Source organism: Rousettus aegyptiacus, unplaced genomic scaffold (assembly GCF_014176215.1).
Source record: "Rousettus aegyptiacus isolate mRouAeg1 unplaced genomic scaffold, mRouAeg1.p scaffold_m13_p_3, whole genome shotgun sequence".
In the NCBI taxonomy this organism is placed as follows: Eukaryota; Metazoa; Chordata; class Mammalia; order Chiroptera; family Pteropodidae; genus Rousettus; species Rousettus aegyptiacus.
This window is the reverse complement of record NW_023416306.1, coordinates 76,241,277-76,385,455: the sequence shown is the minus strand read 5'-3', so window position 1 is coordinate 76,385,455 and position 144,179 is coordinate 76,241,277. Positions and strand designations below refer to the sequence as shown.

General features: G+C 41.1%; 1 protein-coding gene across 4 annotated transcripts; it reads right to left on the bottom strand.

The window, feature by feature from the left end:
* Window positions 1-31,035: 31,035 nt before the first annotated feature.
* SYK (spleen associated tyrosine kinase) lies at window positions 31,036-112,673 on the bottom strand. Of its 4 annotated transcripts, none has more exons than XM_036238897.1 (14): window positions 112,616-112,673; window positions 76,305-76,757; window positions 73,961-74,121; window positions 65,387-65,525; window positions 62,052-62,133; window positions 61,620-61,669; window positions 59,873-59,941; window positions 51,581-51,668; window positions 50,176-50,341; window positions 46,919-47,128; window positions 45,763-45,952; window positions 40,258-40,398; window positions 39,481-39,593; window positions 31,036-33,780 (listed from the first exon to the last, which is right to left on the bottom strand). In XM_036238897.1, the coding sequence occupies exons 2-14, from the start codon at window positions 76,716-76,718 to the stop codon at window positions 33,708-33,710; spliced, it is 1,896 nt and encodes a 631-aa protein (XP_036094790.1). In that variant the 5' UTR covers window positions 76,719-76,757; window positions 112,616-112,673; the 3' UTR covers window positions 31,036-33,707. The 4 variants fall into 4 exon arrangements, with proteins under 4 accessions (XP_036094790.1, XP_016015978.1, XP_016015977.1 ...); XM_016160492.2 differs by lacking the exon at window positions 112,616-112,673 and adding an exon at window positions 85,920-90,446; XM_016160491.2 differs by lacking the exon at window positions 112,616-112,673 and having other exon boundaries at window positions 76,305-76,921.
* Window positions 112,674-144,179: the final 31,506 nt, after the last annotated feature.

The window sequence follows — 144,179 nt, the reverse complement described above, 5'->3', positions numbered from 1 at the left end:
TGCTGGATGATTCCAGAGTTGATTAATTAATTCACCTGGTAACATCATCAAGAGCATGGTCCTCTTCATCTTCCTCTGCAAGTTTGCCTGCAGGAGGACTGGCTCCCCACAACCCCTTACACTGCCCAGACTCTGTACTTAAGAATAGCAGTGGACAGTGAAATGGGGGGCATGGTTCCTTCTCTGTCCTCCTTCAGGTGGCTCTTCTCACCAGCAAGGACAAACTTCTTAGGAGGTTTGAGTCATGCCTCTTTCCATCAGAGTGGTCTGGAATGTCCACTCCTGACCCAGTGACCGGGATAGCTGCACTGTGACTCATCCTTGGAGGCTGAGCCATGCCCACCAGCATTCCCAAGTGAACTGCTATGAGCTTTTGAAAATGGGAGGGTGGGGTGGGAGGGCACAATAAGAATAGGTTTTGAGTCATATGTGGTAGGAGAGGAGAGGAAAGACAGGCTCATGGACACAGAGTCTGTTAATATGCTCCAGGCCAGGGGTTAGGGCTGTGAGTGTAAGGGAGGAAAAGAAGGCTGGGAGGAGAGATGGAGGAAGGAAGGCAACAGAAGGGAAAGGAGGCTGAGGATAGCCACCAAGCATAAGGCAAGGACATTGTAATTACTGAACCTCTAGTAAAATATTCTTAGCCTTACCTCCCCTCTCCATCAGACTTTCATCACTAGAAACATTCCATCAGTCCACTCTACAGTGCCTGGGCCTACACAGCCAAATCTAACTCTGTTGTGCAAGTAGTTCAATTCTACTCCCAGCTTGCAGACCCAGAAGCTTGGGAGAGTAACTGGATTGGTTCATGTTGAATGTTCCAGGAGGTGGGGCTGGCATTAGTGTAGGCCCAGGACCATCCACACTGACATCAGCCCTAGAATAAACCAAGCTTAAGGTGACCTCTGTCACTCTTGGCCTTTTCAGTTGCAACCACCCATCAGAGATGATGGCAAGCCCAATAGCACTCATATGTTTGCACCTAGAGAACTATTCTTGCCTGAGCTTGGGTCTTGGACATTTCTGGGTGCAGCTTTCAAGGCAAGCTGAGCTTTTCAAAGGTTTAACAGTGTTCGCATTGGTCTTCCAGCTAGTTCAGGCCTTCCTTGAATGAATAGAGTCTCTATCTGAACAGCGTATGATTTAGGCAGTGATTCTGATTCAAAGGTGCTCCAGTGCAAATGGTGGCATAGCTGTGGCTTTGTTTTAGTTGGAGTTGGGGACAGATCTTTAGGACCTGGATTGAACAGGGTCTCTGAGAGCTGACTGGACCAGCAGGAGTCACCACGTACATGCTCTCCAATCTAGAGACTAGCTTGGTCTTGAGTCTATGCCCTTTAGTTGAGCAAACACTACATCTGGCACAGGTGACCCAGTGATTCACAAGTTATGCTTGCCTCATAAAATGCACAGATTTCCTGTCCATCTCATCCCAGGCCTTCATGCAGAGCTTGGTAGTCGAGGGCGCAGGTTGAGGCCCAACAAACTTTTTCTGGAAAGGGTCAGATAGTAAATAATTTAGGTTTTGAAGACCATATGGTCTGCATTCCAACTACTCACCATGTTGCTGTGGCATGGAAATGGCCATATACAAATGGTAAGCAAGCAAGTGTGGCTGTGTTCTCACACAGTAATAAGCAGTGGCTGGATTTGGCCCACAGGCTATAGGTTACCAATCCTGATCTAAGTTATCAATAATTCTTTTTTCTATGAGAGAGAGAATTGTGTAAAATTGAATTTGATTGTTTTTTCATTTTTAATCCACTATTTGACATAAACACTTGTTAGTGACATTTTTAATTGCCGTTTTTAGTAAAGTGGTGCATTGCATTTTAAGCTTTCTCTAATTGGCCAGCAAAGGGGAAAAGGCAGGCTCGAATCTTCTTTTCTACCCTATAAGTCATCTGGCCTTTTGAGTCTGATTTGCTGCCTAAGTAATTGCACCGGAAATTTCTAATGGAGTTACACAGTGGGTGAGTCAGACGCTAATTGTTCTTTCTGTTCCTATTTGTGTGATCTCTGAAAAGAGTGTGGACTTTCCTGTTTGTCATCCACTATCTCCACATCAACCTGGCCTTGCATTTTTAACCATTGCTGAGAGCCAGAGCTACACAGTTAAGTGTACTAAGGAAGCCCACTAAGTGTCAACAAAGTAGGACAGAAAACCGGCCTGCACCATCTGTGACAGAGAATTATGTTTGCACCAGAAGCACCATACTGCTTATGAAGCATCAATATTTAAATCAAAGCTAGGTGTTTTTGCTCAATAAGAAACACCCTTTGCCTCTCTGGGCCCTGCTGAGTCAGTATTTGAATGGATCCAGCTCAAATGACAAGGTACGAGAGCAAATACTTCGACTTGGTGAAAGGAAGGGAACGAGCTTTTGCTGAGAACTTCCAGTGTGCTCAGAATCAAGAAGTGAGCACTGAGTTTGGGAGGCAGAAAGCCTATCCTCAAGTCTCCATATGAGCCCTATGACCTTGGGCAAGTCACTGAATTTCTGTGCCTCTCTTTTCTGTAAAAAGTGAATATAATAGGTTGATTGCAAATATGGCCCCGATTCCCCTTCCTCCCTCCTACCTGTGCCCTTTCCAAGGAGACGTTTCAGCTATATCATTGAGAGGTAGAGTCTCACTCCGCATGCTGTAAACAGTGTTGACTCACTTTGGCTTAGACAGAAACGGTGCAGTCACAGGGAGCCGGATTAGAGGCTAGTGTGCTTTGCTCGCTCCTGCGCTTTTGTCTTTGCCTGAGAACAAGCCTAGGCTGGCCAGCTGGGAGAAGAGCTGGCATGCTGGGGAGAACTGAGGTATCCCAGCTGATAATTCGCAAGGATCTACGAGCACACTACCTACCGACTCACAGCTTTCCAGAGGTGTGGTGCAAGGAAATACAGCCCAAATCACCATAATCACCCAACTGCTTCCAGCCTGAGTTACCAACCAGATGAACTATGAACTAAATAAATGCTTGCAGTTTGAAGCTAGTAAGTTTTGTGATGCTTTGCAACAATAGCTAAGTATTATTCTGGCTGTATCTCACAGAATGTTGTGAAGGGCAAATAAAGCCGTGTTTATTAGAATCATTTGTGAATTATAAATAGTGGGCAAATATAAGCTGTTTTATCACCTTTATAAGTTTCAGTCAATAATGAGACCAAGCAGAAGATATAAATTGATGTAAACAGCATCTTCTCTCCCTTTCACTTTCTACTTCAATATATGGAAGAGCTTGATTTTTAGCTTCTAAATATCTGTTTCCCTTTAGTCTCTCCAGGTTCACATGCTCCGCTCATGCACTCGACCAGTATTTATTGACTATTTATGAGGTGCCAGGCACTGTTTTAGGCATGAGGATACTGGAGCAGGTTAAGGAGGAAATAATAAACAAATAAATAAAACAAAAGAAAATTATCAGAACTGAGAAGATATAGGGAGAAGTGAGAGAGTAATCAGGTGGCTACTTTAATTTGGAAAGGAGGTGACAATGAGATGAGAACTAATGACAGGAAGAAGCTAAATGACTGGTATTTCTTCTTATGGAGTATACACAGGACTATCAGAATACTTAGCACTTTCATAGTTCCTAGCTTTGGACTCCAGTTCGTAAGCTGGTTGCACCAAAAGTCTGGCGCTGGTAAGCTCTTAGCGGTTCTGCTGTTCTGTAGTGGACTGGTGAAGTGTCTGCGTTATTTACTCACCACTTGGTTTCACCTACAGGTGTGGTGCCAAGGCCTAACAACACTGGAGTCCACATTTGGAAATAAAGAGGTTTAAATATGTATTTATGATTTATTGTTGTGTAAAATTTAGCACAAAACTTAGTGGCTTAAAGCAAAAACAGTCATCGTGGTCTTTTGCAGTTCCTGTGGGTGAGGAATTGGGGAGCACCTTGGCTGGCTGAGTTTGGCTCAGAAGTTCTCAGATGAAATTGTAGTCAGATGTTGGCTGTGGCTACGCTAATCTGAAGGCTGAACTGCAACTAGTGAGTCGGCTTCAGAAGTGTCTGGCAAGTTGGTGCCACCTGTTGCCTGGTGGCTCGGTTCCTCTCCCCTTAGGCCTCCCCGCAGAGCTGCTCGAGTGTCCTCCCGACATGGCGACTGGAGTAAGTAATTCAAGAGACTGAAGTGGAAGCTGCAAAGTCTCATACCATACTCAGACCACCTTCTACTCATCACAATAGTCTGGCTTTTTTTTTTTTTCTTTTCTTTTTTTAGCACAGGATGGGATGGATGCCAGGAGGAAAGGATCTTGGAGACTGGCTACAAGAGCATACTCTGATTTCGCTAAAATCAAATGACATTGGGGACTGCTGGTGGCAAGCACACTGGAGATTTATTGCCAAGTTACCCATAGGGCTAGATTTGAGTCAGACCACTCATGTTTCATACTGGCTTCTCTCACTTGGGACAGGAATGCAATCTAAGTCTCAGGTTCTTCATCTGAGAAATTGGCCCTAACTCCTGCCTTATAGTGTGATGTGAGAATTTACAAGGGTCCTTTTATTTACCTCCTCGGCAGCACACACTGGACCACAATCATTAAAAAAGGTACTTTGACTACTACAGACCTCATAATAACCTTTGCATCTTGTTTATATGAAGATGGAGCCAGTAGATTTTTTTTTCTTGGCTTTGCCTGACATTTTTTGAATAAGTGCACTTTAGAGAGAACTTGTCTCAGTACTATACCACCTCCAGTGCAGAGGCAAGCAGACCTGCTGAGCTGGCATCCAACCTCTACTCCATGCAGAGTGAGCTTCTTTTTTTCCATTCTTCATTTGTTAACACACACCATGAGTTCATGGTGTTCTCGGTGTAAGGCCTGAATTGTGCACTGATGAGCCATTCAGACAGGTGAATGTATGACACCTGATGGCCTGTGGGCAGCCCTCCAAAAATGCACTCAAGACTCTAATCCACACGGAGATGCAAAGGGTTATAGTTATAGCTCTGATTTTTGCCAAGTTTCAAATATGTTTGCAGATTAGATATCAGTTATGTAATTTGATTTAAATTAATTTTATTTTTATGAAAATCAGCTTTATGTTTTAGAAGCCAGAAGCTACTGATGCTCCTGGTCTTATGTGTTTTACAAATTGGTAGGCAGTTCAGAGTAACATGAGTTGATACCTCCTTGTTTCAAGTGATCATTAGGTAAATTTCTTTATACCAATGTCATTCATTGATTTTCAAACACCTCAGTTTGGCCTGCATGAATGAGATGGGAGAAATATATTCCCTTCCCCAGTCAAAATTACCAGAAAGAAGTTTCAATGATATTGGAACACTTGGGTAGACATCTAAATTTAAACGAAAGTCAACTGCATTCTGTCAACCCCCTTCTCTCTGGCCCTAGTAGCTCTCATCCTAACAGCCTCATGAAACTGCAACAAGGAACAGACATGGTCTAACTGTCTTTTTGAGTTTCAAAGTGAATTGGTTGTGGTAGACATGGCTCCTGACAAAAAATTCAGATTAAATACTCTGGAACCATCTTTATTACACCTTAATGTTTACATCAAATAGAGTCATGAATCTAAGGATAAGTTATCTGATCAAGTGGCCTTGCCTTCTTAATTTGCTTAATTATACAGTTGAACTCATTGTCAGAAATGGGTGTAATTATGTGAAAGTTGTCATGGAGTAAGTCATTTTGTTCATTTTGTTGGGTGATAAGTGGTTCTGTGCTGTGGGCTTGAGGTCTGTAGTGTCATTACAATGGGTGGTGTCCTCATCTTATGAAGTAGTTAGTAATATGCTTCCTCTTTTCTTTAAATATTACTTAACTCAGAAGCTACCTCTTATGAGGAAATTTTGTACATGGAAGTTCATTATTTTTCAGCAAGCAGGTGTTTGATCTGTGTAGTGGTTTGCTAGGGCTGCCATGACAAAGCAGCACAGACTATGTTGCTTAAACAACAAAAATATATTCTCTCACAGTTCTGGAGGCTAGAAGTCCAAGGTTGAGGAGTTGGCAGGGTTGGTTCTTTTTGAGGATCTGAGAGAAGGATCTGTGCCAGGCCCCTCTCCTTGGCTTGTAGATGGCTGTCTTTTTCCCTCTGTCTTCACATGCCTGTCGTTGTGTCAAAATTTCCTCTTCTTATAAGAGTATATATCATATTGGATTAGGGCCCATCCTCATGGCCTCATTTTTATTTATTCCCTCTTAAAGTACTCTATCTCCAAATACAGCTATGTTCTGAAGTACTGAGGGTTAAGACTTATTTAAACTTATGAATTTTGGGTGGAGACACAATTCAGCCCATGACAGTCTGCTTAATGTAGCCCAGCACTATTTTGATAACCTAAATAACAGCTTTAAGGATATATTATTTAAACAAATAGTAAGACTATTGCTCTATTTGGTTTGGTTTCTGATGGGTCTTGTAATTTGTTTGTTCTAGGGTAAGGAAGAGTTGGACTCCTATAGGCTCTTGGAGACAAGAATGCTCCTGGGCAGAAGTGCCACCCTGTAGGTCAGTTCTAGTCAAATCTTACCTGTCATAAGAATCATCAGAAAACTTGTTAAAGCAACCCCAGAGTTTCTGCATCAGTAGGTCAGGGAGGGACCCTAAAATTTTTATTTTTAGCAAGTTCTCAGGTGCTGCTGCTGATGGTGCTAGTGACACTTGTGCATTAGGTTAAGGAGCACTGGGAGATTCTCCTGGGAGGTGCCTGTGAGAGACTAAGTTATGAACTTAGTGGCTGCCACTAGTGTCAGGCTTGAGGTTGCTTAGTGAGAGTTATGGGCATGACAAGGCCAGATGCTGCTTGTTTGGAGTTTGTGAACATTCAAGAGATTTTAGAAAAATCTGCAGCACAAGGCAAGACAGGCTGTTTGTATGGAAAACTGCCGAAAGTGGCTTGGTTGGGCCTACAAGTTGAGTGGGGTAGGGTCTCAGAGAACCACCAAGGCAATGTGACCAGCATTGGCTAGGCTGATGAAGACTCAGATTTGGTGCCCACCTACATGTGCATGCTGGGTGGTGGGAGGGATCAATGAAGGAACAATGGCACCTGCTCAGATTGAGCTTTTCCTTCAATCTTTGCCCTAAAGCCAGACAATTTACTTCCTCCCCATATATTCCTTGTGCTTTTTGAGTTGCTTCTGCAGTGTTGGAGCTGAGTGAGTCTATTAATGAGTAAATATATGTGTGTTCCTTTTAAGAAGAACACTTGGGACTCCAGCAGCCCATTATCTCATTCAGCCACAATCACCACTGGTTTTTACAACCAGAAGTGACTTCTTTCCCCAGCACTGGAGCCCTGGGCTGGGGAGCCCCATGTGGGGCTGGGATCCTCTTGTGGCCTATCTGGGAGAGAGCTCTGGTGAGGAACCCCATTGTCTGAAGCAATGTTCTCTTTCTTGTGTCTACTACAGCAGGCTTTGTAAACTTCGGTAAACTCTGGGGTCATTGGGAGGCTTGTGAAAACCCTGCCCCAGAGTGCTGTTAGCAGGTCTAGAGGGGGCCTGAGAATGCAAGTTTAGCCAGCTCCCAGGGCCATGCCGATACTGCCAGTTGGGACTACATGCAGAGAACTGCTAGACAAGACAAATCCTATGGCCTGCTGCTCCTTCCTGCCTGCCCTTGGCATGTAAAAAATGTTCAATAAATATCAGAAGTTATTCCTAGTGCTGCCTTCTAGAAATACCTTCAATTATAGTAGGTTAGTTTCCTAATGCAGAAGCAGGATTCCCATAGAAATGTAATGACCCAATTCCTAAACTCACACTATGTTAAATTGTGCATCTGTCTAATCCTTGGTCCTCCAAGGTCAGAGAAGCCTACTCTCCTTGGGAAAACCACCCATTGTCATGAGTCACTTCACTGTTATGCCTGTGTGGGATGCGGTCTCTGTAGGAGCATCATCGAAAGGGTGCATTAAGGAAGTGCTCAGGAAAGTCTTTGGAGATGGGCAATGCAGGAAATCTTCCCAGCTAGTGGCCACTGTGGGTTTTCTCCTAACAGAAGTGCAGAACTGCTCGTAGTCTTAGTATTGTAGAGACAGCTCCTGCTGTGTGCTTACTGGACAATGTGCTGACAGCCTGCCTGAGGATTACCTCATTTCGCTCTTACACCTCTTCGTTTCCAGTGTAGTCATGGTCTCTCTTTAGTAGAAGGGGATACGGGGCCTAGAGAAATGAAATGACTGCTCACCAAATGCAAGTTTTCAACAACACCTCTTCCTCATGGCCCTGTCCTCATCGCCTTTGTTCCCATTAACAGCTAATATTCACTCTCACCAACACATACTCGAACCACATTCACTCACATACACACACATATTGACACCCACAGTCACATCATACTCTTTCACATGTCCACACTGAAGCCCACTCACATACACACACTTACACTGTCACATGCACACTCCTATACACACACACACACACACACACTCACACACACTGTCATATACACATTTATACCCACACCTGTACTCACATTCACACACTCAAACTCACACTCTCACATACCCACACTGACACACTCACACTCTCACACATACACTCACACTGACACACACACACACACACTCACACACACACTCAAAAGGATGCTTTCTGGCTCACAATGGTGCTAATTCTGAGTCACCTCAGCTTTCATTCCTGAGACATGCTGCTCTAGTTTGGAGGTGTTAGGTCAGAGTTTAGCAAAAGTTTGGGTCAAGAAAATCTTGTAAGTTCGTTGTAAGAGCCAGACCCTACTGGCTGCTGTGGGGAGAAGCATTGTGCCAGCAGCGTCCTGTGAACAGGTCTGGGAAATGTGCCCTGGTGCACACTACATGAAGGTCAATGACTGGAGAGAATTTAAAAAGTTATAAAAGCGATTTTAATTAGTGGCTTTTTATTTTCATCGGGCACCAGAAATTCTAAACAATTTCGGGAATGATGTGCAATTTTCCCCCAAAGTCTTTGCTGGTGCAAATCCTAAACCACCATTGCAGTTCCCAGAACTTCAGTGGTGAGCATGTCGTATGCTGCCAGTCATCACCCACCCTCCAGTAGGCCTCCTGGGGTTTGGCGTCCTAATACTCAGACTCAGCTATGGGCTCGCTGTTGTGAGAACACGTTCTTAATGATTCTGATCATTCCAGCTTGCTCCAGGCACAGATGGTGACCCCGGACCTGAGGTGCTGCCTGTTCCTCAGTCCAAAGAGCAGGTCTGAAATGCACAGGATGGCCTAGCAAGGGAAAAAGATGAGGAACTAGCACTGAAATCCTCCATGGGACCAGTCAGTGTGTGCATTTGTGTTTAAAATTCCAAACAGTGACCTAAGTTAGAACTATGAGGAGCAATATTTTTCTTTGGTAAATTAAGATTTAGTTTATATATGAACTAAATTTATTTCATTTCATGATTATTAGTGACAATAGTTTTGTCTTACAGAGGAGATGAGTATTATATGACAGGTCTGCTTTATCAAACTATAACTGGAGCAGAGATCCAGACCTTTTTGGCTTTTCTGTATACATTCTGAAATGTATATATGATATATTGCACATACTGCCACTTCTTCTCTTGCTAAGTTGTAACTGTCACTGTGTGTTATGAAACTCTTGCATTATATGTCTCTATTCAAAAGCCCAGATGCTGGTCAATGCCCAGAGGAAAGTTGCTGCCCACTGCCACTTCCGGAGTTTTCTGCCCATATGGTTCTTAGAACTATTGGAGAATTCCTGCTTAGGAACCTCCAGCCTGGCCTGGCAGGGACTCTGGCTGTTCTCTCCCATGCTGGACACTGTGGAGTCCCATGCAGATCTCTCATACTCCTGAGCCCTCCCCTGTCACTGGTTCAGCCAGGAAGAGCTGCCCCATCCAGAAGGCCTTAGAATAAGCATGGGGTCCACTAGAGGGTGAATGATGACCATGCTAATTGCTAATCTGCAGCAGTTGACATACTCAGCCCCTATCCTGGGGCTGCCCCACCCAATGTGCTTGGGGAAATGGAGGCCAAGCCCTGTATCTTCCATCGGGGCAAGCCTGGAGGCCCAGCAGTGACACCTTTCTTATAGCTGCTTCCATGACTCAAATTCTCTCTCTGCCCACTCCTGTTCCCTCATCCTTCACAGGATCCATCCTAAGAGTGCTCCCTGATCTATTGCTTCTACAAAAATCAGAGTCATTTTAGGGACCCTATTATGACACCACCCACCTCTCTAGTCCCCTGTATGCATTAGTCTGGCCCTCTGGCTTGTGCCCTCTTTCCCAAATGTATGTGTGGATCCCTATTTTGACCCATGGCAATCAGAGCTGTATACCAAATATCCTGGCCGTTCAGTCCTCCAGGCTCAAGGAAGCCTTACTTTCCTGGTCCTTGTGGCTGGTGACGGATAAACCATGGGCAGAAGTGATGTAGGTCGGCTTAGGGATAGTTCAATTGCCAGCTCAAGACTATCCAGAACTGTCTCTCCTCTGGCACAGACAGAGTCCTGGAATGAGTACACTGGATGGAGCCCCAGCCAGTTCTCTATGGGAGTGAAGTGGTGGTGGGAAATAAACCTCTGATGATGCGCAACCTGAGATTTGGGGCTGCTGCTTACAGCAGCAGCATCTTGAACATCCTGACTGATACAACCACCATGAATTGGGACTTCCTTTCCTGTATCTTCTGACCTTTTTCTCTGACCTTCCAAATTGTGGACAAAATATAACCATCTCTATAAAGCTTTCTCTAAATTTAGCAGGAATCCTGTGCTCATTTTTTTTTCTTTTGAAGGCTGTCTTCCCCACTAGACTGATAGCATCTTCAGGACTGGAAGCATATCCTAGTCATCTTCTATCCCTCATGAGGCCTTGGTCATAGTAGAGAGACAATGTTTGTGAGATGACACTGGATCTATGAGAAGCTGAGTGTCATGCTAGGGGTGGTGATGAATATCTGTGTCCAACCAAATAAGATGCTAAGGGGGTGGTGGTGCAGGAAGGAACTGGTGACACTGGTGCTAAAACTCACACTGAATTCCTTTCACTGGCCCAGTGCAAAAGCGCTGAGCTACCACCAGCCAGTGAACACTGCACATGCTTTGCAGAGAGCGACTTCATTTATGTGTATCTGCAGTACTCTGTGACACATTTTCTCTACTCCATAAGAAGCTTAATATTTGATATCAGATATTTCTTCACAGTTACTTTATATATTGTGCAAACATCAAACACCTTGGGATCTTAAAGACTGCTGATTGGAATGGGAAATATGCCAGCGAGTACCACTGATATCAGCTCTAATGATCTTCACATTGAAACGCCAGTAATGACACTGTCTGTTTAGCAGCTCTGCACATGTGGTAAAGCACTATGACTCTACTGTCACCTGGTGCACAACTGAGCCCCTCAAAGGCAGAACGGGAAGTGATGTCACCTGCCTTCTGCGGGGCCGGGGCTCAGGGAGGACCCATAGCTGGAACCGGGGCCTCATGGGTAATGAGGTGACCACCTTTTACTGCCACTACTGTTCCTGTTCTCTGAGGCATTTGACTTCCCCTAAATATATTCTGATGAGGACCCCCTCACTCTCAACCCTGTCCTTTCCTGTCCCACAGGACCACCAGCCTCCTCCTTCTGGTGCTGTGACCTCAGCCATGGGCGGTCCTCCTTCCGGCCACCTCACCTAGCCTTGGATAGGTCAGTTCTTCAAATGTTTCTTGTTTAATACATGATTCATGGGAAATTTATGCCATACTCATTTTTTCACCTTTGGGTTTTCAAGGCTGAAATGCTTATTATTATTATTATTATTATTATTATTATTATTTCATCATCATCATCATCATCATCATCATTATTATTATTTTATGTTAAAATGCTCTTCTCTGGCAGATTGAAAGCTTTGCCCTTCGATACTATTGTCTCAAAGCAGGCTTTCCTATTTAGAAGCCAAAGGTTGTATACTGGGTCTTTTTTCTTTGGCAAATTTCTTCTGTACAAACTATTTTTCTCAAGAACATATGTGACAGGCAAAGGGAGGGACATGAGGACATGAGAAGAAAAATACACAATGAATACTGCAGGTACTCCCTTCCTGCAGCAGGCCTGGCTGGGGCATGCTTTGGATGCACGGGAGGGGTGGGGGCTTCTGAGTGTGTAGCCAGCCCTCTGCTTTCCTTTCCCCTGATTTGTCTTTTTATTTAATTCAAATCCTGTGCACGGCTAAAAGGAATTATGTCTCTGTTACCTAATCTTGCGTATTTTGAAAAGGTTTCTGTACTACATCACATCAGAGGAGGGATTTCTGTTACTTCATCCCAACAATGCATTTAGGGATGAGACTTTGAGTGTTTTCCCTGGGTCCCTCTCATCGGTGGGTGGTTATGACCCTTTTTCAGTTCTCGTGCAGCTGGTACCACTTGTGCTGCTTTGGCTTGGGGAACTTCAGTTTTTTAGGCTCAGAAGGAAAGAGGCTTTTCAATTTTACTGTAGCAGCAGCACCTTCTTCACATGCCTGTATTGACTTGGAAATCAGAAAAAAGAAAAACAATCAAAACACTTAAAATCTGAAAACCCTCTACCCTCTGTTGATCATTTGGTAACTCTGCCTTGGGGTCAATGGAGAGCAAAAGGCAGTGTTACATGGCCATAAGAAAAACCGAAGGTGACACTGGTGGTTGTGGATGAGCCAGGCACTGGTTGGAGGATTCCCAGCAAGCCTGGATGAGGTATGACCTCAGCGTGAGGCTGCTCAGCAAGGTCTGGTTTCAGGAGAAAGCCACACCACGGGTAGACACCGGATGTTGCTGCTGGCCTGGGGTGAACCTGTGCCCCCCCGACATCACCCCAAGAGGAGAGCTGGCCTCCCACATGAGAATGGGATACACTCCCAGGTGATAGGGCTCCTGGAACAGGAAAAGCCTGGGGTGGACCTGAGACTGCAGGGAAGCTGCCTTGTAGGACAGAGAGTAAATGGCATCTGGAAGCTCAACCAAATTCCCAGCTTGAGGCCAGGCCAATCTGGGAAGATCCACTCCTCCCACATTAAACAGCATCACTTACTTTTGTGTCATTGAATGATTTTACAAATGGCACTCTCTTGGCGGGGGGGGCGGGGGGAGTAGGGAAATCCCCATGACCTGCAAATATCACATAAAACCATGTAGTTAGCATGCATTCAACAGAAGCCCTAATCTGAGGGTGGCTTTAGCACCAACCAACGAATTCGAACATCCAAACTTTTGAATTCTCCAATGTCAAAGCCTCTGTTATTTACTGCCTTTAGAGTTTCACCTGGGTGGAGAAATTTAATTTCTGGCCAGAAGCTTCTAGGCACCATGTCCCTGGGCTTCCTTGAATGATACAGCGTCTTGCTGAGGTTTCTGGCATTAATCCCTTGCCAACTCTGACCCCGTTGAACCCAAGGGGACGTTTTTGAGGAGAAGATGAGCAATCTGCTCCCATTTTCTTGGCAGCAGGGCAAGTTAGAGTGGTCGAGTAGGTGTTTCACAACTGTCTAGTTGGGAGACACATCTGTGGAGTCCAGCGTGAAGGTTTTTTTGAAAAATGTTCCTTGTGAATGAAGTCATCTGTTCCTCTTTTCTTTTTTGTCCTACCCACTCATTCTCTCTTTCTCTGGTAAGTTCTTTCGGAAAATTGAGGGAGGGGATTTTGAACAGCTTTCTCAGGACCACAAGCCATCTATATCTTAAGGTTTTCATGAGCTCAGTCAACACTCCCTTCCCCAGAGAAAGAGGGAAATGAGCAGTGATCCAGGGTGCCTAGAAGTGGCTTTTATCCCCCTTAGTTTACCGATAGTATTGCACATTTGGTGGGTCTGGATTCTGTTTGTTTCTTAAATCTTGAAATAATAGCAGCAGTTTAAACTTGAAAATACCCTTGAAAGCGAAAGCGCTGTCCACTTGCCCCAGTCGACCCACGCCCGTCAGCAGAAGACTGTACGAATGCATCACAGTTCCTTCCCACCGTGAAGGGAATGCTGGATATAAGGAGGACCAGGTAATCCAAAGTGCCTGAGACAACACAGATGAGAATCTTGCAAATGTAATTTGAGCCAAAGAGGCTAGACAGAAAAGTACAAACTATATGATTCCATTTATACAAAGTAGCAAATCAAGGGAAAGTAAGCTATGTTGTTAAAAGTCAGGATAATAACGATGACCCATGGCCCTGCTGTCACTAGGTGGTGACCTGTGCTGCTGTTGACCTCTGTTCTTGTTCTCTGCTTGTAAGAGTTTGGCAAACTGTACACTTAGGAAGTATGCTCCATTTATATGTGTTTGTGTGTACACTCACATATCTGAGATTTAAAAATAAAAGAGAGTGAGGGCCATTGCTGTTGAGGGTGGACAGATGGAAAGAGCCACATGGGCCTTTGGAAAGGAGAGGTCTTTCTTCAGGCACCACAAGCTTGGGGACAGAAGGGGATGGCCAGTGCTGACTGCAGTGGGATTCTGGAGTAGTCCCCACTGTGGGATCATGGCTTCGAGGTGACCAACAAAAGGGAAAATGAAAAAGTATCTCTGTTATTGTTGTTTTCAGCATTAAGACTCTAGATTATCCAGAACAATGACAAATCCAGAGCATTTGGCATTTGAAATGGAAGATTCAATGTTCTTCTAGAATGTCTGCAAAAGGGCAGAGATTGAAATATAAGAAGCAGAGGGGTAAGGGGTAATAACAGATCTGTGAGAGAACACTGAGCTGAGGACCACCCAGAGCTAAGGAAACAGACAGGTTTCCAGCTGTCAGCTTTTTTGAGGATATAATATAGGATTTATTACTGCTGCTGCTACTGCTGCTGCTGCTGCTAGTGGTACTATTAGTTTGTTTCATGTAAAACTGAACCTCTTAAGAGGAAGAAATTCAATTTCCCTCTCAGAAACTCTTACAAAAAGGAACATTCTCCTCAGATAAAAGAGGACAAACCAATTCAAAACTTTCACTTCCTCATTTCTGTGATGAATCTCAAGTGCATTTAAGGGGGAAAAAACCAAAACACTGAGACACACAGTCCTATTTTAAGAAGAATAGGTATTTCCACATTATTTCTAGATAAGAAATTGGATCTCAGGACCAAAAAGTGCCACCTGGCCTTGGCTCTGGACAATGGCTGAGTAAGAGTAGGCTTGGGAACTAGCAAGAAAGACAGTTTTGTCTTTTTAATGATAAAATGCTATGAATTTGCTAATTCATAGCATCTACTTTGTTTTTATACAGAGAGCCAAGATTGGAGTTTAGCCCAGTCTTTTCTGGAAACGATTCCTCTGAAATCGGGAGATACACGTGAAGAAAAGAAATGCCGCTGTGTAGTCCCTGGAGACTGGCATCACCACTGTTATCTGCAGCTTTCTTTGATGACACTTTAGCTGGAAACTGCGGGAGTTCTGTTCTCATCCAGAGTATGATGGTGAGCAAGTCAATGAAAGTCTATCTTTCATGGGAATGCTTCCGTTTCTAGAACCATGCCAGAATGAATATGTAGGAAGAGATTGCACAGATGTTCAATTCTGGGTGTTCCTCACAAAGAATCATATAATACTAGAGTTTTGAAATGACCATCTCGATCGCCTGGACCATTAACTACTGGTCAGGCTGCGCGAAGCCTAAGTCACCTGGCCAAGGAACTCCAGGTACAGGCCTGTTTTGAGATGGGCCTGCAAGAGGGTCAGAGGTCATACTTTTAGGATTGGCACCTGCTGCGATTATTGCCTCACTCCCTCAATTTACACAATTTACTCAAAGCTATAAAGAGTTGAAAACCACTGATCTACTTGAGGCATTTATTTTATAAATAAGAATACTGGGCACAGAGAAACACATTGCTCAGGGATTCCCAAACATAAAGATAAGCAGATAGCCAAGAACTATCAAACATCTATGCATAATGAATGCTATGAAAAAGTGGCCATTAGAGTCAATAAATGGAAAGAATCAATCCAGCAGAATAAAATCTTAAAGGTAATCATAATTAACATATTTGATGAGATTAGATAATATAAATTATCTATAAAACAGGAAGAGGTTGCTATGAGAAAGAACTACAGAACTTTGAAAATTTTAAAAATGATTGTTAATGAAACCTCAATAAATATGCTCGTGAACAGACCTGACTGAAGACTGAATTAGTGAACTGAAAGATCGAGAGGTTCTTCCAGAACGTTTAAAAGGACACAGAAATAAAAATCAGAGAGAAAAGTGGACACATAGAGGGAAGAACCAGAAGTCTCATCACGTGTTTATCAGAAGTTCCAGGAGAACAGAGAATCCATGGAGGAAGACCTTCAATTAATGAATAGAATAACATTTATCAGAACATTTTCAGTTCTCTGCAAGGATAGTTTCACAACTGTGTGGCCTTTGCATCACATGGGCCCTATGCTCAGAAGGATTGCTACTTAGTCTAATACTCTGAGGTCACCAACCAGAAATTGTTGACTAGATCTTTGAACTGTGTTTTTAAATGAAGTTTCTATGATGATGGAGCGTGTATGTGGTCAGAGGAGATAACGTACAGAACTGCCATTCTCAGTCACGATGTGCACAAACACAGAATCCCTACGGACTTAGGATATCTGGAGTTCAGACTCAAAGTGATTTCAGGTGAGCATGTTACGGTTACAGCTCAGTAAGTCGGGCAGTTCTCAGAAGCCTCTCTCCCATTTGAACTAGAACTTGCTTCCAATGCAGAAGGAAGGCAGTGGCCTTCTCAAAAACACGAACAACCAAGGCACCCTTTCCTATCTTCTCTCCCCCATGTATATCCCTGTGTGAGCCAAGCACTTACTCTGAAAGTGGTGACACGGGGGAAGAGAAAATAATAGGGGGCCCCACAGTGTCACCTCCTGTAGTGTTTTCTTTCCTCTCGCTAAGCCAAAGTGTCAAGAAGTGAACTAAAAATGGTGAAGCTAGTTCTGGATAGTATTTCTACTCCTTTGGTAAGAATAAAATACCCAGGAATGCACAAACTACAAAATAAAATGTTAGTTTCAATGGCTCCTTATGAGAGTTAGATGCTCTTGTATCTGTATTTAAAACCGACACTGCACAATATAAAAGTGAATGCTAAAATTCATGCTAATAATTTAAAATTGAAAATTTTCTATACTTGGACTCACAGTAGATAACAAAAAAAAAAAAAAAAACCTGGCAAGTCAAGAAAGAGACTAAGAAGGAAAGGAAAAGCTTTACATTTTGGTAACTTTAAGTATATTTTTTTCCTTGCTTTGTGAACAAGTGTCCCACATTTTAATTTTGCATGGGATCTGCAAATGAGATTTTATGGGCCTGGCAAATTTATGGCTGAATACATTTTTAAAATATTTATTTTGAAACTTTAAAGATAAAGAGGACTTTTTGAGGTTTTCAGAGAGAGAAAAAAGAGTTCACTTACGAGAAATGAGAGTGACCACGACTGGTAGCCAAGTGGGGTAAGGACTCTGTCGTTGCCTGGAGGTTGAGAGTGCAAGGCCACTTTGGGAGTGGGGAGTGGACGCTGAGAGTGACCCTCCCAGGGCTCCCAACTTAGTGAGACAGTGTGGGCATGGCCAAACACCTTCGAAGAGCCAAGCAGTTCTCAAGAGCAGCCTAGGGCAAGTCCTGTCTTGATCTGGTCAAGCAAGAAAAGGAGGCAGAGAAGCTAGTGGCCTGGGCAGTGGGTAAGGCTAGTTGTGAAGCCCCTTGGGGCATCTCTTCACAGAACTGACAGGGCCACCCTAGGGCCAGGCCGTGTACTTGGAATGTGCCAAGACACAGCTCCACTGGGATGTCCCCACAGGGCTGTGGGCTGTGGGCTGCAGTACAAGGATGTGTTGGAACACAGCGCCCTCTGCTCCTGCGTCTAGACACTTCAGCCCAGCAGAAAGCCTAGGAAGCCAGACGGCTGGGGAGACTGTGACAGATGTGGCAGGACTAAAGGACACTTCGGCTGCCTGAGAGACTCAGGCTTCTTGTGTTAGCAGATGGTCAGGCCAACTCTGTGTGTCCTGGGTGTTTCATCTGTGGTTAGGCAGCATGCATACGTACACACACACACACACACACACACACACACACGTATCTACAAACTGATACTTAAAGACATACATAACACACACCTCTAAATACACATACATAGACACACACAAATCTATAGACATACGTGCATACACACAGACACAGACACAGAGGAACACAAAATATGCACATGCACATACAGATACCACACACACAGACACACATCTATAGAAAGGCAGATGCACATATATAGATGTATACAACACACATTATACATGTGTATATACAAAAACACACATACATACAAATACATAGACATACACACTGACTAACATACAGACACATACATGGCAATGAAAATTTCTCCCTTGGCTCTTCAAATACAGAAATATTATGCAAACACTTTGGCCAGGCAAACTTCTGCCAACATTAGGAGCTGGCGAAGGACCAGGGAGCTGAGCTTCTGCCTTTTGTCCCGTCCCCTCTGTTCCCCTGGGGCAGGCACTAATGAGAAAACCCAGCTAAGTCCTCTAGGAAGAGAGACGCATAGCAACAAAGCGTGGGAACAAAGTCAAGCAGCCAGGAGCCTTCGCCAGTGCTTGGGTTCACTCAGCTGAGCTCCCCGCACTGGTCCAGGCCTGGGGAACTGCGGGAAGAAACAAGGTCATTCCTGCCTTTGATGAACTGACAACCTAAGGTCCATGAATCCCAAGCCTCCACCTGGATGGTGGAGGGACTGTACGAGCTGAGGGAACATGAGAGAGTGAATGGTGGCCATGAAAGGATGGGAAGATTGATGGGGGAAAGCTGGTTGGGTGGCTGCTTGGGCTTGAAGAACATTGGCTATAAAGTGAGGCCAGGATGGGTATGAAGGATGAGCCTGTGGCTATAGAGCCTGAGTATATGCAGGGAAAATTATGTGAACAGGTCTCTGAGCTGCAGGAATTTTGTGCATTTTGAATATGCTTCCTGGATCTCTGATAGGGGAATATAATCTACAGAAGTTTCTATAAATATTTAATAAGAAGACACCTTTTTTGACAAGTAGAACACAGTCTAAAAAACGCTGTCGTGGGCAGATGGCAGAGACTGTCAGATTTACAGTCTGATGGGTGATGATGACACAGAGGGTCCTGATTCTAACACACAGCACAGTTGATCCACTTGCCAGATCAATAGTAGAGGATGTCACAGTTGGCTTAAAAGGGGAAAACCTGGGCAGGAGCAAGTCCATCAACCTTTCGGTAACAGCTCTTGATTGAACATTTGGTCCACTTGCGATGAAAGGCACAGTGCAGAGCATGTTCACCCAGCTCACCTTCAGGATGAAAGGAACATGGCCTTGGTCAGAGGAAATCACACCTTTTTAACACAACTTCTGAAGGGCCAGTATCCACATGGAGGGAGAAACCACGTGGGGGACAATGGTGGTCATTGATTTTGACTTTAAAAATGCCTTTGAACCATCCATACATCGAAGACTGATGCAGAAAATGACTTCATCTGGGTGTGCTTGTTTCTTTGTTATGGATGGGGACTTGCCTTAGATGACAAAAGGCTGAATCAAAGGCTCAAGATGAGTAAGAGATGAAGGACTAAGTGCTATTTAATCATCCTCTCTGTGATTAGAAAGAGAACACACACAATAATATCTATAAGTCCACTCATTTAAAAACAGAAACAAATGTATATTGCCTACCAACCCTAGGAAAATCATTCTGCTCCTGTGGGAGTGGGTGATCCAGGTCCGGCAGCATCTACATTGCAGCAGGCTCTGTGCTGGGCCCGAGGTTTGGGTTCTCACTCTGGACCACCCACAGGGCACCAGGTCCATGCTTGGCCCTGGGTTACAGCAGTGCTCCCCAGCTAGGCGCATGGGCCCTTCTGAATTTCAGGGTCCACATGGATGGAGGGGCCTGCGGCTTTCGTCCCAGAAAGCCTGTGCAACTAAGGGGTCCAAGTGGTGGAAGTTTTTATGTGTCCAGCCTTAGAATCTGCTCATAGAGTTGCCCCTGGGTGCTGAACACCACCAGCTCCTTCCTTGGGCAGGGCCAGGGCCAGGGCAAGCACAGGAGAAAGCCTTGCCTTGGGACCCACAGACAGCTGAGGTGAGCCACACCAGCCATGTGCTTGCAACAGAGGAAGCCATATTGGTGAGAAAGCCTCAGGAGAAAGAGAGGAGGCCAGCTGGACAGCTGGACAGAATGCCTTCACAGGGGCCCACACAGTGTGGTGATGTCAGTATAGATAGTGACTGGGCTGTAGTACACCAAGCCCTACCCTCATATATCCAGGTACCTTTTGTCCTGGCAGCTAATGTCTTCCTGAAGAATCTGCATAGAGCTTCTGTTAGGCCAGAATCCAGATGCCAGACATTCTGGATAACCATGGAAAATAGAACCAGCCATTATTCATGGAGCTATAAATTACTTCCTGGTTCCTAGGAGGTCTACTTTAAGACAAAACTGAAAGCTAAAGGTGAAAGCATTAATACCCAACCCTGCTATATTTGTAAAATAATCCATTTTTGTTTCACTGAATTTGTTGAATTATCCAGCTGATCGAGGGATCTTATGACCCATTGGGGGCTCCAGAGATCCAGGAAGATAAATGTCCTTTCACATCAACAAATATACAAATAAGGTCTCCTGACAGTGTGAGCTGTGCACACATCTATGAGACAGGCACCTGCTGGGGGTGTTTGTAAGGTATCTCCCCTTTGAAAGAGAGATGGGGTTTAATAATATAAGCTACCCGAGGTTCAAACCTACCTTCTGCCTTTCAGTCTGCCTTCCTTTATCCACACATCCTCAGCCATGTACCTATTTCTAAATCTTGCCTCACTCTTTCATGCTGCAGAAACATGTGATAAGATGCCCATCAGAATACAAAAGCCCACATCCTGAATCTCCCCGGGCATGGATGGGAGAGTTGTTCTGAGAGGGCTAGAACTTGGCTCTTGAGCAAGTTGCTTGAAATGCTGAAAAATATGTTTGGCTTCCCAGTGAGGTGCCCATGCGTGGGGGAAACAAGGACAAAATCCATTCGTTTGGGGTCAATTCCTGATCCCTATGTGGTGCTGTCCTTAGGCCTGTTGTCAGCTGGAAGGAGGTGAAAGAACAGATATGTAGAACACACATATCTTTTTACCAACCTAGAAGTGTCACCCATCATGCATCTTGACATTTCTCAAATATTTTCTCAGGCGTGTCAGATGTGGGCTCATCCTTGGTTTTGTTTCCTGTCTGGGAATCTAGGAGACGGGAGCTGGCCTGCAGTGTAGTCTCCTCCCCACAGGAAGCCTTGCTAGAAGTGGACTCGAGTCCTGAGTAAGCAGTGATGAAGTCCTGGCTTCAGGCCTCACCCACCTCAGTCCACCTGGGGTCTTTGGGACCCAGTCGCCTCCCAGGTAAAACAGAGGGTGAACTAGACCTGAGATCCTTGTGTCATCTCCTTAGCACTTCATTTTGGAAAGGGCTGATCCTCCAAACCCAGTGGACTCCATAGTAAATCCGCTTTTTTCACTCCTTTGCATAACAAAAAGCATGGACTGTTCAAGCCCCAATTAAGGAAGCTGAGTATCTCTGTTGTCCAGGTGACCTCCAGGAACATGTGATGTGTCCTTCAGCTTCCCAGGACTCCAGGGAAGAGACTACTAGGCTCAGATGAGGGGCCCCCTGGCTCAAACTTTCAGCATCCCACCTCAATATGGGCACATTTCAAGGTCAGGTTGGCAAGAATAAATGTGTGTCAGGAAGATCTTTAATGAGAAGACATAAAGAAACCTTTCCAACTGGCCAATTACTAATAGCAAAGATTAGAAATTGCTTCCCCGAATAGAGGAGCCAGCTGCCAACAACTTACTTTGAAAATAGATCACTTACTACACCCTTTTACACCTGTCAACATGTGATTTCCAATAGTGCATTCCGTTGGCAGCTTTCACGCTTTTTTGAAAATAGGCAGAACCTGAAAGGCAGCTGCCAGGACAGAGGTGCCCTTGACCTGGTGTTGGCTGCCACCTTGTGGGCGATCAGGGAGCAGCTGTGCTGTGTCCGCCTGGGAACTCTGGGCTGGCCCAAGCATTCACGTGCCTGGAGTCCCCTGCCAGGGCCAGGCCAGCAGCCCACAGCTCACACTTCTGTTGAGGACGGTGTGATGGAAATCCCTCCCTTCTTTCCCCTGCCATTCCAGCTCCTACAAGAGGCTTACCTCAAAGAAATGAACCCCTTAAGGAGAAGAATGGAGGGGAATCAGCTCCTGCACTCTCAAATTCCAGAAGGCGAACCCTCCCAATCCCCTGCAGCCTGTAGTTCTGCCCTGTCCCCTTCCCCAATACCCCCTGGGCTCTGGGGAACTGAGGTGGGCCTCATCACCTGTTGGGGCATTAGGTTATTATAACAGGAAGAGGCCTAATTCTGAGCTGCCACTTGGTGGCTTCAGAGGGGCTCACAGTGTGTGAAAGCAGTGCATCCCTGAGCATGGCATTGCCCTGAACCTCCGTCCATTCTCAGATGGAACCAGAGTTGCCTGAGCTGAGGGCTCATACCTGCCTCCCTTCTGTTCACACTCTCCTCAGTCTCCACAGACAGCATCTCTTCATCTCCTCCCCATGATCTTCATTCAGGTGCAGGACTGTTACTGATTTAACTCCTGAAACAGGGACAGGAGATATGGTTTTCTCAGGGCCCACAGGAGGGGCAGTGGGAACTGGAGATGGTCCAACTCCACAAGCCATGGACAGGCTCCAGGCATTGGGGTAGGGGCTGACCCCAGCTCTTGGCTGTGGCCTCCACACCAGCCCTTCCTTGAGGGGCTGGAATTCATCTTCACGGGAACAAATAACACTAGGGATGCCTTTTCAGGTAATAGCTCCAGGCCTTCTCTGGGAGCTAGAACACTTTGTGCTGGCTCTTTATTCTCTGTTTGCTAGTTCTCTGTCTCTTTCTGTCTCTGTCTCTCTCGCGCACTCTCACACTCTCACACTCACGCATGCACACAATTTGCTGAGTCCAAGAATTTCACTGAGATTTCCTTTGTCCTCTAAAGCCTTGGACTATTTCATATGGGAGGGGACCAGGAAGAAGAGGGACTCCAATCTGTGGCCTGCCTAGTGGGGTTGGAGCTGATTATGCAGGGCTTTCAGGGCTTTGTGGGGTCAGAGGGTAAAGCCAGAACACACTGGCTAGACTGGGCACAATTGTCCTACAGATCCGGCTGGACAAACCCATGCAGCCCTGGGGAGAGGCCCCAATGACAAATTGGGAACCACAGCTTGTGGGGTACTTAAATTCCCTAATGGATGAATTTAAGATGCTGGAAAACCCCCTCAAGACATCATTACCTAGATCCTCTACAGAGATGTGATGTCCAATAGGGTCATACTCACAGGCACTGGGCTAGGACTCCGACTTCCTGCTGGGGACATAACACTTGGCTCAGAGTATCTCAGAGTGAGGCTGGCACTGTAGCCTACCCTGATGTGCGACAGCCCCATGGCCAGGTAAATGCAGCAAGTCCTTCAGAAGGCTATGGCCTGGTATCAGCTGTCCCCTGCGGGCTATTGAAGGCATCCCCATCAACTCACAGAATGGCCTCAGGGTCCAGCTTGGAAGGAACCATTAGGCAAGTCAGCTAGAACCTCTGTGAGCTTGGAGCAAAGCTAAGGTCTGAGGTTGATGGGGATCCAGCCACTTCTGAGCACTTGAGATGAGCCAGTAAATCAAAGACAAAGCATCCTTTACAGAGGCATGACTTTCAAAATCACGTGCTGAAGTCTTAACTCCTAGTCCCGTAGAATGCAACCACATTTGGAAACAAATGTGTTGCAGGTGTGATTAATTAAGATGAGGTCACAGGGTGGTCTATTATAAAAAGGGGAAACTTGAACCTACAGCAAAACACACACAGAAGGAAGACCAAGCGAGGTCACAGGAAGAAGATGGTCATATGCATATCTGAGCAGAGAGGCCTCAGGAGAAAACCAGTCCTGCTAATACACTTTCAGTCTCCAGAACCCTGAGATGATAAATGTCTGTTGTTTATACCCCTCAGGCTGTGGTGTTTGTCGTGCAGCCCTGGGATATGACCATACAGAAATGCCTGAGTGGGAGGGGAGTTGGTACCACTGGCCTCAAGGATGAGCATGTGAAACATGGTTTTGGGCAGAACGTGATGACCACACCCAGCTTTAGACACACACCTAGGTGTGCAGACAGGTGCACCAGACACAATCTGAAAACCCCATTTGGGAAGACCTGTGAGATGTGGGAGAGGAGTGGCAAGGCCAGGTCTTGCACTTCATGTGGACTCCAGGTTAGGGTGTCCCATCAGTGTCTCTGGCCTCTGAGGCAACATGTGAAACCCTGAGATGTTCAATAGTGGAGTAGGGCATTCATAGGTGATGGGGAGCCAGGGACATTTTCATCTTCTTTATGGATCTGGCCTTGGTTCCATCATAGGTAGCAAGGCCTTGGGAAAAAAAGAGTGGAGAATGTATGGGGTTGGGAGGGGCCTTCTTGGAGCCTGACAGTGTACTGATGGGGGCCAAGCTCCAAGGGGCTCAGCCTGGGCTGCAGGGGACATAGCAAGCATCCAGGCAGAACTCACGCTGTAGCTTGCTACTCATCTACCTCCTCCCACGCACCTGTACCCTTCTCTCCCTCTCCATGTTCCTCCCTCTCTTTCTCCTTCCTCATGTTTTCTCTCCTCTTTTCCTTCTCCTCTTCCTCCCCTTCCTTCTTTTTCTTCTTATTTCCACTCTCTTAACACCCAGCTTCTCTCCACTGTACTGGGAATCAGCAGAGACAGATTCTCCAGGAAGCTAATGCATTGTAACTCTCAGGACCCAAGTTTGCAAGCATTCCTTCCAAGATCCTGGAAGAGAAAACTTAGCAACACAGTCACATTTTTCAAATAAAATTTCCCAAAATGAGAAGTAATCTCTCAGGACAGCTGTCTCTTTCCCCTCCACATTCCCTGGGTAGCACTGGAAGACCTGCAGGCACTATGAACATTCTGAGAAAGAAAAGACCAGTTAGAGATCCAACAGCCTGGGCCCGTGGGATGCATTTACATGGTTTTCTGTCTCTCTCGTGCACCTTTGTTATCCAAGCCATCAGTGCACCAAGGCCTCCATCCACTTAACTGAGTACCTAGTTCAAAATGAGAGGTGGCAAATGATAGGCTCATGTCCCCTTGTACCAGCAATAGGGCTGTGGGGTGTGCAGGTGTCTGTATACAGACTTGCACATTTTATATTTCTCAACACCCTGGGCAAAGTCTTAGCTCTGTGCACACCTGGACTGGACCAGCTCTGGTGGTGCCAATGACACCTTTCTTAGAGGCGGCTGCACCGCTGTGTATATGAGCATCAGGCTCCACAGCCTGCACTGCCCTGGCTCTGGGATGGCATGAGAGACACTTAGTTTCTCCTGTCCAAGGGAGCAACTCATCCAAGGGTTCCGGGATGTCTGAACCTGGTAATGTGGATCTCCACCTGGTATCTGAAAGGGAATCGCTTCTGGCCAAAATTCCTTTGGGTTTTCTCACTGCTGGGAATCTCCAAGCCATTGAGAATGCAGGTGCTAGCCACAGCGTTCCAGCCAGGATCTCCTGAATCTTTTCTTGAGCAACTGAACTCCATAGTTTCCTCTGAGTCGTCCTGGGCTGACCACAGCTCCTGACACATCCTCCGGTTCCTGCTGAGACCCTGTACCCAGATTTGTCAGACTCTACAGACAGAGAGGGCGTGAAGGATGCAGTCTAGCTCTATTTTCCTGACCTGCCAAGCCAACATGGATGGGCTGCTCATGACACTGACCTCTCCATGTTACAGATTTTCCTGTTCTTCCATGGAATGTTGGAATCTAAATGACATAAAGATGATAACTATTACAGTGAAAACTACTGAGTTAAGCTTATCTATCAGCCAAAAGAATACAAGGCCCTTATCACTGAACCAGTTTGGAATTTCTGAGGCTCCGTGGAGAACTGAATTGGAGCATTCAATGACTGATTGTCATCAGGTCTACACCATTTGGCCTCAAGTGGAGAAACCCAATTTGCTGACTTTCAGCTCTGACTCTGATATTCAACTTCTCCTAGGTCCCCAAATGGTTCCAAGATCCCATGTCAGAGCACTGATAAGGAGGAGCACCACGATAGACCACACAAAGGCAATAAGCCTTACTTCCTGGTACACTGTTAAAGGTTATCAATTCCTGCCCCCACCCTCACCCCTCAGCACTCACTCCAGGCCAATGAAGCCATGCCCTGGGGACAGACCGGCAGTCAGGCCCCAAAACTAGTGGTTTTATATAAAGAAATCTTGTTGGCCTCTTTTTTGGTGCTCTTTTCTGAGTCATGGCCTTTTCATTTGTAAAATGACGAGTTAATAATAATGGCCATCTCAAAAGTCGGTTACTTTTAGACTTAAAATAGAAAATATATTTGAAAATACTTTGTGAGCTGAAAATGTTATGCAAATAAAAGTTCTATTACACAGTCCTCAAGAATAACATAGCACACATCTAGTCCACCAAAGCAAGCTAAACCATTTGTGTGGCTGAACAATGCTTTGGCCATACACATGTTGTTCTTTGTTTATTAGGAACCCCTTTTCATGCTGGTCTGCCCAGTGGTCAGAGGTAGAATCAATGAGCTGATGGAGGCATTATGTAGGCACTTGTTTCTCTGACCTACAGTGCTCTCAGGGTGCTTTCCAAAGGCTGAGAATGGGGAGAGGAAGACTGACACCTACGGATTCTAATCTCACTTTCAGATGACGTAGATGAATAGCATAATGTGTTTTCTCTTCAGGTGAAGCATCCAAGAATCACCAGTGGTCTGAGGCCTGGGTAGCTGCCTTGGGACCACGTGGGCTGTGACTGGCTGCTGTGTGTGAGGAACTGTGAAACTGGAGCCCTCCTTCAGGCCACTCACTTCTCAGGGGACCAATGAGAGAGAAAATGTTGGTTGTAAAATCCACTCTGCAGGTTTGGCTGGCTTCTCAGGGGGCAGGGCAGGCAGTTACCACAAAAGTCCAAGTTCCACTGAGAAAGGACCTGCAGGCCTGAAGAGGATACTTGCCCCCACTCCCCCGATGAACCACTTGTCACCTGTCTGTAAGACTTCTGTGCCCAGCACCCACACCAGCCTCTCCACTCGCAGAGGGGCCACAGCTGGGGTTCTCCCACAAGTAGTGGAGAAAAAACAGACCTTTCATTGTGAACGGAAGTACTCAGCTCTTAAGACTTACGTAAAAGTGCATCATGCCCTAGGTCCAGACCCACTGGGGAGGAGCATTAATGTCTGTGACTGCCAGTAAGTGAGGAAACCGGTTCTGCAAAGTATGAGCCAAATAGCAAAAGCAGTGATCAGATAGGTTAATAATAGAAAGTTATTTCCATGTGAAGGAGTATTAGAAGTGCAAGAACATCTGGGTAAAATAAAAAAGACAAAGACGCCTATGTAACACAGAGTCACACACATACACACACCATCTCCAGAGGTCGGCTTTATCTTTCGGTAGAGTGGCACCTGCTGGGATCCTGGTCTGCTGGTGTCTGCTGTGTGATTAGCTCACCTCCCTTCTGTTAACACATGTACATAATAATCGCACAAGATACAAAACTGAGGTAATTGGTTTCATCGAGCATTTTGTTTTCTTTTCAGGGTTGAATGTAGGCAGATCAAAAGGATGGGAGGTGGCGGTTTGGGGGCTTGCTGAGCAGCTTGTGTCCCTATGTTCTGACAGACACCTGGGGTAACAGTGTGCTGCCGTGTAAGTGTGCCCAGCTGGGAGCTGCTGGCCATCAGAATGCCCCCTGGCATCCCTGGGGACATGTCTGGTGCCAGAAGTAGTCATCTGCCTGGCACTTTGAGTGTGAGAGGAGATGCTGCCGTTGATATTCTCTGTGGCTCTCAGGTACGTTACAGAACTGAAAACCAACTTTCCGAGCAGTGCATGGGGGCGGCTTACACATGCCCACAAAATTATTTCTTCTGGGACCACCCACTTGGTAAGGACTAGGACTTAATAAGATGGTTTTCTTGGTACGTGTTGACTCCTATGATTCCTTAACTGCTGACTTTCTATGAGGCCCAGGCCTCTCCTCTGCTCCCAAGCAGGGAAGGAAGATTTACTGTATGTATTCCAACTGGCTTCATCACCTCAGTGGTTTATAGAAACTCATGATGTCATTTGATATGAGCTATGGAGAAAAAAATGATACCAGACACTGGATCTTTGTTTTTATGAATGAGGAAGAGTTGTTTATGAACAACATGCATATTTCTCTCATTATTCCACAGTTTAATGACAATCATGAAAAACAAAGTCATTCAAAGCCCTGAAAGATTGCAAAGACGTGGAGTCTTATGACGCATGGCTTTGGTACAACAATGCCTGGCTAGAAAAATATCTCCTGGAAATGTACCCAGCTGAGTGGCATGGGTGGGTGTGGCACTGAGAACATTACTAGATCAGCTGATGCCCCATAGCAGGCAGTGTCCCAAAGCCCTGGCCAGATCGCGAGTTTAGGCAAGCACAGGATATGTTGAATCCTAGCTCAGGCTGTGCTGGGCATCCAGGTGGATGCTCACTGGATCTGGTAGTGATGGCTCTGAAAAAGTGCTCTTTCATTATCTAGATTAATTTTGTAAAACCACAAAATAATAAGTGTCCTTAAAAAGAACTCTTTGTAATGAAACATAAGTTAGGTGTGCTAGGTTCTCCTGCCTTGTCAAAATGCTGTGATTTCTTCTTTTTTTCTTTGAAGGAAAAATTGATTATATGTGTGTATATGTCTCTTTGTTTGTATGTGTATGAGAGAGAGAGAGACAGAGAGAGACAGAGACAGAAACAGAGATATGAGAGACAGAGAGAGATAGAGAGAGACAGAAAGAAAGACACAGAGAGAGACATAGAGGGAGGACATGATGTGTTAACCACCAACATTTGAGAATATGACCGGCTGGGTTTTCAGCTACTAAGAACATGATGGGCAGTTCTTCTGCTTCCTTGGCTGGTTTCAGTGACAGAACTACCTCCCCAGAAGTACCCAGTGTCCACTCCACTGTAGATATCCTTTCCTTATGGGTGGCAAGTGTCCCAACATGTGAGGAACACCAGTCTGTCTTCCTAATAGGCGTTGAGCACAATGGTGGTTCTGTGTTCAGAGAAGTGTGAAAAATGCCAAGCTAACAAAATGTGTACAAAGGTCTTTGTTGTGATACTCCTGAACTCTGAATGGAGAACAGGCACTAGGACCCTTGGTGGGACCACATTCGGACTTATCCAATCAGGGAACCTCCTGCTTCACATTTGCTGGAAGACACCTGTGAGATGGTTTTCAGGCTTCTCTTTGGGCGCATGGTGGGAAAGGGAGGAGGACTAGTGCAAGGAGCCTGAGGTTTACCTTTGTGGGATTTGCACCTGAGAAAATACTGTGTTTTAGGGGACTTGCTTTCTCTGAGGCAAGGGCGAATTTCCATCCTGAGGCCACAACCCAGCATCCAGGAGAAGGAAGCAACTGCCGCCTAACGTGGGAGACACCTGCACTATATATCCCAAACTAAAAGAGAATTTGAAAAATCAAAATCTCATTCTGGTTCTTTCAGAATGCTTTCTTCTTTCCCTGAAAAGAGAATATGTTTATGGACCAGTTCTGAAATCTCCTCTTAACCTTGAAAAGACAAGCCCAGGTCTTAAACTCTGTACCTGAACTCATTGTATGCTAAAGCCACCTCGGGTCACCGCTTCCAATGATTACACACTGATGCATACATATCAGTGATTTCTGCCCCTCTCCAGCATTGAAGGAATCGGAAGTCAAATGTCAGCTTCTTTTCCGAGCCATCACAGGGAACCATCTGCTGGCCCACAGAATCCCCACTGGCAAGGCAGTCCATCACCATGGCATTAGGGCCCCAATCATGGTTCCCAATGACATTGTGATAATATGGCTCCAGGCCTATTTGGCCTTGTATGTGCTGGTACAGGCAGTTGGTAACCCTCAGCTACAATGATACAGATCAAGGCTAAGTTTCTATGACTTGCCCAAGGTCGGTGCTAGAGATCCGGCTGTCTGTATTGTACTCAGTTTCGCCCTCGCTTTCTCACAGCTTTTAGGGCTATGGGCCAAGGGGCTGTCCAGCAGTCTGTGCCATGCCCATCTTGGGGCTGTCCTGGTCTCAGAGCTCACCATGGGAGCGTAAGGCTAGCCAATCTTAGTCTCCTCCAAAACTCTGCCAGCCAGGACCAGGGGGACCTTAGTGGGGATAGGAGGAGAGGATGACAGGAGTGTCTCTAATGCTTGATCCCAGGCCCAGAGTGAGAGAAAGAGAGGTGAGTACAGCCACCAGCATGTGAACCTGGGGCGGGATGACTGCCCCACACTGGAATTTAAGTGCTCATTTGGAATAAAGTTCTATGCGGTGTTTCTGTATGTGTGTATGTGTGTGTGTGTTGTATGTGGCATGTGTTTGTACACATGTGTGGTATGTTGATCTATGTATTTATGGGATATGCATGTTTGTATGGTATGTGTGAGAAGCATATGTATGTATGTAGTGTACATGCACATGTATGTGGTATGTTTGCATGTACATGTGTGGTGTGTTGATGTGTGTATGTGCAGGGTATGTATATTTATGCGGTGTGTGTGTGAGGTATATGTATGTATATATGTGGTGTACCTGCACATGTATGTGTGTGTGTAACCTTCCTGAAAAGAAGTGATGGGAGCTCTGCAATTTCTCCCCAGACTCCCCCCAGAGCTCTGTACACTATCTTTGCAGAGAAAGGGAAAGCTCACAACCCTGCTTTGGCCATTCTGGCATTTCCGGGTCCCGTCAGCCCACTCTCCATTAAGGTATGGTGTGCATGTGCTGTGAGGCTCTTGCTGGGCAGATCTCCTGACCCTGAACAGAGGATCATGCTAGGCTGGGCCCTCCTGGACTGACCTTTCTCTTCTGTGGATGGTAGAAGCTCACAGACCTGATCTGAGGGGCCTGCGTACATTTATCTTTTTAGGACATAGCTCGGGAACTTAACGTTTAAAAACAAACAAAAAAACCCCCATGCATTTGACAATGTTGCTTAACACTGTTTATTTGACCGTGTGACCTGTCATATTCTGACGATGTCCATGAAAATTATCAAAAAGCTAATTTTACATTTTTATTTAAAATCACAGTTAATAGAAAGTCTAGTGACAAAAGGTAGCTCTTCTGAAATGGATGGAGGATATTGGTTAATCAGTCAAGGGTGTTCTTGGGAGGCTGTGGGGTCTAAAAATATGGCAGTTGGCCCTGCATGTGAAAATCCAGGTGGAGCTGCAGTCCTTGGGCTGGTATAAATGTGAGGTCACCACTTGACAAATCAAAGCAAGGCTGGTGACAGCAAGATGGGGAAAGGGCATGCACAAGTGAAAACACATGTGATTATTTTAACCACAGAATGGATTACATGTTTGTTACACAAAGCTTCGGGCCTGCTCAGGGTCAAGGTGTTTACGGCCTCAGCAGTCGATTGGTGCTGGCCTGGCTAGGGCCGTCTATGTGTCCATGGTGCCCTTTTGTTTCCACAACAAGGACCAGAAGGTGAAGGCACATGGAGTGAGCCCAGATCCATGTAAAGACATGGCTAGAATCATGAGAAGGGCAACATGTGTGTGAAAATCTAGAACAGGCTGGATACCTTGTACAAAGTGCTTACCTTCCCAATTTAGCTCATTCACATTATAAATCCAACTTCAATGAAGTTGGCTTTCCCTCTGTGCCTCCCTCTATGACTACAGAAGAAAGAACCTACCACAGGACACAATTTTCACTAGATAGGACTTGTGCACATGGCCACAGTGGGAATTCTACAGACAGGAACTCCCCGCACCACTAGGAGAGGCACAGGAGACGTGGAGGACAGGAGTATCTGCCACTTGAGGGCTGGGTTTCTGTCCAGTCAAATTCCAGTTGTTCTTCATCCTTAGACTCTTGGGAGGGGTGGGGAGCTGCCAGAGAGTGTGGGAACTCTCCCCAGAAAGAGGACAAAGAGCTCTACACAGTTATTGCACACGTGCCATCTGAGTGCTGTGAGCATGTGGCCTTTTCTAAAGACATACTCTGGAGGTAGAAGAAGGAAGACACCGGGAGCTAGCAGCATGGCCTCTTTCTAAGATGCCATCACCGCTGTGTCAAACCCTTCCTTTTATGATTCTAACTCTACAAGTGGCCTGACCATAGAGATTTTGTCTTTAATCTTTTTTAATTTTGGAGACTCTAAATCATGTGAACTGCCACTGTTTTGACTATCTGATCAGCACCCAGGGATCCCCTAACAAAATGATTAAACTACCAGGCATGGATGGCTTCTAAAAAATTCTTAACAAAAGTTTTACAAGTGACTCATGTCTTCTTCTGTCTAAGCAAGGGTGCCAGCTGCTGCTTTTCTCCACGCAGGCTCTGTGAAGAGTAGGGCCTGTTTGCCCGCATCGGGCTGGATACACACTTTAAAATGCCTCAGGTGTAACTGAAGATGAGATGGTCTGAGTTTATGTTTCTTGACTGATCTAAGAATGATGGCTAATTATCTCTAATTTTCAAGTGCTACCACAAACTGATATCAATGGGCTAATGATTTGTGTAAGATCAAATATTATTCAAGAATTAACTAAAACTAGAGGACTATAAAAGAATTCTTGGGTTTTGTACCTTGAACCCAAAGCCACTAGTTGCGGGGATAAAGGTCTGTGACTTTATTATGAATTAATACTTTAGAAACTCATCTTTAGATGCCTTTGGCCACAACTATAAGTACAAAAAAAGGAAAGAATCCTGTCTGCACCCTCTCTTCAAGGGAGAGGAAGCATGGACCACACTAAGTAGATGACAATCCACAGTGTCCTGCTGTCTATCCTTAATCACATTCAAAATGATGGACATTTTCTCCCCTACTCGTTCTCCACAAAGATCTTTATTTACTAGTGTCCATCCAAGTTCAGTCTTCCTAGACTCTTTGGGAGAGAGGCTTTCAGGGGGTCAGCAGCCAAGTCAATTCCTTCCAACAGGCCCCACACTTCATGCAGACACCAGTTTTCTTTCTCAGAACACATAGAACAAAAGCAATATCCAGACTTTTTTTCCCCCTTTAACTGGCTACACTTTGGAAACTGCACTGATTGAGCTTGATTTAATTTTTTTTTAAGCCTCAAAACACTTTTATTATTGGGAAAGCTTTTTTTTTCTGGGGCAGGGCTTAGTCTTTTGGCCTGTAAGAGACAGATTCCTCTCTTATCTCCCTTCCTGGCCCCCAGTGCAGGCATCACAAGTGTCACTGTGCCCTCTGGATGCTGACAATGCAACACAAGTAAGTGCTCAATACCACATAGTGGTGTCTCCAGGCTGCTAGGGATTCAAATACAGCCCAAGGCCCAGAGAACTGTAAAGACAGCAAGGAAATCTGGAAAAAGACCCTGAAAATAACCTGCCATGAAAACCATGCAGACAAAAAACACAAAGGCATCCACAAGCCCTCTGACCCTGGTGTTCATCTTCTTCCCATGGCTCCTCTGAGATGGGTTTGCTTTGTTGAGGGTTTGTTCTGGGACAGGTGTTGGGGAAACACGGTCATGGCACATCCACCTGAGGTTGGCTCTCTCAAAAGGCAGAGGGAGGTGGAGACTCAAAATCAAAGTGTCAGAACATGCTGGCTTGAGATGGCCTATCTGCTTGGAGACAGCCAGGGATGGGTGCAGGAGCCTTAGTTGACCACGTCGTAATAGTAATTGCGCAGCCGCAGTTCCACCGCTGCAAACCCGGGCCTGTTCTCCACACTGAAAAGGGAAGAGATGCATTATCGTTTGTCATCGCACTGGTGAAAAAGTATGATCCAGCTGGACCTTCACAGGCCTACTGAGAATGGCTGTGACCCTTGGTGGCTTCCTTCAGACCCTGTGGCTCACAAAGCATCCCTTCTCTCCTGCACAGGGTGAACAGACCTTGTGGGGAATATAGTGTCAGGCCACCCTAGACCTGCAGAACCCAATCTGCATTCAGTAAGACCATTAAATGACTCATGTCCGCCTTAAAGTAGAAATTTTGCACTCGAAGTCAGGATCTTTTAACCCAGACTGTCTCTTTGTGATCTAGTAAAACACATGTTTCTGAAAAACATAGTTGGTCAGCATGCTGCTGACATACCTTTAAAGTGTGACTCAGAACTTCGTTAAGAAAAAAAATAGACACAATTTAAACCTTCCTTCCCACACTCCATTCAGATGGCCTTGGATTTCTGAAAATGTGCTGTTGATATGGGTTCTGTTAAAACTCCAAATTTGTTAGCAGAAGCAAACATGCAGGCATGGTTTATTATAAATCTTAACACAGCAAGTCTTTCCTTTTCTGTCACTTGTCAGGTGATGTAATGACATAAGTAAAGTACAGATAAAAGGTTTAACAATTTGCCATCTCTAAGCAAAGTTTTAGAGATGTCTCTGCTCTTTCTAACATGGTCACACTGAATGGGACACGTTGAAATCAAGTATTTCTTAAAAATCTAAGACTCTATCCTCACTTGGAAGTTATTTTTCTTATTTTTTTCAAGATTTTTGGCTATATTGCAAGTGAGTAAATTTGACCAATAAGTGAAATAGAACTTGAGGTTTAATTGTGAACTGCTTATATTTACCTTTTGACCTACAACTATAATTTTATATGGTTCAGTCTTCACCCAGAACGCCCAAGAAGCATGCACGAAACCCAAGAATCACTCACTATTATAAGGGCAGAGTGGTTTCTACAGAACCAAAATGGGGTGTTTTGTCAAATGGCACCAAATACAGAAGTCCTCAATGTTGTAAAAAGGTTCTGTGACTTGAAGCGAAACCACATGTAACGAAACCAACTTGACCAAGGCTAACTGATATATACACGAGTTTCTATGGCAGCTCATTAATGTTATAATGAAATGACATTGAACCAAATGATGTTATCTGAGTACCTGCCATAATGGTTGCACCTATAGCTTTCAAGTGCAAACACTGCTTGAAAATATCAGCCGTCTGTAGTCATGGCTGAAGACCCAGCTGTGGTGGGGGTCCAAGTCTCTGGCTACCAACTTATGTTCTAGGATGTGATGGCCAAGCCCTGGGGTTCAGGAACACACGTAGACACCTGTGCCCATACAGAGGGACAGCTTCCATCCTGCTTCTAAACTTCTGTAGCCAAAGAGAACACAACCTCATCATCTTTGTAAAACAGAGCCTTCTACTCCAACTGTTGGGTTTAAATGCCAAAGGAGCACCTTTGAATTTTTCTCTGAGTGCTTCATATACCCAGCAGCCAAGCACAAAGAAAACTAATTTAGAGAAACAGGATACAGATTGGACCCCAGGGAAGACAGCTGGTTAGGTTTCCTACCCTTTACACTGTGGGTGAGGCTGCCTCTAAGAATCCAGGATGACCCTGAGCTTGGGCGGGGGAGCATGACTGAGTGTCCTGTGCATGTGCTAGCTTTCTGTCTGCCCCTCTCCTGGCCAACCCTACCCACTCAGGCCTGGAGTGCTCTTCCACTCTGCTTCTCATGCCCAGCAGCACCCCATCTTCTCTTCTCATTTCTTGCATCTAAACTTCTCATCCTGTAATTCTCAGGTGGAATGCCCCTTCCTAAAGATAGCAATATGGACCCCCTAACAAGTATGATTCTCCATAATTCTTCATTCTCATTCAGAGCTCCCAATGGTTTGCTCCATAGCACCAACCACAATATGTCGTCATGTGTTTCTGTAAGGGTTGATTCGTTTCAAGTTTGTCTAGTAACACCCAGCCCAGTATTGTAACTACAATGAGAGATGTATCAACCAGTGCTTATTCACAGTTCTTAGTACATGGAGGGCAGTGTGTCAAATAAACATTTAAAAGTATATATGTATATGTCTGTCTGTCTAAATTTTTATTTATCATCTATCTATTCTACATACCTACCTATCCATCCATCCATCCAACATTTATCCATCTGTCTTTCCTCCTTACTTCCCTCCCTTCTTTTCTACCTTCTTCCTAGCCTGCCTGGCTTCCATGTATTGACTGATTGATTGATCATCTGCCTATTTACCTATTATCTATCATCATCATCATCATCATCATCATCATCATCATCATCATCATCTATCTATCTCCCATCCATCCATCTATCCATCATTTATCCATCCATATTTCCTTCCTCTTTCCTTCCTTTTTTTCTTCCTCCCTCCCAGCCTACCTGCCTTCCATCCATTTTCTATCTATTCATCCATCTATCATCTATCACTCAATCTATCTGTCCATCCATCGTTCTATCATCCATCCATCTATCTATTTATCTATCTACCTATCTACCGACCTATCTACCTACCTACCTACCTACCTAAAAATCTGTCTATTACCTTGGCAAAGGTGGCTGACTGTTTACAGTGGAGGAAAACCTGGAGACTGTATAAGGGTCATTTGTATTTGCTTCATTGAATCCACCAGATTCTGGAAGCTCCCCTATGCGTCTGCGCCCCAGGCAACTACTTCATTTTCTTCTGCGAGAAACCATTTGAACATGGGAGGTCCTCACACATACGTGCAGCACTTTCCTGGCCCCTCTGTCCTCTGGCTCTAAACTGCTGTTGGACTTATCTCCTTCTTGAGAACACACCATAGAAACACTTATTTTATGGCCTATCATTCATTGCCTGCCACCCTCACCCCCCCTCAACTGAAGGCTCTTACAGGGCAGGGTTTGGCCTCTCTGTGAAGTTTGATGATGTTAACTATCCAGGTTGCCAGACAAGCTCCTGGTGCTTTTGGATTCTTCTTGTTGGCCATGACAAAGAAAATGTTTTCTTTTTTTCATTCAACAGTGCATCATTTCACTGCTTATGTTTAGACAAAATCTCTGACTGCTTCTCCCTGCATAACCCCTACCCCCTGCCATTTCGAGTCATTACTAGAAAAACTTTAACTTTTAGAAATATAGTTTGTTCGAGAAGGAATCGAAGTTTGATAAGGAATCATCATTTCTAATTTTAGGCATGGATGGCCATCGCTCTTTCTACTCCACAGATACTTAAACCCTGTAGCTGATTCCTAAATATTTAAGTGGAACTCACTGGGAAGCGTTCCTGGGTTGGAAGCAAAAGGAAAGACAATGCTGCATGTAAGCCTCACTCAGATTGTAACCTAACCTTTCAGGTGGGAAAATACATTTGGAAACAATGTGCTCTTAAAGAGGAGGGTTCTACCTAACTCCAACTCCAGCGAATACCAAGAACCGTTCTCCCTTCCGGTCTGCTCCTTGTGGATCAAACTGGCAATAGCAGCACGAGGAGGTGCACATGTCACAACGAAGATAGAAGCAGGATAGCAGACTTGGTCCTGATTCCCACCACAAGGAGAAGGCTCTAGGCGCTAAGAGTGTTTGGTAGGCTCATCATGGCCCCCAGAGTCAAGCAAAGGTGTGTTCTGAGTGCATCTCTCTGCCCACCACGGTTCACCCCACTGGGTACATCCCCTAACATCTTGTCCCCACCACTAAGTCCTCACCCCTGCCCACCCTTCCACTTCTCACTGGTCAACATCCACCACAGAAAACAACCAACAAAATAAACATATCAGTACTAACATTAAACGCAAAACACTAACTTTAACCATCTCCTTGAGAGTTCATTTTAGTTCTAGGTTTTTTCATTTGTTTCAGAATGATCTAAGATCCATTTTTCTCAGAGGAACTGAAACCCTCCAGATGAAGCCACAGGCAGGACCAAAGAACACTTCTAGTAAATGCTCACAAGCTTATGCACCCAAGGGCATGCCCTCCCCAGGGCTGCCCTCACCCAAGGCTTCGCACATTTCCCAACCTGGGTGTCTATTCTACTCCCAGTGAAGCATCACACTGTGCCAGGTCTCCAAAACCTGGCAGGGTAGCAGTGCACAATCTACGAAAGGCCAGGGAAGCCTGTGCTATTCCTGCAGCTTTGTAGGTTCTCAGGAACTGTGCTGCAAGGAAACCTTAATGGCCCACACTCATTTAGGGGATTCTTGGAAAGTCTCAGAGGGTGCTTCTGTCCTCCCTCTGCCTGCCTTTCAGAGGCACCTCGAAGTAGGACAGCTGGAACTAGACTCAGCACAGGTACAAGGTGACAATATCAAGGTCTGTAACATCATCTCGGGATAATTCGTCTTCTGTTTCCTATCTGCCCCCATCCCAGTCATAGTCCATATCTTCAATTTCAATTTTGAAAATGGCTGGGCCCTACCTGTCAATGATTCTAATGATTCTGGTTTGGAAAGGAGTGGGGGTGGGGGATTAAGTTAAGACTTCAAGAAATGGACACCCCCTATCCAAAATCTATTTCTAGCATTCTTTCTTGTTGACACTCTGATGTCCCTCCAGCACAAACAATCTGGATTAGATAAGCTCCTCAGAGCCTAGACAGGCATCTTTGGCACTGAAAGGCCCGACTAGGTCCTTCACCTGAAAAGACTAGTACCAGCGGATGGAAATATCTCCCTTTGGGGCTGACTCCCTGGTGCTTCTAGGTAATAACGAGATTCTTTACTTGCACTCTCCATAATGGTGGTGAATGGTTCTCCCAGGGGTGTTGTGGAATCCTAGGTGCCATCTGAGAGCACTTGCAATAACCCTCATCCTTAAGATGCTCAGGCATCACAAGCTGTTGTATCTGTGAGCAAACCTGATCCCTCCCCAAATTAAATCTACTGCAAGTACTTGAGCTCCTCTCTATTAAAGATTCGTATTGTTGCCAAGTTGCAAAGATTCTACATGTATATTGCCATGCCAGAGGCACAGGAAACAGGGCTCATGGCTCCCCATGATGCACTCACAGGTAACCAAACCCAGGCAAAATTAAGAGCTACTTTTCTGATTCCCAGGTATGACATCTCCCTGATTTCCAGGTGTGACATTCTCTGATTCTCAGGTATGATGAGTTTCCCTTGACTACTAAGCTGCTCTAAACGTCACCTGCCATAATGTCATGCTTGCTCCAGGCAGGACACAAGGTGGCACTCAGGGCAGACTCTGAGGGCTACTGTTCCCAGGTTTGAGTCACTTTTTGGAAAGTGCTACCTTAGCCAATCCATCTGTAAGCCAGCCAACATCTGTGGTCATACCTCCCTCTGAAAGATGATCAGGAATTAGGAAAGTAGGACATTTTCCATTAAGTACTTCTGCTATCATCTGTTACCAAAAATGGTACATAGCACCAGGCCAGACTCTTGGGAACATCTTTCTACTTTGACCACCTTACCTTCTGATATTATCTACATTAAATTCTGACATCCCAGCTTAGAGTAACTGTTTAAACTTATTCTTTAGACTAAAAAATAGAAGTACATGATCCAGGAAGCAAGATATATCCCTCACTGTTTATTTAGAAGAGAGCAAATCCCTGTTTCATGAAGACAGAATTCATGCTTCCTTTAGTACCCAGTCATTCCATACGCCTTCAAAGTATTTGGATAAATGGCAGGAAGGGTTGGGTACTCACTCATACGTCCAGCACAGGTTCATCAGCTCATACATCTCTCTCGGACATCCCACAGGGCACCCCATCCTCTCTCCTTTCTCCAGCATAGCAGAAACTTCACTTCCTTTCATCCCCTAAAACATGCAAAATATACCTTAACTTTTTAAACTTAGTATTTGGCAAAACAAAACAACAAATAAATCCTACTCCTTCAAAGAAACAAAAAAGTACAAGTGGTATAATTTCAATTATAAAAATTACAAAAACAGGATTACCTAACCTATGATTTAGAAGTCAGATAGAGTTACCCTTGTGGGGATGCTTGTGCCAGCAGAGGGAAAGTGAATTCTGAAGTTCTGTTCTGTTTCTTCATCTGGGGGCTGGTTGAATGGGTACTTCCTATTTGTGAAGATTTATCAAGTTGTATCCTAGCATTTGTGTACTTTTTTATATGTAAATTTTGATTTAAAAAATATAAAAAACGTAATGAGTTGTCAATTTGATACTGAAAATAGCCATTATTTCCATTTCTACCTTAATTAATATTAATTTGGGTATATTTTATGCATATTTATATGTGTAATACACAATGAAAAAAAGACATACTGTTCAGTTAGCATCAAATATATTTTTTTTAGTTTAGAATAAACTGAAGCTATATTGACTACCCAATGTCAAAGACAGTGGAAGACTCAAGAAGGGTACCAAGATGAGGATATGTATGGCCCTGTAATGATAATTTGGTGCTTATCTGTTCTGATGGCCATATAATTAGAAAATAAAACAGTAGTAGCTTACCCGATATGGTTTCTGCCCATAGGAAAATGCCTCCCACATTAACACTCCGAAGCTCCAGACATCACTCCTGCTGGAGAACTTGTAGTAGTTGATACATTCTGGAGCGTACCACTTCACAGGCCACTTCCCATGAGTCTGGGCCTGAAAGCAGTGAAAATGAAGAACTTACATTAAGAATAAAATGTGGACACCCATGTTTATAGCTGCACTCTTTGCAACAGCCAAAACGTGGAAGCAACTCAAGTGTTCACTGACAGACAAATGGAGAAACATAATAGGGTATACTCATACCATTGAATGTCATTCAGCCTTAAGGAAGGGATGTCTGGCATAGTACAACATGGATGAAACATGAGGTTATCTTTCATTATACTGAGTAAAATAAGCCAATCAAGTCACTAAAGGACATATATTATATGATCCCACTCATCTGAGGCCCACAGAATAGCCCGAATCATAGAGACAGAAAGTAGAGTAATGGTACCCAGGGGCTGAGTGGAGAGAGAGGATGAAGAAGTTAGTGTTTAAGGATTACAGAGTTTCAGTTTGGCAAGATGAAAAGAATTCTGGAGATTGGTTGTAAACAAAGTGAATGTATTTAACATTACTGGATTGCAATCTTTAAGAGGGTTAAGATGGTAAAATTTATGTTACATGTATTTTTCCACAATTAAAAAATATAAAATCATGACTCTCAAAATGACACATGTGTGTGTATGTGTACAAATTAAGTCTGAAATGGAAAAATATAATTAAATCCTAAACTCTTAAATTTTTAAATACATCTTTTTAAATATAGACTGAATTTCTCGTCTCTTAGTGTTTTTCTCTCACCTCTTCCTTTGGCCACTAGCAGCTTCATGGAGCTCATTGTCACAATGCAAGAATCAAACCTGCACATTAGTTCATGGTTATGCTCCAAGAAATGTTGGGCTGTTCATAAGTACATTTAACTGCTACTATGTACTTGTCTACAATTTTAATCTAATTAAAAAAGTAAGTGGTGGGAAAGAGATCAAAATCGTGCCTACCAAAATGCTTTCCTTTGAGGCTTGAGGTTCAGTGTGGTGTGGGTCTCACTGTCTCTTGTGGATGTCACTCTAATCTGGGTAAAGTCTCCTGGAGCAGAGAAAGGGAGGCGATCTGCCTTAACATGGGTCAGAAAGGGGCAACTTGGGGACATCAATCTGGGACCATAGGTGCACTTCTCTGTATGAAACACTGATTATTTTTAGATTTTAATTTCAGAACTTGTGAATAATATAGTCATGTGTGTTATCTCAAGTTGATTCTGAATTTTGAATTGATAAAAAGATAAACCTTTGAGAAATTCTAAATTTGATGAAATGTACCCTCTTTTCACCATAAACTCCAAATTCTCATCCACAGAGATAACCACACTTGATAATTTTTCTTGGATCCTTCTAGAATATATATTCTATATATAATGTATGTTGTTGTCATTTCAACAATCTTCATAGCATCTTCACCAGGACTAGATTCCATTTCAAGGAACCACTCTCTTTGCATTTATATATAGATAGATAGATAGATAGATAGATAGATAGATAGATAGATATAGATATAGATAGATAGATAGATATAGATATAGATAGATAGATATAGATATAGATAGATATAGATATAGATATTAGATATATAGATATAGTGTGTGTGTGTGTGTGTGTGTGTGTGTGTGTATAAATCTACACTTTAGGGGAGTAATGAAGCTAGAAGTGTACCCTTTTTTTATGCTTTACTTTTTCTACTTAACCATGTATTGTAGATATATTTCTTTGTCAGTACATGTAAATAAAGTTAGTTTCACAAGAGTTAATTGCATGCTTCATATAAATCTAATACAACTGATTTTACATCATGCTAGAATGAACATTACTGACAGTGTGTGAAGGCATTCCTCAGAGATAGTGAAGTTTCAGTTCAGACCACCATAATAAAATGAGTATCACAATAAAGCAAGCCACAGGAATTTTCTGGTTTCCCAGTAGACATAACAGTTATGTTTATACTATGCTGTAGTCTAAGTGTGCAATAGCATTATGTCTGAAAAATAATGTACATGCCTTAATTTAAAAAATATTTATTCCTAACAAAATGCTAGCCATTATCTGAGCCTTCAGAAAGTTGTAATCTCTTTGCTGGGGAAAGGTCTTCCCTCAGTGTTGATGGCTGCTGACTGATTGGGGTGGCGGTCATCCCTGAAGCTTGAGGCAGCTGTGGCAGCAATAAAGTCTGCCACATAGAATTACTCTTATTTGTATGAACAATTTCTTTGTAGCACATGATGATAGCATTTTAGCTACAGTAAAATTTCTTTCAAAATTGGAGTCAATCCTCTCAAACCCTGTCACTGCTTTATCAACTAAGTTTATGTAATACTCTAAATCCGTTGTTGTCATTTCAACGATCTTCACAGCATCTTGACCAGGACTAGATTCCATCTCAAGGAACCACTCTCTTTGCTTATCCAGAAGAAGTAACTCTTTATCCATTAAAATTTTGTCAAGAGACTGCAGCAGTTCAGTCACATCGTCAGGCTCCTCTTCTAGTTCTAGTTCTCTTGCTGTTTCCACTACATTTGTAGTCACTTCCTCACTGAAGCCTTGAACCCTTCAAAGTCATCCATGGGGCTTGGGATGAACTTCTTCCAAACTCCAGTTATTGTTGCTATGTTGACCTCTTCACCTGAATCGTGAATGTTCTTGAATGGTGAATTCTTTCCAGAAGGTTTTAAATTTTCTTTGTCCAGATCAATCAGAGGAACTGCTATCTATGACAGCTATAGAGGCCATTATAGGGTTAATAATTGGCCTTATTCCAATATTATTGTGTCTCAGGGAATAGGGAGGCCTGAGGAGAAGGAGATAGAATGGCTGGCTGGTGGAGCAGTCAGATCACATACAACATTTATTAAGTTTGCTGTCTTATATGGGTGCAGTTTGTGGAGCCCCAAAACAATTATAATAGTAACAACAAAAATCACTTACCACAGAACACCATAACAAAAATATTGATAAAAAGTTTGAAACAGTGCAAAGATTACCAAAATTTGACACAGAGACACAACATGAGCAAATGCTGTTTTAAAAAGGGTGCCAAAAGACTTGCTCGATGCAGGGTTGCTACTATACTGTATTATAAAAAATACAATATCTGTGAAGCGTAATAAAATGAGGTATGTCTATTTGCTCTGTATGTAGGGTATTCAGAAGGAGTTGCTGAATCAAAGGGCGTGTGTGTTTACAGTCATGGTGCCACACAATTTCAGCTGCAGCACACGTTTTCTGGGTGCCAAGCTCATCTGCTTCCCTCATTATCATTTCTCTTTAATTCTGTTCAACTTTTCATTCTTTTCCATTTCATTTTTGCTTTGTTTTCTTAAGAAAAATCCTCATGTTGCCATGTTTTTCAGAGTGTTCAGTTTCTTTTTGCAGATTCTAACATGACTTTTGAGTTTTTTGTACAATCTGATGATTTATGCACATTATATTGTGAGATGTTTAAGATAATAACATTAGTTAACACATCCATCACTTGACTTCTAACCATTTTAATATCTACTCTCGTAGCAACTTCCAAGTATATAACAGTATTTTTAACTATAATTGTCATGCTGTATATTAGAGCCCCAAAACTTACTCATAACTGGGTTTGTACCCTTTGACTGTCTTCACTCACTTCCCTCATCAATTTACTCTGTTTCAATGTGTTTACATTTTTTAGATTCTACATATAAATGAGATCCTAGGGCATTTGTCTTTTTCTGTCTGACTTATTTTACTTAGCATAATGTTCTCAAGTTTCATCAATGTTGTTGCAAATGTCAGAATTTTCTTCCTTTTTTAATTGTGTGTGTATGTGTGTATGCATTTTCTTTATCCACTTATCCAATTATGGACACTTAGGTCGTTTCCATATCTTGGCCATTGTAAATAATGCTCCAGTGAAATGGGTATACAGACATCTATACAAGATAGTGATTTTATTTTCTTCAGATAAATATGCAGAAGTGGCATTGTTAGATCATATGGTAGTTCTATTCTTAATTTTTTTGAGGAACCTCCATACTACTTTCCATAGTGACTGCACCAATTTACATTCCCATCAATAATACACAAGAGTTCCTTTTTCTCCACATTCTTGCCAATACTTGTTATCACTTGTCTTTTTAATAATAGCAATTTTGAAAGGTATGAGGTGATATCTCACTGGTTCTAATTTGCATTTCTCTGACGATAAGTTGAATACCTTACCTTTTCATGTACCTTTTCATTTATTCATCATCTGTTTGAGTTCTTTGGAAAAAAATGTCTATTCGTATCCTTTGCTCATTTTAAAATCTGATTATTTTAGGCTGCCTTTTCATTCTGTTGATTGCTTCTTTTAATGTATAGAAACTTTTTGTTTGATGTAGTCCCAATGGTTGATTTCTGCTTTTGTTTCTTATGCTTTTAGTGTCATATATTTTTTAAAAAATTGCCAAGACCAATGTCGAGGAGATTTTTCCATATGTTTGTGTGTGTGTGTGTGTGTGTGTGTGTGTGTGTGTGTGTGTGTTTTAGGAGTTTTATAGTTTTAGGTCTTAATGTTTAAATCTTTAATCCAGTTTGAGTTAATTTTGTAAGTGACCTGAGGCAGGGGTCCTATTTCATTCTTTTGCATGTGAATATCCAGTTTTTCCAACTCTATTTATTAAAGAGACTGTCATTTCCCCATTGAATACTCTTGGCTCCCTTGTCTAATATAAGTTAAATGTATTTGCATGGGTTTATTTCTGGGCTCCCTTTTCTGTCCATTGATCTACATATCTGTGTTCGTGACTGTAACATACTGTTTTGATTATAATAGTTCTGTAGTATGTTTTGAAATCAGGAAGCATGATATGTCTAGCTTTGTTCTTTTCTGAAGATGGCTTTGATTATTTGGGATCTTGGGCAGTTCTATACAAGTTTGGGGACTATTTGTTCTAGTTCTGTGAAAAACGCCATTGGAATTTTGATAGGGGTTGCAATGTATCTGGAGATTGCTTTAAGCAATATAAACATTTAACAATATTACAATCCATGAACGTGATTTTTCATTTATTTGTGCTGTTTTCAATTTCTTTCATTAACTTCTTATACTTTCTAGAGTACAGGTCTTTCATCTCCTTGGTTAAATTTATTTTTATGTATTTTATTCTTTTTTATGCAACTATAAATGTAATTGTTTTCTTAATTTATCTTTCTGATAGTTAATTATTGATTCCCTATTACTCCAAGGAACATAGTTTGGCAGATACTATTCCAAGTAAATCTAAAATCGTGATATATTAGAGAATTTCCATTTTTTTTAAAACAATAGAATCAAAGCTTAAGAAGAATATTTTTTTTACACAGTTATTTTTAAATTTTAAATCCCACCACAATATAATATAGAAGATATATATTTGCATTTCGTATTTTTACTACCTGGTACTCTGAATACTGGCTAAGTTGTTCCTACCTTGTAGTAGTTTTCATCAGCACGAAGTGCTTTGGAAAGTCCAAAATCGCTGATCTTGGCATAATGTTGAGTAACCAGCAATACATTTCTGGCAGCAAGATCTCTGTGCACAAAATTGCACTCCTCCAAATATTTCATTCCCATAGAAACCTGATGAACCAGTTCTGTAATATTCTTATCCTTGACGTGCCTAAAAGTCACAAGTTTGTCATTAATGATAGTGGATAGTAGTTCATTTCAGAACAACCGACCATGCTCCTCACACAGAAAATAAATCTATTCATTTCTTATTCTTCTTAAGCAAGAGTCACGAGTGGTGACAAATTTCCCTGTTAACCTATAACTATTCGAAACTGATCACCATTCTTCTGGTGGCCAACTGGTACAATTTTCAAGGCATGCTTTAAATTACATGAAAAACAGTTTAATGGGGTGATCAGACCTGGCTCATTGAAAGCCAGGCTTCATTTGGACTCCTTTGTATAGGGAACAAAACCAACCCAGACTCTCAGTTTCTTACCTATGCAGATGGGCAACAACACCTCCCTCCTATGGAAATTAATGACACAATCTAAGTAAGGTACAAATATAATGTAGCAAATGAGTCAAAGTAGCAGTGCTTATTCTTATGAGTTATTCCACACAAGTTCTTCTATCTCAAAAATGGCTTTAGAAGAGAACAACATGATTACTCCATCCATGGTTGTAATCAAGTAGTAGCAACAGATATTTTCAGAAGTAATTACTCAAGGAACATAGAAGTCAGCCAGACATGCAAGTTAGCACTATTATTCCTTATAAAGTGTTTATCAAATATTTATTTCAAAATAGCACATTTTTCCCCATGTGGGGAGGTTGACTGACAAGATATTCTAAAGCTGATTCTACCACTGGGCCAATACAGAGTGAGCAAAGGAGAATAAAACAAGATTGTTGGATTAGAGTTTTTCTTTGCACAAAAAGAGCTAAAAGAACATTTCATCCAAAGACTACAGCTCTCTTTCTCTCTTCCCTCCTCTCTTAAGGTCCCTGAGAATGGACCGACACTGTGACAACATGTGAGGAGAGAAGCTTCTTGTAGAAATCAGGCTACTATGTGCATTGGTGGGTGGGCCCTGAGCCTCACAGCATAAACTTCTAGAGCACCTAAAGATACCTGTTCTGCTGTAAATATTTATTGAGTGGACCGAGTTCCGCCATCTCCATAACCAGCATCCAGGACTCGGCTTCACAAATCCCAATCATGCGCACAATGTAAGGGTTGTCGAGTTGCTGCATGACGTTAGCTTCTGCTAACAGTTCATCTTTAAGGGTCGGGTCATTGGCTTCATTCTTCAGGATTTTCACAGCGACTGTTTTTGCACCTCTGCAAAAAAAGTCATAAAACATATGAAACTTTTCGAAGTGGCTAACCTCTAGATAATATTTTGCTACAAAGTACGATTCCTACATTAGAAATGGTGTTATGGAAATAACTGCAACAGAATGAAAACACATCTTAACAAGCCATGCTATAAGTGACTAGTAATGGGGGATGGTGCAAAAGAATGCTCCAACTAAGGAGAAAGCCTAAATATGAGAAAATATTTAAATAATTTTCAAAGAAAACCTTACAAACTATGATGAACATTAATTTCCATAACATATTGAGATTTGCCATCTCAGATTATGTGTAACATTATGTAAATACAACATTCCTTTTGTATATGTTAAATATGAATTTCAGGATGCAGAAATAAAGAGCATATACTGTTAAAGCTCATAGTTTACGAAACATTTAAACTGAAGTTTATTTTAAGCACACTTCAACAAGTTTGTGAAAAAATAATTATTTTTTTTTATTTTCTAATAAAAACATCATATAGATCATGTTTGAACTCTTGAAAATAGTCTTATATAATAGATCTTAAATAAATGAACAAAACTTACTTAACTATATATGATTCGAAAAACTGTATATCTCTGTGAATACAATTCCCACAAATGTGGGAAATATACCTCTTTTGTTGAATTTCAAAATGGGAGAATAAAACCAGAACTAGTCAATAAAATAGGTGAAATAAGAGAATAACAGAGTAAGTCTGACATACAGTCAGAAAAGCACAGACAACTTCAGGAAAGAACTCAATGAATGCTTACACACTAGACACATGCTGTAGCTTCTACACAGATGGAGGCAAAGAACACCACCAGCACCCAATAGTCCCCCTCACCCTCTTCCTGAGATCATGGAAATATTATCCTATGCTCTCTCTAGATAGTTTACTGTTTTACCTTCACATTTTAGTCTATCATCCATCTGGACTGGTTTTGTGTATGGTATGAGGTAAACAAGTAAAAACTTCTTGATTCTTCTCGATATTTCAGGAAGAAATAATACCTACAGCCTTTTCCAGGAAAGAAAAGAGGAAGAAAACTTCCCAACCTATTTTATGAGGCCAACATTACCCTAATGCCAAAACAAAGAAATTATAAGAAAATAATTTCATGAACATAGACGCAAAAATTCTAAGAGAAGTATTGTAAATTCGGTTAATTATAAAAAGGATATTATTAATATATAATTCATGAACAAGAAAGGTTTATTCCAGGAATGTGATGTGGATTTAATATTTGAAAATCACTCAGTGCAACACCACATGAACACAATAAAGAAGAAAAACCATATGTTTTTCCCAGCAGAGGAAAAAAATTTCAATAAAATACAGATTCCTGATTAAAAATGAATTTCTCAGAAAAGTAAGAATAGAAGGAAACTTTTAATTCCAATAAAGAGCAGCTACAAATCTAATGGTGAAACACTGAAAGTCTTTTCCTGAAATCAGGAATGAGCAATGAGGCAACTGCTACTTTTATTCTACATTGAGCCATAGTTCCTGGGTAATAAAACAACGCAAGAAGGAAATATAAAAAGTATAAGGATTACATAGAATAAAATAAAACTGCCATTATTCATAGATGACGTATTTCTGGGTCAAAGTCTACATAGATAAGCTACTCGAAATAATAAATAAAAAATAATAGGTGAATTCAGCAAGGTTGCTAGGAATCAGTCAATAGGCAAAACCAGTTATATTTCCACATTCAACTAACACTAGGGATTAGCAAATAAAATTTTAAAAATTATAGGATACATATTAACATCAAAAGTATTAAATACCTACAAATGATTCTAACAAAAAAAGTTGTATAAGACCTCTAAATAGAAAACTAAACAGCTCTGAAAGAAACCTGAGAGAAGTTAGAAATGACCCAAGAAAATGGAGGGATGGGTCATGTTTATTGATTGGAAGACTCAACATTGCAAAGACTTCACTGTGCTCCAAAATGATCTATAGGGTCTCTTCTCTCCCCAAACCCTCTAGTTGAAATTATATATCTATAATCATGTCTATGTTGATTTACCTATATATTTAAAAAAAGAAATTTAAGTATCACAAACTAGTTGTGGAAATGTATACCGTAACGCAGGATAATTTAAATGTATTTTACAAAATGACTGTGGTATACATACATATATTTTAATATGTATGTATACCATTAGTATATTATTACATTTTATATATACACTTATATACACACGGATATACACACATAAGGAGAAGGGGCAGGATTGAAAGCAAGAGTTTCTGTGCATACTTTTATCTATATTCCTGAACTGTGTAAATTACTTACTCAAGAAAAAAATTTTAATTCCTTAAATTTAAAATAGCATTGAATAACAAAACTAATTTTATTCATATCAGTAACATACTAATTCAAATATACATATTCAAAGGGAAGATTTGTTTCAAAGAAATTTAGAAATCACTATTTTTACTGAACATTCTATGTGGGTTGACTTCTAAAGACCGAATGAAGTACAAAGAGATTTTAGTCATTTAGCAGTTGTAATTATTGTATAATAACTACTATTTGTAGCTTTGCAGCTCTAATCATTGTATAATATGTACTGCTACAGTATAAAATTATAGGATAAAGTAAGTAAATAATTAATTTAACGATATTTGGAATTAGAGATTTTCTAGAAAAGAGAAATGAGACTTTTTTAAAAACGAAAGATAATAGTGAAAACATGCTAAAGTTAGTTAACAGTAGTGGGTAGTACCAATCTGACATTTTTATATTCTTACATTTTGCTTCCTTCTATTTTCTAAGTGATACATGCACTATGTCTAAAATAATATATATAATTATTATACACATAATTAATATACATAATGGATGCTTTTATGTTAATTGTACCACAAATGAAGAAACATTATACTGTTAATAAAAAACAAGGTTTAGCTATGGTGCATTACATTTTGTGTTCGGGATTGAATCAACGTAATATATGCATATGTATTAGTTTCTAGCATATAAGCTCACATGAGAATGTGTGTAGTATGACAGTGCAAAGCTTTGACTTACTTTTTCATCTGGTAGTAGCCCTTCTTCACAGTTCCAAAGTTACCAGAGCCCAGTTCCTTGTCCTCCAGGGTCAACAGCTTCCGGTCCAGGTAGACCTCCTTGGGCCTGATCTCTTCAGGGTCTGCATAGGGGCTTTCATACACTTCTGTGTCCATGGGCAAGGCATCTACAATGAAATCAACACAATCCTGGGGCTAGATCCCCTCTGAAACGATCACCATCTTCCACTCCTACCTCCTGTGGTCATAGCTTGCCTTTCAAGACCTTGGTCATTTTGGGTAGTTATAATGCCAGTGAGTACTCAAGGCACAGTCTTGCCCAACTCATAGAGGGGCAGTAAAAAGCCTCTCATCTCATTTAACTGGACCCCCATTCTTGCATTAATGTTTATCAAGAAAGGGTCTTTTATGCCAGAGACAAAGATAGCTGGGGCCCTCCTCATGGGTCATGGTAGCTTTAACTATGTCTGAAAATTTTGACCTTCCTTCTCTTGAGAAGTGCAGTCTATGTCACCTCCCTTTGGTGGCTTTTGTTAACTGTGTCAACTAATAAAGTAAATCAAGAGTGATGTTTGTGATATAATCCGAAGAGGTTATATGGGGCTCATTTGTTGAAAACTTGGTTCTTGAAGCTTCGGACACCATGCGAGGCATCCAACTGCCCTGACACCTTTTATACTGTAAGACGGTCTCAGTCCAGGTGGAGAGACCAATCAGAGAGTCCCCAAGACGAAGTGAACACAGGGAGATGTTGGCCAGCCCCCAGAGCTCCAGCCTCACCACGCCCTCCTCCCCTGCTGGCTCAGCTCCAGATCTAATCTTACTAAGAGAGGCCCTGAGCCACAACACCCAGCTGAGCCTTGCCCAAATTCCTGACCTGCACTGGATAATTGAATGAGAGAAAATTAAATGACCGTTGTCATTTTAAGTTACTGTTTTGGTGGTTTTTGTAGCAATAAAAAGACAAAGTTCACCACCAAAAATGATCTGGGATCACCTGCAGAAACCAAGAAGGTCATGTGGAGGCCCCATTTCTGATAGCTAGTAGAGGGCTATTGACTTCATTGAGGGGTGGCATCCTGAGTTGCATCCTGTTATGGCCTCACACAATCGCCACAATTCCCTAAACATGTCTACAATTCCGATAGCTCAGACATCCCTTCAGGTTCTACCAGCCACACCTTACTGCACCTTCTGTTGAAACATATTAGTTTCAAATATCTTTCCAAGAGCGCAATCTTCTCAGAAATGTGAACTTTGAGTAGTATCAGTATTACAAAAGAAGAGAAGTTCTGAAGAAACAGCATTGAAAAACATTTTCGGTGTGGCCAGAGCATTTTGAGGGAGCCTGTACAGATCAATTCATACAGTTGTGAATGTCTGGTGACTAAAAGGGCATCTCTCACCTCTTTCTGAGAACGAGAGTCCTTGCTCTGGCTCATAGGGATTAAACATCACAGAGCTGTCTGGCCGTTTCTCTTGAGACGAGGAGGTCTGAAGCACACAAATAATATGTCACTTTTCTTCATTGATACACTGCTGAGTTGATCTGCCTAATTATTTTTATTTCCAGACAATGACATTTTAACTTATGCAGAGAAGACAAAGGGAGATTTAGGAAGAGAGATAGGAAAAAAAGATGGCTTATCTCATTCTTCGGGCAACTGCTTGGATCCTGTGAGCGCTAAATACAGTTCAAGCTCCCACAACTCAAGGTGCCTGTATGGGTCTCAGAGGCTTTGTTTAGGTAGTTTCCCTCCCTGCTTAGAAGCCTTTCAAATCCTATCTGCATCTCCCAAAAGATGCTGCGGATTTTCATTATCCCCTTGGACTCCAAGTCCTCCATTACTCTTTCTCTTCAATTTTATGCTATATGGAAAAACAAACATTAAATATCCACCAGCTGTTTCCACCCACTCCCCAACTCCTAAGTGTCTATGCAAACCTAACCCAACCAAGGTATTCTTCTTTATACCCAGAGCAGGTAACTGAAGCATATAGAAGCAAAATTTTGCTGGCCATTATTACTGGCAACATTCCCTATTATCTATTTGATTTACATTAATTTGCATCATGAAATGGAGGGGGAAATCTACTTATATTCCTATGACCTTTGCTTTTTGAAAGTCTCTCTCTCATCTTCCTGACCCACACTTAGCCCCAATGTAAAATGAGAGTATTGCTACTAAATTTGGTTCATGGAAAAACCATAATTTGATTTTTTTTTGGTGTGAGTTGAGTAGAAATTTTATACATCCATTTATCTTATCAGCGCCCAAGCACTGGCCATGAAGAAATGAGATACTCCCAGATTTTGGAGAAATTTAAGGAAACAGACATTAAGCTTAATTGTACATAGTCACTTATTTTCCAGCACACTCTGAATATCTTTGTCTGCCTTCCTGATCTCACAGGCCCAGGAACCAAAAGTACAATGAAGTCACAATATGCCACAGCTGCCACTTGGCCAAAACCTTGACTTGTCTCCAAAACCTTGACTTCCTTCTTTATGCTGTCTACTGAGAGCCACAGAGTCAGCACCTAGAGTGACAAAGGCCCATCTCTGACGTAGCTAAAGGACACCTGCTCTTTTGTGTCAATGGTTGTCACCGGATCCATTTTCTCATGACTACTTCGCATTCTTACCAAACTGTTTAATAAAATGACATATCAGGAATGAAAATAAAATCTAAGTTCCAGAGGGAATAGTAATTCATTTACTGCATTAGAGCTTTGTTACACTCACTGTTCAATAAAAATGTGTCAAAAAACACATGATAGATGAATGAATGAATGAACTTCTTAAAGTTGGAAGATATGAAATGTAAATTAATTTGATTTAAAAATGAGTTCTAGTAAGTCTTTATATTAATGGAGGGAAATAGGTGAGGGCAATTCCAAATGACAATCTACCTTTTTTAGAAATTTTCATATGATTAAAGGACTATTGGATGTGCTGTGAGTTCATGTCTCATTTACAACATAATTACCCTGTCTCAGCAGAACTGTCCTAGGAAAAGCTTGGTAATTCCCAAATCTTTCCATCCTCCCCTCTGCTCAGTTCCGTCCTGAAATCTAACTCCAAGATATACATAGTTTTCAAACTTTTTTAAAAAAGTCTTTTTTTAGGTTTACATTTCTATCATTTCAACTTCTCTGATTTTCTGTGCATGTAGGAAAGTTCTGAGATCCAAAGAAATACTTCAAGACACCAGGACCATCCATCAATCACAGACACAGAGAGGCACAAGTACCCATTCTCTTGACCTTAAGCTCTCCTGCCCTCTGCTCACTTAAGACCATATCCTGGGGCTGCAGCCTCTCCACTCTCATAGAATGGTCTCCCAAGCAGGAGGACTCCATAAAAACTGTTGTTATATTTAAGCCAGAATGCAATTACCTGACATATGAATCCTGTGGCGAAGAATTTTGAAACAGAAGTAGGGGTGTAAAAAGTACTGAAAAGGATACCAGGGCATCAGGAGTATGTCAGAATGAATAGTGATAGACAAAGCAAACTTAAAGGTGTGGACAGAGTAATGAGTGCTATGGTTAGCAGTGTGGTGTTCACCCTCAGTCTGGGGACTGTGAATAAGGAAGAAAACAGATTGAGGAGCCCCTCTGGAAGGCGAAGCTCCATGTTTTCAGCCAAGGTGGCTCAGGGCTTATTTCAAGGCTGTCTGCAGACAACCGTGCAAGTACAGCCTTCAGAGCCTGGCTAAGTCTCACCCTGCCCTCAATAACCCTGTTAGGTTTCTGCCTTGACTCCTTACCCACCCTCCTGCACTGGAACAGAGAATGGCATTACACTCAAGAGAACATTCTTGGAAGAAATGAGAGGTTTTCTGTTGTGTCAGTTAAAAGAAAGGGCAGTGGTGGCTTTATGATGAAAATGAAGAAACAAAAAGCAAGGTTCATCTTTCCCAAAGTACTTGGTGAATATGTCATTTAATAGAACAGCAACGACAACAAAAACCTTTTGGAATCGAATGCTCGTAGAAAAGAAGAATTTGAGGGCTTTGTAAAGAATGAGCATGAAGGCATGCAGTTAATTATAAAAATATTGATTAGTATTTAAAATTTAATGTTTTAATTTAATGAAAAGCATATTGTTGGTTCACTATGCCACTTGCCATTATTATTCTTGCTTCATATTTAATGATTTATTCTGCTCTAATCAATAGTATCACCTTTTCTGCTTAGAGAACAAGGTATAAATGAGTGTTGGCAATTGCTTTTTCCCTCATTTTTGCTACTTACAACAGAAGGCAAATCTGCAAGTCACCACTAGATGGCACTGACTACCTTAGCTTTCTACCTTCCAAAGAGCAGTTAGTGATATTTAAGTTTTATAAATTTTGGTAAAAACAGATCACTCTACAATAATAAAATAAAAATTAGGTTAGGTAATAAATTATAATCCCTGATCTCTTAATTTCCAGGATTAACTTCAAGTAGAAAATGTATTTGACAAATTTTCTTTGAGTGCTTAAATTTAAGAAGTAAGGATTTGGAAGTGAACAAAATAGAAAAAAATATGTAGCTCTTATGGCTCCATATGCCAGGCTAATTCAGAGTTGCCTGATATGGGAATATTGCTCATTTCCATTTCTAGACCTTGATTTTTAGATTTCTTGAAATACATTTTCAAATTAGGCAACAGTAGTAATAAAGATGAGGACATACTTGTCACAACCGTAGTGACAAAAAAAAGACGTTAGTTTCACTGACCACTGACTACCATAAACTAACACGATTCTGGCTTCTGATGAAGACTGTGGTCCCAAGAGGGAATAAGTCCTTACAGCTGAGGGAAGACCCTCCTTGGCCAGGACATGGGATAATATTATGTTTCCTGCAGATTCATGAAAATAAACACTTGACCTTCATGATTAATCTTCACTCACCTTATAAGCTAAGACCTTAAATCTGGCCCTTATGATACAGAAACCCATTTTCGCAAGGGTCTGGCCCACTGCTTTGGCATTATCAAACAAGTATGACTTGAGAACTTCTCTTTCTTTTTTTCTTTCCCAGCTGAACCCTAGGGAATGGTATATTAAATATGTCTTAAAAGGCTTCAATCATCAATGTATGTGCTGGATTGAAACATAAAAAAATAGGTTTCAGTTTGGAATTCTGGAACGCATTTCCATAAATAAGATGAATGTGAATGCTATGTCTCAGAGAATGTGCCTTTGAAATGTGGAACTAAAATGCTGTCTTTAAGTCTTTAAGGATGCTGTCCACACTGCCAATTTTCCTTAATAGAAAGATAAGTGTATGTACTTAAAGTAGCAAAGAAAAATGTTCCAGTACTAATAACAGGAGGGATTTTACTCATTTAAGGGATACCACCATAAAGTAAGTGTATGGTGGGGGGCAGAGAAAATGAATCACATTTGTATTCTTTAGTTGAATTTAGTTATATTTTTAAGTACTGAAATGTTACTAATCTCTAAAGTTTAAAATACACCTGCCATTAAGTATTATGAAATTTTAAATTATCTGATTAATAAAATTTAATTATACTTTTCATTAACTATATGCTAGTTTTAATTCAAGTTCTAACATGTATTTTTATGCTTGAATTATTAAACACTATTCATATTAATCAAGTTAACAAATTTCAGAAAGTTAGAAACATAAGCTAGAGAGATGAAATATTTGACATAATTCCCACAAATCTTTTATCATAACTGATTAAATAATGGAAAATTCTCCCTTCTAGTGATGAAAATATAAATATTAGCTTTCCTGAAATATTACTGATGAGCAATTAAAATATCTTTAATCCTTAGCTTGAATCACATGGTAATTTTATTGATTTTTTTGGCATCTATGCAAATTCAATTCATATTTAGAAGTTATTATAAATTTAAATCAACAGCCTTGTTTTTTTTTTTTTTTTTTTTTTGGCCAGGAAAGTATTTTCATAGTATTAATCAGATTAATTACTTTCTAATATTTAATTCTCTTTTAAAAATTGATTAAACAATTTTAATAGGTGGACATTTAAAAAAGCATATCAGGGTTTACAATGAAAAGGTCTCTTTGACAACCCTCTTTTCTAATCTCAAGGCAACTAGTGTTACCAGTATTTTCTGTATTCTTCCAGAATATTTTGTATTACATTGACACATATATACACATATATATATATGCTGATATGTGCATGACTTTGTTCTTTGCAATTAACACTATATTTTGGAAACAACTTTGGATCTCAACTACCTCCCATAGTATGAATTTTACTGTAAATGATTCCATTTATTTCTCATTGATAGACTTCACCAACTATACAGTGTTGGAACAAATATCTTCATATATACATGATTACACACAAATGCAAAAATAACTGTATGATAAATATTTAGAAACAAAGTTGCAGTTAAGAAGTTATATGTGCTTTTCACTTATAGCCATGCCACTCTGAATGTGCCAGATCTTGCCTGATCTTGGAAGCTAAGCAGAATCGGCTCTGGTTAGTACTTGGATGGGAGACCACCTAAGAACACCAGGTACTGTAGGTGTTAAAAAAAAAATTAAATGTGCTTTTAATTTAGATGGATGTGTAAAATTGCCTTGCTCAGAAAAAGTGTGGAAGTGTTTATTTACCACACCCTTACTGCGCATTGTGTCACCAAGCTTTTTTATTCGAATCAGTTTCACAGATGGACATAAGAGAGCACCATAATTTTAACTTGCATTTCTCTTATAATAAAATAGAACAGCTTTTCCTATGTTTAAGAGCTATTTTTATTTGCTTTACTATAAACTACCGGACATTCTCTGCCCAATAGCCTGTTAGTTAAACGTTTTTAATCAATTTATAGAATCTTTTTACATGTTAAAGATTTTAAAGTTATATTTGTGTCATCATTACTACTACTTATTCCAAGTTTATTATTTCTTTTTAGATGATGTTATAATTCTTATCCATGTGTATATTTCTTTACTTTTATATAAATATCATTAAGGTAGGTAAACTTATTGATTTTTTCTTCAACTTTTTTTAGACATGTTCTCCTTTAGTCTAAAGATCTACTAAAAGTTATTTTCTGGAGTTTCCTTTAGTCAGTGTGAGTGGCCTGAGCTTCTTTCAGCCTGCCTGGGACAATGATGGGGGTGCAAGTAGGGCTTATCTCCTCACAAGACTAGGCTGATGTCGATCTGGTTAGCCTGAGCTACAGCCCTCTGTTATTGAATCAAACCATGCTTTTGGTACTGCTGAGGAGGGATTTTTGCAGATGTAATTAAACTTCCTAATTAGTTGATTTAAGTTGGAGAGTTTATCCTAGGTGGGCCTAGCTTAATCAATCAAGAGTCCTAGAAAAGACTTGAGGCTTTCACAAGAGAAAAAAGGTGAGTGTGTGGGCCGGGCGGGGGGAGCGGGGGAGCGGGGGCGCGGGGTGGTGGGGTGGGGGTGGTGATAGAGGGTAGACAAGTGACCCGTGGCTGTAGGTGACAGCTTCAGTTGTGCTTGAGAGGCTTCATCCTCATTTTCTCTTCCTGTTGGCCTGCCCTGCAGACATCAGACTTGCTTAGTCAGCTCCTAAATTGTGTAAGGCAAGTGCTTTCACTAAATCTATACATGTGTGGGGGTGCACCTGTATATAGATGTGTATAGGCATAAATATGAATGTGCATGTGTGCATTATGTATGTACCTATATGTGGGGGGTATGTATATTTTATACATAAATTTCCAACTGGTCATACTCTCCTGGTTGAACTCTGAATGATATACCTGGAAACGACAGAATTAAGGTAAATGTGGAATGCTGTGTCTACATTTATAGTGAAATAGCTCATCTCTGGGACTGGGCTTGAACTGGGCGGGCTATGCATTGGTACATATGCTTGGCTTTGGACATCATAAAGAGATTGATAAATAGGTGATAGGAAACAGGGGTGTGGCTTACAGCCACAGGGGTCTTCTCCATGGCTGCCAGGCTGACCCTGTGAGTGGGGGAGAGGTCAAGGAAGCAGGGCAAGGTGAATGAGGGGTACTGGGCCTGGTGATGGGGTGAAAGGTATGCTGTGCATCTTGCCCTGAATCATTTTATGAAGTCATGTCTGTGTAGCATTTGATTAAGGACTCTAGTGTCTTGGGTTTGACTGCCACACCAAGGTGATGAGGTCACCAATTTGAACTGAATTTGTAATCATAAACTTGGAGAGATGGTTCATGATTGAAAACACCCTGAATCAAAATATATTTTCAGTCCCCTCAGTTGATGGGGCTCCATCTGGCCTGTTTCCCCCAAGCACCAGTCCTGGGAGGTGCTGTGCTGGCAACTGAGTGGAGCCCTCTCCTAGGAGAAAGGGTGAATGCTGACAGGGGTCCAGAACCAGATGGGCCAGAAGGTGGGAACTGTGGAGAATTTTTCCTTGGATCATTGGAGAATGTTGACTTCTTCAAGGCCAAAACCCCAATCACCTACTGGTCCTGGTCTTGAAACAAATACCAAGTCATAGGGCTAAAGGGACACCAACATAGAGAATGTATTGCTGTGACAACCTGGCCCCCAACTCCTAACATGCCACCCCTTGGCACTGGCAGCCTCACTGTCTCCCCTAAAAGCAATGCGCTATCATAGCTGACATTTCCATAGGCTGATCCATGCTGAGTGGGAATGTGACATTAAAATAGACAGTTATTCCATTCAAGTTTATCACAAACTTTCCCCCTCAAACACCAGCTTAAGCTCACTTCTTTATGGTATACATTCTATGGTCAACAAGATTGAGAATGTCTTGTGTATATATGCTGGCCCATGTGGAAAATTTTTACTAAATAAGATCTCAGGGATTTTAGGCTTTTTAATTTCAGTTTCTTATAAGTACTTTAGGCAATCTTCATGAGTTGATGCCCAATTATATGTTGAAATGTTTGAGTATGCTGAAATACCAACTGATACGAAAATGTAATGGAAAGAATTATTAATAAAAGGATCAATTTACACTATCAATGATAAAAGTAGAAAGAGGAAAAGAGCAATCCATATACATAGAAATATGTATTTTTTGAGGGACGTGATTCATTTTAAATCAAAGTCATTAAAAAAAACTTTTTACTTCTCATAATTCAATAATGCAAAAAAAATATAAAAATGCTTCAACTTTACTGCCTCATAAACATAAATGGTGTTTCAAATCCTCAAATTCCAACCTGTTTTTATGCATGTTACATAAAAGTTTTGTGCTGGAAATGTATAGCCATGTGAAGTTATTGAGGTACTTGATATCTATGAAGTAAACAACTTTAAGCTCTCACTAAACCTTCATGTTCTTTCCATCACCATGCAATTTATATCATTAATTACCATGATATTGTGACATATGATTACGGCAACCCAGAAGTAACGTGGCTCACTTGGGAGTAATTTTCTAATAAGAGAATTAGCTCTTACTGATTATGCTGACCAAAATGACGTTTAAGTACACACGTTAGCAGAGAAAGCATGCGCACAGTGATGGGCTTTGCAGCAAAATGACCAGAATCCACATGGAAAGCACAGTGTGTACCCTGGTGGGCTACCCATGAGGGCGACACACGGCAAAGAGACGTGAGGCCGGAGCAGCAGGAGGGTCAGGGCAGCACACGGAGGGCAGCCAGCAGGTGGAGCATGGGCATTGAGTGCGGGTCAGTCCTACCACTTAGTCAAGGACAGCAAGCAGGAGACACTTTAGCACCTTTTTGTGGCCAGGCTTTGGGAAGGAGCGTGATTTGATTCTTGAGATTATTCCACCCACTGACCAAGTCTAGAAACCATAATGGCAAAGAGGAAAAGTAAATGTTTCAGAAAACAAATACAGGCTGTGGTATTTGACATGCTATTTTAATTTGCTTTATAACTATGCTGCCAGCCCCTCCAGGTCCTGCTGATGTGATTCACAACAGGCAATACGTGATCATTAGAAATGGCTCAAAGTAATACTAAGCATCTGAGCAGAAGGATTTGGAAAATTATTTGGGTAATATTTTCCATGAAAAGCTATAAAATTAGAGCTGTTACATTAAATAGCCTATATTTCATAGGAAATTATTACTTTGCAAGCTCAAGGAAAATCATCCGAAAGAAACTAAAAGTAAATTTGACTGCCCAATTTTATTACTTCTTTGGAGTGCTGTTTCTATGGTGTTTGTACAAATTCATTGAGTTGGACACTTAGGACATGCACATTTTTTTTTCTGTATGTGTCTCATTAGTCTATAAAAAGTTTTCCAAAATATCTAACTTCTTGAAGCCATTGGGTGATATATGGCTTAATATAAGGTTTGATAGTCTTTTAGTTCTCAGTGCTCATCCATCTTAGAGGAAAATGGATCTATCTCGTGGAACATACATGTTAAAGTAGTTACTGGGCCCATGAGCTACATAAAAGCTAAAATAAAATGACTCCTAAAAGGGCTCTATTTTAGATATTGATTCCAAAATTCACTGATATTTTAGCAAATTCCAGGTCTCCCACTCTGGTGACAAGTGCTGTCTCCAGAGAGCCTCCCACTTTCAATGTAGGCACAGCTTCTGTGCAGTCCCCACTAGGGGCAGAAAGGGCATTCCGCTCTCTGTAGAGTTTTGTTTTTTAAAGGTTAATAGGCAAAGAGTGAAGTGTAGAGTGCACAGCAAATGATGGGAGAATTTTCACTTCACAGATGACATTAAAGGAAATTAAGTGTCCACAATGAGGTCCCCCCAAAAAAGCAGAAAACAATTCATGCTTTGAGTATAAATCTGCTCATCAGCTCATAACACTGTGGAGGGAGGTAAAAGGGGGAATTCTCTCTTTAGGAGCATCAGGCACATTTTGGGCAAACCAATGTGGAGAAGTGTGGATAGGCCATGTTCTCGCCTCCAATTGGTGTGGAGGGGGTGGTGGGTCTGGCCTAATGCCCGACTCTGTCTTTCTCTGGGGCTCCTCTCCTCTGTGGCCAACAAGCACTCCTTCCCTAAGTCTTCCTCCCTTAAGCTACTGTCAAACCAGCTCTCCTGGAAAGGGCGAGTCTTCTAGTAACAATGTCTTGGTTGATTTAACCAAAAGAATCGAACTCATTGAGACATTTTATAACCCAGACTTGTCACACAGACTGTGCATGCAGTCATGTGCATTGTGTCTACGGGGCCACACGGACAATTCAAGATCGAGCCTAAACAATTTGTCACCATTTCTCGAATTTGCCAGGGGCGTATTTCTGTTTTAACATTGAGTTTCATGCTCATTTTATATACTTTTGGCAAACGAAGGGAATTTACCTACCAAAGGTTTTAACCTGGCTAGCTTGGAACTGAAAACGGGCTGATTCTAGCTCACACCAGCAATCCCAGTTTATCAAGTATGATAAAAACAATAATTACCTCTACTCTGTTGGCCAAAATATGCTTTTGTTACACTAATATACAACTGCCTCACCTTCAGTGGCTTTTCTAGTAACACTCACCCCAGGATGGGCACTTGGAAGTTGTGGACGAGTTCCAAAATTAATATTTCCTGATGAGAAAGAGCATGGATGATTACTGCTATATCATTGAAAACCAACCATTTACCCCCTCCACATTATAGATCAATCAGTGTGATTATAAAGTACTGATACTTGAAAAAGTAGATACATTTTCTGCATGTATTTCTTTTTATTCTTTCATTCAACTTTATCTCCCATGCAATTAGAACAAATTAGTTTTTAAAAGTTAAAGTTATCAGCTATTTTTTGATATATATGAAACTGGAGCAATCTGATATTTTTAATGAATCAGTAAAAACAAAGCCTTATCTCACCTGAATTTGCAACAGGCCAAATCTAAAATGAGGCTGATTGTTATCAGATTATTATCATTAGCTAAAAGACTAAGACTCCAAAACCTTAGTGACTCACCAGTCTGCCCGCCAATTTTTTGACATGGAACTGTAAGGACTCTTAACAAGCCATCTGGTTTATAAGAATAATGTTCGACTAGCTGAAAGAAAAAAAAAATAAGAAAGTGCAATAAACAACTGAAGCGGGGTATATAATCCTACCTAGAGCATCTGGCTCCTATTCAAACTTTAAAAGTGATTCAAGAACAACCCTTAACAACAAGGACAACCCTTAACTTACTGGAGTCATCTGCTTGATCGCCTCCATGCCTTACTTCTCTTACCCACAGATTCAGGATAGAAGTCCACATGCTGACTTCTCTTTGGGATCCTACTCCACTCTCTGCTTACCCCCCACCCCCTCTATGCATGTGTGTGTCTCTCTTTCTTTCTAGGAAGCAAGTTGCATTTACAGTATTTGCTTATATTCTCTTACTTCTATATGATAGTATAAAAATGAACTCAGCATGCTAATATTCACTCAGTCAGTCATTCAACAAACATTCTGCTTTACTAGGCCCTGAGAGGGGACAAAGCTAAACTAAAGTGAATGACACATATTTCCTTAAAGCTTACTTTCTTGATGGAGAGACAGAAAATACTGAGTAATGTTAACAGTGTTTTGGGCCCTGACTTTGGAGAGACCAAGTCGCTGAGCCCAAAATCCTCAGAGAGAAGACACGATAGCACAGGTGATGTGGGAGCTGGGACATGGGGAAAATGGCTTTTTGGAGAACGGCCTTATGTTGAAAAGACATGGACATCCTGGACGAATGGATCCCAGAAAACCGTGAATCATGATGTCCAATTTCTACATTAAAAAATAAATTAATGGAAAGTAGATTTATTTATATCTAATCAAAATTATACAATAAGAAGACAGTCTTGGTATTTCACATTTTCTTTTCTCATACATATGTTTACTCTAAAAAACTTAAAATCTTCCCATCTGATTTCTCTTCGTTGTCTGTTTGTTAGTATTTTTCTAGTTTCCAAACTTACCAACTTGGATGAATGTTGTTAAATGAATATATTTCACCATTCAGGTAACAATCTTTTTAAAAAATAATATTAATTATTGTGGTGAGAACACAGCATCAGATCTACCCTCTTAACGAATGCTTCCATCTGACCAGTCCTAACATGCTACTGAAATGGACACCAAAGCTCTCCCTATTCTGTTAAGTGCAACAGAATGTTCTCAGGCTAAGAGTGCTGAGGTCCCCATAACAGATAAGACATGCTATCCACCTTTCCAGTGTCATTCAAATATCTCCTTTAATGCTTGTGTTTTCAGACAATTTCCTCCACAAGGGTGGCTGGGTGATGGGCATATTTGTAGGGATTTCCCTCTTGGGTACAGGTCTGAAAACTTTTTCTGGAAAGGGCTAGGTAGTGATATTTTAGGCTTTTTCATGCCACATGTCATCTCCGTCACATAGTTCTTTATTTCAAACAACCCTTTAAAGTGTCAAATCACTTTCTTCAAGGACTGCACAAAAGATGCTGGGGCCCTAATCAGGTACAAGGGTTTGCTAGCTCCAGCTCCAAAGTAAATAACAGAGTAGAGCAATTACCAACTCTCAGAAAAATAGCACCAAACTCCTGGGTGGGGCTAGGGCACATTTTTTATGCTGTTTGGCACATTTTTGATGCTGTTTCTTAAACATAGTGGCTAGAAAATATATAATGGGAAGAATTTAATTAGGGCTGAATACTATGATATGCTGGAGAAATCAATAAATGGGACAAAGTCTTGGGAAGAAAGTTCCCAACAATTAGAGATGTTTAGCACTGTGGTGAGTACATAGACTCTGAAACTGTGAGTGGGCTCAGAGGAGGAAACAGTCACTCAGGAGAAACCAGATGGCTGTGCACTAGTGATGGAGCCCAGAGCCTTCAAGCTTTTAAATGCTTCATAAATGCTTCATGCAGGAGCCAAGAGACTTTGATGGGAAATTAAGACTGAAAGGCAGCATTCTCTGCTCCTCTCTCTAATTTGCAGTGGGCTACCTGATAGGCTAATGCTCTTTCAAATTGATACCATTAAAAAAAAAGCAAAGTGTGTGGTTGATAATAAGCCATGTGCTAATGAGCTGCAAATCGATAGAGGAGGTTAGTGTTATAATTAATATGAATAATATTATAATACCTAACATTCAGAAAAGAAACATTTCTTTTTCCAATTACAGCATTAGGAACCAAAACATGTTAGGTGGTGATTACTCTAAGTACATTAAAGGTAATGAAGATACCTGCTCTCAGTTTTTTTTTTTTTTTTTTAATACAGATTTTTTCTTTTTTATGGTGACATTGGGTAACGAAACCCGGTAAGTTTCAGGTGTACGATTTAGCAGTAAGGCACACATATTGCATTGCATTGTGGGTTCACTGCCCATAGTTAGATTTTTTTAAAAGACAGGATTTCAAGTTGGGACCTCTCCTTACTGTTACCACATGTGAGGTTCCTGGCCAGGCCTGGATGTGGATGTTTGCACACGTCCCTCACCCACTAAAGCACACTGTAGCTGTTGCTGTTTGGGAGACAGAGTCTTTTAGTTCTCTCCATCTCTGCCCCACTACAGTGTAGAAGACACTACACCAAAACGATGTGTGCAGTGCTGTCATTTTTTCACATAGCTGTGATTTAAAATAAAGGCAAGCTAGTTATGCCCATGATAGCCTTATGGAAAACAGTGGTGAGCTTTGGTTTAGTGCTCATTGTGCCTAAGTAACTCCCAACTTGTGAGCTGTTTTGACTTTACTAACTAACAGCTGGGTCAAGAACAAACACTTTAGATTGGGGTGGGACAGTCCTGTGCAGGGGGTGGCTGGAAGTGTGGGAAGCGCTGCCTTACTAAGTTGCCTTAATTTCAATGGAGACTCATTTTGCAGCAAGAATGGCACCTGACATTTTATATTCAACTTCACTCCTCACAATTCAAAGAACACTCTGATCGGCCACCTCCATGCCTCCTTCTCAGCCATCCAGGCCTTTATTTTGTATGTATTTGACTGAAAGGTTGCTCTGGGTTCCAGTTAGAATGTCTCAGAGAGAAATGTCTTCTAGTCCCCAGTGCAGGCCCCTGCTGAACTCTGAACACAGCTCTGAATAGTCACCGCCCTGAGATACCAAGTGCCCACTGCCCCTGGAGAAGCCACGAAACCTTCTGGAGCCTCATTAACCTAACGTGATCACTCTAGACCAGCACTTCTTAAACTTCGATGTTGACAGGTAGCACCCGAAGGTTGAAGAGCAGGTTCTGGTTGGGAAGGTAAGGGCAGGGACCCAGGCAAGCATCTCTAACAGGCTCTAGGGACCCTGTTCCCCTCATTTCCTAAGACGCTGTGTACCTGCCAGAGTGTGTCAAACTTCTTTCCGTCGGGGATGGAAAGCTTCCCTGTCTTGTCCTTGTCAATGCGGTAGTGTAGCACTTTGCCCTCGTGCAGCAGACACAAGGCGTAGGATCCGTTGTTGTCCCTGGCCCTGATCCTGGAAGAGAGGAAGATTCCTATCACTCCCACTCCTACCCTCCGGTGAAAAGTAGTGCCCTGAGAGGGCGGCTGGCAGCAATGTCCCCACCGCAAGGTCAAGGGCTTTGCCCACTATGGCTGGGGAGGCCCTGCTCACAGCTCAGTGAGGTCAAGAGCTCACGATGAGGAAATTCTATAGCCTGGGGCTGGACCACAGCCAAGGTCCAGAGGGTAGGGCCCCGGGTGGACATCAGGAGAGGCCATGGTTCACCTGGAGCAGCAGCACTGCTCAGGGACCAGCATGTGAGACCCACAGGACCCCAAAGCTGGGCAGGGTGGTGGCGGGGGGTAGTCTGTGTAGCCCTTTGACTCATCTCTTCGCCAAAGCCAGAGTCCCAGAGGGTGTTGCTCCGCAACCCAGCTGAGGGGCGAAGGATAGGGGTGTCTGATGAGAATGTTAACAAAGAAAGCTCAGACCACAGATAGATGGAGTGTGAGACCTCCCACTCCCAGAGCCCTCTTCACTCCCTCACACTTTCTCTTCTGCAGGGAAAGGGGGCAGGGTTAGGATTTAAAATGTTGTTCCACATGATAGAGTCAGATGGAGGCACAGAAAGAAGAAAATATCGTCCACTGAGGGTTAGGGAAAGGCAGGTAAAATCAAGGCTGCGCTGAACTGATCACCCCAGATCACTGGGTGCCCCCTATTCCCTTATCCAGGAGAATGAGGCCTGTGAGTCTGATAACAAGCAGAAAACATGCCACCACAACGCACAAGCACAAGCAGTGGCCTGTGCATATGGGGGAGGGGAGGAAGCCTCCTAGGAAGGCCAGGTAGAGACTGCAAAGGCACAAACCCCTCCCCCCAATTTTGCTGCTTAGTCACGTCCACCATCAGCCCATTTTCTTCTTTCAGTGACTTGAGCCTTTCAGATCATGAGATCTGAGAGACAGTGAGTCCTGGAGGTCCCAGAAAGCTGTCCAGACCTGGCATTTTCTAAAATAAAGGAACCGAGTCCCTAAATGTTAAGAATGTACCCAAACACACTGTATTTTGGGAAGAGTTCAAATGTGCCCAGATGCCAGGACTTCTCTGTTTTGAAGAGACTTCTGATTCCTCCTTCCAGTTGCAAGAGGTCACACACATGAGATGGGTTTGGAAACGGATGTAGTCATATTTTCCTGTCCTCGGTCTTGTAGATTCATCTCAAAAAGCTAACCCCAAACTTGAGAGCTGAGCTGTGTTTTATGGGGTATGAAGTTTGTTTTAAAATAAATTTCTTTTCAAGACATGCTCAGCTGTGCACGATGGATGGGTTCCCGCCACACCCCACTGCTCAGGGCAGCTGGTGCGGATGGAAGGACACATGTAGACCCTCCTAGGCCTCGGCAGGGGCTCATTCTGAAACCTCCGCACTGCGACAACAGCTCCTTCCTCCCAACCCAACCAGGCTGCTAGCGCCCTGAATCGTACGCTCCACTTCACAGTTACACGGCCCATGAAGACCGGTTGGTTTCTGTCAAATTACAAACCAACCACAAAGAAATGGTGAAACATATTTTTCTATATTGGAGAACAGAATCTATGTTATAATGTGAGATGTGGGGCTATTTAAAATTTGTTTATTATATAAGCTTAGTGGCAAACAAATAGGATAGTTTGGAAGTATAAGGAACTATACAAATTCTTAATTCCAAGCACTAAGAATGTATGCTTATACATGTGAAAGGTGACCGTGGGAGCATGATGTCCACGGGCCATTCAAAAATATCATTCTCCTTGATTCAGAGTCCTTAAGGTCTTTTGACCTCAAAACCCTAGTAACAGTAAATGAGATCTGAACTCTGGTTTTCTGATTTTTATGACCAATCTCCACCACTCCATCTTGCCTTATGTCTTGATTTTTTTCTTGTTAAAACTGAGACAGAGGATCACAGATTGCCCAGGTGCAGTTACCTCATTAGAAATCTGGAAAATGCAAATTAAGACCACAATGGAAATAACATGACATACCCTTCTCAATGACAAACTTTAAAAAGCCTCCTGATACTAAGTATTGCTGAGAATGGGAGCCGTATGCTCCCAGGTAAACTGCCAGTGGGAGTGTGAATCTGACCATTCTGGAAAAATAATTTGGAATTTCCTACTGAAATTAAACCTATTCATCCTTTGTGAGTCAGCAATCCACTCCCACGTATACAAAATTTGTGCAGCCTGCACCCAGAAATTATGCTGGGATGTTTATAGTAGCTTTATCTGTGATTACAAAAATCTACAAAGAAACTGAATGTTCACTGACCACAGAGCGAGTAAATAAATTGTGGGATATTCATACGATGTAATACCATACGACAAAAAATGAACCAACAGTAGTGATATGAAGCACAGATGACTTTCACAAGCGTAAAATCTATGCCACGATTCCATATGCACGAAGTTCCCCAAGAGGCAAAACAAATGGTTTTGTTCAGAGGTGTACACTAGTTTAGGTGTTAAAACCAAAAATCAATAAATAAGTAAAAAAGAGGAAGAAGAAGAAAAAAAGTGAAGGCATGCTGGACACAAGAGTCCAGGAAGTGGTATCCTCTGGTAGGGTGGGGTGTGAGAAACGGACCTTCTGCGATGCTGGTGTATTGTTTCTTAACTCCAATGGTGTTTCCTTCATAATTTTTCACTAAAACGAACACATAGAATGATGTACCTTTTTGTATGTTTTATATTTCATAACAAACATAGTATACAAAGAGAACTGGTGCAAGGCGGAGAGTCTCTTGCTTTTGGACAAGTGATATCCGCAAAGGCATCTTTCTTTGAGGCTCCCCAGAGAACAGGTCTTCGAGGAGAGTCTTTCTCCTAAAACTCATGCCAGACAGCCCATGCCAGTTCCCAGAACAAGAGTGGTGATAGCTACCCTGGGAGCATAGTCTAAGGACAGCAAACACAGGGACAGGCTGTGGACATGCAGCCTGAGCAGTCCCCCAGGCAGCTGGCAGGAAACGAGGGCAGAGAAGGGAAACCCACAGGCCCAACAGCTGTAGGTGGCAAAGACCAGAAGCGTGGTGGCATTAACGGCCAGTAACTGTGAGGTGTCTGCTGGCTGTAGGCAAATCCTGGGACAGGCTATTTTAAATCTAAAATATGGGAAATACTGTCTTGGAAGTTGAAGCAGCTCCTCTTGGCCCCCCTTTTCCTCAGGAAAGTACCCCTCTGTCCCACACACCCACCAGGTGCATCACACAGGCACCCAAAGAGGGGAAGAACAAAGGCTAGTCTTCTGACTCCTTTTAGGGCTGCTGCCTTCCAACTTCAGGGTCAGTTTGTCTCAGGAATGTTCACAGAAGCCCTAGAATACTTCTTCCCTATGTCTCTTGGAAGAGTCAAGCAGATTTGTGTTTTGCTATTACAGAGAGTGGGATTTCAGTGCTTTGAACTGGAGCAAAGCTGCAATGCTGTCTTAATTGGCCTTAAGACTGTCTTATTGTCATGTGGCATGGTGACTCTCCTTGGCGAGAGGGCAGAAGAGCCACCTTTCTCCAAGGCGAAAAGCCTTAGGCTCTGTGATGAGCAGGCCTTGCATCTCACAGACATGAAAACACTTGGCAAAGGTGAGGTGGGGAGAGTGTTGGTTCTGCAAGAAGGGGCTGAACTTCTATGCACTTCTGGATGAGAGAGAGTATGTGGTGGTGATACCCAGACACTAGTGGGTAAGTGAGGACTCAGGAGGTGGTAGAACCCCCAAGGTGGCCTCCATCCATCATCTGTACATTGCATTGTGTCTGCTGTAGACAGAACAGCTGGGGCACATCCTAGCTCACCATGAATTCTCATTCTCCTATGCATTTTTCCCCCCATGGCAGAACAGAGCATGGCTGGCTGGAGAGGAAGGAGGGCACCTGGGATGTGCCATGTGCACATGATAGACAGTCACTGTGGCTGGGGTGGCCATACAGATAGATGGGAGGGGAACCCATTGCTGGCATTCACACTTCTGTTCAGGCCTGATGCTGTGTCGGGTGGTCAGATATTGCCACATGGGGCCCAATAGCAGCTTCCTAAAAGACAGAGAGTTGTGGGGTAGGGAAAAAGAGTTTGTGGGAATGACATACTGGACAGTGTGCATGCTGATATAAGGACAAGAGCCCCCTAATTCAGGAGAGGTACCAGCCCTAATATCCAACAAAGCTAAAAGAAAATGAAACTGCTGGGTACTTTTTGCCTTGCACCACAACAAAATATAGGCACACGTGCATTCCATACAAACAATGAAAGCAGGATCAGTACAGAACACAGGTTCAAATCTGGGGCCATGCCAAGATTCTTTCATTCATCTGCCTTTTTAAAGATTATAGTACAAATTTTCCTCTCCTTTCCACTCTGCTCTAATTCATGAGATGGAACTAGGTCATGCTTCTTCTCTGGTATCTTTATGGGGACCTTGATCAGACCAATGAACTGAAAATAACATCAGTCCACAACCTTCTCTGAACTTCCTTCAGACAGGCTGCGATTTTTGATGTTAACCTATGCCCACAGAACCGCACATGTCAAATAAAATGGTGTACTTTGATCAATGATGGCAGCACATGAAAGTGCTGATAGAACTTAGTTTTTATTGTCACAGCTAGGGCTCAAGACAGCCACATGCAGTCTCATTCATCATTGAATAAGGGTAAAATTTTTTCCAAGCTCATATTTACTTTTGAAATTTAAGTATATAATAAAAAAGTGAGTTGAAACTTGAGCAGAGACTAGTGAGTGGCAAATATGAGCAAAAAAGTGTGAGTTTGGCCTAAGGCCAAGTATCAGCACTGCAGTGGACAATGGGACAACATCCTAGGCCAGCAGCAAGATAGATACCTGAACCTGAGATTTCTACATTAAAGCAAGGACTTGTGAAGGAGAAACCTTTTCGGCTCTGGAGGATGATATTCCCAATGGAGGATACTCCAGATTCCCACAGATGAATATCAAGTACAAGCTCAAAAAGATCACCCAAAACATAAGGAAGCATGAGTTACAATAGAGGGAATAGGGTAGAAAAGAGAGCAGGAAAGATAGGGATTTATATCCCCAAGAACTTTCAGTACTGGAATCATTGGATGTGGAATATAGATTAACTATGCATGAAAGGTTCAAAGAAACAAGATGGAAATCATGAAAACTAGCAAGCAATAAGATACTCTCAAAAATTCTCAGGAATATTTTTAAAAATTACAATGACAACAAATAAAAATGCTAGAAATAAACAAAAAATATGTATTGATGGGGGAAAATATCAGTGAATAAGTTTACCAGATTAGACACAGATGAAACAAAAGTTAATGAACTTGAAGACAAATCTAAAGATATTACCATACTATAGCACACAGAGAAAAAACAATAGAAAATAAGAAGGAACAAGGAACGTAGGGGATGAATGGAGAAGGTCTAACATATGTTTAATAGGAGCTTCTGAAAGAATAAATGGTAAAAAAAAAAAAGAGTAATATTTGAAGAAAAAAATAGCTGAATATTTTCTAGAACTTATAAAGAAAATAATTCATGGTTGTAGGAAGCACAGATACCTGATCATCACTGGCTTAGCTTTATACACATTACCGTGTTTAGCCCCCAGACAACTTAGAAAAAACTTTAGTTTCCCCATTTTTTCCATTGAATAAACCAAGGTCAGAGAGATGAATTAATGGTTTAAATCACAGAGCTAGTAAGTGGCTGGGCTTGTCTGATTCATGGCCTGGGTTTTTTTTTATTATCCCACTTAAGTTTCTATAAGTAGAAGTTATTTTAAGGTTAACTCTATCCCAATCAATCAAATAATACAGTATTTGGGGTCTGTTGAAAGAACATTCCCTACTAGACATATGGTTACAGACCCTCCAATGAATGCTGAAAATCTCAAACGACCACTGTTCTTAATATAGCTTAGGTAGGTATTGGGCATTTCCAGTAGGTTCAAATGTGGTCCCTAGACCAGCAACGTCAACATGACTTGGAAACTTGTCATAAATGCAAACTCTTGGGCAATAGCCTAGACCTAGTGAGTTAATACTCGGGGCTGGGGTGACCCAGTAATCTGTGCTTTTAACCAACCTTCACGTGGTTCTCAAACACATAGGAGGTTGAGAACCAGTACTTATATCATCTCCTATGGACTTTGTATCCATCTTGTGGAACCCAACTGAAGGTACAGCCTTCATTCTTCATACTTTATTCTAATTTATGTTTCTTCCTTGCTCACTGTCAAAGTGTTCCCGAGTGGACAATCCACCCCCATAGAAGGGAATTCCTGTTTGGTGCGACTGCCTCCCTGTTGCACAGTTTGTCACCTCTGTCCCCTCTCCTGGTCAAGCCATGCTCAGGTTATGGTACTGGCCCTTAAGACTCTGCACTGACACTTTCTGTTGCCTGGGAACATTTTTTTCCCTTCTCCACTAACTCTCTTCACTTCACTGCTCAGTACGCAGCTTAAATGTCCCTTTACCCAGAAAGGTTTCTCCCACTGAGACACTGTTTTGTGTGATGGCGATCAGTACCTGAATTTATGGCATTCGGAATAAGTGGGACTGATGGACATTACATAAGCGAATAGACACAAAATGTAAGATAATACTGGTTAGTCAGCAGTGTCATTAAGGTACATGGGATGACCATAATCGCTACAACATGACACTGCTGGCATTTGGTGCCTTAAACAACTATGGATGCCAGTAAATGTTGGTTCATGGAAGGACAAGCTGATTTAAATGGTTGCAAAGTAGGCAGGAGACACATTTTTAAGGAAAATGTGAATGAAGCCTGAGAAGAATCAGTGGGGAAGGAATAGACACCTGGCAGAGACCCTCAGCTGTCCCAGCGCAGATGCTGCTTACAGCAACCGTCTTGTTAACTGGCCCTCCCTGACTGCGGCTGTCCTCCAGTGAGTCTGAGAGCAGGTATCTGAACCAGTGAGAAGTCAGGAGGCCTCACTCACTGTTTAGGTTATACAATTTGGGCTGACTTAATCACATCAAGATGCTGTGTATGTAGTCCCATGACACTAGTGTTGGAAATTATTCCTAAGAAGATAGTAAAAGTCCAAACATCAGGGGGAAATGAACTGATAGGTGTTGCATTGAGGAAAAGGTGTTCCCCCTACCACGGGGTTTCTTCCGGTGGCCATTACTGCATCCACTAATCCGGAGGTGCCCAAACCCCAAGCCATGGACCGGTACTGGTCTGTGGCCTATTAGGAACAGGGCCACACAACAGGAGGTGAGCAGTGGGTGGGTGAGCGAAGTTTCATCTATGTTTGCGGCCGCTCCTCAGCACTAGCATCACCACCACAGCTTTACCTCAGATCATCAGGCATTAGATTCTCATAGAAGCACTGGTTCCTGGTGCCAGAAAGGTTGGGGACCGCTACCCTAAACCATCATTTCAGGCACTGCTGGTGCCAATCTGGTAGCTCTGTACTTATTTTTAGGATTACTTTTTTTTTTTTTAAGAGTATATGTTTAAAGTCATTTCTGAAATAAGTATTCTGGTAAAGTCTGAGGAAAATTCTTAAAATAGATACTTAGAAAAAACATTCAATTGTTAGGAAAAGTTTACAAAGTTAGCTGAGTATCATTCTGCATGCCTGATCATGAGGCTACGTTGCCCTTGGTAAGTGTCCAATATAAGAATGGAACAGTTGTCCACTGAGGCACCCAGTTAGCATCTCTGGAGGGTCACTGAGCAGTGAAAAACAGGTGAGTGTGCCTTGCTGGTGGTGCCACTGTGTCACCTTGGCCAAGGCTCCTCAGAAATAAGGTCGACTCCTGGCCAAGACAGCTCCTTACCTTCTCTTGACCACAGATATGGCCTCGAGGTGGACTGCATTTCCAGGACCTTAGAAATGAGGTTTACATTGACCACTAAGGACAATGATGAGCAGATCTTGGGATGCTCACCTTATCTCTAAGGTTATAAGGTTTGAATCTGAAAACTAGCTTGTGATCTACCTGCACTATCTCTCATTCGAGTTACTCTCAGAAAATCTTATTTAATATCCACCCTACTAGCACTTGGTTCTAAGTAAAAATAGAAGTAAAGTCTGAGATCTTGGATGAAATGTGAATGAACAAACTGTGGTGTTTGTAGTTTGAATGCATAGCCACAGATATTGCTAAACATCCTACATTTGCCATTGAAAGCAGATTATGTGGCTGAAAAACATTATCCTTCGATTATGTCCCTCAGTGCCCAAGAAGTGTGTTCACTTTGGAGTCAGACCAGGCAAAAAGAATGCTGAATTACAAGTAACAGCTTTGACGGGAATTGTCTTATAGCAGGCCAGCAACATGCTGTGCCAGGTAATAATGCATGGCCCCTTCTGGCAGTGGTGTGGGTCCAGTAATGGAAAGCCCAAGTTACCCCTCGTTGTCCAAGCAGGCCTGGCAGTATGAGATGAGGGGAAAAGACACAATACTTACAAAAATTTTCCATTTGTCTTTGAACCTATCAGGACAATTTGCTCAGATTCATCCCGAGAAATGTTCCCGTGAAACCAGGGCATTTTTTCATGGGCTGTGGTGGCGATCAGCTTCTCCAGCTGAGGCTTCTGGCTGATAATGGCCTGTTCCAGAGCTTGGCCCTGTCACAAGTGGAGGAGAACAGAGCGATTCTAAGTTAAATGAAAAATGGCACAGAAATCATTTCCAATCTGTCCTAAGTCCTGACATGGCAAAATACAATCAAATTTATTTGTTCATTTATTCACTCAGTAAATAAAGCCAATAAAATCTTATATATTATTAAAATACCTTCAAGTGTGTAAATAACAAAATAAATTCTAGAATACTAAGGTTATTGGCCTTTTAAAAGCCACACGGGCTTTAGAAACCACTGATATAATCTATGAGGCCTCCTGCACTTTTTGGATCCGTTGTCTACTGGAATTGATTTTTCTGCATTGAATCCAATTATTTATTAACAATTAAGAGGCTTTAAGATGTGTATAATAGAAACATGTGCTTTCCTGCCTGCATCTACAAGGCTGCACTGTGCACATTCACACATACTGCTGCCTGAAACTGCAGGCAATGTGCTCCCAGAAAGTCCAGGAGGCAGACCTTGACAATGCGGGAATGACAAAGCGAAATCAAAAATGGGAAAAGGGCTGACAGCTAGGTGAATTCACGTCCTCATCGTTCTTGGTGGGAGAGAAACAGATGTTCTTCACGGTTGTAAATGAAGAACCAAAGTTTGATTGTTCGAAGTTATAAACAGAACTACAATACGTAAAAAATAAAAATATAACCAACCCAAACTAGGAGAAGGAAGGGAAGAGGGAAGATAGAAAAGAAGGAGAACATGAAAATTTTGTCAGGCTTCACAGATGAAATGATAAGTTTCATTTCATTTCATGACCGAAACAGTGATAAGTCACATACTAGACAGGCCTGCAAAACAAAGCAAATAGGGGTCAAAGTGAAAGGGTATAGAATAGTACTCAGCTAGGACAAAGAATGAGCTGCTGAAAGGCAAGGCCACACAGCTGACTTACAAAGGCACTACAATGAGTGAAACAAGCCAGTTTGAAAGGGCTACATGCTGTGTGATTTCATTTATGTGGCATTATGGAAAAGACAAAACTACAGGACGAATCAGATGAGGGACTGCCAGGGGCTATGGTGGGGGATGGCATGAGAGTATTTGATGGAAGATAGAACTGTTACATATCTTGGTTGGGGTGGGGGTTACATTATGCTACGTGTTTGTCAAAATTCATAGAACTGTACATCTATAAAGGATAAATTATATGGTATATAAAGAACAACTCAATAAATCTTATTTGACTTTAAGAAAAGTAAAAGGATGGCCTAAGACACATCCAGTAAATGCTAATAAAAAATACTAGGCACACAGTATTATTATCTGTTTGCAAGACTGAATTTAGTACAGAACATATTAAAGGAGTGAATATAATCCTCAAAAGCCTGTGTGGTCATAGCTCTGTACGGATCAGATAACATTGCAGAACACAAGGCACACATATCAGGAAGTGCAATCGGAATGACTGAATGCATAAGTCTAAAAAGGAGAATGTCAATCAGCCTGTTGACTCCTGACATCAAGTGCTGTTGAGAGTGTAGCAGGTACATAAATTGTCACAGCCTCTGGGACTTTTCTGGATGATAACTTGCCAATACACACAAATTAAACACACACACACACATCCTTTGTTGTGGCAAACCGAATCTGTTTAGGGTTATCTTGCCAATACTGTCTGAGAGCTCAGAAGGAGCTGTATAGAGGGATATTACTGGCAGCATTATTTATAAACAATAAAAGTGTCTATCACTAGGTACTAGTTAAATAAATTGTGTTGAGTAGGAAGGAATATCAGGCAGCCACAAACCAGTTAGCACAGTTGTGTGTGTGCTGATATAGAATGTTCTGCAGGAGATGTTAAGAAGCTATAAAATCAAGTGCCAATCAATGTGCCTAGTAGGACCCTCCCCATTCCAGGTAAATAAAGAATGGGAAGTGCCTGTAATGTCTCTCTGAAAGGGCCCAGCATGAACTGAGTGACAGTGGTTTCCTGCGGTGAAGACACTCACATCGCTGGCAAGCAGGGGCCGCCCTCTCAGCTGTGACCACAAATGAGGAAAGGCTGCCTTCTTGGAGTGAGAAAATTTTTGGCCCACGTTAATGACTAAGGAGATGGCTGCTTATCTCAGGCACCCCTGTGCACAGACTGGGGTGCCTGTGTACAATTCTTGAGCCTACCAGTGCACGAGATGCCGACTGGCAGTGGGACCGGCTGTGGCGTACCTGTAGGTTCCAGGTCTGCTTCACGTACTCCCGGATGAGGTTCTCCTTCAGGTCCTCAAAGGGTCCGGTCTTGGGCTGCACCCCAGGTGGCCGGTTGAAGGGTTTTTTGAGGAGGCAGATGAGGCCATCTGACTCCTGAGAGTGGTATTGGCAGAGCTCAGCGGGGCTGGCGTGCGTCCTGCCACCTGCGATGGCATAGGTCCCATTCAACTCCCGCTCGATGGTGTAGTGGTGTGCCTTGCGCCCATGTGCCACCGAAAGGGCGAAGCCACCCAGGTAATTACGGCTCTGGCGCAGCAGGTAGAGCCCATCACTCATTCCACCCTGGACCAGGTAGTCCTCAGCCTCCTCACGGGTGATATTTCCGAAGAAGAATGGCAGGTGGTTGGCACTGTCGGCCATGCCTGTGGCCATGTTTGCCTCCCCTCACCGCCAAGGGTGCACTGTGTCCACCTGGGCAAAAAAAAGAGGAACATCAGTCAGCACATGGGCAGCAGGAATAACTGTAACATCACCAGCCTTTTGACACTGGAGACAGGCCCTCCATTATGGGAAGCTTGGTGTGTACCCCTAACATGCTCTCCACCCTTCTGCTCACATAATCGTTAGATTTCCAAACCTACATTCTAGATATGAAACTCGAAAACAGAGTATTGGACTCTCGAAAACAGAGTATTGGACAGACGTGGCCAAGGAAACTTTATTTCTTCCTTTTGGTGGGGACAGAGTTCTTAGCAATACTGAAAAGAGAAGTCCTATTGCAAAACAGGGCTGAGGAGGAGGCCCCGATGGTCAGCAGGTGCATAGGGCGGAACCCAGACAAGCATACGCCCATCGCTCTCTCGAGACAGAGAAAGCTGTGAAGAATACCCACCGCTGGTCAGAGTACGTGCAGTTAAGGCATAAATGACCATTTTATCTGGACGCCAGGGGTCTACTGCGTCATATGCTATAGTTAGACACCAGGGAGCTGAAGTGCCAGGCACATGTATATACCACATAAAACTGTGACAATGGTCACTATGGCCTACACACCTTTGGCTGAGAAATGGGACTGACAAGCTGCAGCCCTGAGGCATGAAGAGTGACACCCTCCCAGAGCCCCAAGCCTTGGGCTGCACGCTGTTCCATCCCTCCACTCCTGCAGACCACTTCCAGGTACCTGCCATGCACCATTCCACATTGAATAGTGTAGTTTTTACATTTGATGAGGACACCTGTCACAGGAAAGATATGTCTTCACTAAACAGACATACACCCAGTAACATACAAATACACCAAGGCACACACATACACACACAGATATATGATTGTGTGAAACAGCCTCTTCTTAACATAACTTTTCCTGTATGTAGCTATAAACATAAGCATACCTGCCCAAGAGAGCAGTGGTCTTCAACCTTTTTGGCACCAGGGACTGCTGTTCCTAATAAAATCTAATGCCTGATGATCTGAGGTGGAGCTGAGGCAGTGATGCTAGCACTGGGGAGCAGCTGCAAGTTCAGATGAAGCTTCGCTCACTCACCCGCCCGCCACTCACCTCCAGCTGTGCGGCCTGGTTCGTAACAGGTCATGGACCAGTACCATTCCAGTCCACAGCCCAGGGACTGGGGACCCCTGCAATAGAGGCAGTAGACTTTTTCTAGGCAATATTGCCAAATCAGTGCTCCTAAGGGAGCCCCTGATAACATCTGAGTTTATTATAATTTGATGGTACAAATAATTTTCTTGCTTGCTTCTACTGTTTAATTTTTCTTTGTTCAGTTTCTAAAAATTCATCTCTCAATAAGGTTTTTTTGTTTGTTTGTTTGTTTGTTTGTTTTTTTTAAGTACAGTCCACTATTAACAAGAAGACCTCTCTGGAGAGAATGTTAGTTGATGTGTCTTCCGGAAGTACTTCTTCTCTTCTGCTTCTTCTCTAGCTAATTCTTCTGTGACACTTGTGTTGCAGGTTTGGCCCCTTCCTTCCTCAACAGTAAGGCCCTAAGTACTCCTTTCTCAGAAGCTGTCTTCTCAGGACTGGCTCCAACAAAGCCCATCCAAGGCCTTTTCCTGGTCTCCAACCTCCTTTCCACAACACAGGCCATGGTGATGGGGATAATCCCCTGTGTTTCTGCCACTGTCCACAGGAACCTGTCAGCACACTGCTGTTCTCAGCCCTATTTTTCAGTATTCTTGCTCACTATGGCAAATCCCAAGAGTTTTGCTTTTGCGTTCAGCCTTACTTGGGATACAGCTTCCATCTCAACACCTCCTGCCACTGTTGGGACAGGTATAGTCAGCGGTTTCCCTACTGCGCACTCTCCTCCACACACCCATCGACATGGCCACCCCCATGATACCTGGTACTTGCTTACAGGCACTGATTAAATCTTCCTTTGCCTCGGACCTCCGTCTGTACCTCAAACTCTAACAGCCACCAGGAAAATTTTCTCTTCAACAGTGCCTAGAACTTGCTACCTATTATTATCTATTTCAACATTCTCTTACTCTTCTCCATGTGTGAAACCACTTTATTCAAAAGCTCAAAACCTAGAAACAGAAGAGGCACACATCTTTACAGGTAGCTTTTCAGTCTGGGAAGCTTCAGGTTATTTTCAGGTGAGCTCTTCAAAACATTGCAGCAGCACTTGCTCTTTGGGGGCCTTTTAATGACAGAGGTTAAATGTGAAATTTCATGTTGGAAAAATGTTTTGTGACATGAAATAATGTTTTGTGACACCTGGGACAATGTAGCATTCTACCCTGCTTAATTTTCCTCCATAGCATTTCCCCAGAGGTGGCAGTCCTTTAACACAACATCATTTACTACTGAACTTGGTTCTCGTCTGGGTGGCAAGAAGAGGATGCCTTTGTTTGCTGCCCTATCTCAGCCCCTGGAACAGTTCCTGCATGTGGTAGGTGGTCAAAAATATTTGTTGAATAACAGGTAGGATTAAGTAAAAGCCAATTTCAAAATAAGGGATACAGAGCAATCCAGTTTTGTTTTTAAAAGGCTACATGTACACACACGAGTAATAACATACACATCGAGAGTGAGAAAGAAGAAGAAAGTCTGAAAGAATGGGGTGTAGAGTGGAAGTAACATGGGCGATTTTACTGACCTCTTTTGTGTTTAGTGTTGAAATTTCCACAGTGCCCATTTGCTCTTCCACCCACTGTCATCTGCCTGGCCTTCACTCCCACACTCCATGAATCTGCTCTTCTTAATGTCACCAACCACTACATAGCCAAACCCGAGGTCACCCCTTTGGTCCTATCTTGCTTGACCTCCTGGCAGTACTGAACACAGCCCAACACCCTCACTTCAATGGGTCAGTCTCTCTTGTTTGTGCCCCCTCTCACCCTCCATGGCTCCTGCCCTCTCTTACTCTGCAATCCAGTGCTAGGTTTTCAGCCCTATCTTGTCCTTCCACAGGGCCACACAATGGGCAACATGCCCAGGAGCTCACATTCGCCTCTCTCCACTATGCTCCTGACCTAAATGCTGTTTACTTGATGTTTCCACACCAACGTCTAACGGACAACTCAGCCTTCACGTGCCCAGAATGGGGTTTTTGATGGCTCATGCATGTTCCTCCTTCCATCTCTCCCAACTGAGGAAATGACACCAACCGCAACCAGTGGCTTGGGCGTTGCAGGATTCTGCCTCTCACTCATCATTCACATCTAATCCACTGAACCAGAAAACAAACAAACAAACAAACAAACAAACAAACAAACAAACCGTGTTTTCTACCTGATGCAGCCATCCACCGCATGCTGGAAGAGGTTCCTGTGGGAAGCATGAGTTCTGTGCAGGGACCATGCTCTAACGGGGGCTGGAGAATCTAGGAGATTAGACCAGCTGGTCTCCAGTGATTTTTTCATTAGCTCTTCTCTAAAATATATCCCAAACCATGGCTTCTGTCTCCCTTGATGCTACCTGGCAGAAGCCACACCACTCTCACTTGTGTCAACGAATGTTTTACCCAGTTTTCCTTTCCAGCAGCCCTCTTCATGGTCCATTCCCTACACAGCAGGCAGCATGAGGTTGGCAAGCCATCACCCATCCCCATCATATCCCAAAGCCTCTTTAAACCCTACTTCCCTAAATGGTTTGGCCTGAGCCCCATGCTCATCTTGCACAAATAATTATGCCCATGGTCATCAAGTCCAGTCATACAACCCTCCTTCCTGTCCTAATGTGATGGGGCCTTTCCTGTCCCTGACCCTCACACTTTCTTTGGGTTGGTTTCTCTTTCTCAGGCCTGTGGTCTCAGCTCATGTCACCTCAGAGAGATGTATGCTGATGACTGTGTCTAAAGTGGCTTCATGCCCCTGTTTATTTTTACCTCACCAAAGGGTTTATTTCTTTCATTGTGTTCAATACAAGCCTGCCCTTCTGCCCTTAAAATGTAAGATTCAGTGTCTGGAAGTGTTGACCTGTATCCCCAACACTTAGGGACTTCTCAGGTGCTCACAAAATACCTGTTAAATGAAAACACAGAGATGTTTCCTTCTCAGAGTTTCTACAGTGAATGCACACTACTTTTGTAACACAAATTCTCAATATATAGAGGCAGTTTGCCCAGGTGGAGAGCATGGTGCCAGAGTCAGAGAACCCTGGAGAACACTAAATGACTCCTTTTAGATTCCCAGCCCTGAAGGAGCATGGCGTCTGCAGAGGCTCGCTGCCTCCTTAACAGATCTGTTCCGGCCTGGGATGGATGTGCCTGGTAGAAAAGGCTTTCTCAGCTGACGCTCTGCCTCTCCTTTGGCCCCCATCCTCCATCTGCCCACAGGATACACAGAGCTTTCAGTTCCGCTTCCCCAGATGTATCTTCAGATGTATGTCCCCAGCTCCTCTCCAAGCTTATGCACCCTCCCTCTTTCAACATTATCCCAGGGAGTTCACTACCCTGGTTGGTCACTCTGCCCCATGCAATTCCATTTTGCCTAAAACCCTCTTGAAAGGGCGACAGCTTCTATGCTGTGACCTCTGAGATCTAAGCACACATGGGCACAGGATCCTCCTGAGTCTGCACTCAGATGTTCACAAATGAGGCCGGTGTGGCCTTAGCAACCCAGTATCCACACTGGGCTTCTGCTAATGCAAAGCTGCCCTTTTCACATGTGGCCTTGATTTTCACACTGAGATGACTGCATCACCCCCTCTCACTCATTTTGTTGGTTTCACTTATTTCCATGTCACCTTTAATTACATTAGCTCAGGGTTTCTCAACATTGGCACTCATGACATTTGGGCTGGATCATTCTTTGTTGTCCATTATCGGCGGTTTAGCTGCATCCCTGGCCTCCATCCACTAAGGCCAGTAGCACCCCCAATCCTCAATCATGACAATCTCAAACTACCTCCAGACAGTGCCAAATGTTCCCTGGGGTCCAAATTACCTTGATTGGAAACTACAGAGTTAGCTGTTTTGGCCATCCTATAAATCTGACATATGTGTTCCATTGCACTAGCATCTTCAACAATAATTTTGATTTATGAATATCCTCTTCTCTAATTCATTAACACCATTACTTTGAGCAAAGGACAGGGAGGGTCAGAAAGGGAGGGCCCCCAAGGGGTAAGTGTGCCTTGGTCCCAGAGGCAGCAGAATGAAGGTTGAGAGCCGGCTGGCAACTCATCCATACTTGTGCGACCTGGACACATTAGCAGCACAGGCTTGCACCTGTGTCAGGGTTCAAAGAAGGAGCAGAGTCACCAAAACTAACTGAAGTCACAATGAATGCATAGAGAGGCAACTGGTAGAAAAGAGAAGGACTGGGTCGCAGTGGCCTGCTGAAGAGAAAGGCATGGACAGCCACACTTCAAAGGAGTGTGAGTGTGCATGTGTGCGCATGCATACATGCTTGCGTAACACATACTTTGAGACAGACACATGCACACCCACATAAGGATGAAGGAGATTTGGACCAAATCAAAGACAGTACTTTCCTATCTCAAAATCCTGCCTAGTACCAGTTGTGCTTCCTCCTGCGTACAATACACTCTGAGGGGTTACATGGGGGAAGGGAACCTGTTTCTTCTGTGGGTTCTGGTTCTGCTTGCCCCACCCCAAGGAGCTCCACCAGCAGCTCTCCCAGAGCTGGCAGAAACGAATTCTTGTAAGTCCCTCATATCTAACTAGCACCCTCGTCCCCTCCACATTTTACTTAAGCTCTCCTGTGTCCTTTTGCCCTTTCCGACATGTTACAATCTTTTCTTCCAACTACGCTTTCATGGCCCATCTCCCCGGTCACAGGACTAAGGCTGCCTGCACAACATTTGCCTTTTAAAACACATTTAGCTTGGAAAATATCACTTGTGTAGTTCTATCTCATCAGACAGCAATTTCAAAGATTAAGAGGAATAGCCAGCCAATGGTTGCAACATAAATACGATGTTTCAGATAACATTTGAAATAACTTTAAAGTATCATGTTTCTGGGGCAGCCTGAGTAAAAGGTTAGGTCCAGATGCTCATGGCAGGCTAACAGCTGAAAAGCAGTCTAGAACCTACATGACTCTGGTGGAAGGAAACTCTATCCCCTTCAAAGGAACAGCCAGAGTGAAGTCAACATGGTGAAGTCAACATGCCCATCCCACTAATTAGCCCACCTCAGAGTTATAACCTCCTAAAACCATTAGAATAGAAACTCTATGAGGGTCAGTACATTTACTATTTTGTTCCCTTCTGTCCAGAACATAGGCCATTATGAGAATGAGTCTCCTACCCTGGGTGGAGAGTGAGAATGTAGAGGTGGCAGGCAACCCCTAAGGCTCTTCCGAGGCCCCACTGATCTATGCCTTTGTGTGCCACCCCCCCCCCCAAAACCCACCTCCCACATTGACTGGGGGACGGCTGCATGGTGACAGTGCGGGATGCCTGCTAATCCACAGAAGCCCGTCCAGCTTGCCCTGGTCCCTGGATTTTTAATCTGAGGAGAAGCCAGGGGCCATGTCATGAAGACACGCATGCAGCTCTTTGGGCAGCTGAGGTCTCCAGCCAGCAGCCAGTAAGACCTTGCCAGCTATAAGACTGAGCCACCTGGGAAGATGGTCCCCCAGCTCAAGTAGAGCCTTCGGTAGAGCCTTCAGATGATGCAACACATTTGATTGCAGCCTTGTGGGAGACCCTGAACTGAATCAAGTCATCTCAATCCAAAGAAATTATGATTATTTCTGTTTTAAGCCATTAAGTTTAGGGTAATCTGTTATATAGCAACAGATAACTAATACAAAATGTGGAATAGGCTCAAGTGAGAGAAGCAATGGTGCTTAATAATAAACATTGAATGATTTGTTGACAAACGAGGCCCCATAATCTTAAGGAGGGCAGAAGGAAGGTAACCAGAGGCCGAGCTTGGGCAGAGTCAGAATAAAACTTTGTGGTATGAGCAGGGATGAGTAGGTAAATTGCTAATGTAAGGAAGGAGGGAGCTGAGCTACATGCAGCCAGTGTGAACTCCTAGAAGCTTCCATCTCCCTCTGACTTCATTCATTTCCCCTTCTACTTCTAGAAGATGGTCAGAGGCACTGGGCCCTAAACCCTGCAAGGGCCACAATATCTGAGCCTGGGAACCAGGACCAGAGGCAGATCCCAAAGTTCAGATTAATTTATTGTTACTAACAATATTATAACTCACCAACCTTCACAGTGTGGTTTCTCTCCCTTCTTTTTCTTCTCTTCATTTTACCAATATTACTACACTTGCTCTATTTTCTCTATTTTATGCATCTTATAGTTGATTCTTGTTATTCACAGTAGTTGTGTTCTATAAAGTCATTGAATTTTCGAATACTGAACCACTGCTCCTGGGGAAAGACAGAGTTATCTTCCTGCAAGCGTGTGGTTACATTTTAGTCAACCAATCGATATATGACCTTCTTTCATGTGTGTTTCTGTTTAAATAAACTTATTTCCAATATGTTGTTGACTTTTTAACATTGAGCTCATGGCTAACAGCACTGTAACTCATGACTGAATAAAGATCACCTAACACGCATTTTTTTTTTCCCGTAAAGCATATCGCAGCATTCCTGTACTTAGAATCATTAGACAGCACTCAGTGCTATGCTTGGGAACCATTCGAACAGCAAAATCACCAAGAAAAAGCTTTAAAAAATGCAAAATAAAAACAAAAACAAAACGTGGCTCTAAGTAGCATGAAAAGAACACTTGTTTGCAGTACGAGCTGAGACAAGAAGGCAGAAAATCACTTCCTTCAACCTCAGCTGGGAATGTATGTGTTGGGTGATTCAGATTTTTCACCACTGTGCATGTGCACAAATGACCACATAAGTGCAGTGAGTTTTGATTTGGGGATGCAAATAAATTTTAAGAAGGTGAATTTGTAAATATGAACTCCATGAGTAATGAGGGTCAACTGTAAGTAACTTTCTGCCACTCTCCCTACTTCCTAAACAGACCCATCTTCATCAATAAAAATATATCATTTTGCCTTGGTATAAGACTGCTCTTAATTGTATTATTTGTTTTCCCTAAACTTATGTTCGTTTTCAGTGTTTTTAAACTTGGCATGAAACCAGAAGCAGCAGCTTGCCTTTGTACTCCTTTTTTTTTAAAAAAACCCTATCTGTCCTGATTATCAGAGGCCCCAACTAGTGATTCAGGCTTCTGCTTTTCCTAAGACCCACTGAACCATGGCACCGAACCACAAAGTGCATCTCCTGCTTCCTATAGAGAACACTGCCAGTGGTGCTTATCTCATTAAGGTGACTGCTTTCGCATCACTGGCCACAGAGCCTCCCCAGATACTATGGACTGAGGAGACAGTGGAAGAAGTGGATGGTGCTCTGGGGGAACAACACCTGGGACAATATCTGCCACATTCTACCATGTAGGGGAACAAAGTCAGGAAGGTGAAAAAAGTTATCTGAGCTTATTACACCCAAAGCCACACAACCACCTCAATGCAAAGCAGCCCTGATTAAATTTGCCTGGGAATTTCCTCTGCAGCTCAAATCTGAGAAAATTAAGTATCAGGACTTAGATAAGAGGAAAAATTTCATCTGTGGGTTCAATTAATTTGCATAGAAAGAGGAAAGAACCCAGTCTCAAGGGATACTAGATCTGCCTAGGCTGGTCAGGAATTAGTTGTCAGTTTCAGAGAAATTACCAGGCCAAGGGAGATTCACAGGGGCTACCCCAAAAGCCTCGGAAGATGGCCACCCTTGATTGGTCTGCAGAAGGCTGGGGGCACTGCTTTCTGCAGCAGGATCTCACCACCCAAAAGAAAGCACAGGAACACAGAGCTGTGGTCTCAACATGGAGAGACATAATCCACAGCACCCGCCTGAGGTGGCCAAAGTCCCTTGTGCTGTGTCTGCTGACACCAGACAAGCAAACCCAGCTCTCCACAGGGGAGAGAAGGTTCTCTCTGCACTACAGCTCCATTCCACACTTCATCATACAGGCATGCCCATCACGAAGCAAGAGGAATTGGTTATTAAAAAGAAAGCTAGGCTTAGTGAACATGGTATCACATCCAAGGTGTCACTTGGTAATGTCCCATTAATGTTCTCTTGAGCAGGAGAGAAAGGATGGGGTTGCCCCCGGTGGGCTGAGGCCTAGGTCAACCCTGAGTGGGTCCAAGGACAACTCACCAATGAATTTCACCCAGTCACTGTGTCCTGAAAGCCACCTCGTTGCTCACTCTAGTCTGGGGAAATATTAAAAAAACAAACAAACAAACAGACAAAATAATAGATAAGACGACACACATTGAAAGTGGCTGACAGCTCTCATTAGCTTTCATTTCATATGACTGAACCACACAGGGAAGATAGAAAGGCAGCAAAGTGACTGAGTTTCCTTGGTCTTGCTCCAGATGACTCTCCAAGACCCTTCCCCACTCAGAGAACAGAGGCTCCTGAGAAGGCCTGGGTCACCTCACAGTGATTGATGTAGCTTCTCCGGTTAGATCCATAGGTACCTGGCTAAGGTTTTCAGCTTCAGGTGCTATTCTACATTCCTATCAAATCCCTCATTCACATAACCCTATAGGAACTCTGCAGCTGCTGCAGAAAGCAACCTGCCTGATTTAAACAAAAAAGTGCATGCCTGTTGAGAGTTTTAGTGTGTGTGTGTGTGTGTGTGTGTGTATGTAATCATTTTTTTCTAGCCAATTAAAGAATTGTGGGTGACTCATTGCACAATATTACAGAAACTTATTATAGTGTCCTTAGATTTCATAAACCTGTGATATAAATATACCAACTGCTTAAATAAGTACCAAAGGTTATATGAAGGGGAGGAGAATGGTCTGGCCACATGATAACTGCAGGAAAGAACTAAGATGGCAAAGGGCTGATCACTTCAGCTCTTACTGGCAATTGTTCAGTGGGAGAGTGCTGGCTGACAAGGGAGAAAACACAAAAGCACAGACTCAACTCTGCTAAGACATTAGTATCCTTCTTATGGATGCCCACAGCAGGTACAGAGTTCTAGGATCGCTATTCTGAATTTACTTGATTCCTACACATTTGACTAACCTTCCTTTCCAGGATTCAAACACAGGCATGGAATCAGAAGCCCAGAACAGCAGGCAGTGTGAAAAGAAAAAATAGCTCACAAGCAGGGAGAATAGCGGAAATGGGAGAGAAAGCAGCAGACAAGGCTCTACAAGCTGGAGCACTTCCTGATGCTGCATGGTGCATGATATTAGGGAAGTGGGCTTCTCCCTCAGTCAGTATGCAAAGCCAGCCAGAAAGCAGAAGTACAGATCTCCCATGCAACCAGCGTCTTTTAATTGCACATACAAATGAATCAAGGCCACTTCAAGGATGTAGATCCACCTAAACATACTTGAACAAGGAGTTCAAGTCAATGGACTTGGTGCCAATGAACTTTGCTGAGCGAGCTAGTACTGCTGGCCAGAAATGCACTCTCACAAGAGTTCTTACCAAATAAACTTTATCTTGAATTGCTAGGTAGCGCATACCAACATTTTTTTGTTTATTTCATATTTTTAGGAAGTCCTAGGACATTCTAAGTATCAAATTTCAAATATGGGAGAAATTCTTTAAAGGCTTTATCAGAGACCCCAGGAAGCTAACTTATAAGGGGGACAGGTGAGATTGGGAAGGCATGGTTTTTATGGCAGGCTGGTGATATGCAGGGTGAGAGCTGATGTGCTGGCTCTTTCTGACCCTGATCCCGGATCTACTGGTACTCAGTCACTTGTGGTAGCAGCGAGAGTCACAACTTTACAGAAGAATTCTGGCAAGGTCTCTCAAGTTGAGACCAGAGGTGCTTTTCAAGCATCTACTAAACATTTACATACTTTGCAGTAAGTAGACTTTTGAATTTCTCGCTCCAGGCTATGTCATCTCCCACTCTTGGAAAAGCAGCCAGAAGAAGCCCAGGCAGGCTTCACTTCCCAACAGGTAAGGAAACATCACTGGAGATGCAAGTTGTAGAGAAACCCCCTCCAGACATCTAAAGCTGGAAGGAGTTCCGTCGATAGCTTTACTAGGATACGGCAAGGGGACTTATAAGGACATGTAGCCAACCTACACCTGAGCCTGAAGAAATGACAGCTCTATGATAAAAGCATTACCATTTTATAGATAATAAAACTAAGCTCAAAAGAGGTTAGGTACACATCTGTAGTACAGGCCAGGATGACCGTGAGAAAGATGGTGACGAAGATGACAAAGATGGTAGTGAGAAGCAGCTATTTCACAAGCACTCACTCACTCACAGGTTGTTAACTGACAAGTACAGTGCCCCTGAAGGTAGTGGCTACTGTTATCCCCAAGTCACAGACTGGGCATACAGTGCAGGAAACTCAGTTATCTCCCAAAGAACACACAGGTACCAGTGGCAGAGTCAGTGCTAGAAAGCCAGCCCTTCTCTTAATTACAGCCTTAAGAGACTTGAAGGTGTGTTAGCATATCCAAATGCAAGCTCAGGCTTTCCTGCCAAACCCAGAACTTCTTCCTCGTCACCTTATAGTGGTGGTTCTGAACGCACAGCCCCAGGATCAGTTACATCGGCATCACTAGGAACTTCCAGGAAATGGAAATGCTCAGGGCCTCACCTTGATTTTTAGAATCAGCAGCTCTGGGAGTCAGTCCCAATGATCTGCTTTCACGAGCTCATGTTTGAGAACTTTAGCAGAAGAATGCCATCCATGAAACTGCTCGAGACAAAAATCTAGGTCCTCTTAGACAGCGACCTCTTACACATTCCTAGAAATAACACATCACGGGTCCCATCCATCTTACCTTCCAACCTTCTAAACCACAACCACTCTTCAAACAAAACCTGATCACATCACTTCTCTGATAAAGATTCAGCATGATCTGCCCCCTGATCTAAGGATAAACATGCCCATCTCCCAGCTCACCCTCAGATCTCACCATCACAGGGCTTTCTCTGACTGCAGTTCTGATTTAATTTTAATTTACCTTTACTTAGATGTGTGTGGTTATTTGATGAATGCCTGTCTCCTTGAGAAAGACAGAGACTGTACCTATCCATCTTTCTCTCTTTTACTCTTTAAGTAAACGTTTAATTTGATAATGTATTTAGATTCGTAGAAAAATTGCAAAGATAATACAGGGTTTCCATATACCTCACATCCAGTTTTCCTTATCTTTAACATCTTACATGTCTATGGTACATTTCTCACAATTAGTGAACCAATAGGAACATCTTATTAACTAAAGTCTATACTTTGTTACTTTCTTCAGATTTCCTTAGTTTTTACCTAATGTTTTCTGTTTTCTGTTCTAGTACCTCATCCAAGATACCACATTACATGCAGCTGTTAACGTATCCTTAGGCAGCTATTATTAGCTGTGACAGGTTCTTAGACTTTCCTTGTTTTTGATGGCCTTGACAGTTTTGATGAGTCCTGGTTAGGGAAGTTTATAGGATGTTTGTCAACCGGGGTTTGTCTAATGTTTTTCTCTTGGTTAGACCGGAGTTATGTGTTTTGGGGAAGAAGACAACAGAAATAACATGTCATTCTCCTCAAATCACATCAAGGGTGTATGTTGTCAACATGACTTATCATTGTTGTTGTTAAACTCTGACACCTGGCAGAGGTGGTGCTTGTGATTTCTCCACTGAAAAGTTACTTCTCCATCCTATTCCCTCTCCATGCCATTCTCTTTGGAAGAAAGAAACCCTCTACACAGCCCACACTTATGGAGAGGAGAGGTATGTTCCATCTTCTGGAGAGTGGAGTATCCTCCTAAGTTATTTAGAGTTCTTCTGCAGAGTAGGTTTCTCTATTCTCCCCCCTCCCATCTATTTATTCTTTCGATCATTTATTTATGTAAGTACAGATTCAAAGGTTTTTATTTTATATATTAGGTTAAAATCCAATAGTACTTTATTTTACTGCTCAAATTGGGAGTACTTCCAGCCAGCTCCTGTGTCTTTCTGACATACCTCCACCATTCAGCATTTGTTTCTTTTGGTTTTTGAGCACTTCCTTACTTCTAGCTCTACAAAATACTCCAGGTGTATCTTGTATATTTATTGCTTCAGTCTTAGAATTTCTCATTTCTCAATCCTTTTAATTAAGAGTAGTATTAGAAACAGATCTGGGTACTACAAGGATGTGTTCATTGCTACAAGGATGTGTTCATTGCTACAAGGATGACATCGATTCTCTCAGATTACAGAGCAAGGAAATATATGTGTGTACAGTTGACCTGTATATGTACACATATCTAAAGTATTTTTCTATCTGCCCATCCATATCCATATTCATCTAAATGTGAGTTCATACTCTTATCTCTATCCTCTGCATCTATTTTCTAGAGAGAAAATTGTCAAAAATGATAAAATTGTCTCCTTAAATGTATGGTACAATTCACCAATGAAACCATATGAGCGTGATGCTTAGGAGGGGGGTATTGATTATTGATTTAAATTGAAAAAATAGGAATATTCAGGCTACTTTTCTTTCTGTGAAAAGTATTCTATTATTGTCCTTTTGATGTCCACAGTATCAGTAGTGATGACCTCTCTTTTATTTCTGATATTCATAATCTGTGTCTTTTCTATTCCTGTTTACCTTCACTAAAGGTTTATTAATTTTATTAATATTTTCAAAGAACTACCTTTGTGTTTTTTAAATATTTTTTTATATTTTACTTTTTTCAATTTCAATGATTTCTGCTATAATTTTATTTTATTTCTTCTTGCTTTAGGCTAAATTTTCTTCTTTTTCTGTAGTTTTCTAAGATGGAAGCACAAATTATTGATTTTATATCTTCCTTTTATTTAGTAATATGCTTAATTCTACAAATTTCCTTCTAAGCACTGCTTTTACTGCATCTCACAAGTTTTGATAAGTTGTATTTTCATTTTTACTCTGTTCAAAATATTTTTAAATTTATCTTCAGACTTCTTCTTTGATCCAAAGGGTATTAATTAGGGTGTTGTTTAATTTCCAAATATTTAGAGACTTTACAGCTATCTTTCTGTTACTGATTTTTAGTTTAATTCCATAGTGTTCTGAAAACATAACTTGTATGACTTCTTATTCATTTAAGTTTATTTATATATGTTTTTCAAGGTGCTCTGTTTGGGCGAATGTCCCATGTGAGCTTGAGAAGAATGTGTATTTTTCTGTTGTTTGAATATTTTATGTGTATAGTAGATCAAGTGGATCGATAGTGCTGTTTAGGTCATCTATATCCTTCCGATTTTCCATCTACTTAACCTTTCAGTTCCTGGCATAGCTTGATGGAAATCTCCACTCATAATAGTGCATTTGTCTAGTCTCCTTTTGGTTCTATTAGTGTTTGCCTTGTGTATTTTTATGCTCATTTGTTATGTGCATATACATTTAAGATATTAAGTCTCCTTGGACAATTGATCCCTTTATAGTTATTCAACACCTCTCTTTATCCCTGATAATCTTCCATTTTCTGTAGCCCACTTTGTGTAAAATTAATACAGCTACTCCACCTTTCTTTTAATTAGTGTTAGTATAGGATATCCTTTTACTTTTAATCTACATGTGTCTTTACATTTAAAGTAGATTCCTTATAGACAATATATAGTTGAACCTTGTTTATTTTTTAATTTACTTTGACAAACTCTGTTTTAATTGGCACACTAGATTATTTACATCTAAAGGGATTGTTGATTTAGTTAGATTAATATCTACCATGTTCGTAACTGTTTTTCATTCATTGGATTTTTTCTTTCTTTTTTCTCCTCTTTTCCTGCTTTTTCTGGTTTTAATCAAACATATGATTCTATTTTATATCCTCCTAGCATATCTTTTTTAAAATTTTTAGCGATTGCCCTGGAGTTTACAATATACATTTAAAATCTAAATTCCATTTTCAAATAACTCTACTGCTTCACATATAGTACAGGTACCTCATATAAGAGTATTTCCAATTTCTTCCTCTGATCCTTTATGACAATGCTGCCATTTACTTCACTTATCAATATGCTATAATCACACAATACACTGTAGCTTTTAATAGTAACCTTTTAAGATGAATTAAGAATAAGAAAATAAAATATTTCACTTCATTTCACCTTCACTTTTTCCTTCTCTGATGCTCTTCTTTTCTTCAGTTAGATCCAAGTTTCAGACCTTTGTGATTTTCCTTCTTCCTGAAGAACTTTCACTATTTTGTTGTAGGGCTAGTCAGCTAGTGATGAATGTTCTCAGTGTTTGTCTAAGAAAATCTTTTTTGCCTCTCACTTTTGAAGGATAAGTTGGCTAGATATAAGATTCTAGTTTGGTGCTTGTTTTTTCTTTTCCTCCAACACTTTAAATCTTTCACTGCTCAATTCAGGTTTGCATTGTTTGTGATGAGAAGTCTGCTGTAATTCCTATCCTTGTTCCTCTGTAGGTAAGGGCCATCTAATTAAATGATTAGTTTATAACAGATGGTCCATAATTATCAGATAAGAGAATGAACAATCTGGACACGATTATTCTACAATAGATGGTCCATGATCATACCAAATGTATGAATGAATGAATGGCCCAGATATGACTATCTGGTCCACAAACATTTTTCAAATGAATAATAAATCAATGAATCAGCAACTGAGATGCGACTGCAGTCTTACCAATACAGGAGCCCCACTTGCTCATCTCAAATCTAAGGCAGTCAAAAGTTCTTGGGTCCAGTCCACCTTATTTCACTCCCAGTCACTAGAGAGCCCCACATCCTCCAGTGCCTCTGAACTCATTCTGTGAGTTCATACCTTTTCTGTATTTCCTCCCTGGGAGCTCTAAGTAGTCCTAAACTATTTCTGCCTCAATTATTAGATCCTTGTTTTATGTAAATCTGAAATGCAAATGGAAAAATGTATTTTTCATGCCTCCCCACCCACAAAAAAACAAAAAACAAAAAACAAAAACCAATACAGTTATCAAACTTTTATATGTCCCATTTAGATGCTACCTAATATTATTTTCTACCACAAACACTCTGGGCCTTATCATCTTAATTTCCTTCTTTTCCTTATATACAACCTTTAACAAAATTTGAGGCTAAACCAAGAAAATTACAATGACTCCACAAAATTCAGGGCCTTGTGTTGTGAAGGCAACACTTTTCACCTTTGCTACAAGGGTAAACTGCACTTTGTGTCTTATTTTAGGCAGAACCCTCATGTAGAGTCATGGAAAACCTGCACGTGTGGAATCAGATAGGCGGTCATGAGTCCCAGCTCAAGGCAGTGTTCTTGGGTACAAACACTGGCTCTGCTGCTCTTAGCTATATAGGTGAGCCTCATTTTCCTCATATGAAAAATGAGGATTACAATAAAAAACCACCTCAAACTGTGGTATGGTATTCCAGGGCCAAGCCCCTGGAAGTGTTCAGAGTGTGTGGCCTGGCACCTGGTAAATGCCCTGGTCTGGCAAAGAGGATGGGTGTCCCAGTGACAGCCCTCACTATTTGGCTGGAAAAGACCTCCTCACATCGGCTTTTCTCATCCATGCACCCCAGAAAGGCAGGTCCACACATTCCTCCTCATTAGTCTTTACAGTTGAGCTGTTGTGAGCAGGCTCAGGGACTATTCATAATAACAAGTATTCTCCTAATGCTAATTGTCAGCTGGGATAACTATTATTATAATGTATTTTTAAGAGAGATATATTGGAGTGTTTATGGGGTGAAATTTTATAATAACTGTAACTTACTTTAAAAATACCTCACCAAAAATAGGGCAAAATATTACCAGATTGAAGTCATGACTATGCTGATGGTCATTACACTATTCTACGTGCCTACATGTCAAAAAATATTCATTATAAGAAATATAAGTTTTTCATGCAAAAATATAAAAACAAAGCATACAACACCCTACAGACTATGGGCTTTAAAGACAAGTTTAAAGTACATCTCCATCAGCCACCACTCTGATTGCATGAGGGACTGTGAGTGAGTCCATGGATGCATCAAATGTGGGCAATAAAGACACTCTGTGCTTTATGGATCTTACTGAGAAAGTGGGAGTGAATGCAATTTCCTAGACCAAAAACCCTCAGAGCACACTGAATGGCAGAGGATTAAAGAATAGTGTGTATGAAACTTTGAAAACATAGAGCTTTAAACAAAAAATTCTGTTGTCCTGATGTTACCTAAAGTTCACTAAAACCTCCAGCTACCAAAATGACCAGCATTTTACCCTCCAAAAACATGTGCATCATCATAAGAATGACTTGGGTTCAACATTTCCATGTAAGGAGCAGAGGCTGGCCCCACCAGATGCCCTTCCCCTCCTAATGGCTGTGTGGCACCCATCTATTGTAAAGTGGCACTGCTTATGGTAAAAATGATCCCTAATTTATAAATTGCATCTGGCTTGGAGGAACTATAAATATCTGATAAAAATAAAAGCTTTGGGTCTGTTTCTGGTGGACACCTGGAAGCTCTGCCTCAAGTGTTGTTCAAAGGGATAACTGGCTCTCTGGGAATGCTCCAGGTGTGGACCTATCCCCTTGCACCTGTGCTGTCTGATGCAGTAAAGATCCATGGAAGGAAATGCCTGCTGTTACCCCGCTGCGCAGCAGGAGGCTCTGCCTGACAGCCTTCTGAATCAGTCTGTGCCAATGTAACATTTGATGACCTGTGTGTCGGAATACTGTGAGCTACAAGGACCTCCTGGTGGGTGTGCATTATGTTACATCATTGCCAGTCTCCATCTGTGCAACTGGAAGTAGACTTGCCATAAAATTAATGTCTGGTTATGAGAAAGATATTTATTTAGAAATATTGGTTATGAAAAATGATTCTTTCATGAAGAAACACTTGTGTGAGAATTAGATTCTTTTTTTTTGAGAACTCACTGGGCTTGCTACCACAATTAAACAGAAATATCAAATAATGACACTGTTTTTAACCCTGATGCTTGTGATCTGCCCTCTGTATCTGTTCATTGATGTCTCACTGGTACCAGAATAGCATTGTGCAAAAAGTAAGAGCTCAAAAGAAATCTGCCCAGTTAACTAACATGAAATACAAGGCTAAGAGATTTACACTATATTATAAAATAGTTCATTTGTTTCAAAGTCATGTCTCTTATAAAAAACAGTCAAAAATATTTTCCAGTAGAGTTGACATTAAATATTATTTTATATTAGTTTCAAGTGTACAGCATAGTGGTTAGACATTTACATAATTTACAAAACGATCCCCTGATTAGTCTGGTACCAACCTAACACTGTTTGGTTATTAAAATATTATTGACTATATTCCCTATGCTGTACTTTACATCCCCATGACTATTTTGTAACTACCAATTTGTGCTTCTTAATCCCTTCCCCTTTCCCACCCAGCCTCACAAGTCTCCTTCCATCTGGCAATCACCAGTTTGTTCTCTGCACCTATGAGTCTATTTTCAACAAAAAAAAGTCAAATTTAACTTGGTTTTAAAAATTATTCCCCTGCTTTGTACAAAAAAAGGGGAAAAACACAGTCATTTCTCATTATTTGTCATAATTTTGTCCTATAAAGCTGCCCTGAACAATGAATTAATAAATACTGAATCATCGCTTAGGTTCCTGAGAGCCTCTGGTTACAACATTTTCATCAACTAATCAATAACCTTGTTTCTGTTTAAAGACACTTTATTTACTAGATATCGCTCATTAATTAACATTGAACTCATGGCCAACAGCACTGTAACTCATGCCTGAACAAAGCTTATCTAACACATGTTTTCTCCATAATGCATGTCACAGCCTTATTCAATAGGAACCCTGAATAACACTTCATACTATGCTTGTGGGCAAATTTAAACAGCAAAATCACCAACAAAAAGCACAAAAGTTCGAAAAACGTGGAACCCAACTCACAAGAAAAGGACACTCGGGCAGAGCGTCGCTTGTTCCACCTCAGCCGGAAGCAGGCACACCAGGCGGCACAGCTGTTTTGCCACCCTACACGAGTCCACAACAGTCTACTAAAGCACCATGATGTTGCAGTCTCAAGTAAATTTTAGCGAGTAGGCGAATTCACAATATAAAACCTGGGGATAATGAAGACTGACTACATTATCTTAGATAAGAAAGCTAAATGTAGGTCATAGATTCATTCTTTATTCATTTTAAACGACTTCTAGAATATTCACATGGGTCCTTCTTAGTCACAAACATGACGGGTAAATACAGGTTATTGTAAAAAACCATTACAAGGGTGAATAGATACTAATTTTGAAAAATTCGAATCTCAATTAGCCTAAGTTCCCGATAACCGTATCTCCTTGTGTTTGCTTGGCTCTCTAACAAAATGCTTCCTGGCAACCTCAGAAACCTAAGTTGAATTTATATTAAGTATGAGAATATATGGCCTTTGCACTCAAAGGGGCCTGAGCATGAACCCCAGCCTGGCTTCTCACCAGCTCTCTGGCCTTGGCAAGTTACTCTCCACAGAAATGGAGAGTAGCTTCCATTTTATTTGGATTGTTCTTCTTTTAGGAGAAATAAGGGCAAAAAAAAAGGTAAAATGTATCACTTCTTAATTATAAGTGTTATGTTCTTTTCTGTATTTCAAAAAAAAAACGGTTGCTAGGAAGAATAAACGAGGTTACATCTGATTAAGGTCTGGTGCTCGGCTCATATCCTTCCTTTCAACTTGACCATAAACAGCTTGAGCACAGGGAAGGGTCTTGGCTGCTGTCATGCCCCCAGCACCCAGCACCATCCTGGCTAACAGGAGGTGGACAATAAATCATTGTGCTGAATAGATCAGAGCAATTGCTGACAGCATAGCTCTGGCTGAATGTGTTGATCAGACTGGCTGACAGAATTCAGAAGACAAATGACCTATTTTTGCCATTATGAAGTCATTTTATGGTTGTTGATTTTTGACTGTTCCTGCAGAAATTTAGTTGTTCAATAAAAATACCAAAGACTCTAAGGTACTCTGTAAGATAAATATCAAAATATCAGATAGCTTCGGTGTTACGAAAATAAAGATTTCAGAAACCCATTCTCTGTGAAATCACCCACCCCAAGAATAAGAGAAATGCTTTGGGACGAGTAAACACCTCTAACTTCAGACAACAATCTGAGGTAAACAGAGCTGAATGCAGAGAAGCCTGAACATGAGAGCATAAAGATCCCTAGGGAAAATGGTCAAGGAAAGTGGGTGACCTCAGACAAAGCCCGCGGAGCTAGGGATTCCAACATTTTCTTGAGGGTAGAGGGGAGATTTTGAATGACCGGCAGCGTCCCTGGAAAGAATTGTTAAACCAATTCTCTTTGTCACACACACATACACACACACACACACACACACACAGCATTATTGAGAATGAGGAAAATATTCTGTTAGGCTGGAATATATCTTGAGCTGCTCCCTAAAATGATTCACTTCTAAAATGAGGAACCTACCCTGAATCTATACAATTATGCTAAAAGAGTAAAAGGAGAGAAGCAATAAGAGAAACGTATGGCACATAAAGAACATTTGCCAGAAAACAGTCCCAAGGGGTGGATGAAATCAAGACCACGAAATCAAAGAATTTAAGAAAACTTTGTTAAAATAATAGCTCATCCCAGAAATACGTAAGTTAAGGAATGAGACAGAGAGGCAAGAAAGTCATCAGAAATAAGCTGGCAGCAATCAGGGGACAAAGTAGGAAAGAAATGGTGATGCTATTTCAACAGCAAAAAAAGAACAGATTAAATTGTAAAGAATATGGACAGGATGGAGAAGCTCAAGAAAAATGAAATGGAAATAAGAAAGAGTGAAAAAATTCAACAGAAATGTACTAGGACAAAAGAGATCCAAAATATGCAAGATGGATGTCCCTGAAGTAAAGATTTAAATGAAGCGGTGGAACAGAACAGATGTTCGGAGTTATAATTAAGGTAAATGTCTGTAAATAAAAGGATTTTTTTTCTCCTGGATTCTCTTATCCAGAAGCCTATAAAAGAAAGTTGTTTACTGGGCCTTCTCCTCTGCTACACTCCAAGTTGGCAGACAGAGGAGTGATGTCCCAAGGAGGTCAGCACGCCCAGCCCAGCGACAAATGGTCCAGCTGGGCTCAGGGTGGCAGTGAACTGCACAATTTCAGCCAGTTGACTCAAATGCTGTGGAAGGTAGGAAGGTTTTTGATGTTCTATCAAGAATCAGGCCAGAGCAGGATTTCACACCTTCTGGATACTTATTTCAAAATCACTCCAGATGTTTCTTAAACTTTCAAACACTGGGACCTAAGCTGCTACCCCAGGTGTTTCCTATGCACACAAAATACTAAGACTGCTTTCATCAACAAGCTCATTTCACAACAAAACAAAGGAAAGCTCTAGACCAAAACAGTGATTCTCCACCTTACCTGCAGGTTAGAATCATATGAGTGCTGTTTTTTAAAAAGTACTGGTGACAGGGTCCTAGCCCAAAGTTACTCAGAACCTCCAGGGTGGCCCCAAACATATTTTTAAAGCTTTCTGGGTGACTTTCACCTGCAGCCAGGATGCAGAACCACTGCTCTAGCACAGTTGTCTTTGCAGTGAAGGTCCGGAGGCTCAAAACTGATCCAAACAGAGATGAGCACTGAAGTGGGCAGCAACATAGTGGAGTAAAGAATTTGAAGTTTTACGTAGAATTTGAAAGAAGTAATATTGAAGTCATCATTCAGGAAAATACTTTGTTACTTTGTTACTCCTCCCCACGCGCGCGCGCGCGTGCGCGCGCACACACATACACACTAATTTTTAGACATTTTGATTTTGCAACAGTAATTCAGGTAAAGCCTCTTGTCTGTGTGCTTTTGTCGATGGCACTTACTTGTGGGCTAGGGTGTGAAGCTGACTTTAGAAAAAGCACACGTGTTTCTCCACTTCCTGATGTCAGGCTGAATCATGAAAGGAAGTTCTATAATTCGCAAACCCTTCCAAGCTGCTTCTCTTGTGGTATTTTATCTTTCCTCAAATTGAGCAGCACCGGAATTCCAGAGACAGGCAAACTGCACCTCTTTCACCCACTGCTGCTCAGACTGAGGAGGAGCCAGGGTTCTGGCCTACGGCACAGTAGCAGGTGCCCAGCTGGGCAAGTCAGGCCAGCTTCACCTCTGCTGGTCACAGGCGGCTCAGCTGCTGCCTCCCACAGATGCACCTGCCTCTCAGTGGCCTCAGGTTCTTCTGTTGCTCTCAGGGTTCTCAAATGAGCACATGGAGCACATTCCCAGAAATAAAAGTCTAACTCTCTTGTATATGAAAGAACAGATACAGTCAAGCATTAAACATTACGCTTTCTTCGTTTTGTCTTAATGAGGAACACATTCCTCTTCAAATTTTCCTTTCTAATGGATAGCACTTTGGATCCTGAATATTTTGAGAAAATGATGTTGATTTTTTTTTTTTTTACTACAGAGAAATGAATAAGTACTAAAGTTTTCTCCATTTTTCCCAAAACCTTTTCAACAAAAAGTCTATTTATTCTTTCAAAACCCTGCTGATCCAATTTGCTTAATCTGAGGATACATCACTTAGTGTCCTCCAAGGCTGGGCTCCCATTACACTGTTCCAGGGCAACAACTGGGAACCACTGTGTGACTGATCAGTAGCCTGTCACTGAGCCAGACTGTGGTGGGGTGTGTGTGGGTGTGTGTGCGCGCGTGTACACGCGTGTATGCATGTGTGCTGTGTGTATATATATGGGGGGAGGCTATTGTGTTGAGTAACAGACTGTTTCTGTGTTGAGAATGAGTCAAGTCAGATCCTATGGACAAGACTTGGTCTCCTGGTGCTACCATCCTTCCCATGGGCAGATCTCTTTAAAGAAACAGGAGGCACCCAGGGTCCACACCTGGACAAGTGGCAAGAGCTGTGATGTAGTCACCATGTGCAGCAGCATCAAGAACTAGGAAAGGTGGGAGGGGGTAGAAACTGGTGTCCCTCCCTGACGCTCCAGGAAGAATCATGTGTGGCTCAGGTATAACATGGCATTCTGGGTCTGTCCCACAGACAATGCTGCAATGACTGAAATCCTTGTTCTGCTCTTCCCCACACAGAGACACTAGCCATGTGTGGCTACTGCCCTCAAAATGTGGCTAGTGTGACTGAGAACTGAATTTTATTTAAGTACTTGAATGTAAATGGCCACATATGGTAACATACCAAATAGCACAGTACTAGAACCTTGGCAGGGAAGCTGGGGAAGGGCCATTTCTCCCCACCTAGACCAGGTCAGAGGTGGAGTAGCACACAGTACCCCCTGACACCAATACGATGGGACAGCATGTGGAAGAAGGGAATCTTACAAGTTCATTCTAAGGAATAGGCTGTGTGGTCCAGACATCTCTCCCTTCCAGATGTTTCTCCTACTTGGGCCAAATGTGGAGGTTCTAGGTTTTCTTTTTATTAAGGAAAGATATATTTCACTCCAAATATCTAGTTTACTATATTCAAATCACAACTGATCTTTTGAAATATAAAGAAGGAAATTTAAGAGTGCCAACATTTGCAAAGGAGGCACCACGCTGGGAGCACAGAGCACACAAAATGTCTACAGCATGCTCTCCAGTTGGACATTTTGAAGGTGCATGACCATGGCCAAAATAACGTCACAAAGTGTTTTAGCACTTCAGGGTAAGAGTGACACTGTGACTCCCTGTGGAGGGGCTGTCTTTGTCCAATGACTGCAGATAGGAGACAGCTGAGGAAAACACATGTCCTAAGCTTTTCTTGTTAAAACCCAGCAAGGTTCCCAAATGCATCATTAGGGAATAGACTTGCTTTAGAGTCAAGTGACACTGTTGGGTAATAGCCAGTCTGTTTAGGCAATCCTCCCACTGAGTCTACTAAAATCATTTTGTCCCCCAAAGACCTGTTTTTTTCAATCTCCAGGCAAGCAGAGGTTATCAAGCTCCTTAATTTCCTGTAGCCAATCATGACCACCTGCAGGGCCTCTTTGCTTAGTGCTTTGTACAGCATGTCTTTGAGCTCCACAACCACTCAGGGGCAGGCATTTGCAGCTTCACTTTGTAGATGAGGTCACCGAAGCCTAAGTAGTTTCATCAAATGATAGAATCCAGAGCTATATGTCTGGTCTGCTTCTGCCAACCATTCCGCCTCCTCCCCCACCATCCCTATCCCCACCCCACCACCAGAGAGGGGCTTTAGAGCTGCTTCTCAGAACTGAATGTTTATAGGTCAAGGGCATGGTCCTAGAAGTTTTATAACAAAGTATAAATGCAGGTGCATGGATGAGCCTTGGGGATCCCCTTGTGAGGTCTGCATGGTGTTCCCATGTGTGTATGGATAGACAGAGTCAGCAGCAGGAGGACACAGCTGCAGATCATCCCCCAAAGAGCCTTCAGGTCACCATCTGCTGTAACCTCTGAGGTCCAAAAGCCAAGCCACAGACACCAAGAAGCCATGGCCCAGCTCTCAGCCTGGAGTGAGACTGGTCATGTCCTTCTCATAAGAGAAAACATCCCACATGAAACAGACAGCAAATTGTTTGACAGAAAATAAGTACAGTGACTTAGAATAATGCTAACCACTAACCTTAAAGATGGAAATCATTCAAATTATACGGTGTAGAAAATGTTACAGCTGGATTTCTTTATTAGAGCATGCATGTGTTCTTTTGATGAGAATCATTTCGTTCATTCATCTCCTACAGGTCTCACAGTGTGCTGAGAACACATGGAATTTCACTTGGCCCTCTTCCTCCTAAACTTCCATCAGCCTCTCAATCCCGATCTCACAGATACAGGTTCCCAAGAAATAGAGTGTCCACAGCTAAAAATACATGAGTGTTTTTGTTTCTCTCTCTCTCTCTCTCTCTCCTCTCTCTCTCTCTCTCTCTCTTTCACACACACAAACATGCGCGTGCGCGCGCGCGCACACACACACACACACACACAGGGATACACCACTCTAACATCTAACATGCCTCAGAGTCACAAGTGCACACAGCTGCCACTATAGCCAGCATACCAATACATTCAAATTTGATAGAAATTTTGTTAGGCTTTATAGATGAGTTTGTGTGCTACAAAACCCTACTATCTTGTTCTAAACCAGTGTTTCTCAACCATGACAGGTGTACTTGGTGGGAGAGGTGATATGAGGCTTTAACAATTAAAATCCAAAGGCAGGCCACATGCCAGACCACTTCAGAATCTTGGGAGGTGGCCTGGGCAACAGCGGGTGAGACAAGCATGGGTGATGGCTATGTGCAGGCAAGCTGGAGACCCTTGGCTGTACAACTCTGGGTAAGCGACTCACCTCTTCTAAGCCAAAGTCCTTGCTTGGAGACATAATGGGCCCAGTAGCCATGATGGATGCTTTGTTCTGAATTAATTCTCTTCCTGGTCTTAACCTATGCACTTTCCCCACCACAAGCAAATCTTGTTATTTTATTATGATCACTGCAAACTTCTGTGTGCAGGGTAAAACTGTACATTTCACCTTTTCCTGCAAACCTATTCTACTACTTTTCCCAGATAACTGCTGCTCACAGTTTGGTGCCTTTTCTTCCAGATTATTCTGCATATTCTCTCTCTCTCTCTCTCTCTCTCACACACACACACACACACACACACACACACACACGACCCGAATAGGTAGATCTATATGTAGTAAATAACAATCCAATAGGCAGATCTATATCTATATGTAGTAAATAACAATCCAATGAAGCCTACATCATTAAGTGCAATTATGTGTTTATAAAAAAAGGCTGCATCTTGCTTTTTAACCGAATATAACTTGGACATCTTTATATGTTCATCAACAAAGATGCCACACTTTTAAAAAGACCACATGGGATTCTAATACATGGGTACACCATAGTTTATTTAGCAGTTTCCCTACTGGGTATGTATTTCCTTTTCCTTTATTCTTCTTTTTCTTCTTCTTTTACTTTTTTTTTCTTTTCTCTCTCTTTTTTTTGCTATTATAAAATGTTGAAATGAATTACTGTACACACATATTTCTTCATTTTTGTCAATTTATGCATGTAATAATTTCCTAAAAGTGACATTTGTGTCAAAGCACATGTGTGTTTTAAATTTCGGAAGATTTTCCCCAATGGTTGTGCCAGCACTTACCTGTCAAAGGATTCTTTATTCACACCTCATCACATAGCAAACCCTTAAATTGCAGAGGAGCAGGACATATTCCTGCACTTTGGGTTCATCTGCATTTTTAACTGCTTGTTAATGTCCTTGATTTATTTTTCTATTGGCCTGTGTTTATTTTTCTCACTGATTTGAAAAAACATACTGCATTATTAAGTCTATTAGCATTTTACCACAGGCACAGAAAAGAAATATATCTTAAAGGATTTTCTCCCAACTTATTTATATATGTTTCTATTTGCATGGGGACTTGCTTAAAATTTTAGAAAATCATACTTTTCATTCTTTTTTCTATTATGGTTTCATATTTTCTACCATTTTTAGAAAGGACTTCTTCACTCCACAATTATTTTGGCATAAAAAAAGCAAAGTAATAATTTACTCAAATTAGTAGTGAGTTTTCTCAAAACCATTTATTAGTAACCCATGTTCCCTTCCCTGACTGATGGTGAATGTTGTCCTTGCCTTGCATTAATTTTCTACATGTAACTGTTGGTCCACTCTCCATTGCATCTTTGCCATAAGATCTTGTGGAATTCATCTTCCCTTATCGCACTTAGTTTTAATCTTTTTTTCTGGGCCCTCTCATAAGTTAATTAAAACAGTTTTTTTTTTTTCTGTCAACCTAAGGTGGAAAAAATTGTATCTATAGCATTTTAACTTTAGTTTTGTGTGGTGTTTACATACACAATGATCCACAACCATCCATGCATAAGCTCACTTCACCTGGCTTAGCTATCTCTCTATTATGCACAGTGAGGCCACCATGAAAAGAGGCCAAACTCCACCTAAGCACCTGTCACGGGCTGAGTTATCCTGTCCCCAAATTTGGGTGCTAGAGTCCTGAACAGGACTTTATTTAGAAATACATCTTTACACAGGTAATTAAGTTAAAATGAGGTCATTAGGATAGGCCCTAATCCGTATGACTACTGTCCTTATAAGAAAGGGAAAATTAGGACACAGACACACACAGAAGGAAGATGACATAGGAACACACCATCCACAAGCCAAAAAGAGGCCTCAGATAAAATACAGCCCTGCCAACACCTTGATCTTGGACTTCTACCCTCCAGAACTGTAAGACAACAAATGTCTGTTTAGTGACGCTGCCCAGTCTTGAGTAGTTTGCTCCAGCAACTCCAGAAAATCAATACAGTTATGCGCTGCATAATAAGGCTTCGGTCTACCACAAACTCCATAGAGGATAGTGGTTACATGAGATTATAATGGAGCTGAAACATTCCTATCACCTAGTGACTCCATAGCTATTACAATGTCCTAGCACAACACAATACACATGTCTGTGGTGACACTGGTGTAATCAAACCTTTTACACTGCCAGTCACATAAAAGTGTAGCACACACAGTTATGAATGGTACATAATACTTGATAATGACAATAAATGACAATGTTACTGGCTTATGCATTTACTATACTATACGTTTTATCATTATTTTAGAGTGTAATCTTTCTGCTTACAAAAAACATTTGCTGTAGAACAGCATACTGTGTTAGCTGGCAGCAGCCTCGTAAATCCTGATTTACCTTGTCTCTTGATTGCATCATTTCTTTTGTGCTTGTTTTAATCTCGTGCTGCTTTGTACAGTGACATGATGCTTAGGAGCAATAGGCTGGATGGACCATGAAGCCTAGGTGAGTAGTAGGCTACACCATTTAGGTTTGTGTAAGTGTACTCTATGGTATTCGCACAATGGCAAAACTACCTAAGGACACATTTCTCAGAAAGTATCTCTACTGTTAAGAGGTGTGGCACTGTACATCATTCATCTATTAGTGGAAACTGATACAATTTTAAGTTTTCTTAGAAGAAGTAAACTAAAAGTAATATCTTGTACATATCTTTGCAGATTGGTGGATTCTTCAGGACAATCACACATGACATTTCTGTCTTCTTTCAAGAATGTATCTCTTTTCTGCAGTTGTCAAGCTGCCTTTCTTTGACTGAACCATGAAAATTTCACCTGCATTACAGATGTTTTCATAATGGAATGGAAACGAATTTGAAATTGTCCCTTTCCCCCTGCTCTACTCCAACCCTTCAGGACACCTTGCACTTCCCCCTCCCGACTCTAGTGACAGTAATGTATGCAGAGAGCAGCAAATCTCCCCTGTGTGGAAAGCCACAGACATGATGTGTAAAGGACAGCTGTGCTCACTGCTCATGGCTTGGTTTGTCTTTTTACACTAGCTTTCCACAGTATTCTAGTTCACTATAGATGGTAAATATAAATGTCAGCTTAATCTGTGTTGAAGAGAGATATGCAAAAGCATAAAATGTTTTCATATTAAACTCTCAGTGATAGTACAGTAAATGCATAAACCAGAAACACTGTCATTTACTGTCATTATCAAGTTATCTATAACTTCTGTGAAATCAACATGCAAACTGAGTTCACAGCCTCATGTTGCCTTCTCAGTCTTTCTTGTGTCCACTGATACTGTATACCTTCTTAGTACTAGACATGACAGCAGATCCTTTTTTCTTCTCTTTATTCGAGCAGTGGATATGAACTCTGGTTCTAGATTAGAAACACCTAAGTTTGAGGCCTCGACTTGTATCAACATCACTTAGTGGTTGGACAAGTTACTTCACCTTTCTGGGCCTCACTGTTGTTCAGCAGATTAGATCGATGGTCCCTAGCATGCCATTCCACCTCTAGCATGCCATGCATCCTTAAACATGCTGCTAAGAAAATTAAAGAATGATCCTGGACTTCTTATTTCCTAAAAATCAGTATGAATTTGACAATGCCACCCTTTCTTTGGACACACTTTCTGTCTAAGCTACATGATGGCCGCACCAGTTCCTAGGGCAACAGAGAAGACCAAAGAAGCTCCAGTCCTGGGATTCACCCCTGCTTTAGTGAGCTTCTTCCCTCCACCTCATTGTCACTTCCTTCACACAGTTACGACCATCAGCTGATTGGTATTGCTAAAAAAGGAAGTGGTGGACTTCCGTTTTAAGCATATGCAGTAGCTATACATGCAGAGAAAGGAAAAAAATAGAATTAAAAACAAGAACAGAATATAAATTCATAACCACTCTGGGGATCAAGGTAAGCATATCACTAGAACACTGAAAACTATCATGATCCTTGAAAGATGCAAAGCAAGACGGACTCAAACTGAAAAGGGCAACCACAGCTCAAGTGCAGGCCGAGGAGACAGCTGTGAAAGGTGGGAAAAACTTTGGAAATGATAGAGCCGTGGGGTGGGGTGGGGTGGGGTAGGGGAGGAGCAGCCTAGCCCTCTCCAAACCCTCAGCTGTGGGCACCCCTAAGAACAACAGGTGTTCCTTTGCGAGAAAGACCTTCATTTGGAGAGTCAGGCCACAGTCTATTTCATAAAGAACAGAGAGCCTCTTCATGTGCTCTGGTTGCTGGCTCATCCTGTCCTGTGCACACTTCACCCACCTCCTATCCAATGGAGGATAGGCTATGGAGGGCCACACAACAAATGCAGCCTTAAAAAATTCATAAATAAATAAGAAAGGAGACCAGGCCTGAGGTGGGTGCAATACTTAGAAATACCAAGCACACAAAGAAAGCTAACCCATGAAAGACAGACACTAAATAAATAAGCGAGCCAATGCCAAAGGAGACAGAGGTCGGGAAGAGAATGTCCAAACTGGAACCAGTAATAAAAAACAAAGAGCCTAATGTATTATTAAAAAATAAAAAAATGAACTACATTCCTTGGACATTAATCACTTGTTTGCTAAAATGTAAAAGACTCAACAGATGGACTAAATAACAGAATAGTCAGGACTGTCTTTCTTGAGATAAAGATTAACCTGATGATTTCTTGAAACACAATACAAATGGCAAAAGAGAGGAAAAGAATGAAAGAAGTGCATTCACTGCAGGTCTGTTTATAATATCAAAAATTAGAGAAAATTCCTAAATGTCTATCAATAAATGATACTTTCCACTTTGTGGAATAAAACACAATGATCACTGATAGGAGGAGACCCCCTACCCCCACCCAATCCTTGGATTTGTTGTTGATTAAAAAAAAAAGTGGCAGAAAGATATTGGTATTGAGAAGACACATACACACCCAACCTTGTATTTTCTGAAGGTACACATATATACACACAGGATGAACGAATGGGAGAAAATATTTCAAATAGTCCTTCCCTGGTGGGGGTGGGCTGGGGCTGAGGGCGATTATCAAGGAGGGTGTTGATGCTGCCTGTCATATTTGAATTCTTCACTAGTGGATGTATACTTGTAACACCTTTCCAAAAAAATGATGGAAAATTCTACCATCTTGGAGGACAGAGAAACTAACTTTAGAAACAGTACTTACTCATTTGTACCTGTTTGGGAGTGCTAGTATTAGCCTTCATTCAAGAATGCAGGAACAGATTCCCAGAGCCACCCACCTGGGAGAGGCTGTGACAGTTGTCAGTTCCAACCACAGGCCAGGTATGGGCATTGTATTTGTGGACTCGTGGTCTCCATTGTTCATCACAATGAAATCTGTGATTGTCCCATCTACAAAGACTAAAAGAGTAGCTTAAAAACACAGAATGGAATTTGAACCTAATGGGACCTCTGATCCCTACTCTTAACCACTGTCGATAAGAGTATTCAACAAATGTAAATTTCAAGCATTACAGCAATCAAATGATTAAAATATTCTTAGCATTTAAGATGAAATTAACCACAGTAGTCTGCCTCCACCCAAGAAAAGCTTGAGGATTTTGTAAAGGGATAGCTGGAGTTTCTGAAAGCAGACTTCAGGAGCTCCAGTCCCCAAGATGCTCCAGGAACCAACACACCCTTTGGCCACAGAGGTGTGAGAGAACATGCCCTCTCCATGCATATCATGCCCTGTCCCTACACAATGGCTCTGAAGAATCCATTGTGTTATTCCTGCTTAAGCAACTTTATTCCATCCAGCATTCACTTACTTGAGCAAGGGAAACTCTCCTGAAAATACCATTTAAAACCATATAGCCTCCACTCTAGGAATCAAGTGAATCTAGGCCGGTCATCTGATGAAAGCCTTGGACTCGGATTCAGCATTTTCAGGAAAATACAAATTCCCATCAATCAGATCATAAACATCAGTGTTGGATCAAATACAGAGGTAATACTGAGACTGATTTTAAATGAAGATGCCAACTGCTAAACTGCAGTTAAAAATAATCTTTCACGAAGTGTAATTTAGACTATATTCTGATGGAAGAAATTATAAAAGTTCTATGCTATAAATAAATAACCCTAGAAGTAACAAGTTTGGGGAAATGTTTTCAACAATTATGACAATGAATTTAAAATAGGTAAAATGTATATGAATGTTAGTAAGAGGTATGTTAAGACCCCAAAGGGTCTGAGAGGCAATTTGCAGGAATTAATTTAGTCAACCAATCCCCCAAAGCATGCTTTAGTTATTAATATGTATGTAGTGAAACTGTCAGACTGGAGCAAGAAGCCAGGGTTCCAGAAAAAAAGAAATAAAAGTGACACTGATAGATTGCATGGTATATTTGACTCTGTGGGAAATTGAATCAATAGAGGGTTTAGTGTAGTGTCAGAGAGAGAGAGAGAGAATTGTATTAGGCACAGGGCCAACTGAGAAAACACAACACCAGACACAATAAGAATTTACCCCAGAAAAAACAGCAAGGGGTCCAATAAAGAAAATGGAACTATATTATACACCTTGCTTTAACAGTTAACATCAATCACAATAAAGCAAACACCAAATAGCATCTTAACCCCAAATTCTAGAATGATTATCCTGGGTGGGGGGAGTCTAAGATGGCCAAGCGCTCATTTTTCAGAGTAGGAAGTTGGCAGACACTGTCTAAAACTGACACATCCAAAACATAAGCAAATAAGTACATTACAGAAAAAATAATGGAGGGAATTCTAGAAGAAATACCTATAAAAATTTTAAAAGATTGCTTTTGGGGAGCAGTACAAGAGGATTGGAAAATATTGTTATAAATTAAAATTAAATAAAAAGAAAAATTAACTCTGGTCACACCAAAATATTTCCATGATAACTCAACATTAACAAATAGATTTAACAAATCAGACTGGCCGAGACAGAATGAAGGTTTATCAGTTAAAATAAACAGATAGAGTGAGAAAGTAGAACGTCATGTGTTGGACATTCAAATGCTCTTTGTAGCCATGCAGGTGTGACTAAACAAACCAATATTTAAATTGCAGCTTTCCCTGAAATGCTGCTACCCTAACCTCTTCCGTCCTTCTACACTCCCCACAATGACTGCATCCAGGCCTGGGTGTCACTTACCCTGACACCAGCCATTGTTCCCCTGGTAGATCCTGCAGCCTGCTCAGCTTCCGCTCAGGCCACAGCCTCTCACACTCAGCATGCCAGTCTGGAAGGCCAGCATCCTCCCATGTCTGTGCTCCCCTCTAGTGTTCCAGTACAGCAGTGAGGGGTACTGCCACCAGCTTCAGAAGCAAGGATTTCAGTGTTGGAGCTAAGTATACCCAGGACAGAGGATGCTGCTCACCAGATACTGCCCAACATAAAGCTTTCAGAATACCCTCTGTAATCTTAGAGGAATCACCAATATTCTAAACGCTGCTGCTTTCGTCCTCTCATCATCAGCTTTTGGCAGCCTCTAGAAATAAATATATGGTTTTTCCAAGAAATAAAAGAATCAAGAGAGAGTCATTTTTGATTTTTTAAAATTTATTGTAAACTAAATGTTCTTCTTTCTACCGGTATCTACCACCTTGGCTAAGTTTGATTATATTTACGATTCCAATTTAACTACCTTTCAACATTCATAAGATGGAACTTATATAATTAATTATTAAGGGCAAAAAAAATTTTAAATTAATACAAGATAACTTTGTCAGACAAAGTTATAAGCTAACAGAAAATCTTCCAATACAGTATCAAAATGAATGAACTTTTAAAATTTCATCAGCCTAGTCTTTAAAAAAATCTTTTCCCCACAATTCCTCAGTTAAAAAAATAAAAACTCTTTTCTAAGTGAAAAGGAACCAACCTGTTCAAAGTAGAAGAGTAAGATGATGAGACATAATTAAGTCACCCAAATTAATTCTGATCTGACTGTAAGATTGTGCCTTTTGAATTTAATTGATTTTCAAGAAAAAAGTTCAGTATACAGACATTTAAAAAAAAATTCTGCCCAAAGGCCTAAATTTCTAATTTTTTTCTTCCACTCATTTACAGTTAAACTAATCCAGAAGTCGAAGAAATGTTAAAACTTACAAATGGTGAGAAGAGGTAAGTTAGAGGCGATCTAGAAGAAAATCAAGTACAGTGAAAAAGCTGAGAAAGCAAACATTAGCTCAGGTTGTAAAAAGTGCTCTGCCATTCCTTAGGCCCAGATGATAGACAGACAGAGCCAGCTGCACAGTGAACAGGAGATAATATTTCTTCCAAAGACGTACTGCAGCTGGTAATGGTGACAACACCCTTTCCTGGAGTAACTAGTGTGTTCTTGCTCTACAATTCTAGACCATCAGAAAATTTGTTATTTGAAAGTATATATTAGTAAGGATGAAACATCTGTTCTCACTTGCAGGATTCATATTTTGATAGTTACCACTGAAAATTCAGTTAAGTCCTGCTATTTCAGACTTCTGGAAAAGGGGAGAACTTCTCATCTAATTACTGGAAAGTGTAAGTGATTGGGTAATAGAAAAGCAATTTGCTTTCAAAAATAAACAGTAGTTCAATGGAGTTTCATACAGACTCAGTTTTTTAGCCCAACTTCGAAAAGCTCTGAAAAACAAGGGTTTTGGGGGGGTAAGTTTCAAGGACATTCATTTAGTAACAATGCCTGCCCTAAAATGATACACAGCTATTAATAGTTTTTATTTATTCCACCTAGTGATATTATTCAGCATGAGTGAAGAAACATTAATGTGTGGCATTACTGGATGCTGTATTGGAGTGATAGGTATCATATGGTGTCTGCATGCACACATATCTTTCCAAATTTTGAGAAATGTCTTTCTCAATGCTGAAAATCAGATTCGAACTTTGAATTCTAAATTATACAAAATCCTGAATTCCAAAACATATCTGAGCACAAGAGTTTCGAATAATGATTATGAACGTGTACTATGCTCCATAAGCGATATTCTACTAAGAAGACTTTGGTTTAAAAAAAAAAAAAAAACAGAGAAATCAGAACTGCACTTAGAATATGAAATATAAGCCTAAGGAAAGCTAAAGTGAGTTATTTCTGAATTGCAACCCTAGCAATAAAATGATCTCCCTGCCAATTTTATCCATCAGGGAAAGAAAAGACCTAAAAATATGCACCTCATTTTTCATCCTAGCTTAACACATTAATCACATTCTAGGTAAGACTATAAAATCCTACTTATCTAAGCACTACAAGCATGGAGAATACAAATCAATTTCTATTTTACTGCAATATTTTTCTAAACACATCAAAAGTATGATATAAACTGAACTAAATGATTTGACAAAATCATCTTGACTGATACGATGTCTCACTAAAATATCTAATACTTTTTGAGTACTAAATCTTTTAGCTCAAACACAAATATATTCATGCACTCTCCAGATGTTTTCGAGGAGGGGATGCGTTAATGAATTTAACCACATTTAACTGAAATGTTGCCTGTGTAACAGCAATGAATTTGTTACTAAAATAAAGAAATCAGATTCCATTTCTTCCAGAAATTCTCCATCATCACATGATTTTTTTTTTTTTTTTTACTATTACAATTAAAATGTGGGACATTTCAAACTCTTCTAACTACACTCTTCTGAAATGCTCTGAGGGTTTAAGAAAAGGAACTCCATCAGTCAACAGTTTTACTTGGGTTCAAAGAAATCTTTGGAGTCAGGCAAACTCATTAAAATAACCTGTAACACTGTTTCCAAGTCAGAAAAAATCAAACTCTGACTTCTCTGATAATTGTTTCTTTAGTTCTTGAACCTTAGAACAACCCCAAAAATGAATCGCCTTTGTGCAGTTATTTAGGTGGGTTTAAAGTTTTGGAACCATATTGACTATGTGTGTGTGTGTGTGTGTGTGTGTGTGTGTGTGTGTAAAATAACTTAAATGTACATTTTACTACATAAAACTGCCCTCCTCTCCAAGTCACTTACTGGCTAATCAGGTTACTTTATCATGATAATTTATCAAAAAAGAAGCCACTACACTAAATTTTAGCAGTGGTTAAGAAAGTTCCATGTGTTTATGCAACTGTATTTTATTTCTGTAGTATAAGAAATGTAGCATACATAAAACTCTGCAGGCACATGAACATTTGTATTTTGAGTCACTTCGATAAAAACCGTGGAACCTTTCAGTGCATTCATGGAAATGGCCAAACGAAATTATACTCTTTGGGAGACTGAGTTTCTCCTGCCTGCGGACTGCAGCTAGTGTTTCCCAGGACCAGCCGCCTCCACACTATCTGCACCTGGGTTCCCGGGTCCGCGTACAGTCCTTGGGCGTAGGCCTAGCTCCCTGTACAGGAGCCGAACCCTGAGAAGCCCTAGGTTTAGGAGAAAAGCTAGCACTACTTACCTGTTCCTACTCGAATTCTCTCATCAATTTTTCCTTTCATAAAGGCCGAAGGCCCGGAGTGTCCCTGCCGGCTGAGCCTAGACACCTAGAAACCCGCCAAGGAGGCGCGCGGCCACATTCCCCACTCGCTTCTCTCCCCAAAGGTGACCCAGGTGCCGCGTCCCTGCTGGCCGAGAGAACGGAGCGCAAGCCACTCCTACCTGCGCAGGTGAGGCGGGGGCGGGGCAGTGCGGGGTCAAGGCGCGGGGATCCCGGCGCGCGGTGGGCGCGTCCGCGGGGCAGTTGAGAAGCAGCGCGGGTCGCCAGCTCCTCCTCCTCTCTCCTCTCGCCGCCGAAGTCGCATCTGCCGCCCAGAGCGCGGCGCTTCCTCATTTTCGGCAACTTCCTTAACGCGCCCGGGCAGGCCCCGCACTTCCTCCCGGCCGCCGCCCCAGCGCCCCGTGCGCCCCGTGAGCCCCGTGCGCCCCCTGAGCCGAATGCACCACGAGGACGCGGGCAGGGCAGGAGGAGAGCCCTGGGACCCGGGGTCGGCCTGAGAGGCGCGTGGCCAGAAGGGAGAAGGAGAGGGCTCGGGTGGGCTCTCCACCCTTCTCTCTGGCACAGAAGGCCTGAGACAGGGGCCTTCATATACAAAGAGGGGCACTGCCAACAATAGGAACTACTCTCCATGTCGCCTGCAGCCTGATTCTTCTAAGGCTCTCAGGGGCACGCCCATTTCCCCATGTAATTGCTCAGGTGAATGCCCCGTTTGATGTATTCCCAGTTACCAACCCAAGACTGCTGACCGGTAACCAGGAGGTCCTGGAATCTCGTCAGGTGGCTTTATGCCTTAGGTGAACGCCAGACTTCATGGCGCGCCTTTGGGCGAGCACAGCTTATCCAAGGCAGCCTGTTTTCTGAGAGCTTTAATTATTACAAAGTTCCTGACAGTGAGTTTAACTTGCTTCCTTCTACCCCCAGCAGCCTGCCATCTGGAGCTAAATTAAGTTTAATCCTTTTCTGGAGTCCTTAAATGGTTTAAAAACACCTACCTGATTCACCTTCTCCAATCTCTGTCTCTGTCTCTGTCTCTCTGTCTCTCTCTCTCTGTTGGACAGCTCTCTTTAAAACGTTCCCATAAAAATTTCCAGTGGGAGAGAGAGAATGTCACCACATTCTTGGTGACACTAGTTGTTAGTATCTGTTTTGAAAAGCTGTATTCTGAGCCAAAATAAAATAACCAAAAGAAAATATTTAATGTGTTAGATTATAATTTCCATTGAGAAAAAAGATAGGGAGCATTTACATTCAATTGGAACTCCTTAGCCTTTCCACTTGGAGATTCTCTTCCATTCATTTTGCTATTATATATTTAACCCAAGTGAAGGATTCTTATTATGGTTATATTTGATAACCAGTGGACCTATTTTTGCTTCCAGGAGCCAATGAAGTAGCTGTTGTTCTCTAAAAGGATGGAGGCTGCAGAACATCTATATAGGAGGTTTTTAGAGTTGGCCATGTTGCTGGAAATGGGCACTAGGGGACCTCCCTGGCTTTTACTGAAATTACATGTTTCCTTAGGGGCTGCTAATGGAGATGAGGTGATGTTCTCCATCCAACCAGATCCACCCTTTAGCACTGCTGTGTTCCTTCCCACCTCTGAGTCAGCTTTAAAAAGTTAATTAGTATGTTTATAATATTTTTAATGTTAAAATCATCACACAAATATCTAGGAAAAAATCGTTCTAAAACTTGTCAACATATTTCTCTCAGTCTTTCTTGTTCCCACTGACTTTGCTTTTTATCTTTCACTGTGATAAATCTTAGCTATGATTGTGTGCTGAGTCCCGAAAGTCCTTGTAGCAAAACCTGCACCAGGAAGATCTCAGGGATACCCTACACAGTCACTTTTTAAAATCTCCTGTTCCCTGGAGTTTTTTTTTAATTTCTTTAAAAATAGTCAATATATTTTTTGTTTTTGCTGTGCTAATTCCACCACATAAAGTCTTACATGTCTGCTTGTATTGTCTGAGTGTTTCTGTGTTTCTGTGGTTCTTGTTCATGGTGCCTGGCTTCCTTGTATACTTGGTCGTATTTGACCGAGAGCCACTCATTATCTCTGAAACATTATTTGTGAAAGATTAGTTGAGGCCTAGGAAGAAGTTATTGTCTTTCAGAGAGAATTTGCCTTTGCTTCTGTCAGAAGCTTACGGTGCAACCAGTGTTTAGACAATTTAAGAAAATTTCTAAGCTTACATTTTTTTGGACCACCTGGGTAATAAAAATTGGAGCTGGAAATTTGGGTACAATTTTGGTCAACTCATAGTTACGGTTTTTCAAAGATGCATTTCTTGTGTTTCTGCTCTGTGTTTCCTTTCGCTTTTCTTTTATTCTGGAGTCCTTGTTTCTTGTATTTCATGCCCTCCTCCTCCTTACTTTACTCCATCATTTCGGTGGATGACAATCTCCAGGAGTTTTCTGAGAAATGGAAATCATATATACCTTCCGTATCCAAAGAGGTTCTACCCAAAAGTTTGATTGATGATTTGGATTGTATAGAATTCTAGTTCAGAAATTATTTTTATTCACCGTTTTAAGTCACTATTCTACTTTTTTCTTGCTTCCAGTGTTGCTGTTGAGAAATCCAAAGCATTCTGAGCCTTTATCCTTCATCTTTTCATTCTGATTCTTTATCCTTTGTGTATAATTACTAGTTCATTGTTTCATATTGCCCAGACTTGCCAGCTTTCTTCAGGCCTTCTATTTGGTCTGCTTCTCAGTGATCAGTCGCTTGATCCTTACATCAGATCGTTTCTCTTTCCTTTTTCTCGGTAACAATTTGAGAGTTATCAGTCCTTTTATACCAGATATTCCATAGCCTTTGGGCATGGGGGCATGGAGTTGTGTTGCAACGACTGGACTCCTCCCTCCTACATAAGAATGGGTTGAATTCAGGAGAGTTCACTCCTCATTGGAAGATGGAAAGGGAGAACTTATCCCACATCAGCTCAGTCCCTCAATTAATGTTAGGTCCCTGGAGTCCTCAGACTTCTGACACTCATGTAGATGGATGATATTTCTCTTGTTTTCTCATCTCCACTGCAGCCATTTTTACTACCTACCGTATAGTCAAAAATGGGAAAAGCTAAGAATAAATTATTACTCCTTTTTCTTCCATCAAGATTTGACTGAGAATTGTCAGGATTTTGTAGACTCACCAGATGTGGTTTTTGGAAGGTGGGAGCATGACCTCCTCCTGCTCTTCTCAAACTTCTGGTTTTTATATGAGCCAGTACTTTCCAAAGTTTGTCTCATTAAACCCTTCTCCTTTTTTTGTTTGGTTACTATTGGTAACTTTTACATTTTTATTTTCTCCTTCCCTTTTTCTTGGGTGGCAGAGAAGAAGGAATTTTTTTCTAGATATTGGGGCCTTGAGACTCCCTCAGGAATTTAATGCCACACATTTTTTTTTTACTGTAGAATATACATTGTACATTTTAATGTTTAGAATGCAATGTCTTCGTTTTTCTGTCTTTCAAATTAAAAATACATGAGTTACACGTGATATATATTAGGATGTCTTAGGCAAATAAAAGAATAGTCAACTTTATTGAAATAGTACAATTTTATTGTCATATGAAGGAGAAAGCTCCAGAGTTAGGACAGCATCAAGTGTACTTTTATACGAATTATTTCAAGGCGGATAAAGTCACACGAGACAAAATTTACCATTTAAATCATTTTAAAATGTATGTGTACCTTTATAAAATGTGCAGGTTAATTTAGCTAGACCACCATCACTGATTCTCAGTGATGCCTACTTCTTGGTCACATCTGTCCATCTGCTAAGATGCCACAGAATGTGATAAGAGGAACAGCCTCCTTCTGCTGCTGGGTTGACTTGTCACTTTGGCCCTGATTTGAAAGTGACCTTTCACCTTCAAATGGTGAATTTCTTTCTTTTTCTGCTATCTGTAGAAAATTAAAGGTACAAAATTGACACTGTTTAACAAATTACTGGTATTTTTCTTTCATTTCAGTAATACTCAAATGGACTTTGCTTTTTTAAGTCTACATGTAGTCTTCGGGTGATGGCAAATGATTCATAGTGGAAATTAAGTTAAATATAAAGTAACTAACTTGGCGAGTAATATAGCATTATTTTAGGAGAGTCTTCTAATGTAAAGAATTAAGTGTGTTGGTGTGAAATTCTAGTAAATATTACTACCTTGGGAATCATAACCTATTTTAAGTTTACCCAGGGAAAAATATGCCTAGAAACAAAGAACAGAAATAATATTTTCTGACTCAAAATATGTTTCACTTCCTTGACTGGGCATTTCCTACTTGTCTCTTCTGTTGCTTTGATAATGTTTGAAAGACTTGACTGACTTAAATATTTAGAATTGATCTGGGGTTGAGGTTACCATGTCAAAACTCAGTTAAGATGGAAAAGTTTTTATTCTTTTCATTAATATAAATGGCCAACAAGCACATGAGGACATACAGATGGCCAGCAAGTACATGAAAAAATTCTCAAAATCATCAATCATTAAGAAATGCAAATCAAAACCACAATGAGATATCACCCCACACCTGTTACAGTGGCTATTATCAAAAGATGAGAAGTAAGTGTTGGAGAGGACGTGGAAAAAAGAGAACCCTTTGTGCACCATTGATGGAAATATAAATTGGTGCAACCACTATGGCAAACAGTATAGAGGTTCTTCGAAAAATGAATAATGGAACTAATGTATGATCCAGCAAGCATACTTCTGAATATTTATCTGAAGAAAACAAAAACACTCATTCAAAAGATATATGTACCCCCATGTTCATCATAGAATTATTTATAAGATATGGAAACAATCTAAGTGACCATTAATAGATGAATGGATTAATATGTATGCAATAATATATTACTCAGCCATAGCAAACAATGAAATCTTGCCATTTTTGACAATATGGATGGACCTTGAGAGCATTATGCTAAAAGAAATAAGTTGGGCTGAAAAAGACAAATAAATTATGATCCCCCTTTTACGAAGAATGTGAATTTATATTTAAAACCAAGACCATAGATACAGAGAAGAGATTGGTGTTTGTCAGAGGCAGGGGTTTGGGAGATGGGAGAAATGGGTAAACTTTTTTTTCATTAGTTTAAATAAATCATTTATTTAAAAATTGAAAAAGAATAAAAAGTTTTCAAATTAGTATATGTTTTGTAATTACTAATAGTTTGTTATAATATTTGGTTGCTAAGTACAAATTAAAGAAAGGAGTGATTGACCAGTTATCTACACATTTTGACCTTTGAGTCTGTGCGTCCTGAAGGCTCAGGTCTCTCCTCTCAAAATGGAGGTTTTTGATCTGAGTCAAAGATAAAATAGATTACAAGGAAAGTCTAGGGGCCACTAGATAGGTGAAAATAAACGAAGACAGAATTAATGAATAGAATTGACTCAGTAAAGAACTCTAGGTTTTCAAAGATAACATATATTAATAGGAAACTTAATAAAGAGAGTAAAATATTAAAGTCACCCCAAATCTCCATCCTAGGGCAACTACTCAAACTTATTTTGATGTAGTTTTAGTCATCTGTCTGCATACAGAGACATATAAATGTAGGTGTGGTTATATATGTTTTGTCACCTGATTACTGGATTAGAAAGCATGTTGTGGAAATATTTTTTTTCTACCTCTTTTTGGTGACATACATAGTATTCTCTTGAATACTATGGTTCACACGAACCATGAGTTATAACCAATCCCTAACTGATACACAGTTAATTGTTTCCAAGATTTCATTTTTATGAACAACCTTGCCACAACCATCCCGTTTTTACATCTTTGATCCTTGGTGGATCTTTCTGAGATGAATTCCTGGAAGTAGACTAAGGAGGTCAGAGAAGATGCTTGTTACTGAACTATACTCCGGAGCTATTCAATTCTGATTTGATGCTCCGCAAAGGATCAGGTGGAGCTCAAGACAGGACCACAACTTGCTTGACCAGCAGGGAGCTGCATGTGTGGGAGGAAGGGTGCCTGACCCTTCGTGATACAAAGCAAAAGCCCTTCCTCCAACATGGTAGTATTTTTATTTTTGTTATCAGTAGATTGAGAAAATACTTGTATGTGTAGATTCTTAGATTATAGGCCTTGGTGCTGGCCAGCTTTGTGAGGGTGGGCCTCTCCTGTAGTAATTAATTCCAAGCACAATCTTTGCTTTTCTCCCATGCAATGTGAAGTGAAAAAAGTCTCATTCTTGTTTCTAACTTGTATCATTTAACAAGAGAAATTAAATGTCATTTTATGTTTGTTGTCCGATCATACTGACTAGCTTTGTAAAATGCTTTTCCCAATATTTTCACCAGATGTTAATTTTTCTCTATTAATTTATAAAATGTTTTACTAGATTATAAACCTTATTCCTATCTTTATTTACCAATTATATTGTAAACATTTTCTCCAATTTGTTCTTTCTCTTTCGACTCTCTGTATTTCATTTATTTATTTATTTATGCCAAAAATAAAATATGAAAATTTTATATTAGATAAATCATCTACGGTTTTTAGCTTTAATGCCTTTGTTATCCCCAAACATATAAAAATACTCACAATTTTTTACATTTAAATCTTTATAATCCCTTTGAACTTTATTTGGTCATAAGCAGTGAGATATATATTTAATATCTTTCCTCAAATGGTTAGTCAGTTTCTTTAACAATTTAATTTGGTAATTAAACTTTACCAAACACTGAATTGAATGAACATTTGGGTCTATTTCTGGCCTTTTTATTCTGTTTCATTCATCTATCAATATGCTAGGATATTGCTGCTTTAATTGCTGCAGATTTGTAATTTTGCAACATTATAATTATTTTTCAGGATTTAAAAAATAATTCTTGGATAGCAAAAGGCTCTCCCCCAGCATGATAGGATTTTCACTGTTATTATCAGTAGACTGAGAAAATACTTATGTGTATAGATTGTTAGATTACAGATTCTCTGATTAAGTTTTGATGAGATAAAGGAGATAAACAGAGGGACATTGCCCTCCAATTCATGGCTATTGAATAGAAAAGTGAGTCTGATATAGTGATATACTACAATTCTCTAATAGTGATCTATTTCGAGTATTAAATTTTTCTGATGTTTCTGGTAAATAACTAAAAGACAAGTGCAGATTCCTCAACACTTTGCTGTCTTTTGCAAATGTAGTTGGACACATACATTTTTTTTTTAAATAAGTCCATTAGATATTGATCATATAAAATGTGTTTGTATTAGTTTATAATTCAGAATCCTGTGGTTGTTGTCTACATTCTTTTGAATAATTGATTTAACTTCTTCCCCTTTCAGTGTGTGAAACCTGTGAAAGATACATACTAATAAGGGCTTCCGGTGGCTAACCGGGCTCAAATTTAAAAATAGAGCCTAGCAGCCATTTCTACACAGGGGGCTCTCACATGAACTGCACTTCAGGGACCACCTTACACTGAACTACCTACCTCCACTGTGTTCCTGCCAGCTGAGCCAGTTCTTATAAAGGAGTTCCTGGTATTTTATTTGAACCTATAGGACAGAGAGGCTTTTTCCATTCAGGCAAAGCTGTATGGCTATATCCCCATAAGCATCTTCACCAACCAAACAGAGCAGCTCCATCCTGGCCAATCAGAACAGTGCCTTTTGAACCAATCAAACTCTGAGGATTTGGATTCCTCATTTGCATGAGGACAGACCAAACAGGGACCAGAGACAGGGACTTCTGTCTATATAAGTCAGCTCCCTCTCTGCCTCAGAGAGCCCACTTTCCTTTTTCATCAAAGACTGAAGACCATACCCCTGGCTGGTGCTGAAACACCAAAAATGTCTTGTCAGAGCAGGATGGAGCAGGCCAGCATGGAGCAGGCCAGTGCAAAGTGGACTGGAGTAGGTGGAACAGATAAGAGCAGAGCTGTTACCAAAGCTGCTATCCCAGCCTTGTTTGCTTGTTTGTTTCTCATAGCCATGCTGTTCCATAGCCTGCTGTGTCACAATTGAACTGCTTGCACTGAATAGTTTTCTTCTTCACTGCACCCTAAATTGAGGGGTCCTATTGGCATTGAATTGATGCAAGAACTACATAGAACCTAAGTACTTATAGGCTTCTGCTATTATTTCTCCTACAGTTAAAAGGACTACAACTCACAAGGCAACAAATAAACATGTTACCTACTCTAAACCTTCTGTATTAGAGAAGGTAACTTTTAGAATGTGGCTGGGACCTTGAGGATTTGTAAGGGACAATGACCATGGTCACAACCAAAAGATGGGCAATTTGGAGCAGCAGGAGGCAAGGGATGTCTCTGTATCCATGTTTATTTCCCTTGTTCATTTATCCTGTTCTCTGGATTCTACATATAAGTGAAATCATATGATGTTTCTCTTTCTCTGTATGACTTACTGTACTCAGCATCCTCTAGGTCCATCCATATTATTGCAGATGGCAAGATATCATTCTTTTTTCTGTCTGAATAATGTTTTATTGTATGTATATACTACCTCTTTATCCATTTATCCTCTAATGAACATCCAACTTACCTTCATATGTTGGCTGTTGTAAATAATGCTGTAATATCTCTTTGGATATATCCCTTTGTGATTAACCCTTTGAAGTTGTGTTTTGGGTTTCTTTGGCTAAAAACCCAGAAATGGAATTACTGGATCCTTCTTTGTCTCTTGTTATATCCTTTGTTTAAAATTTATTTTGTCAAGTATTATTATTGCTACCCCAGCTTTGTTTGTTTGTTTGTTTCCATTTTCATGAAATATCTTTTGCCATTCCTTTACTTTGTCTATGTGTGTCTTTCAATCTAAAGTGAGTCTCCCATAGGCAGCATATGTTAGGAGCTTGTTTTCTTATCTATTCAGCCACCCTATGTCTTTCGATTGGAGCATTTAATTCATTTGCATTTAACGTAATTGTTAATAGATATGTAGTTATTGTCATTTTATTATTCATATATTTAATATTTTCCCCTTCTTCTTCTTAAAGAACTCTAACATTTTTCGTAATATTAGTTTGGTGTTGATGAACTCCTTTAGCTTTTTTTTTCTTTTGTCTGGGAAAATCTTGAACTGTCTTTCCATTCTAAACAATAGCTTTGCTGGGTAAAGCAATTTTGGTTGTAGGTCTTTACTTTTCATCACTTTGAATATTTTGTGTCAAGATCTTCTGGCCTGCAAAGTTTCTGTTGAGAAATCAGCTGACAGCTCCCTTAAGCTTTCTCTTGTTACTTTTAAGATCCTCTTTTTGTCTTTAACCTTTGGCATTTTAATGATATGTCTGGGTGTGGGCCTCTTTGGGTTTATCTTGTTTGGGACTCTCTCTGCTTCCTAACATTGTATATCTATTTGCTTCACCAGGTTAGGGAAATTTTCAGTCATTATTTTTTTAAATTGGTTTTCGATTCCTTGCCCCTGTCTTCTCCTTCTGGTACCCTATGATTTGAATGTTGGTACCCTTGATGTAGTCCCAGTGGCCCCTTAAGCTATGCTCATGTTTTTGGATTATTTTTTCTTGTTTTCGTTCTGATTGGATGTTTTCTGTTACCTTATCTTCTAAATTACTGATATGATCCTTGCTTCATCTAACCTATTGTTGATTCCTTCTAATGTATTCTTCATTCCAGTTATTGCATTCTTCATTTCTGACTGATTCTTTTTTATGCTTTCTATCTCTTTGTTAAAGTTCTCACTGAGTTCATCTATTTCTCTTCTAAATTTATTGATCATTCTTATAACCAGTGTTTTGAACTCTGCATCTGGGTAGACTGATTGCCTCCATTTTGTTTAGTTCTGCCCCCCCCCCCCGAGCTTTGTTTTGTTCATTAATGTGGGACATGTTTCTTCATCTCCCTATTTCAGTGGCCTCCCTGTGTTTGTTTCTATGTATTAGGTAGGGCTGCCCAGTTTTAGTAGAGTAGCCTTATGTTGTAGGTGTCCTTATGTTATGGTGTAGGGGCCTAGCAATTCAGTCTCTCTGTTCACCTGCACTGGAAGCTCCAGATATGTTCCTTGTATGGATTGTGTATTCCCTCCTGTTGTAGTTGAGGATTGGTTGCTGTTTGCATGCCAGTGGGAGGATTGACCCTCAGGCCAATTGATTTTGAGGACTGTCCAGTGAAAGACTGAATATATGGAGCAGGATTCACTTAGCAGAGCTCTTATTCCTGCCCACTCTGCCCTTTGGGGATGTCATTCGCAAATGTGGCCCTGTGTGTGCTGGCCCCAGGGCCTTTTTGGAGGGGCCCCACTGCAGACCAAGTAGAGCCACAGCCTGTACCTTGCCCAAGGCCACCTGGAATGAACCACCAAGCAATCTGCAGGTATCTGCTCCCTGCACTTTCAAGGAGGTGCCTTGAAATGGCAAGTCATGAATCAAGGACAGTTGCTACTAGTGCCAAGCCTGGGGCTGCTCGGCAAGAGGTACAGGGCACACTAAGGTCAGATGCTGCTTGTTTGGATTTTGTGAACTTTCGAGAGATGTTTAAGAAAGTCCAAAGCATGAGCCAAGACAGGCTGTTTGTATTAAAAAATCACTGGAAGTGGCTTGGGTGGGCCCTCAAGTTGGCTAGGGGAGGGGGAGTGGATCTCATGGAATCACCAGGGTAAGGAGACCAGTGTTAACCAGGTGATGGAGACTCAGATATGGTGGCTGCTTGTGTTACACATGAGTTTGGGGGAGGGCTTACAAAAGAAGAATGGATTCTGCCAGGACTTCTGTCTGAAGAAAGCTTCCTTCTAGCTTTCTCCCTAAAGCCAGACAAATCAGTTTCCTTTCATATATTCCTGGTGCCTTTCAAGCTGCTAATATAGTGGCGGAGCTCAGAGTGAGTAAGTCCATCATTGAGTAAGTCCATGTTTGGGCCCTTTAAGAGGAGCATTTGGGAGTTACATAGCTCTCTTTCTCACTCAGCCACAATTTCCACCGGTTTACACAGACAGAAGTTCTGAGGACTTCAGTTCCTGGCAGTGGTATTCCAGGCTAAAGAGCCTGGTTTGGGGTTAGAACCTCTTGATCCCCTGGGAGGACTCCATAGCCAAGATATCCCTCCCAATTTTTAACCTCCATACGTGGCTGTGGGATGAGCCTTTTCAGTGTCTTTTCTTCTCCTACCAGTCTTGAGGTGGCTTCTTTTGTATGTCCTTTGTTGTAGGACTTCTGTTCAGTTAGACTTTAGGCGATTTTCAAAGGTGTTTATTCTGTAGTTTGGTTGTAATTTTGATGTGGTCATGAAAGGAGGCAAGCAGAGTATTAATGTATTTCACCGTCTTGACTGGAAGACCCCTGAACAATTTTCACGGATACATTAGTGTTAACTAAACTGCATACTTTATTCACACTTCATCGGCTTTCCATTAACAGTTGTTTCATGTGTCAGGATCCAGGCCAGGCTCTCAATGTTCTTCCATGTTTAAAATTCACTACCAATTGTATCATACTCACTCTTAGGTTTTTAAAGCAAGAAGATGAGACTTTCTGATTTTTAAGATTCTTTTTGGATCTTTTTAAAAATATTATTTTATAGCATAAAAACCACATGAATGGAATAAAAAATTCCCCTGCTTACTTTTAAGTGCTTTTAAGCATCATTGAATAGATGCCTTGCTCATATTGACAGATTAAACCCTTAGTAATTTTTCTTTGAGATTCAAAAAACTCTTATAATTAGAAAGTTCTTCTTAAGTTGCAAACAAATTCCTTCTGTGACAATCTAAATCAGCATAAATAACAAAGACTTCATTATTGTAGTTATTAAAAATATAATCGCTGATTGTTTGGTTTAACTTGTCCTGAGAATCAGGAACCTGGCAAGGCATTCAGTGGCCATGAGAGAAAAGAGACAATTTCAAGAACCATAGGCAGTTTTTTGGACTGTGGTAGGAGAGACAGAAGAGCACCTTTGAGTGAAGCTTTGTCAAAACACCCCTGGAGACTGGTGGGTTCATAGCTTGCTGAGCTTGTGGTCAGTGCCAGCAAATTCCACTTTAGAACAGTCTCAGGTAGGTGAGCAAACCATTATGGATTGTTTAGTTGCAGATACCTGGAAATCAAAGCTAGGAGCCAAAAATCTAAAAACTTGCCCCCCTCCAAGAAAAATCTCTCAGAAAAAGTGGCAGTTATACCACAGGGAACACATCAGCTTCCTCCTGCCAGCTGAGCCTTCATACTGAGCATATGTTGTTGCATTTAAAATTGTTTTCCTTTTTAAAACAGTAGGAGAAACTTGGTTTGAAGAAACTATATGTTCTAATGTTTCCAGACAATATCCTTCTGTCAATGACCTTAGGGAGAGAGTTGAATTCACTCACTCTCCATAAAGATGTTGGTTCTGCTTTTCAAAACGCAGTCTTATCTCTGCTTTCAGCCACTCCTCAAGGAGCAGTCTTAGCCTAGCTTAGACACCCCAGCCCACCATGAGCTGGCTTGTGTTATGCATTTGTGCTTCTACTTAGAGAGTGGGACAGAACTGCTTCCAAGCTCCTTGTAGTGGCAGACATTCTTCATTCCAGCATGGGTGCTAATGCAGGTGCATGTGGGGACCCCTTGGATACTCATCTCTGCTTTGAGAACTGTTTGATCCATCCATGAAGGCAGAGGAGCATCCAGTGGATTCTATTATTAAGGGGTTGCATCAAGGATCAGAGTAGTTATAGAATCTCTTATTCCATTTTTGGAGCAATCCAATGTTTATAAAGTTCTTTCTCATATTGATCAGCTCTTTCACATACTTAGACTTCTCTCTTTTGGTGTGAAGACTTCCTCTGGGGCTAAGACTTAATCCCCTTTTGTCCTAGTCTAGTTTGGAGACCGTGGCCACCAGTATACCAGCATAATCGAGAACATAGACTCTGGATTGATCAGCTAGGACTTCTAGCACTGTGTTGAATAGAGGGAGCACTCTTGTCTTGTCCCGATCTTAGGGGAAAAGCTTTTAATATTTCACTGTCAATTGAGTAAGTTGTTAGTTGTGGGATTTTCATATATGGCCTTTAATAAGTTGAGGTCATTTTCTTCTATTTCTAGTTTTTTGAGTGTGTCATGAAAGAATGTTAAATTTTGTCAAATGTGTTTTTTGCATTTTAAAGATGATCATGTAATTTTTTCCTTCATATTGTTAATGTGATGTATTACTTTTGTTGATTTGCATATGGTGAACTGTCCTTTCATCCATGGATAAACCTCACTTGATCATGGTGTCTGATCCTTTTAATGTGCTGTTAAATTCAATTGCTCATATTTTGTTGAAAATTTTGTTGATCTATAATCATTAGAGATATTGGTCTATAATTTTCTTGTGCTGTCATTTTCTAGTTTTGTTATCAGAGTAATGCTGGCCTCATAAAGTGAATTAAAAAGTGTTCCCTCCTCTTCAATTTTTTGGAAGAATTTGAGAAGTATAGGTGTTAATTCTTTTTTAAATGTTCCTGGGCTTTTTTTTTTTGAGGGAGTGTTGATTACTGATTCAATTTCTTTACTTATTATTGGTTTATTCAGATTTTCTATTTCTTCACAATTAAATTTTGATAGGGTTGTATGTTTCTAGGAATTGAGTTATTTCTTCTAGGTTATCCAAACTACCGGCATATAATTTTTTACAGTAGTCTCTCATAATCTATTTTATTTCTGTGGCATCAGTTGTAATGTTTCCTCTTTCATTTCTGAGTTTATTCATTTGAGTCTCATCTCTTTTTTCTTAGTTTCACTAAAGGTCTATCAATTTTCTTGATATTTTTTTTAAACAACCCTTCATTTTGTTGATTTTTTCTGTGCCTAGTTGATTCATTTCTGTTCTAATATTTATTGTTTACAGTCTTTTGCTAACATTGGTCTTTGTTTGTCCTTATTTTAGTGCCAGTCGGGGAACCCCATGTTCCCACGCTTAAGCCCACTGACTGAACAAACAGTGAGTATGCAAATCTGGGCCCACCTAGATGCTTCCTTGAGATTTGACATAGGAATCATGGGAAAGAGAGGGCTTCTACTCCCATTGGATTGTGTGGTGTGAGAACATAGCTCTGGAGCTCTCAGAGCCACAGAGAAAGCCTATCCGAAGTAGCAGGAAACAAGGCCCACAAATAAGGAGAAAGAGAGAAGGATATAACTAACTGGGAGAATAAAGAAAGAAAGAGAGAAAACCATTCAGACATCTTTTAACCTGGGGAATCTTGTAGCTGTATCAAAACTCCATTTCTACCTTGGTGTCTCAGTCATGGAAGCTAACACATTCCTAGTCTCTTACTCTCTCAGTATCTCTATCTCTGTCTGTCTCTGTCTATCTCGGTCTCTCCCTCCTTCCCTCCCTTTCTCTTTCTCTTTTTCTCTATTCCTCCTTCCCTACCTCTCTCTCTTGATTTTTCTACTTTTTGTCTTAAACCATTTTGAGCTAGATTTTAGATCTCTAGCAATTAAAAGTATCCTGAAAAATATGCTACTATATTTTGTTGTGAAAACTAAAAGAGATTACTTGTGTAAGATCCCTGACACCAATGAATATTAGCTCATATTATTTATACATCTTTAGATTACACTTCCTTTTTTTGCATACGTAACAACTTTTACAGTTTCTTTTATTCAACAGGGTACTTCCTTCTTCTCATTGCACTTAGAGCACCTACTATAGCCCTAAGAGATACTGAGTGAAAGCTGACACTTTACATGTATTATCTCACTTTTTCTTCAACATATCCTGTGAAGGAGGTCTTATTATTATTTCCATTTTTTAGATGAAGATCCTAAGGAAAAAGTGTGGCCCAAGGCCACACAGGCAGGTAGTTTTAAAATCAGGATTTGAACCCAGATCTCTCTTTTTCTAGATCCCTCACTCCCAGTTTTGTTCTTCAATATTCCTCATACCAGAGAGTATGTACGTATCAACCAGAGAACAGTTTCAGAGTAAGTGTATGATTGCTTCAGAACATCTCTAATGTATTTTCACGGTTTAGAACACAGACTTACCACTTTGTACTAGCTCACCAAATAATAAGGATATTATTGTAATCTCAGTGAAATGAGAACAGAGAAGTGTCACCAGTGGTGACAGCTTGAGTCCTCCATGTGATAAGCGTTCATGCAAGCTGCCACTCTTAACTTCAGAAAGATACCTGTTTCAAAGCACACCAGGCACCAGGGACTGTGACTTTCTTCATCTGGACACAAGGACCAGAAATAGTCCTTGGGGTCCAGGGTGGATGTTGGAGTAGTATCGGACAAGTTGAGAGGAAGGCAGTAACCACTTATTATTCTTCTTGTAGGATCAAAGAAACACCCAGATTAGAATGATGGTCACATTTATATTTCACATTCACAGCTATTTTCACATAAGTATTCAGAAATGTTCTTAATACTTGGGAATTAAACTTTATTGTATACCTGAAAGCTTTGGGAGTGTTATTAGAAATTATGCTATTTCTTTGTAAAATCCAGTTAACTTCACCTTTGGAAAAGGTTCTAGATATTGCTGAAAAGGGATGCTATTAATAAAGACTGATTGAACTATGGTACATCTAGCCAGCAAGAAAATTACTATGATATCTAGCATCTACACAGCTTACCATCAAACTTTCCTAGATAGATTCTTACAACTCAAATACTCTTATTTCCTTCTTCTCCTCTTCCCCTCTCCCTTCCTTCCTGCCTCCCTCCCTCTGTTCCTCCCTCCCTTCCTCACTCTTTATTCCTTCCTTCTTTCTTTGTCTTTCTTTCTTTCTTTCTTTCTTTCTTTCTTTCTTTCTTTCTTTCTTTCTTTCTCTCTCTCTCTCTCTCTCTCTCTCTCTCTCTCTCTCTGTCTTTCCCCCCCCTCTCAATTGGTATATAAACCATTTTCCTTATTTATTTATTTATTTATTTATTTATTTATTTATTTATTTATTTAAAATAGAAATATAACTGAGATAATCTTTTTATTTTTCAAGGAAAATGACCCGCTAGATACTTTTTAGCCAATAAATATTTATATTTCTAGTTGAGGTTGAGAGCAGCTGAACTTGAATATGAACTTGGCACATTTTTTATGTTCAAAAACTGTGAGATCATTCTATAGCACATGCCTGAACACATGAGAAGTAGAATTCTCATGTGGAGAAATAGAGGTCTCCTGCAGAGATTTATATGGAGAGATTTATAAGATCTCAACTTGCCAGTAAAAAATATAAGTACCTTATGTAAACAAACCGATGAAAATTCATTACACCACTCTGGCCTCCTTGTTCAGCCAGCACGTATGTCTGTGAGTATGTGTGTATGTGTGTATGTGTGTACCTATGTGTATATGCATGGATATATGTGTGTATGTGTGTGTGTATGTATGTATGTATGTATGTGGGCCATGTCTACTATGCACCAGCCAGATCTAAGCTCTGGGGAATAGGGCAGACAAGGTTTCTGTCTCCAGAAGCTTACAATCCAGTGGGAAGATAGACAACATGTAAACTGATAAATATCTACTTTAATTTCTGGTAGAATTAGTGCTATGAGGAAGTACAGGCAGTGGGAAGGAAGATAGCATGTCAGGGTAAGTGTCTCTGCAATAAAAACATCCGGGGAGTGAATAAACAAAGAGATTCATGCATTAACGATCTGTGGGAAGATGTGGGGCAAGAGTGTTCTAAAGAGAGGGAAAAGGAAGTGGAGTGAGCATGAGGGTGTTATGGGAGATGAGTGTGGAGAGAAGGAAAGAGGCCAGATCAGGTTGGCCTTATAAATCCCAGTGAATACTTTGTAGATTCCTTAGGATTTTTGATGTAAACAATTATGTCACATGCAAATTGAGGCATTTTATTTCTTCCTTTCCTATATTTATGCTTTTCAAATATATTTTGTTTCTTTTTCCTTGCCATATTGCAAGGTTAAGACCTTCAGTACAATGGTAATAGAGTTGAAGAGGGTCAGCATTCCTGTCTTTTTCCCAGTCTTAAGGCAAAATATTCATTATGTCACCATCAAGTATGATATTAGCCATAGATTTTCCACAAATTCTCTTGATTGAGAAAGTTTCCTATTTTTTTATTATCAAGTATAACTTCTCCATGAGGTCTTAAGGTTTGTTTTGAGTTGAATGGTTTTTAAAAGGCCAATAAAGTCAAAAGCATTATTTCACAAATAGTACTATGTGCTATTCTATAATTATTAACTAATTAAATCCTGAACTAAGTTTGGGGTGCTATCGTCTTTATTTTACAGTAGAGAAAACTGAGGCATAGCTTGGTGGAGAACTTGCCCAAGGTCAGACAGCTGGTTGCCTCAACCTAATGCATGCGGTTATTGTTACTGTAACTCCATCCTGAGTTCACTTGCTTATCTGAAAGTAGCAGAACAATAAAGTAGTAGAAGAACAATATCTTCTCTCAGAGGTGGGAAGGAGATGATTGCCAAGTGTGTTAGTAGTTATGCGTTTCTACAGCATGTTCCTAACTTCTTACACTACAGAAATGTAAGTCAACCTTAAATACATACTCATAGGTGTGATTTCTCTTTTATTTGCTCAGAATATCTGAGAAAATAAATGAGGAGGAACACTGATTTCATCCCTCAAAAATGAGTTTAAATCTCAGTTTTTTAAATGACTGTTTTCACAGTTTTTAATAAAATATGTTTTCCTTACCTCAAGAGTTAAGAAAGAAATTGACTTCATGACCCTAAGCAGTATCTTCTAAAATTTTTCGCTTGACTAAGTAAATGTATTTATTCCTTGTAATCCCATGAGTATTCATTTCTTTTCCCTCTTCTTCATTATTAGGCTAAATATTTTATACACAGAAATAGAAATTAACATGCATGTTTTCACCTACTTTAATGTGTACACATAAACTTACATATACGTAGTGCATATGTGTATGTATTTTGTGTAGGTGTGAAATAATAACAATGCTACCACTGACTTAGCACCCATTCTCTGTAGGCAACCAACAGCTTGATATTTACTGTCTAACTCTTACAACACTTTTGCAAAATAAATATTATGATTCATGTGATCTGATGAGAAGTTGGAGACAGGAAAGATTAAATGCTCCACTGAAGGAACAAAGGTTGTAAATGGCTGAGTTGGAATTCCAATCCAAATTCATTAACAGTAATGATTTAAATCTATCCTTGAGCAATGACCTTGGGGTGCACTGTGAGGGTCTGATGCTCAGTAGTGATTCTGCTTATGGAATCTATTGGAAAGACATTGAAAGAACAACCATTGGTACTAAGACAATGCATGGACGGCTCCTGCTATCATCTATGTTATTTTGGTGGCATAAGGTTTTACATCAGTATGAACCGTCACCTATTCAAGCTTGTTTACTGGAGGGGCCGCTTGCTCAGTGGGATCTTATGGGAATGCCCTAGTATGAGTTTCAGTCACGCTGGGTGTGACAAACCACACAAAAGGGGAACCAGTCCACCCACCAGGTGCTCGGGGGTGTTACTGAGCCCATCTGTAGTCCCACTGTCATGCTTTTTTCCTTCAACGTAAAGTACCCAGAAGACTTGCTTGGCAAGTGACTGTACTCAATAAATAGTTGCAAATGAATGAATATAGCAATAAATAAATGAACTTTCCTGTATTTCAGTAAATTTAGTCAGTTGAAGGCCACTTCTGTCAGACCTCACAACCCCAACCCAATCGCTCATGGCATATGGAATTTTTTCCCCACTTTGAGAATTTCACATTGTCCTCTGCAGAATAGCACCTGTAGTACCTCCAGATAACTGCTCTGCTGGGAGAGAAGGCAACATTTCCTTGTGTGAGGCAATGGGAGTGGTCAGGCGAAGGGGCAAGGCTAGGTGTCTGCTGAGCCAACAACTGGGTAAGAGAGTTAAAGAAGCTCATTGGAGCCCAGGATACTTGGCGAAAGATGAGGCTGTGGCCTAGAATTACCCTCTCCTTCAGCCCTATGCAGACAAAATACCTTAGGACCCTCAATCAAGGCTTCTGAGTTTCTACATCTTTAAGGAGAAGATTGAAGTAATAATGATAACCAATGTTTATTGAAATACTAAGCATCACACACTCTGCTGGTGACTTCGCATACATTTATTTCTTTAATTTTTAGGTATCCTTATGATTATCTCATTTCATAGATGAGAAAACTGAGGCTTAGAGAGGTTGACCAACTTACTCAAGTTGGAACAACTGGGACAGGCATAGATGGAGCCAATAGTGAGCCTGACTCCAAACCTCAACTGACCATGTAAACCCTATAGTCCAGACAACTCCAAATGTACTAACCTTCTAATTTTGCCTCTGAAGAGTGAGAGACTTTGCAACTGTTACAGTCTAACTTTACTTTCCATGCAAAGCTCCTGAATAAATTTCATGAAATTGATTAAAAATGAAGAATAACTTTCCTCGAAAATTTCTCTACCTGATTGGCCTCTGATGTACAGCAGAGGGCAGTGTAGTCTTAGGGTGATGTCCTGTCTCCTGGATGGGGAACTGAGAATCTAACAGTTTCTAGCAAAAACTAGTTTGGGCTAGAAAGTGGGGAATCTCCCTGGAAAGGGCATTGAATAGTGCATAGCAATAGATTCAGATGAAATGTTATCTCAAAAAAAGTGATAACGGTTTTATGTTTTTTCTCACATCTATTTGTAGAAGTTATTAACAGGCCTATTATAGAAGTCATTTCACCTTTGCTGGAACTGATAATGATACTAAATGACAGAGCACAGTGGAGCCCTGTTGCCCAGCTGTAGCTATGGTCAAATGCCTCTAAAATTACCAATTTAAAGAATTCATGCATGTCACACGTTGTTTTTAAGACCTAATTTTTTTCTAGATTATTTTATTTTATATCTGCAAGCACTAGGATTCAGAACTGAATGCCAGATTATCACAGTAAACTAGTAGGGACTCTTTGGGTAACAAAGTTATTCTGCAAGTGGCCTCTACCACCAACTCATTGGCTACTCACATTACCCTGGTTCCCTGGAGACCAGCTCATGATAGAATGGATGACTTGTTTTCATTTTCACAGCAATGCCTCCATCAATTCTTGGTTTATTATAGTGAATGAGTTATTGTTAAACTCTTAGAGCACTCATTGTGTCAGAGCATTTATAAACAAAAGCAATTTATGAAAGATATAGAACAAAAATGTTTGGGCACTTATGGCTGGGTACATTTTAAGTGCTTTATCTATATGAACACATTAATTCTTCACAACAACCTTACCAGGCTACTACTATTATCACACCATTTTATAGAGGGAAAAAGTGAGGCACAGAGACACTAAGTGGCTTGCTCAAGATCACAGAGCTAGTAGGTGACAGAGCAGGGATTCAATCCTAGACAGTCTGCTCTCAGAGCCTGTGCTCTTCCTTTGTAATCTCCCAGCCTTCAGTGCCAGTACCAGCAAGGCTGGTGAGGTTGGTATATCCAGGTCACCTTCATAAAAGAATGGTCTTCATCTGGATCTCTCTATGTTGGGTTCCAGAATCTTTTTTGTGAATGTAAATATTGCTGAATCTGTTGGCAGGTGACAAACACAACTGCCTGGCCTATGGGCTCCACCCCAATTCCATCTGCATCTCTTCTTTGCTCAAGAGCAGGCTTCTTAGTCTCAAGAGGCCCTTTGTCCATGTCCCCATGGTCTGAGTGCTGGGGAATGAACAGCCCTGGCTGTGCCTCCACCTTGACCGACAGGTTGGTGTATGAAGATGCAGTTCAGTTCCCTTGGCCCTCTGGGATAACCAAGGTGTGGGCTTCACAGTCTCCTGGTGGGATGGAGCTATAGGCCTCCTTGACTGCTGCCTTCCGGTCCCTTCTCTTCCTGGTCTCACAACCCTGCTTCCCTCTGAGGTGCCCTACACCTACCAAATAAACTTCTTATGGGGTCTCATCCCTGGGACAGATGACAGCGAAGGGTATTGTGTCCACATCTAACTGTAAATTAGGACTTTCTCAAGCTACCAATGGATTTGTAGGGAATGACAAAATTCACATTTTGGAATGAGAGCTAGCATCATTTTTATAAACAAACTGATAAAAATAATGATCCACAGAAGATTAGCAGAGTCTCCAGCTCCTCTCTGCAGGGAGCTGGTACTTCTGCCTTCTTGGGCCAGCATGAAGTTTATAGACACCCGGAAGGAAGAATCTTTTCTGCTTGGATTCAGAACTGACCATCATTCTCTTTGGATGATCACTTTTTGGCTTGAGGAGGGCACATTATAAATGGTAATGATTAATTCATGGAGTACTGCTCTGTCTAGTAAACATTGGCTGTTTTTTATGTGCCAGGCATTATTATGAGTGCTTTGTTTAAATTAATTACAATGAGTGAGTGGTGCCCACGGGGCTTCAAATCCAAGGTGCCTTGTGTCAGATCTGGATTATTAACTACTTCTCTATTACCTTTTGTTTCACAATTTCAAATGACAGAAACACAACAAAAAGTAGAAGACGTTCCAGAGTTATTCCTTTTCTTGTTCACGCTTGACCCTTTTCCAGTAACACACCCAGCAATGCCTTTTACATATGTCCTTCTCCAGTAAAACATTTATGCCTCATAGTTTTTAAAAATCAAATAAATGCATACAAACGGTATTTTTTTAAAAGTACAGCCTTGGGGCTGCTTTCTTTTGACTAGTGCTGCACTGTGCCCCCAGAGTATGTGGCATGACAGTGTCAGATAACTGCTGTTTACAAAGTTCATGCCCTTGATTTTGGGAAAGCATACCAGCCTGCACAGATACACCCCCAGGATTTCTGGTTCAGTGCAGTTGGCTGAGCACATGTGCTTAACTCTCCTCACCCCTAGAACCTCACTAACCACGGTTTGAAGTGAGGGAGCAAAACATTGTAGCAGGGACCACTGGAAGAACATAGTCAGCAAGCTAGAGCTTCATGATTTCTACAAGATGTAATCTTGCTCTGTGATAGACAAAGGGAATTTTCCATAAGTAGGGCCTCAAAAACATACTTTCTCTCTCTGAATGTTTTACTTCAGCCAACAGAAGTGCAAATAAGCTAATGGGGGAGCAGGGGGAGCAGGGGAAGAGAGAGAGAGAGAGAGAGAGAGAGAGAGAGAGAGAGAGAGAGAGAGAGAGAGAGAGAGATTGATTCAGATTTTAATTCTGCCAGTGGTTATTTTCATAGCTCTAAATATGTTTCTGCCCTTTTTCTTAAGTTCTTCATTTTGTTCCTGTGGACTTCACACACTGACCACACATTCTTAATGATATCACTTTAGCTCTTTTTTTTTTTTACCTGCTATTTTACTTGTCCTCACCTCCTTTCAATTTTTGACATGAATTATTTCAATTTCTCTACTGGTTATCTAGTAACTTTAAATAGCATTCAGACACTATGTTTTGTTTTGTCCATGTAGACACCCTTCATCTTCTTCTCATGTAGGATGAAGGGCTCATACTCCTATAATTCCCCCTTGATTCTACCCAAAGCAAAGTGTCTTTGCTTTCACTTTTCAAGACTTTTATCATGTTGTGGACAGAATAATGTCCACATCAATTCCCAGAACCTGTGAATATGTCACCTTATATGGCCAAGAGCCTTTGCAGATGGGATTAAGTTAAGGGGATCTTGAATTGAGGAGAATATCCTGTGTTACCCCAGGGAGCCTAATGTCAGCACAAGGGTTCTCATAAAGGAAGAAGGAAGGAAGGCAGGAGAGTCAGAGTCAGAGGAGACGTAATGATGGAAGTGGAGGCTGGAGTGAGCCTGATCTGGGGCCATGAGCCAGGCAACGCAGGTTACCTTGAAAAGCCAGAAGGCAAAGAAACAGGTTCTCTCCAGAAGGAGTACAGCCCTGCTACACTTTGATTTCAGCCCAGTGAGACACATATCAGACTTCTGGCTTCTAGAACTATAAGATGATAAATTCTGTATTGTCTTAAGCCACAAAGTTTGTGGCAGTTTGTTTTGGCAGCAGTAGGAAACTCATGCAGCACCATCACTAAGCCTTCTTGGGTTTAATCTATAGGTTATATGCTATTACATCAGAGGTGGTTGACAAATGTTTTCCCATTCGATCTTGTAGAACACCATGACTCCCATTTCACATAGAAAGAACCTGAAATTCAAAGTTTTGGTACCTCAGCAAATGTCACACAAGTAAATAGTTGGCCCGGGGCTTACCTAGCCTATTGGAGGCCAAGTTCTGATGCTTTACACCCTATTGTCTCACTGGCAGAAGAGGCAAGAGCTAAGGGTTTACAGTTCACAAGAAGCGAGATTTGGGGTTTGAAGACAAGAAGAAAAAGACAATATCAGCACCTCTCCAAAGGGAAGGGTGCAGTTTGTCAGTCGGTTCTCTGTGATCCTGTTAGCCATGAGTGTTGAGAATGAAGGCCCAGCTCCGTAGCCATAGATATCACAACAATGATGGCCTAACCCAAAAGGTTGACACGAAGACCTCCCAGAAAAAAACCTCATTTTTCAAATAAAAATACCCCTTCATCCTGGAACACAAGGAAATAAAAGACTACAGGATAGCAATTCATTTATACCAGCCACAAATGCTTGCACAATAAGGAGTACTCTGATCTGCTTTTCGCCTCAGGCTCATTATACCATTATTATGTCATACATATGCCTAAAAGTCCATGAATGTAATTATAACCTTATAACCGACTGAATTCTGAGTAAAGACATGCACAGTTGACAAAAGGTTATATAATACCCAACTGTCAATCAAAATTACCTCAGACATCAATCAGGTAGGACCACCCTTGTAACCTCCCATCATGGCCCAGATATAAGACATACCTCCTCACCTCTATGAGGTTACAGCTCTCTCTGGTGTATCTGGTTTCTCCTTTGAAACATATTTCAATAAATCTTACCTTTCCTCAACTTCACTAATCTGTAATTCTTTACTGCCTTGGCAGAAAGGACCGAGGCCACCGGCACAATAAGGGATTTAGATCACCTCCAATGGTGACAATCCTACTGCCCTTTTTGATGACCTCAGAACTGAGACCTCTTTGTCCTTTCCTTGAAAGCATGCTGGTGTTGGAGAAATAAAACAGTAGCCTGGAGCAACCCAGCTTCCCTGTTGCCACAAGCAACACCCAGAGGAATTTGGACACTCAGACAACTTTAGAGGAAGGAGAATTTGTTGCTGGCAGAGAGCGTGGGGCTTAACAGCACCGAAGCATGAGCTTCCCTTGGTTAAATTTTTTATATCTTATATATCTCTGCAGTGTTCATGCAAGGGGTTATCTGAGGTTCTACCTGTACCTCCTGACTCAGGATGGGGAGGAGGAGTTTTGGGAGGGATTCAAAAGGGAAGGAATCCCTGCACCACCAGTCCTGTCTATTTTCAGATCGATTCTCTTGTAAGAGTGACAAGAATTTCCAGAAGACCATTCAGAGATCTATAGTATGTGGTTAATCTATAATCAGCTGAGTAGGTCACTTCTATAAGCCCTTCTCTTTGCATTTCTTACATGCCTCCTCTCTTATTGCCATACACACAGAGGTAAACAGAGAATGGGGTGTGTAGGAAGCCAGAGAAGTGTGACCGAAATGTCTCCTCTCTCTGGAATGGTTACTGGTTTGGGGAGATGAGCTCTAGACCTCTTCCTAAAGAGGGAGCTCACATCCCTATGCCCACCAGGTAGGGGCTTCTCTAACATTATTCAGGTCCCTTCAATGTGGGTGACAGGAAGTAGGACAGCAAGCTGTGACAGACAGTTCTTGGTAGTCTTGTGAGCAGGCGACTGACCAGCCTGGGAATGGGGCTCATATCTTGAGTGGGGTTGGCAAGTTGGAGCTGAGATGGCTGCCGGTGTCTTCCTCGCTTTCTACACTCATCTTTCCTCTTTTAGTCCCTCTTCCTTTGCTCTGACTCAACATTTGCCTTTTCATGTCTTTACCATTTCTCTCTAAAATTAAATCCCTCTGGAGATTTCTTGGTGAAATACCCCTCTCATATTTCCCTCCTTCTCTAATATTTTCTTTCCCTAGGTCATCCTCTGAAATGATTTGGTAGAACAGACACTTATAAAGAAGCACTCAGACTCTCCAGACCTTATATCTGATCATTTTTTACTCAGCTAAGGCTCATTTACAAGTAGCCCAAAATTAATCCAGTAAATTAAAAAATAAGACAAATGGAACTTCTAGTGATGCCTATACCTACCAGTCATTTCTTAATACTTATATTTGTTACCAAACTCATGGGGTTCATTTTGCCTGCATGCATAAGTAGGCAGAAAAGACATGGACAGGGGTTTGCATCAAAGTAGAGATTTATTTAAGAAAATAGCTCTAAGTCTGGAGACACAGGTATCTAATGCATGAAGACCTGGCTCCCCAATGGCCTCTACAGTATAGGTTATATAGGGAAAAACTCATTAGTAGCTAAAGAAGTTGGGGTCATGTGTTCTACTGATTGGTTGGGGCTAGAGTAGAAGGTAGAGTTGATTACTATGACAAGTCATGGTGCTATCCTGTCTGGTTTCTAGGGGATGCTGGTATGGTTACTCCCTATTCCTGAGTGTGGACCTGCATGATGTTATCTTGAGTTAAACAAAACTCTTGTTTCTGTGGTCAGTAGAACTTTGTTCCTAAGACTGTTCTATGCTGACCTAAGGGCTTAATGAGTACGGGAGTGGTTGTGCTGTATGCAGAAGGATAAAGAAAGAAAAGAAGTCAGTGAGCCCAAGGCCAGTTTAAATCAGAGAGAAAGAAAGAAGAAAAAGTCATTTTAAAGAAGTGAAAATTTACATGATTACAAGTTTTGCATTCTAACCCATGTAAGGCCTCATCCCTGTCAATTTTGTTTTTGTATTCAAAATTTTGAGAAAAAAATAAGTCCCTTAAGTTTTCTGAATAAACTACTCTTGTAAGAAGAAAAATTTCTTGTTTTTTTCCCCCAGAAGTCTGGAGAGTTCTTATGTTAATTGAGGGTATGAAATGACCCTTTCAGACTGGGAATACTGCTATAGTCATAACTTCATTATATTTGCAGAACAATTCTATATTATTATGGTAATAACAAGGCTGCTATTCTTTTACTATGCAAATTTGCTTCCATTTTAGCTAAGTGAATACTTCCTCTCTGCCTATTGGAATTATTTGAATAACAAAGATGAAGACTGGTGAAAACAATCTGCCTTGGTTAATTAAGCTGAATACTTTTTTCAAAGAAGTTTCTAGAGTAAAATGATAACCCCTCCCTAGCTGATTTAATAGCTGTGGCAGTGGAAACAGGTCCAATAAAAACAAGGGATCCCTTGAAGCAAAATTCAATTGTGATATTTGGCAGGAAGATGAAACTTATAAACTCTGGACTTCGACTTTAATTTTTTTTATTTCTTTCAAGGCTTAGTAAACAAAGAGGCTGCAACCACAGCAACAAAAGTATGTATGCACATGTGTGGAAACCAGAAACTGTGCTCACTGATAAAAATGAGCACTTTGCATCTAAATTGCCTTTTTTGTACCTATCTTGAAATACACCAATGTGTCTTTGAAAGGCTAAAATTGCAAAAGTTACAAAACTTTATTTTTACAACTGCATTTGTGTTTGAAATGTTCCTTCTTTAAATGCACAAATGTTAAAATTTCAAGTGACACTATTATGCAAATATCTTTCAAAATCACATTTAATTTTGAAATACTCCTGTGTAATACAGTGTGCCCCTTTTCTTTTAACCCCTAGCTCAAGACATCATATTAGAACTATAAAATGATTACTTGTAATCTTATCTTCTTTCACTCCTTCTTAATAAATTGTGTATACTTGAATCATATTTATTCTCCAAATCCTCATAGTCATGATGTTACTCCATTGTAGTAACGTATAAGTGATTCTCCATACCTGTGTTTCCTAGAAATATTTCAAATCTTTGTTACCGTTTGGGGGAGATTTGAACTCTGGTATTGCCCCAGTAGGATGGGGGTAAGGAACAACACAGAAGTGTAACTTGCATTTTTCCTTGGTTCTTTCTTGCTGATGCAGCAAAAAATTACAGGTCAGTAAGATTTAGAAAAAGATTTATTAAAGGTATATTTAGAAAGATATGGGCCACACTAAGAAAGGCTGTAGCCCTGTGGAATTTGGGAGGTGAAAAGATAAAGGATAAAAGAAGCGAGGGAGAAGCTCCAAGGGAGAAGTGAGTTCTCAGTGAAGAAGGCTGTAACAATGCGTAAGTGGGAAGGTCTGTATTATATTAGGGCCACGGTAGGTGATTATGAAGGCATTCCTAAATGATTGGCACATGAGGTCATTTTGATTGACACTTGGCTGCTATACAACACTTTGCCTAGTGCTCATGTGCTCATCCAGAATTCTACTACCATCGGGGTATTGTTTGGGCAGTCTCTGGGCCTCCACCCCTTTGTTCCCTTGTTGCTCAAGTCTGACTACCTACTTAAAATTTTCCCCCTCAAGTATTAGGGACCCAAATCATTATTTTATTTATTTATTTATTTTTATGGGTGATGACTATTCTAGCTACTTTAGGCTGAGAAAGGTAAAAGGTGGTGGATTGGATCCCTTATACTTGCTCTATGTTGACTGGGGGCAAAGGTAGTTGATGCCTATCTAGTGGACCACAGTATGGTATAAGATCTGTTGACTAGAGTGGGTGATAGTTTTTTTGAAGGACTATCTGCAGATGAATTGCCTGGACCCTGGAGGAAACAAATTGAACAAGGCAATTTTGAAGTGGTGGTCCTAGAAAAAGGAGAATAAAAAATAAGATTAGGGAAATAACAAGCGGTAGGAGAATGGATTGTAACTGTGAATGCCAATTTCCAGTAAGGGTGTCTATGCCAGAGTGTTCAATATGGTTTGCAGATTTAAGGATGTTTTGGATAGTGGTAGAATCTTGTCCTGATCAGTTGGCATAGAAATTGTAATTTTCTTCGAGGTAAGCAAATGTTTCCTCTTTGTCTTGCCGTCAGAAGATCCAGAGCTCTTCAATTTTGAAGTATGATATCTGCTAAGAAACCTAGTTGTTCCTGGATTTGGGTCAGGGCAAAAGCTGTCTCCTTGATGGAGCTGGCAGTTCCTCTGATAACTCTCTTTGAAGATCGAGTGCTGCCTGAAGTTGCTCCCGCAATACTTAAAAGAAAAAAGGCAGTACCTAATGGGATAAATAAAGGAAAGGCATGTTTTTGTGAACAGAAAAGGTGATGGTTAGGATATGGGATCGAAAATTATCCCATGCAATAGGCATATGGAAGATAACAGATCCTAATGAAAAAGGTCCTGTTCATCCTAGAAGTAGTATAAAATAAGCTCTTTTTCCACAGATCCAATTGATTCCCTTGTAAAGGGTTGTTTTGGCTGAAATGGAGGTCTGGATAAGAGTTCGAGGAGTGTTACCTCCCGTGAGTGAGTTCTTGTCCGTTCAAGACACTTTTGAGCGGCAAGTTTTGCGACAGGTAAAGGGAAAAGGAGAGGGTGACAATGGTCATGGCTGAGAAAGTCCCTATAGAACACAATTTCCCATTTGGGGTTCCAAAGGAGATCAGATCAATTATTTCATCAAATATCGAGACAATCAGAGTTAGTGACCTCAAGTAGCTGGCTGGAAAAAGTGTGAACAATGGGATGGCTTCTGCAAAAGTCAGTCTTAGGAGATAGCTTGAGATTAAAAAGAGGAACTGGTGGAGTTGCCTTTGAGAAAAGGATATTATAGGTGACTCCCTGGGTCTGGCTGTTTGGGGAGGAGCTCTTTAGTGACGGGTCACTGAATTTTCAGTAGTGAATCAGGAATGTTTATGCATATTGTGAGGAGAAAAGGCTCGCCAAGAAAAGGGTCCCCAAAAGAATTACTGAGAATACAAAGAGGAAAAAAGACTTGATCTCTGTTACTGAGGAAAAAAATATAACTCCAGAGGGAGAGTAGACTGGATTAGCAAGAAGATGTTTGAGATCATTTTCATAGAAATTAAAGTACCTTTGAAGATTTAGGTAACTTTAACTCCTTCCAGAGTTGAAGAAAAGGAGACAGATAAAAATACTGGAAAGGTGGCCCATAAATAGTCAGGGGTTTGGGTAGCTTACCTCCAGCTATGAGTAGATAGGCAGAGCCAACAGAGCTGAGAAATCTTAAGGAGTAAGATAGTTGTTAGCTAATTGATGAGGAGTAGGTGGGATAGGAAAAGCCGTGGTAAGAATTTAAAAAGATGAAGAGAAAGTCAAACGAATTATAAAACTTATCCTAGTTTTTCCCTCTTGAAGAGGAACCTCAGGTCTTCTTTTAGTTCACAGGTATAAGCAGAGTCCTCTGTAGGGACTTCTGGAATCTTAAGATAAGATTTGACTTATGAGTCATGAGTACAACTGGAAATTCTGGGGAACAAGGTAAAGTTCTTTCCAAATTGGCTGTAACTGAGAGACTGAAGATTTATCCTTGTATACCTTGATTAATAAATTGGTTGAGTGACCTGACATAAGAGCCTAGGGTCATAGAGTCAGTTGTGGTAGGAGAACAGAGGAGATTATCTATTTACTGCAAAATGGGTCCCCCCTCAAATTGTGAATCTTTTAAATCATGAGCCAAGAATTGACTAAAGAAGTGAGGACTGTCCTGGCCCAGAAGAGGGCTTGGGTATTAGAAAAGTTTGAGGAAATATACTTATTCTATAGGTAACATAAAGGTAGAATGAAGTATTGAAAAATTGGCTTACCAGTGACTCCCAAAACGGTGCAGATTCACGAGGAGAAGGGTCCAGAGTAGAAAGCAAGAACAGAACAGATGGCCCTGGCATCCAAAAGGAAAATAATTATCTTTTGTCCCAGGTCCATTGGTACCCTTGGCTCCAGTGCAGTGATGGAGATTTTGCAACCATTCAGAAGCCTGTGGTTGGTTCTGACCCAGAGACCCACTTATAATGATGTAAAATATTTTCTCTATATAGATTGAAAATATCATCAGAAAGTGTCTTAATTTTTGCTTCAACTGTTAAACATAATTTAGAAAGTTCAAGAGAAGAAAGTCTATTGCATTTAATAATATTTTTATTCTTTCTGATATTATTTTTCTTCATTTTGGATATTTCCAGTTTCTTAATTCTATAATTTCCTTGCTTTTTAAAAAATTTCCTTTATCCATTTTTAAAGTGTGGGTCTGCTGGAGACAAATTCTCTCATTTCGTTTCATCATCGGAGAACATCTTGATTTCCCTTCATTTGACAGGATATTTTTGTTGGATATAATAAAATCGTGGGTGACAGCTCTTTTCTTTCAACACTTGAAAAATGTTGTCACACTTTAATTAGACCTCCTTGCTTTTCAATGGAAAAAAAACCGCATTCATTGGAATTGTTTTACCCTATAGGTAAGATGCTTTACAATTTTTTGTCTTTTTTTTTTTTTTTTGCTATTCAGAAGTTTAATTGTGATGTGCCTTGGTGTGGATTTCTTTAGGCTTATCATACTTGGAAACTGATAAGCTTTTCGAATCTGTTTTTGTCTCTGGTTAAATTTGGAAAAACTTCAGTTATTATTTATTTGAATACTTTTTCAGTCCTGCCCTCTTTTCCTCTCCTTTTAGAACTCCAATGGCATTAATAAGAAATCTTTTGTTAGAGTCTCACATGTCTCTATGGCTCTGCCCCTTTTCATTTTGCAGTTTGTTTTCTTATGTTGTTCAGACTATGCAATTTTATTGTTATTACATGTAGTTCATTCATTCTTTCTTTAGTCCTCTCTGATCTGCTCTTTAGCCCATCCATTGAGTTTATTTAGGTTGCTGTATTTTTCAATTCTAAATTTTCCACACAGTTCTCCTTTATGTCTTTTATCTATTTGGGGGATGAAGTGTCATTTTTTGTTTGTTTGTTTGTTTAACTTATTATTTATTTATTTATTATTTATATGTTTCCTACGGGCCTCGATTAACACCCTAAGAGGAGTGGAGTGCCTCATTCTGCTGAGTGGGGATAGAAATTCAGGATCTGTACTAGGCCCCTGATAATAACATTCTTCCTAAGAGACCTATGTTATCTTAGTGCTGCTTTCAATGCACCTTTCATTGACACTGTAGAAAGATATCCCTCATTATCACTAAGTAGGGACAGAAGTCTAGCCTCTGTACTTGGCCTCCTCTGTCATCACTACAATGGAAAAGGTGGAGAGAAGAGAGACCTCTTATTACAGCAAATAAGAATACACACACACACACACACACACACAATCGCAACTTTATCCATTCATCCATGCATCCATGCATGGTGCATGGGCATTTAGGTTGGTTCCTTGCCTTGGCTATTGTAAATAATGCTGCAATGTACATAGGGGTACATATATCTTTTAAGTTAGTGTTTTCTTCAGATAAATACCCAAAACTGGAGTTGCTGAATCATATAGTAGTTCTATTTTTGAGGAAACTCCGTACTGTTTTTCATAGTGGTCATACCAATATACATTCTCACCAACAGTGCCCAAGGGTTCTCTTTTCTCCACATCCTCACCAATCCATGTTACGTCTTGTCTTATTTATAATAGATGTGAAGTGATATCTCATTGTAGTTTTGATTTGCATTTCTTCGATGTTAGTAATTTTGAATACTTTTTCTTGTACCTGTTGGCTATTTGTATATCTTGTTTGGAAAAGTATTGATTCAGACTCTTTGCTCAGTTTTTAATTGGATGGCTTATTATTATTATTATTATTATTATTTGCTATCAAGTTGCATAAGTTCTTTATATATTTTGACTATTAACTCTTTATCAGTTATATGATTTGCAAATATTTTCTCCCATTCTGCTAGTTGCCTTTTTATTTTGTTGATGATTTCCTTTGCTATGAAGAAGCTCTTTAGTAT

Bases quoted from the DNA above. Each gene is read 5' to 3' on its own strand.
- SYK (XM_036238897.1), bottom strand. From the start codon at position 76,718: ATGGCCACAGGCATGGCCGACAGTGCCAACCACCTGCCATTCTTCTTC. The intron at 65,526-73,960 runs GTAAGTATTGTG...CCTCTCTTCCAG, and splicing joins AAGACAAATGGAAAATTTTT to GATCAGGGCCAGGGACAACA. The intron at 62,134-65,386 runs GTACACAGCGTC...TTTTTCTTTCAG, and splicing joins AGTTTGACACACTCTGGCAG to CTAGTCGAACATTATTCTTA.